This window comes from Perna viridis, chromosome 3 (assembly GCF_037379345.1).
Source record: "Perna viridis isolate PV_CMFRI_1.1 ecotype Kerala chromosome 3, ASM3737934v1, whole genome shotgun sequence".
Taxonomy (NCBI): Eukaryota; Metazoa; Mollusca; class Bivalvia; order Mytilida; family Mytilidae; genus Perna; species Perna viridis.
Window position 1 is genome coordinate 57,838,605 of NC_142447.1, and position 144,179 is coordinate 57,982,783.

At 33.7% G+C, this 144,179-nt stretch overlaps 7 protein-coding genes and 2 long non-coding RNA genes across 17 annotated transcripts in view; 4 read left to right on the top strand and 5 right to left on the bottom strand.

Annotated features, from left to right (window-relative positions):
* Positions 1–2,193: 2,193 nt before the first annotated feature.
* On the bottom strand, positions 2,194–4,729 carry LOC148623068 (uncharacterized). Its single transcript, XM_088574173.1, has 5 exons — positions 4,707–4,729; positions 4,357–4,467; positions 3,002–4,090; positions 2,796–2,819; positions 2,194–2,307 (listed from the first exon to the last, which is right to left on the bottom strand). Exons 2-5 carry the CDS (start codon positions 4,460–4,462, stop codon positions 2,285–2,287), a joined length of 1,242 nt encoding a protein of 413 aa, XP_088430299.1. The 5' UTR covers positions 4,463–4,467; positions 4,707–4,729; the 3' UTR covers positions 2,194–2,284.
* A 2,507-nt stretch (positions 4,730–7,236) lies between these two features.
* On the top strand, positions 7,237–24,710 carry LOC148623069 (uncharacterized). 2 transcript variants are annotated; one of them, XR_015920760.1, is made up of 4 exons: positions 7,237–7,771; positions 12,644–12,780; positions 23,399–23,491; positions 23,856–24,710. It is a non-coding gene; the product is annotated as an uncharacterized LOC148623069 (long non-coding RNA). The 2 variants fall into 2 exon arrangements; XR_015920759.1 differs by having other exon boundaries at positions 23,399–24,710.
* LOC148623070 (uncharacterized) lies at positions 15,493–18,203 on the bottom strand. Its single transcript, XM_088573572.1, has 5 exons — positions 18,158–18,203; positions 17,181–17,291; positions 16,161–16,979; positions 15,939–15,968; positions 15,493–15,619 (listed from the first exon to the last, which is right to left on the bottom strand). Exons 2-5 carry the CDS (start codon positions 17,284–17,286, stop codon positions 15,597–15,599), a joined length of 978 nt encoding a protein of 325 aa, XP_088429698.1. The 5' UTR covers positions 17,287–17,291; positions 18,158–18,203; the 3' UTR covers positions 15,493–15,596.
* Positions 21,346–24,743, bottom strand: LOC148623071 (uncharacterized). 2 transcript variants are annotated; one of them, XM_088573570.1, is made up of 4 exons: positions 24,710–24,743; positions 24,099–24,173; positions 21,763–23,043; positions 21,346–21,473 (listed from the first exon to the last, which is right to left on the bottom strand). In XM_088573570.1, the coding sequence occupies exons 2-4, from the start codon at positions 24,163–24,165 to the stop codon at positions 21,460–21,462; spliced, it is 1,362 nt and encodes a 453-aa protein (XP_088429696.1). In that variant the 5' UTR covers positions 24,166–24,173; positions 24,710–24,743; the 3' UTR covers positions 21,346–21,459. The 2 variants fall into 2 exon arrangements, with proteins under 2 accessions (XP_088429696.1, XP_088429697.1); XM_088573571.1 differs by lacking the exon at positions 24,710–24,743 and having other exon boundaries at positions 24,099–24,174.
* A 6,936-nt stretch (positions 24,744–31,679) lies between these two features.
* Positions 31,680–44,300, top strand: LOC148623072 (uncharacterized). Of its 2 annotated transcripts, none has more exons than XM_088573576.1 (8): positions 31,680–32,076; positions 36,945–37,431; positions 37,695–37,816; positions 39,341–39,475; positions 39,698–39,825; positions 40,081–40,162; positions 40,921–41,017; positions 42,642–44,300. In XM_088573576.1, the coding sequence occupies exons 1-8, from the start codon at positions 31,972–31,974 to the stop codon at positions 42,965–42,967; spliced, it is 1,482 nt and encodes a 493-aa protein (XP_088429702.1). In that variant the 5' UTR covers positions 31,680–31,971; the 3' UTR covers positions 42,968–44,300. The 2 variants fall into 2 exon arrangements, with proteins under 2 accessions (XP_088429702.1, XP_088429701.1); XM_088573575.1 differs by lacking the exon at positions 31,680–32,076 and adding an exon at positions 36,365–36,545.
* LOC148623073 (uncharacterized) lies at positions 32,221–35,943 on the top strand. Of its 3 annotated transcripts, none has more exons than XR_015920763.1 (3): positions 32,221–32,978; positions 34,100–34,138; positions 34,350–35,943. It is a non-coding gene; the product is annotated as an uncharacterized LOC148623073 (long non-coding RNA). The 3 variants fall into 3 exon arrangements; XR_015920762.1 differs by lacking the exon at positions 34,100–34,138 and having other exon boundaries at positions 34,350–34,471; positions 34,815–35,943; XR_015920761.1 differs by lacking the exon at positions 34,100–34,138.
* A 539-nt stretch (positions 44,301–44,839) lies between the features above and the next one.
* LOC148623074 (NAD-dependent protein deacylase sirtuin-6-like) lies at positions 44,840–69,697 on the bottom strand. 3 transcript variants are annotated; one of them, XM_088573579.1, is made up of 7 exons: positions 69,599–69,697; positions 59,875–60,092; positions 55,705–55,812; positions 52,169–52,296; positions 51,761–51,846; positions 47,217–47,297; positions 44,840–45,652 (listed from the first exon to the last, which is right to left on the bottom strand). In XM_088573579.1, the coding sequence occupies exons 2-7, from the start codon at positions 60,077–60,079 to the stop codon at positions 44,848–44,850; spliced, it is 1,413 nt and encodes a 470-aa protein (XP_088429705.1). In that variant the 5' UTR covers positions 60,080–60,092; positions 69,599–69,697; the 3' UTR covers positions 44,840–44,847. The 3 variants fall into 3 exon arrangements, with proteins under 3 accessions (XP_088429705.1, XP_088429703.1, XP_088429706.1); XM_088573577.1 differs by lacking the exon at positions 69,599–69,697 and adding an exon at positions 60,764–60,837; XM_088573580.1 differs by lacking the exon at positions 69,599–69,697 and adding an exon at positions 60,783–60,805.
* On the top strand, positions 69,683–107,981 carry LOC148623075 (KH homology domain-containing protein 4-like). 2 transcript variants are annotated; one of them, XM_088573573.1, is made up of 18 exons: positions 69,683–69,840; positions 77,496–77,649; positions 80,121–80,222; positions 80,699–80,775; positions 81,157–81,209; positions 81,496–81,671; positions 83,942–84,025; positions 84,339–84,460; positions 85,165–85,225; positions 90,016–90,103; positions 92,995–93,084; positions 93,669–93,767; positions 94,268–94,455; positions 95,438–95,602; positions 96,724–96,896; positions 104,083–104,153; positions 105,108–105,179; positions 106,872–107,981. In XM_088573573.1, the coding sequence occupies exons 1-18, from the start codon at positions 69,755–69,757 to the stop codon at positions 107,510–107,512; spliced, it is 2,502 nt and encodes an 833-aa protein (XP_088429699.1). In that variant the 5' UTR covers positions 69,683–69,754; the 3' UTR covers positions 107,513–107,981. The 2 variants fall into 2 exon arrangements, with proteins under 2 accessions (XP_088429699.1, XP_088429700.1); XM_088573574.1 differs by having other exon boundaries at positions 69,688–69,840; positions 90,016–90,088.
* A 31,704-nt stretch (positions 107,982–139,685) lies between these two features.
* LOC148623076 (uncharacterized) overlaps positions 139,686–144,179 on the bottom strand; it is a 24,489-nt gene continuing 19,995 nt past the window's right edge. The window contains exons 8-10 of the mRNA XM_088573581.1: positions 142,312–142,423; positions 141,618–141,782; positions 139,686–141,401 (exon numbers count right to left, since the gene is read on the bottom strand). Coding sequence (XP_088429707.1) covers positions 140,977–141,401; positions 141,618–141,782; positions 142,312–142,423 — 702 coding nt within the window. The 3' untranslated portion in view covers positions 139,686–140,976. The remainder of the gene's footprint in view (positions 141,402–141,617; positions 141,783–142,311; positions 142,424–144,179) is intronic.

Genomic DNA, 144,179 nt, shown 5'->3' on the forward strand with positions numbered 1-144,179 from the left:
ATAGATGACGTACTATCGATAAACAACTCTAGTTTCAGGGACTTGATACATCGCATATACCCCAAAGAACTTAAGATAAATTATACTACAGACACTATGAGGTCAACCTCATATCTTCACCTACACTTAGAGATCGATGGTAAAGGAAAGCTATTGACCAAACTTTACGGCAAATGTGATGATTTTTCATTCAGAATTGTCAACTTGCCTTTCGTCTGTGGCAACATCCCTTCAGCTCCTGCGTATGGAGTGTTCATATCACAACTCATACGTTATGCCAGAGCTTGCCGTAACTTCGCAGACATTTTGTATCGCGCTAGGACTCTTCCGCTTCTGGAACAGAGTTGTATTGCTACAAGATTGAAGTCATCACTACAGAAGTTTTATGGTCACCATCATGAACTCGTGGATCGTGATGGTGTATCCATTTGCACCATGAAAACTGATTTGTTCATCCTGTCATAGTTTTCCTTTCCTCTTTCCTCTACCCTGGACTTGACTTTTCATGAACCACTCGGCGGGTGTTTCTAGAAAAGCAGAGGATGCATACCCTACCGGTGCACCTGGTCTATGCTCCCAGTTTTTAGTGGAGTCCGAGCTGCTTATTTGCTTTTGTTACTTTGTATTTATTATTTTAGTTACTAAATGGTCTTTGTTGTGCATGTCTGTTTTCCATGTTTGGTCTTTGTCCCTGGATTACTTTCTTTTGATTTCCGCTAGAACGTTGGATCCCTTGATTACTCTTCGACCGGATTTTGATGGACTTCATATAAAAATCGAGAGCTCATACTTGTATACAGTATAATCCAATCTTTATGAATCTTATTTTTAATTTTGTCAAAAAAAAAGAACTCAACATGCAATTAAGTTACAAGCGTTTTCTTTCTCATACATTGCATATTACTCTCTAAAATGTTTCCATGTATACCTCTTGGGTCAATCGATTTTACTCTCCGAGAAGATTTATTTCAAGCATGAAAATGTCAACAATGGAGAATTCTGACATTAAATAAATAGAAATGAATGCAAAATTCAATTCCTATGGTGAGATCCACAAAATTCAACAATTGTAACAATAAAAAAAAATTCCAAATATCGCATCCATAATGTCAGTGGCCAGTACTGCAACTTCACTCGGAATCGGATAACTTTTTTGAAGAATCATACAAATTATTGAGTGTGGGTAAAATGGAGTTCCAATAGGAGTTGGTGTAACTAAGATTCCTTCAAGTCCGCATCAGCGTCAGATGCTGAAAATGAAAAAAAACTGTCGAAATTTAGGAAGTGCAGTCTGAAAATTTTAGCTGGTATCTTCCGCTTTTGGCGAGAGTCTCCCGACTTTTAATGGAAAAATCAACAATCTCCCGCTTACGCGCCAGTGTCAAAGCGGACGATTTAGACGCATTCGCGGGAGTTATGTTAAGCATTGAAGTAATTAGATTCTAATTACGATTTTAAGCTAAAATTTAAAGAATACGGGAGAAACTCCCGCGAATGCGTCTAAATCTTCCACTTTGTTGTCCTGTTTTCTTGACTTTACATATTTGCATACATATTTACATATTTTTATACGACCGCAAAAAAATTTTTGGCCTGCTTTCGGAACAACATTAAAATTTGTTTAGAGTTTCGAGTGTATTAGCTCTTTGTCAATTTGTACATCATATTTGTTTGTGCATCTTTCCTCTTGTCTCATAAAGGTCTCTCACTATTTCTGTAGCCCGACACTAACGCTTGATCTGTTGGGATAATTATGTATCTAGCTGAACTCCTTTGGACTGACTGCACTTTGTTAGTGTCACATCTGGTGTAGGAATCATATACACTGCACTGTTGTGTTCATCTAACGGTATAAAAGAGTGAAAAAGGGTTTTTCCTATTATCTTGATGGATGGTATTTTGATATTTCTATCTTAAAAGAGTTAGGTCCAGTTTATCTTGTTGATTTAAGTTACTTTTGAAATGGCCCCATAGGTGTTTGTTTATAAATCATGTGTATTTTCTTTGTCTTGTAAATAATACGAAAATTATTCCTTTTGTTTGCTCCGAATTTTATTTTCCTACAGAATTACCCACTGCTCTGCAATAATTTTCTGCATATCCTTGAGGTACATGACACGTATAGAGCGAAAATAATTTCAAGCCTTGTTGGACAAATATTGAGAAATCATATAATAAAACACAACACTGAAATATATGACATAGAGATGCAAAATTTATTCTAAACGAAATATAGGAATAATCAACACCGAGGGACTGTAGAGATCTATGAATAATACTGTCTTTAATAAACTGGTGGGTAGGCACCTGTAAAAAATTAAAACACACAAACATTAAGTACACAGAAGTATTGTTACTTATATATCATTATACTAATTATCATTTTTCCGACGCAGTCGGTATAATTTTGCTTTCTACCCTTTGACCTTAAAGACGCTCTTCCATGAAAATGCAAGTCACCTAATCAAAATTCTGTTTCCAGATTGGCCAAACACTGATAACTTAGTGGGGTTCAAAAAGGAAATTGAAATTGCGTGCCATCCGTTATTTCCTGATGAAAATTATAAGTAAAAGGAACAAATTTTACTGCGTCGGCTATCTTTTTTTTTAAATAGTACTTGTTTATTGATAAACTTGCATGTTTTAAGTAATATCTAATTACATATTGTACGATTATACCCCATTTGAAATTCTGGTACTTATTTCCATAATGTTTTCAATAATTTCAAAATCGCATACAGGATGGCATCATATTATATTAGTTAATAATGAATTATGTAGTATTTATATCTTACCTTTTCCACTGGCTGCTGCTCCACCTGAAAATATGTTTATCATTTGTAATAATAGTATACTGTCTTAACCAATAAAAAATATTAGTTTTCTACTTTTATCTATTTAAGACACGGGTATAGATCTCGTTTTATACAATATAATCGTTCAAGTTATCTTAAGTCTCATTTGATATATAAAAAAAAACTTCAATTGTTTATAAACCCACCTCCTACACTACCAGAAAGTTGTCCGCTGAGACTTCCTTGTAAACCAGCACTTCCAAGTCCGCTTGCAAGCCCACTGCTTACACCACTAAGTCCACTACCACTGCCAACTTGTCCAGAGAATCCACCATCAAATCGTCCACCGAAACCAGATGCACCTGCAGCTCCGCTCAATCCAGATCCACTTACGGAGCCTGAAATACCACCAGCGATTTGTCCTGCTAATTGTGATGCTGCACCGACACCACTTCCAATACCTGCACCAATGTTTCCGCCGATACCAGCTCCAATGTTTCCTGCTACGCCTCCTCCAATATTTCCTGATACACCTCCTCCAATACCTCCTCCAATACCACCACCAATGCTACCACCAATGTTTCCTCCGATATTTGCAGCGACGTTTGTGGCAGCAACAGCTTGTTGAAGAGCAGAGACGTATGAAATCAATCTGAGGTAGGCACTGATACTGAGGGTAATGGTTTGTCCTGCTCCGCCGGTTTGTCCGCCAGTCAAACCACCACTAAGTGATTCTCTCAAAGATCCAGTCAATCTACTGCCTAAACCACCACCCAAAGAACCAACAAGTGATCCACCAAGAGGACCTCCAAGTGATCCACCACTGACAATGCCTTGTGATCCACTGAACCCACCTCCAAGGGAACCTCTAAGAGAGCCACCGAGAGACCCGGTGAGTGATCCACCGTTGACACTGCCTTGTGATCCACCGAATCCACTACCAATTGACCCACCAAGGGTACCACCAAGGGATCCGGTGAGTGAACCTCCGCTTACACCACCTTGAGATCCACCAAGTCCACTGCCCAAAGATCCAGCGAGAGATCCAGTAAGTGATCCACCGCTGACACCGCCTTGTGATCCACCGAATCCACTACCAATTGATCCACCAAGGGAACCACCAAGGGATCCGGTGAGTGAACCTCCGCTTACACCACCTTGAGATCCACCAAATCCACTTCCCAAAGATCCACTGAGAGAACCACCAAGAGATCCAGAAAGAGCGCTACCTCCACCAAGAGCACCACTGAGGGATCCGTCAAGGGATCCTGAGAGGGAACCTCCTCCGAGACCAGCTATCAAAATCAGACAAAAAACAAAGTTTTTCTATTTAATACAGTTCATTGTAGGTCTACTAGTATACGTTTAATTTGACACCTGCTTGTTTAATCGTGTCCCATGTATTTTTTTTCAAAAACATGTACTGATATAAAATGGTTAGAATTGCCAAAAGAAAAAGAAGAAAAAAACAAGAAATGGATTGAAGTTTCTTCACATTTAACATTATCAAAATTTCAAAATTATGAATTGCAACCGTGGTTTTGTAAAATTGAGATCGTACCTGTTATACCACTTCCAGTGACGAGTCTACTACCAGCTCCATATTTAGGAACTGCTTGACTGAGAGAGCATGAAATCAATAAAATACAGCTGAGTAAAACCTTCATTTTGCCTGAAATATGTATCATTATTATTATTAAGATACATAAATGGTCAAGCTCTACTTTCTATATGAACAAAAACAGCAACTCTGAAGATGCATTTAAAAAAATAGTTCTGAATGTTTTTTCTATGTTATTGTTTCAAAGTATATTGAATAGATTTAAAATTATTTTTCGAGTTTTTAACTTTTTTTGCTCCTGAACTTCTTGACACGATATTATAGATTTTCTGAATTAGAAATTTTAATACCTGAGATGTTGTTGTCCCTTGACTGTGACAGTGGAATGTGAAAAAAACCTTGGTCGGTCGGTTTATTTATACACGACAATGTACGTGCTTTCCGTTTATTGGATTTAACCCCTTGTATAACTTCAATGTACATGTTGTTGTTTTATTGTGAAAATGACTATAATAGCGTTTATTAATTGTCTAAAAATGCTTATACAATGAAATGAATAATGTATGTTCAAAATATGCGCCTATATATAATATTCTTTACTTGGAATATACTTCTTCTGGTTTGGGTGAGAATTCTTTTGATTTGTTTCATTATCAACTTTAATTGCTCCACTTTATTTGTCATACGAACTCATTGGTACATATCATTCAGTTGTTTTCTTGTTTTATGGAAATTCTAGAGGTATTAAACGTATGACTTATTAACTGGTGTGGGTTTAAAATACACCTAAAATCAATTTGAAACTTCCTGATGGAATATTCTCTTTTTGATAAACGATTATCTTTTAAAATTCCTTAATGTATCCAAAAAAATCTGTATTACTGTAACTTGTCGGGTGCAAATACTTCAATACAGTATACAGGTTTAGTGATGATCCCAACTAAAAATATTTTTAATGAAATTCAAGTACTACATATTTAAATCATGGTCATGTAAAATTTCTTTTATCTTTAAACTTATATAAGTTTAAGCAATATAAATTACGAATTACCCCAGTGGCACTTTGCTTTCTTTTTGTGCGCGTTAGTTTGGCGTTTTTATAAATTTCCATTTATCATTAAAATTGACACACATCTAGTTTTTACAGTATGTTTATTTTCTTTACCATTATTTGTCTCGAGAGCCTCTTGTATAATTCGTGCTGATGTGGAAATATTGAAAATACAACAGAATTTTGTTTTTACAATGTAGATAGATATCATGTTTATAAGTTCATTTTCGGCTGATGTTTGATATCTAATATGATGTAGTTTAAACTTCATTGTCACATAGGTATATTTGTAATTGTTTTACTGAATCTTTTTTCTCTCTATATTGGAATCATTTATGTTGAATTATTTTGTTTTCAATTGTTGCTTTCACTTCCATTTAAATACATTGAAAATACTTTATTTTCTTACATATACTAGTTAGAATTGTTGTTTGAAAACATACCGGTATTTAGCTTACCATTAATCTTTCGTAAACAATAGGACGAGCAGATTGGTTTTTCCTTTCATTTTGTGTATTTTGTTTTCTTATTTGGTCTTTTTTGTTTTGTTACGTTGTTGATTGTTTTTGCCAGAATACCAATTATGATGTATGTGATAAGGTTTACTTTTTTGTAAATGTTTTATTCAATTTACTCCAAGTTTCTCCTATGAGTAAGAATGTGTGCTTATTTCGGGACATGTTTATCAACGTTGGGTTAAAGTTTCTTTCTACCACGTCAATAACTTTGATTCTTTCATAATAAATTATCCATTTTTTTTTATAAATTTGGGGTTTTTTTTTACCGTTAATCACATAAACACTAAATCTTAAAAAGATGTTGACATTATATGACGGAAATTGTTATATCCGGGTTAGATACAGAGCCTTACCTTTTACCCAATATGTTATCGCATACTTATATATGAAAAATACATTAATCGGACATATTGAGAATCAATGCTTTTAATGCTTTATATTCGCTTTGGTAATGCTTTTACAGACAGTTCGTTAATATATCATTGGGCACCAATCGTGTTTCTCTCATATCCGATTTGATTCTCTACTGTTATGATTTTACTGAAAAGCTTTTACATCATTGAGATCATATCACAAACTTTAGAAAGCTTTTTCGCCGATATGAAATTTTGACGCACAATATAATTGCATTTGTATGTTCTTAACTGAAAATGGTATTGTTTACACTGTGATTTACAGCTACAGTCTATAACAGTCTATAAAGCACATTCTTTCAAAAATAAATCGCATGAATTTATCAACTTCCCAAAATAGTTTCATTCGTAAAGAATACGATTTTCAAATCATTGTCTGTTCTTTGAACCTTGTTCTCGCGTAAAGATATATTTGACCTCAGATTTCATTCCTACGCAAAAACTAAGTCATTTGTTTTATTCCACAACGCCAATTCTTGCCTACTATCATTTAGCGCTTAATGTTGCTATTTCAAACATAGCCTGTTGGAATTGTGGTTATAAATCATTTCAAATGCTAATATTTATTTATGGTTTCGTCATTATATTATATGTTCTGGGCAAGCTTTCAGTAACTGCGAGCATTCTTAAAGTGGATGTCTCTTTTTGTCTATATATTGTTTGTTGAGGTATTCCATGTAAGCAGTTGAATGTATTATTAAGCAAATTTTAAGCAAGTTTGTTGTTTTAGTTTATTTTCATTTTACATTAAAGGTAGATGGTAAAGGCTATAAAAAACTGGTTTGATCCAACTGTAGGTTTCATGTGCCTGTACAGTCAGAAGATGTTGGAAATTAATGTGTCTTGTTGTCGTTATATTACCTTTAGTTTGATCATGAATAATTGTCGTCGTTCCGTTGACTTGGATGTATTACCCTTGATGTACTTCGGGCCTTGCTTGAAGGTTTGTTTTCACTTGTTAAAACCTTACGGTTGTTTCATATCTTGACCAGCACTTATAGATCATGGAATTTTGAAACTATACAACAAACGTAATGACTTCTCGTTCCGTATTGTCGAAATCCCTACTGCACCTGCGTATAGAGTTTTCACATCACAACTCATACGTTATGTCAGGACTTGTCGAAACTACGCGGACTTCTTGTACCGTGCCAGTCTTCTTACAATTATGCTTCAGGAACAGGGTTATGTTGCTACAAGATTAGAGATATCACTACAGAAGTTGTATGGACTTAATCGTGAACTCGTGGGTCATTATGGTGTTTTTATCTGTACAATGATAACCGATTTGCTCACTGTGTCATATGTTTTCTTTTCTCTTTCGTCTATGGCGAATGGGAAATTTTATGAGCAACTCGACGGTTGTTGCTAGAAAAGTAGAGGACTGTTACACTACCGATGCACCTGGTCCATGCTCCCAGTTTTTAGTGGAGGTACGCATTTACTTTTATTTCTTCGTACGTGTAATTTTGGTTATTCCATGACCTTTGTTATGTGCGTTCATTTCCCCTCTAGGTCTTTATCCTTGGAAAATATATTCTTTGTATTCCGACTCAAATCTTGGTTACCTTGATTATTCTTGGATTTACATTATACGTTTTTTGTTTGATCTGTGCACTCCGATGTTTAAGTCAATATATTGTTTTGTCTAACCACTAACTACACTCACTGCAGTGTTTTCATCTAATTATGAGTAAGTAACGCTGAAACACAAGTGTTGATCGGACCATAACTTTACGAATACATTTTTATGTCACCGACCACGTAGTGTCGGAGACTTATTTGTTTTACTCCTTTTTAAATCATTAAATGGCTGCACAATAAGGAAAAGGGTCAATATATAGGACATTGCAATATTTCAGAAACCTAGATGCCGTGGATCTGGAAATTTGGTACAGTAGTACAGTTTGATAAGCCAAACAAGATTATGCAAAAAAAAGACGGACACGATATTATTTCCATTGCCATGGCAACAAATTTTCCCGTCAAAATTTTAAAATGCTTAGATTTAGATGAAATTTGGTATTTATGGTAAAAATGACATAAATTTTAACATTTCGAGAAGATTCGACTGTTGCGGTTACCATGGCCACGAATTTTCCCGCCAAAATTTAAAAATGCTTCGATTTGGAAGAAACTTGATTTCTTTAATAAATATGACATGCTGAATCTACGTTTTGGGATTTCAAGACCACGTGATAGTCGCTGTTGCCATAGTGACTGATTTTTCCGCTAAAACTTCAAAATGCTCCGATTTAGGTATAATTTAGATTTTAGTGTGAAAATAATTGATTTATCTAATTTTTTTAGGTTTCAAGGCAATAATGTGTACGGGAAGTGAGTTGCCCCACGTTTCGCGAAACGTTAATTTTAATTGTTATTTATGTTCTATATATCTTAAGTACACGTATTCATCTAATACACATAGGCAAATATTGTTCACATAAATTCATGTGAGCTGAGCTTCACGTGAAATTCACATGAGCTTCTCTTGAAAATAACGTGGTTTTTCAAAGCGAAATAAACTTTACATTAACTTTGTTTGTAGATTCCCGTGAAGACTCGATTCAAACTTGCTCAGTTTGCGTGAGAATCACGTGACTTCATGTGAAATAAGTTTGCCGGTGTAGATTTATACAAGCTACAAGATACAGCTTCTATTAAAGAGTGAAGCTTCAGTATGTTTTCAATATTGTCAATGACTGTGTTATATAATGTGATAAAATTCTTTTTTAACGTATCCATTCGAATAGTATTCTTACAGCGGCATCATTAAACAACGGTACAAGTTTAAAAAATCTTTATCTTTTTATTTCATTATTATTATTATTATTATTATTATTATTATCATTATCATTATTATTATTATTATTATTATTATTGCACTCATTTTTGGATGGACTAATTTCTAGTATTCGGTGAATTTATTGTCTCTGAAAGATTTCTTTATTATTCTGGTATTTAAATTGTAAGTGCTTAAATTCAACCGGCCTTCAAATAAGGGAAACCATTTTTTTATATTCATAGCACGAATTTGAGAAACACGTCATGTTGTTTGATATGATTAGATAGTACATGCATATTAAATCATTCTTTTAATTGATTTTATTTTTATTTTGATATTTTATACTTACATTTTCTTTGATGTGCTGTTGATAATGTGTCTGCATTGCTGTTTTAACATTGTCTGCACATCTAAGAACATGTTTTATTGCATTTAATTCACAATACTTTGATATATACGTGAGGAAAACGACTAACTAGTTGTAGTTATCAAATATAAATTCATTTTTGGAAACGGGTTTTACTCATCTTTGGGCATGTCCACGTAAAACACACTGTTTAGATATTTGATACCACTTTCTATCGTAAGATAGATTCCCTGTCTTTACCGGCAACTTCTATTGCTTTTCCATTTTTTTACTGCTTTGTATTTTCTGTCTCAGGCAACTGTCGTGACGCTAAAAAAAGAGATCGGCAATATCCAATCACAATTTTACGCTACATCAAATCGACTGTACAACGCCACCTAAAACTCATGTTTTTTTCTTTTGTTTTTACGTACCTGAGAAAAATTGTCGTTGGATATTGCCGATCTTTTCTTATGGTCACTATAGTTGCCTATCGGGCTCATCGTGACATTTTCCGTTTCGACTTGTTATTTTTGTCTGGTATACACTTATACAAGTATTTACGTGGGGTTTCTCAGATTCTTTCTGTACATTGTATCTGGAAAGATTAATATTTGATCTCTGCCTCACTGAATTTGCTCATAATTTTTTCAATAGAATGAAATGTTCATTTTCAGTGTATTTTAATGAAATTGTAATTCAATTTACCAAAAAGATATGGAAAAATTTGTCTTTTTCCCTGATTCTGATAATGCAAATAGTCAAATTAAACTTTCAAAATGGTGGGTTTTTTTCATATCACGATTCACCCGCTGCCTTACTGAAACTGAGACTTTTTTAAAGCACTTCTCCTTCTAAGAATCGTGCAAAATGTGTTTAAGTTTTGGCATATTAAGGGAAAAAATGCAGTGTTATTATTGCATTAACCAAGTATTGATACCTGATAACTTCAGAGTGTGTGTAAAATTTGCCTTTTTTAAGATATTGATAGGTCAAACTTAGTCTAATTTAGCTAAAATGCACTATGGAAAAATGACGGAAAATGTTCCTGCACTGTTGTCTTATATATTAAGCAGTCAAACATATCTACGTCCCAGATTTAATAGGGAGTTCAAGCAAAAATGAGGCAGTGGGGGCACATGACAAATTTTCATATCGCAAATGCATCCTTTCTCATAAATTACATAATAATTGAAATTCATTGAAGGAAGGGATATCAATCTTTAATTTGAGCAAAATTGGGTTGTTTTGTAAGAGGACTTTTAAATCATTTTCTGAGCCATCCATTGTCATTTAAAACAATTACATATGATAAAAAACTTGTGTACAATAATGTTTTGGGGCCAGGTGCAGCCTGCCCTGTGGCAGGAATAGTTCTCGTTCATTGAAGATCAACGGTTGGCCTTGGGCTGACATTTTGATCCCGTTTGGGGTTGTTGTATCTTTGACATATACACCAAACCTATTCTCATGTTATTACATTGGAACAAAAAAATCAGAGGGATGAAATTTGCCACTCATACTATAGGATCTGCCCGACTTTTACATGGACAGTCTATTAAAAAGCTTTCCAGTTGTTTTCTAGATGTATTGAATATATCTGAGGAAAAATGACCAGATTGAGAATTATGATGTACCACCCTTTGAATGCCTGATTCTTACACAGAATAGTGCTTAAACAGGGACTTGACTGCATGAGTTTGATTCATTAAATTGGAAAAAACTGTACTAAAATGCTATTTTTTTACGGTTTCCATGGCCATACACTAAAAAACCACCGCTATGAGGAGACCCGAGGTAGTCATTGTGAACAAGTGAGAGGTCATTCATGTGCAATTTACGATAAAAAAAAATAAGGATTGTAGCGAGAGATCAGTAATTTTTTTTTCTTTTTTTCTTTTTTTTTTTCCAGAGACAAAGACCAGACATGGAAAACCGATATACACAACAATGAACATAAAGTAACTAAAATCATACACACAAAGTAACAAAAGCAAACGGACTCCACTAAAAATGGGAGCATGGACCAGGTCCACCGGTAGGGTAAGCGTCCTCTGCTTTTCCAGAAACACCTGCCGAGTTGCTCATAAAAAGTCAAGTCCGGTGTAGACAAACGAGGAAAGGAAAACTATGACCCGTTAAATAAATCAGTTTTCATGGTGCTGATGGATTCACCATAACGATCCACGAGTTCATGATGACGACCATGAAACTTCTGTAGTGATGACTTCAATCTTGTAGCAACATAACCCTGTTCCAGAAGCCTATTAGTTCTAATTTTGAATGAATAGTCATCACGTTTGTCGTAAAGGTTTCCCTTACCATCGATTTCTAAGTGTAGGTCAAGATATGAGGCTGACTTCACATTGTCTGTAGTATCATTTATCTCAAGTTCTTTGGGGTAGATGCGATGTATCAAATCCCCGAAATTAGGATTGTTTAAAGATAATACGTCATCTATATCGCGGAAACTGGGATTAAAGGATCTAGCTACGGTAGTACAATACAGTTAGGTCATTTCTGAAAATTTTGTCTCATTTTGTTGAAATAAAGCTGTTTTGAGGCAGTCCACACTGAAATTGCTAGTGGTTTGTAATAAAAAAAAGTGCATATTTTTTAAATCCTTAGTGTGTGGAGGTTCAAGTCATTTATAATTAATTTAGTGATTATTCTTATAAAATCCAGTAGACATGGTAACATACTGAAAAAAATATTACTGAGTTTTAGTACAAATCAGGGGTGCCTTTCCAAAACTAATAGCCAAATACTATGTTTTACAAAATATCAGGCACTTAAACACTACCACAGGATGAAAGCATGCATGGAGTAGGTGGAAAAAAGGTAAAAATAATAAGACCCTTTTCGATTCATTCTCACAATTTTAGTCCCAAAAGTTCGTGCGAAATAAGTTATTTTGAAAATCAGCCATCTGATACTGAGGGGACTGAAACGTCTTGGATACCATTTTTCATTTAAATTACACCTGTTTACCATACCATATATTACATCTGTCTATGTATAAATGCTTACCTACATTTAAACAATGTATCCACCAAATGTCAACTTTAAATTTTAAGTTTTACCAAATTTGACCGGGGTAACTTGATGTGCGAAACAGTGCGCCTTAATGTAACTGTATAGTACACCCTAACGATATTCTTTCTTTCGGATCAGATCAGCTATAGAGTCATAAGAGTGAAGGAAAAGGTCAGCAAGTAAAGGAGCACAATTTGTTCCCATTGGAATGCCGACCGTTTGTTGAAAACCACGTCCACCACACTGTACAAATATGTTGTGGATTAAAAATTCCAGTAAGTAGTGAAATCCAAGACGGTGTTCTGTTGTACTTGTATTTTTTTAGTGTATGGCCATGGATTGTAAAATGTAAAAAAAACGTTAAAACAGCATTTTAGTATAATATTTGCCCATTTCATCGATCTAACTCGTGAGCTCAAGTCCCTGTTTTAATTTAATGCACTATGTTTTCTCGTTTCGTGAACGAACAACTGGTGCATCGGTGCTTCTGAGCTTTAAGAATGTTATGGCCTTAACAAACATTCATTATGCTTACATTTAGTGAACACTTTTTAATCACAAATTACATTGGTCAGTGAAATGGAGTGCAACAGAGTCGACTTCATTACTTACTATAGAGTGATCTAGATCTATCATCTTGTCGGGTGTTGGTCACAACTTTTATGCATTTTAAGATACATTCTTAATTTTCATATATTGTGAAATATTTGATGTCACTACCTCTAAAGATATTTCACATGTAGACTTGCGCAGTTGGTAGTCTTTTATTTTTTGATGCAATTCAACTACAGCCGGACGAAAAATAATTGTAGCGCAATTTAACCACATTATTATTTTTTATCCAATAGGCGAAAAAGGACCATGCCCATAGGTAGATACCATACAAATGCCGAATTGCTATTATCACAGTTTATTTCCTCCGGTACTTATCTTATTTTCCTGGTACATACCGAGGGAATATAATATTTGTCAATTATGCAATAAACTGGCTCTATATATAAAATTCGTCTAGTGTAGAAATTAAGAATTCTAGAAAATAGTTGTTCGAGTTTAATTTCACAGTTCCGAGACGAGTGTTTTCATCCTGCAAAATAACTAAAGAAATATAGTCTAATGTGATTAAATAGTATGAATTTTAGTAACAGTGTATTATTAGCACATAATTACTGATACAGTGTATTTCAGTTATATGTATGTTCCAGACCATATACGTATTTGGACCGTATGGATATTTTTCTAGAAATGCCTAAACGGTCGTACCGTACGCGCACGGTCCGGCATTTTTAAAACAATATACTCTTAAACGTGCCTCCATATCAAAGAATGTCTAAACTTCGTGAATATTGTTCATCTCCAATCAAATACAAAAATGTACATGTAATTGTATTCGATGTATAAAATGTTGGAAGAGTCATTTCAGACATATTTAAAAACTTCAGATCAACTGTGTAGTGAAAGAATTGACAGGATAAATGATGTGTTGCTAAATGGGAAAAGTTGATTCCGCTAGAGTTCGATGATATGTGAAGATTATTACGGACAGACCTCGACACTCAAGAACATAGGACTTAAGTTGAGCAAGTTCACGATACTCTTCATGAACTATTGGCCGCGAAAAGATAAGAAAGTCAGAATCTGGAATTAATCTGGAAAGCCATGAAAGCGCTAGTGATGTGAATACATAAATATATCGTGCGTGAAAATCTGATCGTGTTGGATTTTTATTGACAGATATAAACCTCTGTATACAAATTATCATTATATATATATATATACCCTCTAAAGGGGGAGGGTGTGTGATATTATGCTGACTCATACACTTTTGGCTAATCAATCAAATCTGGAATTAAGTAACGTGGTAAAGGCGCAGATTAAGGTCATCGTTTTGACAGACATCCTTGATTGTTTTAAAAGTTGCAGATTTGCTGATCATCCATTTACGATCGTGCTGCATTACTTGACATCAGTTACTGATCTATTCACGATCATTCTCTAACTTGACAGTCTGGTGGTATGTTTAAATTGAATTATTAGAGTATATCCCGATCCCAAATGATTCTGTTCTGTTGTAGGAGGTGAAACCTGTAAGAGGACGAAGTGAAATATAATGATATTTATTTTTTAATAATTTCACAGGTTTTTTTTTCAAGTAGGACTTATTTTTCTTCATAATTTAACAAAACTTTAAAAGTTGTGAACTAAACAAGTAAACACTTCCTTTTGGTTAAAGATACGATACAAGTAATGGTCCTTACTCGATATTGTAGGTTAACTTCCTGCAGGTATCAGTCTTGCATTAACTTCTACAGTGATATTTTCAAAATTAATATATGTAAATTGATTGAATAAAACATTCACTTATATAGCATTTCTAATAACATGTGGAAAATTAATTTTCCGCACAAAAAGTAGGGTGAGTCCACGAAGATCGGAAAAATGTAGCCTTGAACTGTAAATATTAGCCATTTTCTCTTCTTTCACTTTCGTTTTGAACTCATCAAACCTACCTTTTCAGAGGAACAGTTTTATGTTATAATATTAATTTTCTCTTCATCTTATAGTGTCACGTGTGCTCAATTTTATAGGTCATTAGTTTGTAAACTTAAAGGGATAAACAGAAAACGAACTATTTTATTCCCTCCATGTTTCTACACCCGCTCAGGGACTGGTACCATGACTGAAAATGGGTTGTCATTGCTTCTATGGTCAAAAGTTATTAGGACTTCGTCCGCTATTATTTTGTTGTAACTGTGGTTTTGTCTTGATTTGTATACATTGTATTGGTATAAACAGTACAAATAGAATTTAATTATTTTTATTCCAGTATTTGACGTGAAAAGAAAATATTTTCATTGTATTGTTGGTCTTATTTAATTGCTGTTTACGACAGCTAGTTTTTATTTATTTTATTTTTAGAAAGCTGGCCACTTTCTAAAACGTATTATTTGAAGTCATACTTATGATTTATAATAATAAAAACAAGTCTATAAGATGCAAAATTTATTCTAATATGTACAGGATAAAACCACACCATGGAGAGAATGGGGCTGGATGTTTGTTCATCACAATGGGCGTCCAATACTTTACATTTTTAATAGGTTGGGTATGCACCTCCTGCAAAGAAAAACATATATAGGTCAATACTAATGAAACTTTTACTCTTACATTTTGTGCTAAATAAGTTCTTGTTCTGATATTTTACATCAAATCGACACATTTAGTTTTTTTTTATTTGGTTTTATTTTGTTTTTGCATTAATGTAAAAAAAAATGTCTTTAACAGTATTTGTTTTACCGTAACTATGATAATTTCTAAAAGTTCGAATTAATTGTTTTAGGACTGCATACTTAATTTGGTGATAAAAATGTAAATACATGCACGACTGTGCTGATTTTAAAATTTTAATGTCAATCATAACTATTTTAAACTATACCTTTGCCTCCAGCTCCGGCTCCGGCACCTCCTGGAATGACCAGAATGACATAAGATGAATTTGTTAGAAATGGTCGTTACTACACAAAAGTTTAATTTTAATTGAGTTTATTTGTTGAAGAACGTGATGGTATTTTACATAATAGTTAATTTCATTTTATTTGAATTTTTGAAACATTTTTTTGGAACATCAAACCAAAGAACATTATGTAGAATAACTTACCTGCACCACCACCTACACTTCCGGAAAGTTGTCCACTCAAACTTCCTTGAAGTCCACTTCCAATTCCTGCACCACCACCGAATCCACTTCCATCTCCAACTTGTCCAGAGAATCCACCACCAAAACGTCCGGCGAATCCAGAACCGCTACCAAATCCAACTCCAGCACCACCAGCACTAAAACCAGCGCCACCAACACCAAATCCTGAACCTCCGCCAAATCCAGATCCTCCAACTTGTCCAGCGAATGCACCACCGAAACGTCCTGCGAATTGTCCTCCTCCGAGTCCAGAACCAATTCCTCCAATACCGCTTCCAACTCCTCCACCGATTCCAGCTCCAATACCTCCTCCAATTCCTCCTCCGATACCTCCTCCGATTCCTCCTCCGATGCTTCCTCCAATGCTGGAAGCAGCAACAGCTTGTTGGAGTGCTTGAACATAGTACATCAATCTGAGGTAGGCGCTAATGCTGAGGGTGATGGTTTGTTGGAATCCACCTCCAATGCCAGCTCCGCCGGTCACTCCACCTCCCAAACCGCCAGTCAAAGATCCACTAACTCCACCGCCTATTGATCCACCTAATCCACCACCGAGTGATCCACCAAGAGAACCTCCAAGAGATCCACCTAGGGAACCTCCTCCAAGTGAACCGCCGAGGGAACCTCCAAGTGATCCACCGAGGGAACCCCCAAGTGACCCGCCAAGGGAACCACCGCTAACTGATCCGCCGAGGGAACCACCCAGAGATCCTGAGAGTGAGCCGCCGCCTCCGAGAGATCCACCAAGAGAGCCTCCAAGGGATCCTGAGATTGAACCACCTTCATTGGCAGAGAAAATGTTTTAAACAATCGTTATTTCATTTTTTACTTGCTATTAAGCAAAATACATTGTACATCACTAATTATGCTAGAAAAGTCATTTACTTGAATACATTGAGTTTGACGTAATTTTGTATATTGTAAACATTTAATTTCAAATAATTAAGATTATATTAGTATTAAACAACAAAGATTTCATACCTCCTAGGCCACTGCTACCAATGCCGCCAGCACCTCCTGCGCCACCATATTTAGGGACTGCTTGACAAGATACCAAAAGGGCAAGGCAGCATAATAAGACCTTCATTTTGCCTAAAAAAACAAATGAACCATTACTACTTTATAATCTAATATTGTATAACCACAAAATAAATGGTATCATCTTCCAGAAATACATGATAGATTTGTAACATCAAAATTTGAATGCATTTTTAATAACTTTTTCGAAACATTTTTGGTCAGATTGCGGTTAGTCCGAAACAAATGCCAGTAGTTGTTTCAATAACTGTTTTTTTTTCTTAACTTTTGTTCAAAATTGAAATAATGATAACTATAAGTTCTTATAAGATAGCTTATGCTAAAAGTTTTTAAAAATCTACACGTACCAAGTTCAGCCTTGTACAATCCTTTATATTTTTATTTTAGTTTTATAGCTTGACTTTGCATTTGAATAACATTTTAATAGAATAGCGGGTTGATAAATGTTTCATAAAATAAGCATTTATTGTGAAATGCTTATGGATGTTTGCTGGTCTATTTAAGAATAGAAAGGGTTTCAAAGCGTTGTGAAATCTTTTAAGACCTTTCGTGCTAGAAAATATAAGAAGAAAAAATATATGGGTCAGTGAGAGCGTTTTTGAGATATTAGCATTGCAATTTTTTGCGGGAACAGGATTTCTCTAGATTTTCCATAGGTTTTTTCTTAGTAGATTTTATCTATCAACACCGAAGAAATAACGAGGATTTCATAAAAACTTCCCAAACAACATTTCAATGTGTGTTTAATGAAATTATGATAAAAGAAAATTGAGGGTCATTGGCAAAAAATATTGATTCTATGAAATGGATAAAACCAGAGGAGTCTGAAAATCTGTCAAAAAATGGTTGAACGTGACTAGCACACATCCTTAAGTATAGTGATGAATTTTTTGCTGCTTATCAAAAATAGAAATCTTTACCTGAGATTTTTGATGTTGTTCCTCTGGGACTGTGACGGTAGAGTGTGCTGGGTTCTTTGAGAATATAGCCATTTATAAGTAGATGGTACGTGCTTTCCGTTTCTTGGTTTGATCTCTGGGTTTCACCTTAAGTATAACATAAGATGTCGGTTTTGTTGTTTTATTGCTATTGCCTAACGTGAACAAACGAATTAATGTTGAATATTTACTACTGCTTACCTTGTAATTTTATTAACTAAATATCAATAGAAAAAAATGCCTTTGATTTTAACAAATTTTCTTGTGAAATTTAACATGGGGTCGTATAAAGCATTACATAATGTGGTCAATATAATTAAAGACAATTTTAATGTTTCTATAAATCATGGTTTTGCAACATACATTTTTATGTTTTATCAATAACAAGCAATCTTCTTTTCATTGGTCTATGAATCATCCTTAATCAAGGAAACGTCCGATGAAATTAAATTTAGACTTGTGACTTATAACATTTCGGTAGTGTAGATGGTGTTAGACAGGTTTTCTTTTCAGAAATTATTCGGCCCTTTTTGTAATTGGATTCATGTGATAATTTAGGGAAAAGATTGCTTCAAAAGGTATGCTGCCGTTACCGAATTAAAATAATAGTTAAAATGGTTATTAGAACTTGAGTCGTCCACTCTATTGTCAAATTGATTAAATTCGATCAGACAGCTTACAAAGGGAATGTATCATAAACAATCTGGTATATATGTAGTAAAAGGTAAAACATTGTTTGACATGTGAAGGTAGAAAGGGTCAGTATCGTTCATCTTGTTTCACCTTCTTATGTATAACTTGTTCACAGATAAATGAATGTTTTTTTTTAAATATTTTTTATCATTACTTTTTGCATTAAAGTTAACATATGATAAAACTCAATCTTTAACATACCTTTGTTGTGCTTTAACGATATTTTTCATAAATTAAGTGCTATTTTTTGTATTAACGTTATATGTTAGGTACATATAATGTTAATTACGCCTATCCTTCTGGTGCACCTGGTCCATCCTCCCAATTTTTAGTAGAGCTGTAGTTGCTCATTTACTTTGTTTCCATGTTTGTTTTATTTTTATCTTATTACATATTCTGTGCTTGTGTATGTATTTTTTTCGTGTACAGTCTTTATCCTTGGATTATGTTGTCTTTTGTTACCGTAACCGTTCCCTTTATTTCCTTTCCTTTGAAGAGTATCATGCGAATGTTGGTGGGATTTCAAGGTGTGTTGGTTGGTTTCGTTTAGTTTTCTTTGGGAGAATGTTTTGTTTTCTTTTTGTGTGAGTTTTGGTGTCGATTTTGATCAAGATTTTTTCTGCTACATTGTTTTATTTAAATTATCGATTATCAAATATGGTAAGAACTTGCGAGTAATCAATATGGATAGCAAGATCATTTTTTCTCAAAATTGAACGAATACTTCTCGTGTATCCTTTAAATACATACATGATCTTGTTGATATTTACTTTCATTAACTGGATATTTGACACTAGCACTTAAATTATCAAAATAAGCTCTTCACTATCAAACTATTGTTACAGAGAGATATTCACTTAACTCTCACACATTTTGTCTTTGACGTTCGTAAGAACAGATGTGAATTTTACACAAGTATAATGACCAATGTGAGTTCATTCTGTCCATTTATCAATCTTTCATTAAGCATAAAATTATAAGTTGAAAGATTAAAATACGTGCAATTATTCATGTTAAACACTATATTTTGGTTCAGAATATATCATAATGAGTTTTTAGGCTTGTGTTGGCATCATTGTACTTTTATAAACAGCATTTTTTTTTAAATTATCATCATTTATGACATTTTGATTTTGTGAAATTGTATGCATAAAAACTCTACAGCTCAAACGAATGAACAGTTTATAATTCTAATAAAAAGTTAAAGAAATATTTCTTTCGTTTTACTTCTAATTTACAGAAATAGTTCTCGGATTTGATATCGTTACCTCACACTCTGCCGCGGATCGAAGTCTAGCAGATAGGACAATTAATACGACTTCAAAGCGAAATGCAAAATTTCACAGGGTTTGATATCGTGAAAATCTACAGTTAATTCTTTTTATATAAATTTCAAGGTTCTCCACTACTACATTTTATTAGGAATAAACGTCTAACATGAAAATTTGTTTTGTCACGAGAGCCATGTGTAGTACGAAAACGGATCTACATCCACTTTTGTTGTTATTGTTTTTGTTTTGTTCTATGACCGTAAAGTTATATAGCATTTTCTTTAATTTGACATTAAGATAGGCCCTTGTTTCTTTTTTCTTTTCCTAGCATATATCTAATGTAACAATATATCTTTTTTTCATTGTTTTGTACCCTTTTGTTTTATTCTATTAATACAAACTATGAACGATTTAAAAAAAAAAAACGCAAATTTAAAGGACCGATGACGAAACTATTCAAAACACTTAAAACATGAACATCAACATTTAATAAAACGTGAAACCAATATAACAAATCAGAAACATTAAAGTGAAACTATGAACCAGAAACACTCAAGTGAAACCATAATAACGAACCAGAAACACTAAAGTGAGACCATGAACCAGAAATACTCAAGTAAAACAAACGAACCAGAAACGCTAAAGTGAATAAGCAATCTGGCTTCTCTAGAAATAGCATTTGAATTGCATTGAGTTTTATGCTAAATGCAGATGATAGAAATATGACAGCAATACTATATTAAATTCCAAGAATTTCCCAAAGAAAGATATCGAGAAACATAAATCACTGATACTAATCGACTTAGTAAATCAATTTAGAATAAATAAGTAAACATAGTTTGTAAAGCAGGGCGATGGGTTACTGTAGTTGTAATTAGTGTTAAATCTTACAAACATCTTTTGTCTGTGTATCACTTTTTATCATTGTAATGAACATGTACGTTGCAACTTTAATGACAAGTAAAAAGTGCAGCTGAAAACGTTTATCCATCGGTGCATGTGGTCTATACACTAAGATTGGGTAATTCTTTTTTTTTCATTTATTGAATTAATATTTTTTGTTTTATCTGTCAGTTGTCTTTGTTGTTTTCTCTTTTTTCGAGTCGTTGTTTACCTTGATTTTACACATTTCTCATGTCTAAGCATGTAGTTTTATACTGTCACGACCTTTACAGGCGAGTTATGTTCTTGAATAAAACAATAATATCTTGTTCTATACAAAAATCTTTATTCGCTGTATCTGTAAACGCTGGAGATCAGGCAAGGATAGCGTAGTTAAGCTTACTGTGTAGGAACCTAGAGGACCTCTTGTTTTTACCTTTAATAGGCACCACCTAAAATACAAACAAATCATTCGTTTCATGCATTTCTTGAGAAAATACAAACAGCGGTAAATATGAATGATGCTAACATGTATAAAAAATCCACCCAATCTCACAGTTACGAAATGTTAGATTTTTGCATGTTAAATATTATTACAATTAATGTCTAACTTATACGCAGCATTTGATCTTTTCATAAAACAACAATATATGTAAAACAAAAGATGTTAATATGTGACTATCAAAATATTAAAACCATTTAAAACACGACAATCTTAACAGTGTTATAAAACATACATACCATTTCTACGTTGTCCATTAGATTTGCCACCAAATCTACCAGAACCACCAAAACCACTGCCGAAAATTCCATTAGGATCATTGCTTGGTCCACTAATCAAACTACTTGTTTGGAATGCACTGTCCACGGTAGACCTTAATCCGTTGATTCCTATACCTTGCTGGGCCCCGAAAGGAGATATCACACCATTAAGACTCGAGGGTGTTTGTGTGAAACTGCTTGCTAATGATCCCATTCCAGAGACTTGTGACCCAATTGGAGCTCCAAACTGACTTGCACCAGAGGAAGCAGGTCCAGAAAAGGGAATGTTGCTACCTCCAAAACTAGATAGAAATCTTGTGTCTGCAGGAGATCCAACTGACTGAGGATTAGATCCTGCAGGTAAACTGACACCACTCATTCTTGAGGTAGGCTGAAAGAGAGATCCGAAGGTACTTACTCCAGGACCCGATAAGGATGGTCCTTGGACAGAAACACTACATGATCCTCTAGGTTGACAAAATGCGAAAGCTTGACCAACAAAACCACCTGGACCGGAAAAAGTACGACTTGTTTGGATAGTATCAGTTGATCCTGGTTGTGCAAGAGTATTGGCCAACCCAACAGGCTGGAAAGCTGAGGCGCTCAGTGGAGAAGGTTGTTGAATGGAACTAGTTGTAGATATTGGTCCCATTCCGCTAGAAACTCCTGAAGGTCCACTAACTTGCCCTGAAATGCCAAGAAGACCTTCAAAATATCTAACTGTGCTGATAATTCTTAAGTAGGATTCATAACTAATGGTGATGAAATTACCACTGGCATCGACAGAAATTGAACCTCGTGTACCAACAGAGCCAGGTGCCCCGCCACTTTGACTAGGAGCACTGTCTGCACCAGAAATTGTACCAGGAACACTGCCGATACCAGAAACTGAACTTGGTACACCATCAATTGTAGGGATAAGACTAGGAACGCCACCAATACCAAAGACTGAACCTAGGGTACCGCCAGTAGTAGGACCTGTACTTGAAGCAGCGCCAGCGCCGGGTGCACCACTAATTCCACTAGGTAGACTAGAAAATCTGCTGACAAAACTAACGGGACTTAATGAACTTTCAACAGAACCAAGGCTTGATGCTAAGCCACCAACAGTTGATGCCAATCCTGCTGCAGTACCGGCTAAGGTTGTACCTAGAAGTCCAGCCAATCTGTTTCCAACCAAACGATCTCGCAAAGATGTGTCCCGAAATCCATCTCCATTGGTACCAGATAATACAGTTGTCCCTGAGTTGAATGCTACACCTGAAATGTAAAGGCATGGTTAGTTGCTACACAGATGTTAGATGACTTCTAAACTAACTAAATTGCAAAAACAAAAAGTTAACAAAATGTCGCTTTTCTTTTTAAAATAAAAAAGTGAGAAGTGTCCTTGAGACAACCTTCCACGCAGTCACAAATATGAGTTAACCGTCTAAACTTGTATCATGAAGTTTGACTTATAATAAACAATAAGCTCTTTTCTGCCCTTATAAAAGTAAACAAAATAACAACAATGGGTAAAAAATATGTTTAACATATATTTAAAAATATGTTTATCTTCAACAAGCATTAGGTTGATTTCTCACTTTAACGCTTGTATTTGTTTTCTTGCACATAGGAAGGATTTGTTAGTGGTATTCAAGTTTTAATGGAAAAGTATAGCACAAGAGAATGCTACGAATAGACAGAATACTACGTCTCGTGTTAACTGGTATTGTAACACATAACTATACTGTAAAAATATTATCAACTTCTTAATTTTGATATTACTAGAGACTAGTATTCCCGTGCCTACCAATAAGAAATGATACACCAATATACAAATATATCAACAAATATTCTAATTACTGCTAACAAGTCTATTTCATGGAACCATGAAAGAATTCACAATTTTATGGATCAAGGAGCAGATCCAGAGTTTTTGAAAAGGAGGTTCCAGGCTTTATTTGCTTATCTTAGCCCAGATTCTGCACAAAATTATCAAAATTTCCAACAAAGAGGTATTCCGACCCCGGGACCACCTTGATCTGCTAGTTAGGATAAAAAATTCAGACTAGTACGATATTATTTTTAAGATTGTAACAGTCGCAATGGTACCAGAGATGTTAAAATAAACTTTGTCTTATGACTTTGGTATAAAGAATAAAGCGATTTTGGGTTTAGCCTGTGTATGACGACTGAATGACGGTGAATATGAATTAATTTTTTTTCTGAATTATTAATTCATTGATATGTACACAATCCACAGAACAATTATATAAAGATCATGTGTACTTTTACAGTACCGCTGCTAAGATTTGTTGTTGTTGTAATCTTACCACTTTTTCTTATCGCTAGGACATCAGCCATGCACAGAAGTGCTAAGAAGGATACTGCAAGTTTCATTGTGTCAACTGTAAAGCAATAAAGTAAAAACCGATGACGTTTGAACCATTTTCAACAAAACATCAAAACGAAGCTTATATATACCATTGTCTACAAAACATCCAAACGAAGCTTATATATACCATTGTCTACAAAACATCAAAACGAAGCTTATCGAAAAAATTATCTAGCAATAAGGTGTGCTCGAATTGCATAAATGTAATTAAAAAGGAACTATGCCATTATGATTTGAAATTACAGAGGCGGATCCTGAGGGGCGGAGGGGACGCCCCCTCTAAAATTGGGAATTGATTTTTTCAGCATGAAATTTTTATTAATTTTTTTTCACAAATTCTACCCTCCTAAATTTTTGTAAGTATTTACACCCCTTATCTGAATTCCTGGATCCGCTCCTGCAAATTTATATGCATTTCTTTTTTATCAAGATGAATAGAGTCGCTTGTATTCTCCATTAGAAATAGCAAAGAATATTGTTATGAACAAAAGTAAAAAAATCTCAATGAAACGCTTGATCTTTTTTGTACGTAACTCTAATAAATCTTACCTTATCCTTCACAGCTTGATCCCCTGGAATTCGGATGTATCATTGCGGGGAGTCTTTCTGGTTATATAACGATCTAGTACGTGCAGTATAAACACAGAATTGACCCCTTCAGTTATATGACAATTTTATGTGGAGGAAGATGGAAAAATTGCACAAACAACGACACAAAAATGTCATGTCTTAAGAGAAAATTTACGATGAATTTTCTCTGGACATAACTAGAAATTCTTTACAAACAGGTTCACCTGCAAATAGTCCAAGTTATGGTGTATATTATGTTAAGTAAAGTGTCAATCGTTTCCTGTCAATTTTGTTTTTGTTTAATATGTTATTTCCTCCATTACCTGCCTCGTGTTGCAATAAAAACAATCTACAGGAATTACAAGCTATTTCGTATTATTTCTAGAGCATAATTCTTTAGTAGTTTAAAAGTACATATCATAAAAAATGTCAGAAATATCTACAGGTGGATTTTTATCGTGTAAAACGCAAACGATACAAAAGTTGATTCCTTCTTCGAAGGCAATTTGGAGGGTTTCTCGCATGAATTTGCTAGCTTTGTCATCATTGTTTTTATTTGAACCCCTTTTTCTATTGTATGAGTTTTGACTTTTCATACAAAGTTATTACCCTCGAATAGAATGTGGGTTCTATTTTGAAAAAAAAATATATTAAAGACATTTGGCATTTATTAATATGTTTATCTAGATTGTTGGAAATATCATCTCTTCAACGTGTCTAGCTGCAATGTCTCCATATTTATAGTTTGTTTCACGAACTATTAGCAGAAAGACTTATTTACTTCAATCATGAAATAAGATTTTCTGATGCAGGTGACCGTTTCAAGTGATCTTTTTTCGATTCTATAATTATCCGGTTTTATTATTAGCTCACCTAGTCAAGGGCCTTCCCTCGTCGTCTGTCGTCGTTAACTTTTCTTAAAAAATCTCTGGAACCTCTAAGTGGATTATTGGTCACCAGCATCATTTTTAGACAACATGGATCAAGTCAACATATTTTACATATATTTCAAAAACTATAAGAGATACTGGAAAATGAATGTGACCAACATAGCTCTATACAAAAGTTGCCACTGGATAAAAATGGTAAAATTACTTCTTGTTAGAGTTATTGCCCTTGACAGGCAAATTTCTCGGAAACCTTAATAGATAGAAAAAAAACTCTTTTTGGTGAAATGATCTTCAAAACTACAGGGGCAATAAATTTAACAAGGAGTCATCCTACAAGAAACACAATTTCCAATCAAGGGCCCTCAAGGGGCATCGACAAGACAAACATTTATGCTTAAAGTTATTAAAAATAGACTAAAATAAATATGAAGTAGATATGATTTTCTATACTCTTGTTCATTATAACATTTGTATATATATACTCAAGGGGCATCGACAAGACAAACAGTAAAAATAAACTTTAAAATAAATATGGAAGTAAATGTGATTTTCTATACTCTTGTTCAGCGCTCTAGGCCACTCGGCCAGTTAGGCTATATTTAAAATATAGCTTTCACTGTCCAGGCCAAGTCATTTCTCCTCGTAGGATTAATCTAGGGCTGTAACTTAGTACATGATGTATTTTAGTACAGGACAGTTCATCTAGATGATTTTCTATACTCTTGTTCAGCGCTCTAGACCACTCGGCCAGTTAGGCTATATATAAAATATAGCTTTCACTGTCCAGGCCAAGTCATTTCTCCTCGTAGGATTAATCTAGGGCTGTAACTTAGTACACGATGTATTTTAGTACAGGACAGTTCATCTAGATGTTATTATGTAGGATAGAGGATAAAATTAATGATGTCTGTCACAACAAATCAATGTTATACAACGTTTCAGAATTCTACGAGGAGGAATGACTCGGCCAGCGAAAGCTATATTTTATATAGCCTAGTTGGCCGAGTGGTCTTGGGCGCTGGACTTTGTTCAGGCGGTGTTGCCATAGATGCACTTGTGCATAGATGTCACAGCGAGTCCTGCGGAAAGAACGATAAAAAATTGTGCAAGTTTGACAGTTCTAACATCGTTGGGAATTTTTCAGACCTTCCTATAAGTTTGCATTATCTTCCCTGTACCAATTTGATCCGATGGAGTAGTGTAGCGTATAGATTCGTCATATTCTGAGACGTTGTATATATATTAAAAAAATAATTGGATTGAGTGAATAACCAAAATATTATCACGAGCGCCGCAGAACGCCTAGATTTAACGATCGAGTGTGCGGAATTCGTTCCGTGCACTAGTTAAATCACCAAGCGTTCTTGGAACGAGTGATAATACTTTGGTTATTCACGATAATCAATTGATTGTCCTATTTATTATATAGATTTTCTTCATAATTTGTCGATATTGTCAATATGAATTTTAAATTCTATGATTGGCGGTTTGATATCAAAGTTTTGACGTTTTGGCGGGAGAAAACGCGAGAGTGAAAATACCGAGTTTATTTCACAGTGTGAGTTATCGAAATTAATTACACTGGGAACTTTCGATTGAGTATATTGAAGGAGGAAAGCTTAAGAAAATTCTTGTTAGTTTTAATGATAAATTTGAAAAAAAATCTACTCTTTTATTTTCGTATTAGGGACAAGAGTCAAAGACCTCTTGTTAGAGTTTTGCCCTTGAAAGGCGAAAAATGACGTTTTTTTTGCAGTTTTAGCCAATATTTCGAAAACTATAACTGAAAATAAGACATATGATCCTTATGATTAAGCCTACAAAAGTGTTGTACTAGGATCTTTTTTGCCCTTGAAAGGAGAAAAAAAGAACCCGGTAAGCAATTCAGGCTCCTTAGAGCCTCTAGTTTCAAGGTTGTCTTTTTCGGAATTCAGTAAATATATAAGGGGATACTTCATTTCTTTCGGTTGTAAATTGATTTGGTGATACAACTTTTTTTTTTATCTTATAGCACCTTAGAAGTCCAACGGAATTGTATTTTTGCTGTTTGGCGTAAATTGGATGTTTTTCTCAAATTTCTCTGTTGAAAGCTAGTTGGGTTACTTTACTAAGACAGCACAAGACAAGTGTTATCACGACTTAGGCGCTGTATGTGTTTTATCTAATATATAAAATTATTATATACAAACAAGGCAACAAACAAACGCAATATTTTTCATATGTGAAAGAGTAATCAAGGGAACCAAGGTTATAGCGGTAATCAAAAGGATGTAATCCAGGGACAAAGACCAAACATGGAAAACAGACATACACAACAAAGAACATAAAGTAACTAAAATCATACATACGAAGTAACAAAAGTAAATGAGCAACTCGGACTCCATTAAAAACTGGGAGCATGGACCAGGTGCACCGGTAAAGTCAACTCCAGGGTAGACAAACGAGGAAAGGTAAACTATGACCCGTTGAATAAATCAGTTTTCATGGTGCTGATGGATACATCATAACGATCCACGAGTTCATGATGACGACCATAAAACTTCTGTAGTGATGACTTCAATCTTGTAGCAATATAACCCTGTTTCAGAAGCCTATTTATTAGACTGGTAGACTTCTAGCGCGATACAAAAAGTCTGCGTAGTTTCGGCAAGCTCTGGCATAACGTATGAGTTGTGATATGAACACTCTATACGCAGGAGCCGAAGGGATGTTGCCACAGATGAAAGGAAAGTTGACAATTCTGAATGAAAAGTCATCACGTTTGTCGTTAAGTTTGGTCAATAGTTTTCCTTTACCATCGATTTCTAAGTGTATGTCAAGATATGAGGCTGACTTCACAGTGTCTGTAGTATCCTTTATCTCAAGTTCTTTTGGGTAGATGCGATGTATCAAATCCCCGAAATTAGGATTGTTTAAAGATAATACGTCATCTATATAGCAGAAACTGAGATCGAAGGATCTAGCCAAACGATATTCTTTCTTTCTGATCAAATCAGCTATAAAGTCAGCCTCATAAGAGTGAAGAAATAGGTCAGCAAAGTAAAGGAGCACAATTTGTTCCCATTGGAATGCCGACCGTTTGTTGAAAAACACGTTCACCACACTGGACAAATATGTTGTCGATTAAAAATTCCAGCATTTGGTAAACATCTTCCTCTGTATATTTGGAAGATGATTTGGAATTATTTCTTGAGGAATCTCTACCAAGAACTATATATTTGTATCTAGGTGTACCATCTTTTTTTGGATGTATAATGTTTTTAAGTCCGGATTTTAACTGAGTATGGGGAATAGAAGTATACAGTGTTGAAAAATCGTAGGTTTTAATGCTATTATATTCAGATAATAGCCTTGAACTGATTGTCTCCAAAAGATCTTTCGAATTTTTCAGGATCCACATTGAATTAATAACAACAGTATAGAAGTTAAAAGTTTTGAAAGAGGTTTGGTGGTACATTTTGCAGATCCAGCTATGAAACGTTGTTTGTATGGATTCTTGTGAAGTTTAGGAATCCAGTACATAGACGGTAAATCACAATCATCGTCCTTGGTAGAGACCAAAAGAGGATAGCACAGATTTATGGTTTTCCACAATCTCTTCTTTGGAGAGAGTGGTAGCAGTATAGGTCTTATCACTGCTATTATTTTCTACGTCTACCTCTGATAATAAACATTGGATATAAAACGTTTTGCAGACAAAAACAATGTTGTTTTGCGCTTTGTCTGCTGGTATGACAACATATTTGTCATGTATAGTAGACAATGTTTTTGCTACATCGGGGTCTTTGAAAACTGATGTAGCATTGGCACTCATTGACCTACTTAAAACTTTCATTTGTTTCAAAATTAAAGACCTCACGGCCTTTAACCACTCTGACAGAGAATGAATGTGTTCTTGTTCTCGTTTTATCCATTTTCTTGCATAGTCCTCGACGGCATCCATAAGAACTTTAAAGTTATAATTCCAATTTATGGAGCGTGGTTCACGGTACTTGGGACTTTAGAAAGGATATTACGTAGAGATTCGTTTTCGATAATGGTTAAATCTCCCGTAACGACGTGACAATACATTCATACACTAATTATACTAGCATTTTTTCTATTTGTTTATTTTGTTAATACTGGTATATAACACAAATATAATAACTCCTTCATTTATCAATTAAGAGTGTTGGTTAAAACCACTATACATGGATTTAAGGAATGATCAACCAAGTTAGCATATATTGCAACCCCACTGCAAGTGGGATGGTATGCAACGAAAGGGGTTCCCATTCTTACATTCTCATTTCCTTTCGTTACAGGCAAAGAGTATCCATGTCTTATCCGTTACTCCTCCTACACCACTGAATGGAATTTAATCAAAGTTTCACAGATTCATTATTACATACTCCCATTGTGTACATTCTATTTCAGATTGTAACCCAAACCATTTTGGAGATTCCACAAAACGTAATTTAAAAATATGGGGACACGGGGGTACTCATTCTTATGGTATTCCTAAATGAAATAATGGCTGTTATATAACATAATAAAAAAGTTATATTTGGGATGTGGCTTGCATTGGTTTATATGACAAGTAGAGGACGAAAAGCGATCCCACCTGCTCATTGGATAAACATCATCTGTTTATACTTATCTCCTGTCATATCTGACAGTACATGTATAGACAACGAAGGTTTATTTTCCAATTAAAGGGTTCATGCATGAAGTATAGATCTGTGAAAAAAAATCAAACTATCCGTATGGTCTGTTCATATAAAAGTTTATAGTACCCGCGTACCTCAGGAGATCACAACAGAAGCACAGGGATTGTTTAGGTAAATAAAACACAACGATTGTTAAATATATCTAACACAAATACATTTTATAAAATTTTCTGTTACCATGTTTTATTCATGAACTACGTATATTTAATGAGAAGAAACTTTCAATTTGAAAAGTGATAATTTCTGAACGATATTTGAAAAAGAATCACCTGTTTCTTTACTTTTCGTAAAAAAAAATCTGGGTACTTGGTTTTGTTACATGCATGTAGGTTGTTTCAAAGTCTTAATTCCGAATTCCATCTGACCATAGTTCTGACCTTGCGGCTCTAGATCTCTTCTTTATTTGCATCATTATATTTTGGTTGTGTTTGCTTGTCTTTTTGTTTGCTTTTTGGTCGCAGAAAAGTAGAGTTTGCATTTTACGATATTTCGGTTGAAATCATGCACGCAAGACCCGGTGACGTCTAATTTGATTCAGGCCGGTTTCTTTTTTAATTCTGTGTTTATTGCGAAGTAATTTTATTCTAGTGACGCTTTTGTTCGTGGTTTGCCATTGTAACCGCTGTTTGTTGACATATACTGTTCTACATTCCACCCAAGATTCCCAGGTTATCATTTCTTTAACGGCAGGGGGACTCCTCATCTTTGACCAATGAAAACAGAAAAAATATGTTCTCCCGGTGCTGTTTGAGAAAAAAAATGAACCCCCCTCCACCCCTCCTAAAAATAATGACACCCCCAATTTTATCATTCTTTACACGAAATATACTCTTCTGGGTTAAATATTATTTATTCATAGGAACATTTTTTTAAAATAAAGCCGTTTCCAGGTCTCTGCTTCCCGAAAGAGTTGCGACACAAGTTTATTCATCAGCATAATCATAGTTGAAGAATATGGACCATTCCCACTCATTTAGTAACTTGAAAATATCCATATATAGTAGTCAATCTCAATGTCATAAGCGCTTGAACAAATAGAGATCTTACACACGATACAGACTGAGATTTTATTCTTAGGCAACAACTTTCTCCCCCTTTTTTTGCTTACAACACATATATTTGAGAATGGAGGGAACGAAGGGTTTTTTGTAATTTCCATCATGAAATAATGTTACCCTGCTTTCGTTTTCTACATTAACAAGGATCCTCCCCGCCCCCTTAATGGCTATGTGAAAAAAGTGAGTTGTCCCCTGTTCATGCTGGTTAAAGTAAGTTACTATCGGAACACCTCATTTTAATAGTGTCGGGTAAATGTCCGAGTAGTTCCGATTTTTGGAATTGTTTACTTCCGCTTCCACGTCATTTATGTTTTGTAACTAGTAGCCTTTTCTCTTTTGCATAAAATTGTATTTGATATTTAATTATCTGATGAAAATAATCAGAAAATTATATTTATCTATGGTAATAATTTCTTACTACAACACATATCCAGTTTAAACTGTGCAAAGCTTTCGGAAGTGAAACGTAATTTCTATTTTGGGAAACCCCTAACAACACACAAGCTTGTGACGATACAGTTTACACGTCATTTTCAATATTTTGGAAGTTTCCATTTATAGATGTGATTAAAGCATTCAGTCCAATGGCAGTGGACACCAGCCTACAGGTATTGGACCTGTTATTTGATGATCAGGAGGGTGTCCTGACGAAAGAGGGCGTTGACAATCCTGTCCCTCCACTGGACTTCGTAAGTACACTCCTGCATCTGCAACAACTTATCACCTCGACATCATGATGTAACATTTTGATGACACATAGTTGTGTGTCTAAATTTAGTCTCTAGTTCCACATAAACAAATCCACTCTGGCCATTCATGATATATACATGTAGATAGGGAGGTCGGTAGTGCGTTCATCGATATTCTTGCGAGAGCAAAATTCTCAATTTTGAGTCAACTTTAACACGTTAGAAAATGGTTAAAAATCCATTGCATGACAATAAAAAATATATGTAATTGAAGATGAGACATTTCTCTATCTAAATATACAACTTTCATTGTTATTGGAGTTGATGGTCATTTGGTACAAACGTTTGAAATGACGATACTTTGAGAAAAATGGCCGCCGGAAAAACTATGTGTCAAAGATCATACCTATTTCAAAATTCATTCCGCAAGCTATTACTGGACCGATTTTCTTCATTTATGGCTTAAATTTTTGGAAATATCTTCAATTTTGATAATCCGGTTGTCAGGCTAATTTTTTGGTTACAAAACATACTTTTTACACAATTTTAAGGAAAAACATGTTGAAAAAAAAAAAGTTTTTGCGTACCCGGAATGCACTGACAGTCGGATTCCGAAAATTTAATCCTTTCTGCGTCCATCCGTAACCCTGGTTTCAGAAGAAAAACAATAATAGCTTGCGGAATCGATTGGATATTAGGGTGGTCAGGGCGTGGTTTTCACAAAAATTAAAGCGGGACCGGTTATCGTTCTTGCTAACCGGATGTTACTGATCCGCCATAGCTTCTGTTAAGATTTTCGAACACTCGTGGATAAATGCCTTTTACCGACTGTTTTCTGGACGGATTTTTGACTGGTGGTGCAGACAACGATGGACCTAGGCCATGGAGGCCAATCACTTACGGTAAGTACCTAAATTATGTCTAATATAAGCCTAATCGCCCTGTTTCCGTAAGGTCAAATTCTAGAATGACCTTTTATCATCTGCAAGCTTAAAAACTATATTCACCTTCTTGGAAGGTCTGATTTTCGTTTGATTCTGCATGAGCTGATTTAAAAAAGATTACTCTCATTTAGCATTAGTTGGAATATGTTTCCATAACATTTTTATTAAACGATGAATATGTAATGAGGTAAATTCTCCCAACGTTTGATTGCAATCCATTCAAAATCTTTCGGACTTTATCGACTTTCCTATATTATCGGAAGTCTCTGTATTTTACCTTGCTTTTTTTCTATTGGTTGGGAGAATTTGCACATATTGCATTTAATTTCCTTGATAATTCAATTTTAATTTATATGTAGTGCCCAATTTATATGAAACTCACATGTTTAAGCATAAACCTTCTTTATATTTATTTTAACTGTTTTATTTATTCAAAATTATCATATGTAGAAAAAAAATTCAACCTTAAATTGCTTCTTCAAATGATACACAACTTTTTTTTCTGGTTTTCATTTTATCAGTTAATATATATTAATTATGACTTTTATTAGAACAATTATCATGTAGCCCTGCTTGTACTTTACTTGATAAATAGAACTTATTTGATGAGATTTATATATGTGGCAATTGCATATTTTACATATGACCTGCATCTTCTTAAGTTTACTTTATATATTCATATTGTACAATTTTTAACAGCTATCTTACATATTCATTTTTTAGAGGATTGTAGATGCTCTACTTATTTATTATTCATATACATGTACAATTGCTTGCAAAAGGTTTAAAATCCTAGTAATATACATTATTTATCATTAAATTTTAATTAATTATGGTTTAATATTTTTTTTGCCTTTTTAGGATCACATTGATTGACTCATAATACCAATCTTTTGTTGTATGTATATGAAACATACTTGTATTGTGTTTTTTCTTCTAATTATTGATTTATTTCAGAAGAAAGTATTAGTAAACAGGCTGCCTAAATATTTATTTTATTTTGTCATATAAAAAGTAAATACTGATGTAAATTTTATTATGATTTAGTTTTATTTTCTGTTTGTTTTTCATCATTTTAGTTTCATTTTGTTGAGTTCTGGAGATGTTTCGAATTCATGGTAAGTTAGTTTTTATACTTTGATTTAGTTTAGTAGCTTTATTTATTTTAATAGTAAAACTTTTGAGTCTTTTAATTATGGTAACAAATAAACATTTACATTTGAATCATATATTACTTACAAGAACTGTCGATTAGTTTTGTGTTTAGACTCTGCTTTAAAACTGCTTCACAGTACATATTCATTGAATTCCACTACTTGTTTATTTCAGATGGCCTGAGCAGCATAGTGGGCTATGCTATGAGACGAATATGGGCTGAGTCTGAGGTAGGACCATGTGGGGTACAGTAAGTAGGGTAGTTCCAGACACACCTGAACCCGATAACCTGATTGGTAAGAGAGTTCAACACTTGATAGAAGAACCAGAAGGATCACGCAGCGAAATTATTCATATTAAGTTATTTAACATAACATTAATATAACCTTATAAAACAATCTTCTTGTTTTGAAATGAAGATAATTATTCTGGAAAAGGAAGTTCGGTGTTTTTAACTCCTCGCCACATCTTTTGTCAACCGCTTTGTGAGCAACCAACATCAAATAAAGTTTTACATTTTTTCAGATTGTTAGCAAACCAGATTATGATTTAATAGAAAGTAAACTAACTGTAAGTAAATTGATAAGGTAAATGATGTTAATAGGTGTAATGTCCTTATGTACATAATTTCTTTTGTAGATTTGGCAGACATAGTAGATCCTGGTGAAGAAACCCTTCTGGCCTGAAATGGAAACTTCGAAAAGTTCATTAAACTTAATCAAATGATGATATTTTGTTTATTATCATTGAATGTACATAATAGTACACATGAGGAAACAGCTAGGGCTTCAAAGTTCCATAGTGAAAGGATGCGCATTGGTTCAAGTCAATGTATTCATAAAAATTTTCTCAATTTCTTGGGAAAACAGCATTTGTTTTTGAAATTTTATTCAATTTTAACATAATAATGAGATTATTATGTTAAAAGACCCTATTTAAACAAGAAAACATTACAAACTACATTAGGAATCTTAGAATTGACCAGACCTTGATATAATATTATTTTGCCACTTTTTGCGGCAAAAATGTATGTTTATTTTGATTATCGTCTGGCTTCATTTAAGGTATAGGCCTAACAAATTTTCAGCCACATTAAACATTTTATAGCAAAATAAGATGAAAGTATCTTGATGTGATAGCTTAGATTCTAAGCTTTAAAATGGTATCACATAAGTATATGGTAGGTTGATATTTTGATCAATATAAGCATAAATATGCGGTTTTTTTTGTAAATCTGAAATTTTCAAAAATGTTCGATTTACCCCCATTTTTCAACATTTGCTTGTTGGTTTTTAAATATAATTCAATTATTTCTTGATAAAAATGTGTTTTTACATATTCAATCACAATAACAATAACTGTCATGTGCTAAAAACTGCTTTTAAATTCAAAATGTCTTTTTTTGTCTGACCTTTCGCCATTTTTCCACTGAAAATAGCTCTAAAATTTACCCTAAAATGTAAATTTTCGACCTCAAAAAATTTTTTTGAGCTGAAAAACATGATTTTTCAAGTCAAGCAACTTTATTGCCACACAAAACAAATGACAGAAAAAATTAAATATTTTTTTTGAATTCTTAGTAAGCAAAAATGTATTTTTTTGTTGAAAAAACGCATTTAAAAAAAGGGGGTCTGCCACAGTGTTTCTGATTCCAATGAAAAACAAATCAGAGGTTTTGACATAATATTTGTTTATTTATTTCTGTTTAATGGATTACTCTTGAAAGAACAGCAAAGTATCAGATTTCTACTACCTTCCAATTTCCAAATATGAATATCCAAAAATGGCACTTTAATTCACGATGCTGTTGACACATAGCAAAAAAAAACTAAGTCCAAAGTGTTTTTTTGCCAATTTTAAAAAAGTGTAATTTTCTTTGTATCTAAGATACAAGTTTCCTGAATGGCTTAAATCAAAGTATGAAATGGCTTTATTTAAATGATTAAGACACAATGTATGAATTTATTTACCTGTTTGACTTATGTGGGCCACAGAAGTGCCCAAAATGTGACATTTTTGCCTTCGCAAGAAAAATGACCAAAATTTTGAACTTTAAATTGTAATAACTTTTGAACCCCTTGACCGATTTTAAAAATTTTTGCACCAGTAAGTTACATTTCTTGGGCTCTTTCAAACTAATTTAAACTTGTACATTTTCTATATACTTCATATTTTGACTGACCTCCCTAATGTAGATGAGGCTTGAAAAACATGGAGGTTTTAGAGGGTTCTGATGTGGATTTATTTGATGCTGTGCCATTTCCATTCTTGGATGATGATTTGTCTTTCAAGTATTCTGATAGCCCAATTTCAGATGTTGATGAAAACAATGTTTCCAAGTCTAGCAGCTTTGAGAATTTATTTTCTGAGGTATACTCTGTTAAGTTTCTATTGTGAGACAGGCACTACTTGAAATGATCCAGATTGAGGATATTTTGGGAATTCAATGATGACAAAAACTATTTTGTCAGTATACATATTCAACTTCTGCTGTGCCTTCTCATTATCAAAGTTTTGTATAGAAATTAATGTGACAGAAACCTTTTTGCCATCTTGCAGAATTTTATGAGGACCCAAATTAGCCAAATTTAATTTACATGTATATTGAATGCTAAACTTTCATTTTACCATTTTTGGACTGGTGTGCAATTTAGTAGATGAGAAAAAGTCTTCGGTATTTGTACTGCTTTCATCATGTTACTTGAAAGTTCTGTTTTATATGTAAATGTAATGCATGTGTACAATGTACTTTTATTCTTTACTTTGCAGGCTGACTTGGACTTATTTTCAGGAGATTTATTGGAATGTGCCTTAAATGAAGCAAATATAAATAGTATTGATTTTCTTGACAATCCACAATTGGAGCTTACGACAAAAGAAATATATTCAGATCATGATTATTATGCTCAAAAGTCTCCTACTAACAGTGATAGTGGTGTATCTATGAGCTCGAGCGGAAATGCTTACTCGCCACAAAGTGTTACAATGGATCAACAATACAGTCCTCAGTCCTCAGACCAACAGATCAGTCCCAGGTCTGGAGACTTGTCAGGATCCCCACGTAGTGAGTCTAATATAGATGTGAACTTAGGTGAACAAAACAATATGTTGTCATTGGATGATTTGGACATGAAAGACATAAATATGGAAGGGATAGACACAGAAGCTTTGATCTCTGCAACTGATGAGGATTTTCTGAAGGAACTGTGTAGTTCTGCAAACATAAATCCAGTTCAACAAACTTCTATTTCATTTGGTAAAGAATCATTTCTATCTGTATATATGGAAATTAAACTTACTGAGGGAATAATATTTTTTGGGAGACAATTTCATTTATCTGACACCTTGACAAATTGATTTTTCTATGACATATAAAAACAATGTACTATCGATGATACTATTTTGCTCAGAGGATTTTCTACTTTTGTTTCCACTTTACATTGCTGTTAGATCTAATAAGATAAAAAAAAACTTTGATTATAGTATGCCTGTCATTCAATTTATCTTATTGATTTGTAGATACACCATTAAATGAAGTTACTAGTACAACAGCAACAACAGATTCAGTCATCCGTGTTATCAAAGTATCATCCACTGATTCACTCCCATTTACCATGAAAGATATATCTACATCATCTAAGGTGAGAAATCACGAACATATACATGTAGTCACCATTTGATAAATGTTCTTTTTACTGCAGCTGTTCTATTGTAACTGTTAATCAATGAAAAAAATACAGTAAACTAGGTGTTCTTATCAGTTGCTTTTGGATTTTGAACTAGCTTACAGACACAGTGAGTACTCATTGAAGGTAGGTACAGTTTGTTGTCTTTTGTCTGATTTACAAATGTATTAAGATGTTTGTATTCTGTAACAATCTCAAGAGTTAAATCCAAATTCAACAGATTTTTATAGTTTGTTTTATTGCTGTATTTTCACATCTCTGTCCCAGGTTAGGGGTAGGGTTGAGTGCTCACAAACATTTTTAACCCCGCCACATAATGTGCCTGTCCCAAGCCAAGAACCTGTAGTCCACTGGTTGTCGTTTTTTGTTTTATGGTTTTTTTTCTGTATAGATTGATTTTCTTCTATTATGAATAGTTTCACATCATTTACAGCTTGCTTTATGGTATGGATTTTGTTCACCTTGAAGACTATGTTGTGGCCTGTAGAACTTTAATTGTGTGTTGTTTGGCATTTGGTGGATGACTATCTCAAAAGCAGTAGTACCACATCTCCTGTGAGCTATTGCTTTCACTATGTGTACATAGTCATTGTCGTTAACTTTTTCAATCATCTTCTTTGAAACTACTGGACAGATTGTAATCAAACTTTACATGATTGTTCCTCATGTTACATGTATGTTTACATGTTAACAGTCGTAGTGTGGGGATTTTTGATCTGGCCAAAATCATGGCCACCTTTATTAAAAATAGACCATAGGGGTCAAATTGCCGAATTTTGCAAATAACTCAAAAACAGTTCAGTTTAGCTGAAATCTGACAAGGGTAAAATTGTTCAGTAAATGGGATGGGCCAATGCCAAAATTTTTAGAAAGATATTAAGGATGAATGAGCTTTTGGTCCTGAAATGAATTTTTTTTCCCTAATTTTTGTTTCCAAATTTGAAAATCTTCTCTGAAACTACTTGATGGATGAAACAAAATTTAGAATGTTGCTCAGAACATCTTCAACATTCTGTGCTTGGAGATTTTGATCTTGTGAACGGCCAAAGTTATAGCCATCTTTACTAAAAAATAGACCATAGGGGTGAAATTGCAGAATTTTTAAATAACTGAAAAATAGTTGGCTTTGGATAAAATCTGGTGGAAAATAAAATTGTTCAGCATGATGGGATGGACTTATGTGAAAATTTTTAGAAATGACCATTGACAAATAATTAGTTATGGGTCCTGAAATGATTTTTTCCTGAATTTTACATTTCCAACTGAAAATCTCTCTGAAACTACTGGATGAATTGTAACCAAACTTAACATGAATGTTTTGATCCTTAATCTGTATGTGTAGATTTTTGCCTATCAATAATATAGATGTTTGTTATTAACAGAGACCTCTTAAAGCATGGACATTATGAGGACAAAGATACATGTATGTAGAAATCACTGATTAGAACACTTATTACAAAAATCTTAAACTTTATACAGATTCCAAAATTAGAACTCACAGATGAGGAGAAAGACTTGTTAGCCAAAGAAGGTGTTGTCCTTCCTACAGACATGCCACTGACTAAAGAAGAAGAGAGAGTTCTGAAGTCAGTCAGGAGAAAGATAAGGAACAAAGTATGATACTGAGTAATGTCAGTCTAAGCTAATATGAAAAAATGATAAGATGTTTGTGTAAAATGTAAAATCTTTGGATACATGTTTTTATACATGTATGTACTAACATTCTTGGTTCTGGAAGGTACAAATGTAGTTGTACATTTGATTGATTTAAAATTAAATTTAATAATATTCATGCAGTATTAGGTCTTTCCATTTATTTGGATTTTTCTTTTTAAGATTTCAGCCAAAGAAAGTAGAAAGAGGAAAATGACTTACGTTGAAGGACTGGAGAAAAGAGTGAAAATGTGTACAACTGAAAATGCTCAACTTCAGAAGAAAGTAGGCCAGTTAGAATCACAGAATCTGTAAGTAAAAATAAAATTTTTGATGTCAGAAATTTGTTTTTGGACCATATAGGTGGATTTAAATACACACAGTGAATGTTTTGGTCATATATAAATCAGTAATATTCTACTGCTGGAACTGACTCTCAGAAAAATTAAACCAATTAAGGTATGTTTTTGTCTAATGAATACTACCTTATTGATTATAACAGATGAGACTAATTGCAGTTTCCTTGAAATGTTCAAGTACATGTAGTATTATTCACACTTTTATAGGACACTAATGCAGCAGTTAAAGAAATTACAGACCTTTATTGTTTCCAAGACGTCCAAACCTCAGACATCAACTTGTGTCATGGTATGTTTTACTTTTTATAACAAATTAGTATTGAAAGAATTCAATGTGTTCTCTGTAATGAAGTGTTAAAATGTACTATGTTTAAGATTTGTTTGGAATGATAGAACAACTTAAATACTTAATATTTTTATGATATTATATGTAAACTTGTCATAAATGTTAAATCCAAGCATTCTGTAAGACCTTCAATGTTATAACTTGAACAATCTACTTGTACCAACTTTTCCATTAAAGGCAATATAGATACAGATTCTCCTTCAGTCTCGAGGGGATTACAGGATTTCTCTACTTGAGATAGTTAAATTTTATATTTTAACCCACTTGCTAAAGCTCATTGGTTAAAATCTAAAATTTAACTATCAAGAGTGGAAAAATCCTTTAATCCCTGAGAGAAATTAGGGAGAATCTGTTTCTCCCATGAATAAAACCATAAAAAAATAAATTAAACCACACCCTAAATTCTCCCAACATCAACTACGTCATCAAGGACCTCCCCTCCAGTCATCAAGTCATTGTATCATCGATATCACTACCATTATGATTAGTTGATACGCTAACAACGAATCTTTTAAAACATTAATAACATTCATGAATCAACAAGTATTTAATCCATCAACAAAAAACAACTGTAAACATGGTAAGCGTGGCAGGAAATTACAAATTTTTAATCACTCCCTCATTTGGTGTGAATGAAGGCTATGAATGGGAGAAAGGTATGACCTTAATTACATGTACCACATGTATGTTTTATTTTTTAGGTGTTGCTGTTATCATTTGCTTTCTTAATTGTACCAAACTTTAATCCCTTCAAGAGCTTTGACTCTATCTCTGAAGTTCGCAATATACCAATTCCAGGTAAGTTAAAGAAATAGTTACTAACTAATACTGAATATATATGAAATGTAAAAAACATATACAAATATTAGCTGGCAAAAAAATCATTGAAAATGTTCTTAGAATAGAAAGAAGGACTACATTTGATATTCCACTAAAAATCAAAATTTCCTAAAGTCCTGACAATATCTATATTATAGACGTATTGATCTCAATTATGAAATTGTACAACAAAAGACCTGGATTAATCGTGACCCATTTTGGAATAAGATGCCAAAAAAAAGATGACATAAACATTTAACAAATATTTTCCTGTTTTCTTGGATCTCAAATGAATTGTTCTACAAGGTTTAATATCACAAATAGGAGGATTAATGGATTTGAAAGAGTTAGACCCTTAACCTTCCATGAATTAAGGACACAATAGATGTCCAAAATAAATGTTTTTCAACTATCAGTACATTATAAAGTAGTTTTAATCCCCCCTTCTTTCGATTCAAAGTTTGGGGGTATATATGTTTCACCCTGTCTGTCCACAACTATTTTCTAAGAAGCTTGCAGCATTGTTATGAAACCACATACCGATAATATAATATAACCACATATTAGGATGTGCATACTCTCAGGAACTTGTGTTTAGACAAAATTTGTAGAAATGATGGCTCATGGACTTAGGCTTTTTTCAGTAAAACTAAGTCTCATTGTGTTGTCCACAATTCCTACTCAACAACTTGAAGGATTGTTATGAGACTTGATGGAGTGTTAATTTACCATATCAGGATGTGTATATGTTGGGGCAAAAATTATAGAAATGACAGCTGTTAGACTTTGGTGATTTTCAGCAAAATTTGGTCTGATGCAATTGTCCATAACTCCTCAACGACTTGCAGGATTGTTATGAAACTTGATGGAGTGTTAAATTACCACATTAGGATGTGCATATTGTCAGGAATTTATGTTTGGGCATAAATTGTAGAAGTTAGGCTGTTGGACATAGGTGTTTTTCAGGAAATTTTGGTCTGATGCATTGTCCGCAATTCCCCAATGAATTGCAAGAAATTCCCCAATGAATTGCAAGATTGTAATGAAACTGAACAGTTTGTTAGATTATCATAATGCTGTGTGCATTTTGTCAGGAATTCATGTTTACAGTAAATTTGCAGTCATATTCTGTTATTGCGTTGTCAACAAAAGAAAATACCACTGATTTCTGTTTGGTTTTGGTGTTTTAGAATGGCAGCTAAATTGTGTGTCAAAAGTGTTTAGTCTATCCCCCATAAAAATCAAAGTCAATACAAATCATCTGTCCACATTGGTCCCCAAATGTACAGGGTTCAACAAGTGGGGGACATTAGTCCCCTTAGGGGCAACGTCTAGTTTCTTTTGTCTTAATGCAATTTTTTTTTCACAATTTTCATTCTTATTCTGTGTCGGGCACTTTATTACTATCAAATTCAGAGCTGTATTAATGTGTCTTTATCCAAAACAAATGTTCGGGGTTGGACCTTTGTGGTCGAATTAGCATTTAATTGGTCTATGCTGGCTTCACTGTCAGATGCACGAAATCAGTAACCTTGAATAATTTTATTTGCTAGAAAACTTGCGTAAGTTGAAACTAGTCTGAATGTATTTTCTTTGTGTACAGGTAAATCGAGAAGTCTACTACACAATGGTGAGAACTATGTTGACACAGACAGTGATGACAATCCATATGGTTTAACAGTGAAACCAGGACCTCCATTTGAAGTCCCACCAAAAACACCAGCCGTCCATGTACCCCCTAATATACAGATTGACACAGTTGTTGATGACAAACTAATATATCATTCTAAGTCAGAGGACAATAGTACGGACACTGAGACAAATAGAGGAAAACAAAAACAGATAAATATCAATGTGAAAACAGAGAAGTATGAGGAAAATATGGCAGCCAATTCAGATAAGAGACGCACAAAAACTCAGGATTTATGACAGGTTAATCTTCAGGGACTTTTATTCAGTGTTGTACATGCAGTGGATTTTAAATGACAAGTCATTACTAAGCCTAAATTCATGGCTATATAAGTATTACTGAAGGTTTAGTTCAACGAGTGTAGCCAAATAATTAAACATTGCTTATAGTTTTTGTTGTATTTTCATAACAATAGTATAATACTTAAGTGAATTTTAGAGACAGGAAATATTATCATTACCAAGATTTTAGAAATATGCATTACATTTTGCATAGTACTCTGTGCTATCCTTTCCTTATCCTGTTTAATTAAGGTACTTATGTGGTAAAATTGAAATGTGAAATTATTTAGCAAAAAATGTATGTTTTAACATTGATTTCATTGTTGTACATGTATTAATGAAATAGTGATTTTTGTGTTGCTGATTAATATCACATTAATAGATCTGCACTAAAGTGTATAGTGTATTTAGTATGGACAAGTCTTTAATACCCAGTAACCTGATCAAGAACCTTGTGTGATACCATCAATGTTTTTAATGAAGATGTCAGTCTAAAATCTGCCCCGTCTCATGTTTTTAACTTTTACCCCCATATCATGAACTGGGGCTGTATAAAAATCACTTTTATCCTCCTCCTTATGTCTTAATATGTTCTATTTTAAATGTTATTGGGAATTCTGCTAGTATGTGGAGACTGATTTAAGCTGGAGATGATGACAGTGATGATACTAGTACACTCCTACTAGTAAATGACTTAATGTCATACATGTATCTCAAGAATAAAAAATGAAAATGAGTAGATGATCAAGATTTAATTACATACTAGTCACTGTAAGACATTAACTTTTGTAGGTGATCATCTTAGTTCTCTGTTTATACTAGTAACCATATTAAATCACACAAGTGCAATCAATATTTTCAGGCCATTTATATAGGAAGGTAAAATTTGAAGTAGAGGCTCTCATTCATACTAAACTTAGTTATAACCGCTTTATTCCACATAACACTATTTTGATATTTGTATGTGGAAACTTTTGGTCTTCATTCATTAATTTAATTTTTATACTTCATTCAATAAGTTCAAAAGCTTCATGATGTAGGACATGGTGGAGCAGCTGAGTTTTCATGTCACTAATATCTGTAGCATTTTGTAAATAAGAACACTCATGAACCTGCTGCCATTAAATACCAAATATGATTTGTTTTGATGTGTTATTGTTTCTTGATAAATCTGTATATCATGATTTTCATTTTGTAAATGAAATGTTTTGCTACTTGTTTTAGCCCATTCTGTGGGCATTGTTTTTTATTGTTTGTTTTATATAATGTTGTAAATAAAACGTGAAACTAATTTTGTGTTTTTCTTTTATAGCTGTGGAATATAGCTCGTTTTGTAACATAACAAACCAGTAATACTGAGCAAGCCCACACATAGGATAGACACCACTTAGTCCATGAACCTTTATAAATACATTCCTCTGTGCAAAGCTACATCTACTGACCACTTTAAAAAAGTTTTGTTCTGGTCAGGTGAAATTTCTTCAGAATGTTTTTTTTTCAAATGGTTGTTAGCCGAAAAATTAAACTCACACATGCAAATTATACTGCATAATTGATCTCCAAAAGTTTCAATAAGAAAGCAAATTGTCATTGGGAAAGAATTTTTTTTTAAATTATGTATGTAAAATTCTTACCAAAATCATCTGTAAGCATGTGCTTACAGTACTTTTTATGTAGCTATACCACTGACACTTAGTTACCATGTAAATACCTTTCTAAGATAGGGGTGTGAATTATTTAATCCCATTAAATGATTTCTTATTAACAACAGACAGTGATACTCAATTCACAGTAGGACATGACCAAAATGGTAAGAAACCTCAAGAACTATTAAAAATTCAAATTTTTATGATTTTTGCTGGAATTACATTATCCTCATTCCCTGATGTTCCGAGACTTGAAGGAGTGTCACTTTTATTTTCTGTAAGATTAATTCCCAGGTTTTCTAGGTCATTGTCAGCATCAATGCCTGAAGTAGCCAATATTTCACAACTATGTTTTTCAGTACAAGTCTTATCTTCAAGTGAGTTTATTCCAGTACTTGCATTGTCAGGTATACATTTTGTTTGATCTTGAATTAAATCACAATCATTACACTGTTCAAAACCCACTAAAGACTTGGATGGTTCAGAATCTTCATGTCCAGGTTCAATCTTAATTGAAGTTTTATCTTGTTCTAATTTACAATTTGTTATTACATTTTCTGATTGAAAAGAACATTTAGTAACAGCTTTACTATCACATTCTTTCTTTAATGCACTAATACACATATCAGACTTCTGGCCAGTTTCTGTTTTAATTCCCATTTTGTTTTCACAAGCCATCAATTCATCAAGTTTTACATGATCGAAGCCTTCTCGCACCACAACACTTAGCTTGGGCTCAGATTTTTCTGTATGTATTGACTCAAGACAAATAGTAGGTCTTTGAAAGTCTGGTATATCAACATCTAGCAGCCTACATACTTCTTTCATAACACTATCTACCCGCTCATGGATTTTTAAATTTGCCTTTTTCTCATGTTTGGTTGCCTGTAAGTTGACAGTAACAAAATGTCCCCCTTTTTTCTTTGCATGTAATGGAAGATTGCCACAGGGTAAAATCTGTAGTGAAGTGCCAAGACATAGAACTAAGTCGGCCTTTCTGAAATAAAATATTTCAACATTTATTAAAAGTGATATTTTTTTAATTCATCTTTATGTATTGGTATCATTATCTGACACTGTAACTTTCAAGACCATACTAAGACATCAAAATTGAAAAATGTCATAAAATTAATGAAATAATTATATCCTTTATCACAGTACATGTAATTCCATAAACAGTTGCAATGAATCAACATCAGATGAGAGCCTTCAATATTCACTATAGATAGAATTACATTAGTAATACTAAATAGAAATTTGATTGCTCATGTTAAGCAATCAAGGGAAAGCATATGCTTTTGACCTATTACTCAGAATAAACTGACATAACAGCTAACCTATTAACTGTACTGACTGTATAGAAAAAAGCTTTCTATAGAGTGCAGCTTGATATAACTGCAGAGATTGAAACCAGAACAACTGGGACAAGTATGGACTCAACATTGGAGCTTGATACAGCTCTATATCTGGATGGTGATCTCAAATATTTGGCATAGCACAAGATTTTGACTGGAAATAGAGTGACCAAAGAACATGAAACAAACATACAATGTGTATATAGGAATCACATTTACAATTTGTTCCTCCATGATTTTGTAAGCACTTTTTGATTAGTTTGTCTTTTTTTTCAAAATCGATCTTAATCCAGTCCAAAACTGTCCAAATAATATTTTTTTAAATGAATATCTTTTGTGATGTAGAACTTGGTAATAAATACAATTTCACAGAGATCATTACAGTTTAGTAAAGTTATTGAACATATAATTGAAACCAATAAGTTTTGGCCTTTTTATTGCCACTATTTTCAAAATTTAAAAGGTCATATCCCTAATAATCATTCCCAACCTTATTTTTACATGCTGTCTTTCTAGATGTCACATGTTATGGTGTATTGGTGTCTGTCTGGATAATGTTCACACTTCATTCAGTAACTCAAAAATGCTGCCACAATTTTTTGTGAAACTTTGATGGATTGTTTCTTTCTATTGATGTGAGTTCCTTTTTGATTTAAAAAACAAAATCTGATTTTCCATTTTTAGAGTTATGGGACTTATTTGTTAAAAAATGGGGTGATTTTCTGTTTTTGTACTATACAATTGAATAACATAACAATATGAATTTTTTCCTTTGATCAAGGCTTTCTGTTTATCATACCCTCTAGAAACATGTTTTTTTTTCTCTATAGAAATCTCATTGTCAATAGAGATCCATACACTTTTACTAAAGTTATTATACAGAAACCAGAAATACTAATATCTTAAGCCTTTACTTGACCCTTTATTCCCCAATGGTTTAAGTCATAGCCCTAAGTTATGGGTTATGAAACTTTGTGATATGTTATACAGGTATATTTCCCTTTACTCAATAATTATGCAGAAATCAAATGTCTATGGGTGAAAAAAAAAACCTTGTATGACTGCAAATTCTATACAAATGACAAATCATACAAATAAATCATGAAGCAGACAAGTGTTTAGACATTAATTTAATGATCAGTCAGCCATTAGCATTCTTTTTTTATTACAATCACTAAAGGGGAAAACATGTAGCCAAAAAATTACCTAGCATGGATATCAGCTCTATCTAAATCTTCATATGGCAAGGCATCTTCCCAATCCAAAATTGTGTCTCTCAACTTCCCTCTAGCAAATATAATATGTAGATATATACATGCACATGAATTTTTCAATTATCAGTACATTTAATAAGATTCTAGATATAACATTATACAAACATATATAGCTTTGGTATTCTGTCTACACATTGAAAGATAACTGGTATTTTAATATTTTTGAAAAATGTTAGTAATAAGGCTCAATTAAATTAAACCTATGTTTCCTGTTACCTGACCAACTCATGCCTTCACTCAAAACTGATTTATTTTCAAGTGAACAAACAACAAAAATTACCATGAAACAATTCAACATTTTAAAGATGGTAGTCAATTTTCATTTTCCACAAAGTCTGGGTGGTAAATAAGATGCTTTTGAAGTTGTTATCTATGAAATTTGGGAAAAAAAGTTTAAGTAAATAAAATAGACCAAAATCTTGAGTTAAATAAGATGACAAAGATGGACACCAAGTGATGACAAAAGCTTACATGGCCTTTTAGGCCAGATGAACTAAAAAGTCAACTTTTTGGGTGTGGGTCCACTTTGGCCCCTAATGACTTGAATGCCAAAAGAGATATCTGAAATCTGATTGAAAATGCAGACAGAGATTTTCATGAGGATTCTTATAATTTTTTTTTTCAAATGACACCAAAAGTCAAAAAAGATTATTTTTTAGGCCCCTTATAACTCAAAAAGTGTAAAATATATCTGAAATCTGATTGAAAAACACAGGGAAGAATTTTCATGGGGAAAAAAAGTTTAAAATCAGACCAGAAATAAACAAGCTACCAGTATTGTCATGAAATCTGAAAAAAATACTTGTTTCTGGTTCTTCTGTGGTACTTTTCTTACTATGCTTAAGTTACTACCCCAAAAATCAATCAAAGTCTTCCTTTTAGAATATGACACCTTCTTATACAATTTCAAGAAGATTCATTCACTTATAGTCAAATTATTGTGTAGATATCAAGAAAATGTGTATTTCAGGGCCCCATTTTTGGCCCCTGATTTCTGAAAAGTTCAAGTCTTTACTCCCAAAATCAAACAAAGTCTGACAATTATGCTATAGAATAATGTGGAACAATACCATAGACATTCCTATGCTTTTATTGGAGTTAATTAGTTAAATTCCATGCAATGCTTGTTTTAGGCCCCTTCTTGGCCATTAGTTATAAAACCATTGGAGCCATGACCCCAAAAATTAATTTTAAGTTTCGTTTTGTAGTTTGAAACCTTGCTATAAAATTTTAAAAGATCAACCAACTTATACATGTACTAAAATTATCACACGAAAATCATGTGTCTATGGACGATGACAACAATGACGACAGCGCCATACCAAAATACGACAGTAAATTTTTTAGGGTGGTATAATGGGAGGCTCTAAGGAGCCTGAATCTCTCACCTGGTTGAGTTTTGCTTTCAAAGGCAATAAATTGAACAAGAAGATGTCTAACAATTTTGACTCAAGAAGACTTTGGTAGGACTTATCATATATCATAAGGATCCTTTCAGCAATTGAAAGTTTCTTTCTGTCTGTCATAGTTTTCAAGATATTGGCTGAAAGCTGTAAAAAAAAAAAACAAAAACAAAAAACAGTCATTTTTCCCCTTTCAAGGGCAGTCACTCTTACAAGGAGTCATCTGACAACTTTTATCCCTGAGGACTTTTGTGTTCCAAATAATAAGGATCATTTCAGCTATTGACAGAATTTGGCTAAACCTAATGGTTTTGGAGATATATGTAAAAAAAAAATAGTGCCTGACCACTATGTTCTATTTTTAGTAACAGTGGCCATGTTTTTCAATGGATCAAAAATCCCCACATCAGTTCTATGCAGGATACCCCAAGGAACAATCATACCAAGTTTGGTTCCAATTGGTCAAATAGTGTCAGAGAAGATTTAAAGAAATAACATTAAAACAGCAAAAAAATGTCAAAAAGGGGAATAACTCCACCATGGATTTACAGATTAAAACGAATATTTAACCACTGGTAGATCTCACCATGCAAAACAGTTTGACCCTTGTCAGAATTTGGCTAACCTAATGGTTTTGGAGATATATAAGAAAAACTACTGTCTGACCCCTGTTCTATTTTAGTAACAGCAGCCATATTTTTTGACAGAGCAAAAATCCCCACTACAGTTCTATGCAGGATACCCCCAAAAACATTCTTACCAAGTTTGGTTCCAATTGGTCAAGAAGCATCAGAGAAGAGTTTTGAAAATTTGTTAACCACAACGTATGACGATGACGACGGACGACAAGTGATGGCAACAGCTCACATGGCCTTCTGCCAGGTGAGCTAAAAATTAAAATAATGAAACACAACTCAATTAAAATGATTTCCGTTTGGAGTCACCAAAAGCACTCTGATTTAAAATTATTTAATTATAAATGATAATGTACATGATCAAAACACTCTTCAGAATAAATTCATATAGAAAGTAATATTAGAAGCTGACAACTTCTAATTTAAAAAATTAGTTTTTACTTCAGGAAGTATACAACAGATCACTCTAAATATTCACCCATGCAATTTTCACAGATTCATAAAACAAAATATTCTCATTGGTTCAAAGAAAATTATACTAATTACCAGTATGTTTTAAATCATTGAATACATAGGTGCCATCCAACCTCTTGTATAATAAACAACTGGGCCATAAGCCAATGACACGCCCGTCATAATAAATGTTTTGGGGATAACACAGGGTTGTACAAGATGTCATGCTAAGTTTAACCTGACTTATTCTTTATTCTCGCTCAATATAGAGTTTATATAAGAGACTAAAAATTGCTAAACACCACGTTTCATATGATACCAAACTGAAGTAATAATTCTGATTAAGAGAGCAAAGACTTTTGAAACAAAAATCTTGCATGTCAATACATAAATTGAAATTTTCAAAGTTTCCATAAAACAGAAAGTTGATAAAAGAGAGAAACAAAAATTGTTATAACATGTTTCAGTGTTTATGATATAATGTTTCTCTCAAATAAATTCCCCACATTGGTCCTTCCATCAATAAATGTATGGGAGGGTATTTGTGATTCAACAACCTATACATATTTTTTAAAGATTAATGCACCTCCTAAATTCCCCTCATATGGTGTGAAATGTGATTTCAGTTCACTGCAAATTTTATGTGTCCGTCCATAGTCATGATATGTTGGTTATTAATGTGACTTTGTGTTGTTATTTAATTTAGTTGTTTTATTGCTGTGTACTTTAGTTTGATTTTGAAGAACTGTCATTGTTATGTTACCATTGATTTTACTTATGTTGTCCAGGCCTCACAAAGCATATTTCAAAATGTGTTCACACATGTTGAAGAACTTTTTGTGATCTCTGAAAGTAGACTTACAGCAGATTTCACACTTTATATAACTGACACCATAAAGTTTTGCTACATATTTTTTATTCATGAACAAAATGTTTCGTGGGCAAGCATGTTACTACCCTACATATGGAACCCTGTACAGTTGGGACATATATGGAAACTATCTTTAATTTTATTTGTGATGTTTTTGCACAGATTACTGACACAGATTTACCTTTTATGATCTATTCAAGAAAACTTAATGCAGTTAGATCCATCAAAGAACCCAAATAACAATTTTTTGTTGAAAACATGTAAGTTAATATTTTTTATCCCTTTGACCTCAACAAGGACCAACTTGTATCCAAAACTAACTAGAAATACTGTGAGCAAGCTCATCAAAAGAATACAGCCCGCTTCAAATAAAGTTAAATATACGACCTGTAAGTTTAATTATCTACCTTTGGAGTCCTCCGACAGTAACTATATTCCTTCATGCATATCTATATTTGATGCCCCACCTTCCTATAAAGTTTCATCAAAATCCCATCAGCAGTTTAGAAGGAATTATGCTGACAAGGTTTTAACATGTAAAACCCTCAAGTTGGATTATCTCACTTTAGGGTCCTTTTACAGTAAATATATTTCATGCACATTTACATATGATGCCCAACTTTCCTTTAAAATTTATCAAAATCCCCAGAGTGGTTTAGGAGGAGTTTTATTGATGAGAAATGTGGACAAACAGATGGACAGAGGGGTGATTCCTACATACCTCCACCCAAACGTCATTCGCTGGGGGTATAACAATCAAGGTATACTGGAAGATTCATAATATTGCAGGATTCAAAGAATTCAATTTTTTTTTAAAATCAAATAAAGTTTAGTTTCAGTAATCAAATTAGTCTGGCCTGAAAACAGGGCCCAATTTTTTTTTTTCTATATGGTTAAGTCCATAACCCCCGAAATTTTGTGGTATTGAAGCTTTTGGCAAAATTTTATAAAGATCCATCAATTTACACTGAAGTTATTGCATTTTATGACTGCAAATTTTGTTTTGTTGTTGTAATAAAAGTGTACATTACCTATTTTTTACATCTTGATACATTCACGGTGAAAAAGAACTTTTAAGATTATAAAGTATGTGTAGTTATTACTAAAATGTTACCTGCAAAAGCCTCTAGACTTCAACTGTGTACAAGGATTTCCTGTGTACCTTAAAGCCATGGTTGGGACAACTTTAGCATTAACATACTGTAATATATATGAGTCAACTTATCAATTAAAAATGCATATGTTCAACAATAGCTTTACCCAAGGTCTATATACTTATTTTACAAAGGGCTTTTCTATAATAATCATAAGTATTGCAGTTTTAGATCCATTTTAGCACATTTTGACATCAAAGCAAAAAAAATTACAGATAACACTATCACCCAACTTATTTACATGAGTAACTAATTTTACTAACAAGAAAAAGACTCAAAAAATAAATCGATGCAAATAGTAACCCCATGAAAATAAGTATCCATGACAAATTAGTTGGTTTACAGAAATTTTGTAATAGTAAATCTACCTGTGTGTTACATTTATCACATTCCTCTACAAACATATCACCATGGAGTTCTGACAACCTGTTTCTAGGGAAACCGGATCTAAGATGCATCCCATCAACATTTTGGGATATTACATACTTCAAAATTCCTACAATTAGGAAAAAAAATAATTCAAATTTTCACTTCCTTGACTTTTCTTATAGCCAGTCACAGACACAGACACATATTAAGTTTGATTTAACTAGAGGCTCTAGAGAGCCTGAATTGTACACCAGGTCAAAAATATATGGTAGTTGTTTTAAGCTTTCTTAAGCAGGACTCTTGACACTACTGTACTATTGTGAATGTCACAAGAATCATTTAATCAATAGAGAGCATCTTAATTATCCACCAGGTTTTCATATTATAAAATGAATCTCTCATAATCATTTTTATACTTTAAAGGGTAATAACTCCTACATTGAACAAAAGATCTTCATGAAAATTTTGGCAAAGGTCTGTCTCACCATGCTGATCAATTTAACCTTGTAAATATTTTGCTAAACCCATTGGTTTTTAAGTTATTTCCACAATTCCTCAATTTTTATACTCATGTTGGTAATGTGAATTTTAGGAAAAATTCCATTTCAGGACCCATAACTTATTCATCTGTCAAGGGGTCTTTCTGAAAATTTCGGCATAGGTCCAACTAATCATGCTGAACAATTTTACTCCATGCCAGATTTTAGCTAAACCCAACTGTTTTTCAGTCATTTGCAAACTTCTGCAATTTGACCACTAATGCACTATGATATATTTTTTGCGAGATTAAAAAACCCACACACAGATTGTTATAATTGATCTACAGGACATTCAAGCTAAGTTTTGTTTCAATCCATCCAGTAGTAAAGGAGATTTTCAATTGTTGGAAATATAAAATTGGGGAATAAATGCATTTCAGGACCCACAACTCAGAGAATAAGATATTTGAAAAAGTATACAGACGACAATGGACAACAGATGCTAAGTGTCATCACTTCAGGCCAGGTGAGCTAAAAATATAATCTATACTGATTACCAAGGGTCCAGAAATTTTGACAGCCCATGCCAAACATTTTATCAAACTTTAACAGAAATTTGTGTCAGTCTTTGACATGCTCAGACCGAAAATAAACTTTTTTATGTAGTTATTGTAAGATAAAATTGGAAATTGTGTTATTTCATCACAAAATATTAGAGCGAGTGGACGAGTTCGGTTTCAACCACACATTCAGTGATTACACAGTATATAGAAATAAATTAAATCTTATGTAACCATCCCTTTACTTTTGTATTTAGTAAACAGAAGTTTTTGTTCGAACAAAAAGGAAATTACACACAAAGGTTGAAACTTCATACTTACATAAATCATTCAAATAAATTGTTCCAATGTTTTATCTGATGAAAAATTACACAACATCAGTACTTAATACATGTAATTATTATGAACACCCAGAAGGCACAGCATGGATGTATGACCAAGAATCAGGTCACATTCGTGATACAATCATCAATCGCGCACTATCACTAAATTCAATTCATTCCCATGAGTTGTTTTAAAATTTAGGTTTTTTTTTTTTAGCAGATGTATACATGTATACAAACAACAGTAAAACTTTAAGTGTAAGTTAGTGATTTAAAAAAAAAGAGATTCATAAAGCTTACTTTAGTTATCAAGGAAAACTAATTCATTCCTCCTGAAAATGGCAATTTTGACAAAAAATTCATTTTTCAAACTTGAATAGTCACATGACCTTTATGGTAAAAGGCGATATTTCTGATTACCGCACTACAAATATTGCAGTAACCTACCTACCTACCTACCATGCCTTTAATAGTGATCATCATTTTTTTAGGTCTTCTTATACTTTTTGCACTGACAAAAGGGAATGATTTTGACTCCGTTTTCGAGTATTTGATGTAAATGGTACATGAGGACCCATTCTCATGAAATCACAGAGTCATGTGACAAGACTTACATACTCTATAGTAATAAAATATATAAATTTTTTCCAAAGTTTCTTGAAAATGGGTTCAACCACTGCTGATGTGAAATTCCCCCTATTTATGAACAAATTCCCATAACTCAAAAACATGAAATTGAAAATTTATAAAAAAAAAATGACAGGGAGCTAACATCAATATAAATAAACAATCCACTAAAATTGCATTTACATTGCTACGAGGGTTTTTAAAGAAATTAAGTTCCATAACTCGATAAAATGCTTCATGGAACACAGCTAAATATGTCTGCAGAAGTCAAACCCTGAACAGATGGGACTTATATGAACAAAAAATTCAAGCTTGATACTGCTCTGAATTTGATTGTGTTTAAATATTTGACAAAAAGAAAATTACATTAATAAATAAAACCAAAACAATTCAACAAAGCTTCATGAAAACTGCTTGAAGCATTTTGAAGTTATTGTGAAATTATGGGACATCCCCCCTTTGTACATGTATGAATAAAGTTCAAATGTGATCAACTGTTATCCAGTGAGTGATAAGGTATGTTTAGATCTAGTATCTTAAGTATGTGATAAGGCACACTTAGATTTAGTATCCAAGATGTGATAATGTAAGCTCAAACTGGGTATCTGTTTTGTGATAAGGAAACTAAAATTGTGTATTAAGTATGTTATTATGTGTACTCAGATTGAGTATCAAGTATGTGAAAAGGTGTACTCATACTAAGTACCTAATAATAAGGAGCACCTAGATTGAACATTCAGTATGTAAAAAGGTTTACAAGTAAGTAGTGCACCGATCATTGGTAACATTGAGTTACATGTTGTTTGGGAAGCTTCTATTTGATGATCGATTTCAAGATACCAGTATTAAGATTGAATCGTTACCGTCTTAAAAATATGAAGATTTTGTCTTCATCCTTCTTTTCACAGTCATCTGTTCTCTTATGTGATAGGACTATTTATCTTTCTGTTGACAGACAGTACTATATTTAACCATAACATTAGATGATTCTATTTATTGTCTGTCAGCCGGGCTTCAAGTCAACACATGGTTTTATTGCTGATGATTGCACACATTTACATAAGATATAATAATATCCAAACTAAATAATGGAGGCATTCTGGCAAAACAGCATTGAAGGGTCATCCTTATCAAACTCCCAAACATCGATCATTGATCTGGAAACTTTGAATGATTCCTTACATTTATACGTTATCAAATTGAGTATCCAAAATGTGATAAAATGGTTAGTGAGTGTTAAGGTATGAACAGATTTAGTATCCAGTTTGTGATGTTATTTCAGACTGAGTATCTATTTTGTGGTAAGATGTACTCAGATTGAGTATCTAAAATGAGATCAAGTTTACTCATATGTGCTAAGAGTATTTAGAAAGAGTACTTGTTTGTGATCATTATTGTTTCCTAAACCAAACACGATTATACATGATAAAATGGCTATTCAAACCAATCAACCCACAACATATAAAAAACTTGTCTTCTTTCCTATAAAACAATATCATATGTCCTTTAAGAAATTTAATAGAAAGTACATGTAGTTTATACACACCAGCTCTTTCTAGTGCAACCAAAGCCATATGTGTTGGTGTAGCCTTAGCTCCTTCAAATGTAACCTCAAATTCAGGCTTAATACCCTTCTTTTCTAAAGTCCAAACACCTGTAAAAAGGAATACCATAATATAAAATGATCTTTAAACACATACAACTGATTTGTTATACTTGAAAAGTGACCTACACCTAAAAATTAAAAACACACTTTTAATGACCAAGTGATTATTTGGTATAATTAATTAGTAAGATACAGGGTTTGCATTAAAAGTGGACTATACTCTTACTTCCCAAGACAATTACAGGCAATTTGTAATCCCTTTTGGGATTCTGCACTGGAGATACTTTTTTTGTTTTGACCACCTGCAATATTCAGACAATACTGGCGTATACAAAATATGCCAAAAAAATTAAGCCTAAACCTGCTTTTCTTTCTTAAATCTTTTTTTTTTTTCGTGTTATACGACATCATGCATTAGAATCAATGAAAGTTTCAAAAAGTAAAACTTTACTTTAGAAACTTTTATAGTGGACAAGCACAGAAAACAGTTCCCAGTATGAAGGAAAATGCTCATTTATAACAACACTGTAAATCTCGCATTTTTGGCATTTAAAATAAAATAAATAATTTAACTAACAATCTGCTCAATTCAGGCACATAGTTTTTTGTTTTTGGGTTATAAATTATTATCTAATTCTAATACAAAACTTCACACAGCACAGCATGATATGACAGCAGCATGTTGAACTCTGTTCACTTTGGGCAAGTGTGGACACAATATTAGTTCTTGAGTTAGAGTTATATGGCCACAACAACTAGTTTGGACACAAAATTTTAAATTCAATTTAAGGTGAAAAAAGTTCTGCTTTATGGGTGCTTATCAAAGACCTTTGCCTACAATTACTGTAAAAGCATACAGATTGCTAACCTTGGAAGGGAGTTTCATAAGGATTCCAATGAAAAAAAATCCAAAATGAGACGAAAATCAAAAAGGTGCATTTTTTTTTCAGGAGTGGTCCCTTTTGCCACTTATAATTCAAAAACTGTAAGAGATTTCTGAAATCTGATTGAAAAATACAGGCAGGCACATTTATCAGGAATCCAATAAAAAAAATTGAGATTGGACCATGAAATAAAAAGTCAATTTTTGTGGTGTGGCCCTTTTGCTTCCATCTATCTAGAAAACCATAATAGATATCTGAAAACTGAATGAATAATGCAGGTAAAAATTTGAATTAGGAACCCAATAAAATAAAATGCTTTTCGTAATAAAAAAAAATATATATTACAGACAATACTTTTCGGGTGTGACCCCCTTGGCCACTTATAAGTAAAAAACTGCAAGAATATAATATCTGAAATCTGATTGAAATTTTCAAGCAGGGGTTTTCATAAGAATACAAAAAAAAATTGCAATCAGAACAAGAATAAAAAAGTCAATTTCTTCAGGTGTGGCCCAAATGGTTCCTTTAACTAGAAAATCATAAGAGACACCTGAAATCTGATTGAATAATACAGGTAGGTATTTTTATAATGAATCTAATAAAAACAAATTTGAAATTGGACCAAAAATAAAAAAGTTGATTTTAGGGTGTGGCCCCTTTTGACCCCTTAAAACTCCAAAGCCATAAAAAGATATCTGAAATCTGAAAAATACAGGCATGAATTTGCAAAAGGAAACCAATGTCAATGAAACAAAAACTTGAGAAATCGGACAACAAATAAAAAAGTTTTTTTTTGATATGGCTTCCCTGTAAAAAGCTTAAAAACAGAACTTCAAAAGGATTGATTAATTGATTGTTGGGGTTTAACGCCCGAGCAGCAATATTTCAGCTATATTCAGGCAATAAACATGAAATGGATTATAAAATGAACATGAAATGATGACGAAACAAGAAATGGGATGGGACACAAGGAAAATGGGGTTGACAAATTTTGATTGCCACTGGAAAAAGGGAGAGATGGGTAGGGTCAGGCAATTTAGCCTCCTGCGGCGGAGCCCTATGGTTCCTACTTCAGGAGAATACCACAGAAGGGTTTCTTTCACATGCGAGGAACGTGGCATCTTTCCCAACATGGTGCACCACTATGGTTTGTGGTAAGGTTATCCGTATTATGGCCTGACGACCCCAGCATGTAACATGGCAGGGTTACCCAATCCCACAACCTGGGGCATACAACCCAGTTGCTCTGTGGGCAGAGCACCCTAGCCCCCTGGCTAGAGTCCTGAGCACTATTTAGTTGCCTTTTACGACAAGCTTAGCGCTGCTGCAGGCCAATTCTTTTGACACCCAGACCTGCACAGGGCGAACTTCAAAAGGAAAACATTGACATCTTAATTATAAAAAATCAGATCAAAATAAACTTTTCCTATCAATTCTAATGAGAACACCCATTTTCCCCCTTTCAGTCCTTATTTTCAAAAGGGGTGGGGCAAAAACCTCCAAAAGCCCTGTGCTATTTCCTTAGAATCAATTTGTTAATTTTTCAAAAAGATCAGATAAATTACTCGTTATTGTCTATAACAAAGTTGATGGGTGCCATCAACGACAAAAAATTAAGAAAACGACGAAGAGGATGACGAAGACAGGTTGATGCCATTATGACTGAAAAAAAAATGTTGTGGTATAACAATAGGGCATTAATGAAACATTATGTGATATCCCACCACGAAATAGTAAAAAGGGGAAGAAGGGTAATGGCAAAATTTTCAAAAAGGCTTCTGTAAAATTTTGCTAAAAATTGAACTTAACCTGAATTTTACGGTACTAAGCAATTGTACAAAGTTTCAAAAAAATTCATTAATATGTTCATTAGTTATTATCTGGAAACCGTATGGGAACTGACATACAGAAACACAAATTTTTCGGAGGGTATCCCATACTGGTAATACCTTGCCACTTCATGAGGCAGAATATTAAAAGTGGAATTTTCAGAATTCCAAATTTTCATCTATTTCCCCTTATATGGTTATTTGGTTAAAATGTGGAAGTTTAAACAAGTTTTGATATGATACCCAAGTTATAAATAATTGATATAACTATTTAGGTGAAAAATTGCCACCCCTAACCCAGAAAATATCACATCAACATGAACCGAAATGCTTATTTTTAGCATACCAACACTAAAAAAAGACATTCTGGGCACTAGTTTTAGACATCAATGTATCCAACTTATCTTTTCATTCCAGGCACTTCATTCACAGTTTTAAGATGACACTGATGACCTTATCCTAAAAAGGGTAACTTTTGAAATTTCTGATTATCTTCCATTTCACCTGTAATCAGCATTTTGTTCTCAAAATACTGTCCTTCATACAAGCTTTTACACATTATAATTTTTTATAGCATCTTAGCTTTCTTATGAGCCAAAGTGATGAATAATTGAACATATTCATGACCATTTGGGAGAAAAAATGGCACCCCTACCTTGCAAAAACTTGCCTACCACTGGAGAGCTGAGACATTGGGATGATACCTATATATATTTAGTTTATTCCTATTTGATGTCTCAAGATGACGTAGAAGCTGGAACAATGGAGTCAGAAACAGAAAAAAATTCTGACTCCATTGTTCCAGCTTCTACTAAGATATGCTTATTCCAAAAAAGAATCCGAGAATTTTTAGATTCGTACTACATGTATCGAAATCCAATTAAGTTTGCAGTTTTAAATAAAATGTAAACACAAGATATAGCTCTGTTATTCTATATCATTCTATTATTCACTAAATCTAAGTATAAATGTGGCTACATAGTATACGGTATTCAATTAACATATAGCATCAGTTCTGATATTATAAAAATTCACTACTCAATATAACTTGTGAAATCCTTAAAATTATATCTAAAAACCCTACCCAAAAATTAATATCAATCCTCTTTTATATCCCCTAGACTGCATGTGCTTTCTACAATTCAAAATAATGAATATGCATGAGCAGTTGGGGTGTGGCACAACTACCATGCTTATCATGAAATGATAAGCCAATCTGAATTGATTTGATTTCACTAACCAGTATCAATTACACAAATATAACAGAATCTTCTTTTGCAAAAAATTTATTTGAAAATGGGAGGTATAAAGGTACCTGAAAATCGAATTTGATGAGTGGGGGTGCATAAAGGACCCTCCCATCCCACGGACTATATGTAACTCATGGTACAAGCCACCTTTCGGTCCTCTGAAGTCAGGAATTCCAGCTGATGTACTGATGCCTGCACCAGTGATGACTACCATGTGTTTACTGTTTTTAATTAGTTCAACCAACTCATGTACTCTTCCTCTTGTTTCCTCAGCTTTATCTACGAGTTCTGGCTGACCACAGGGTCCCTTATGTTCATATGGAGACAGTCCATCAGCATAATTTACAGACATTTTTGTATTGAAACTAAAATGAAATGTAGTAGAAAAATGTAATAAAATATGATAATTTTATTGTTGTAATATCTGTGGGTATCAATTTTGTAAGTTCTAGCATCACTGACTTCAATGAAAGTTTGTTCCTGTAAGTACATTCCATAAAATATAGAATGTTTATACATATGTGTACAATTATATTGTAAAAAAAAACACTGAAAGATTACACTGCATTTATGTAGTGAATGTAATACAATATGTTTATTATTTTAGTAAATATTATATGTAGCATCTCAAATGCTTCACCAATTAAATTGATTGCTAGATATTTTTTATCAACATCATTTAAAATGAAACAATTTAAAATTCCCAGTATCTACTTCATTTACATTTCTATGGTTCACAAGTTTTTTGCAGATGGATGTGTCCATATACAAAAAGAAAGATTCTCTCAAAGTGGCATGTTTTTTTCCGAATAAAAGTAAAGTACTTTTCATCTTCGACCTTATTTCATTCAGTGTATAATCTTGGATTCCAATAACAATGTCAATGATGTAAACAGTCATCAAAAATAGCTCATGGCATGGTAGATAATTGCTTAAACGGTCAGAACCTTTGCATTAATTCAATGTTTGTATAATATTTTTGTCTCATTAGTTGATTGTTATATTAAATACAAAACATGTTATATATATATGTAACCCTGTCTTTTAAATCAAACCAGGCAGTCCGGAATTTATTCTGCTATTACTTTTTGTAATTCTTGCAAACTAAAAAAGAAATTCATTACATAAAAACGGAACGAACTTTAACCATAACTTTTTTTAAAATGCAATGTCCCTTGTCATGAGCATAATTATATGGTACCGATTAAAAGTGGGATAAATATAGACAGTAATGATCTTTTGTAGAAATATAACACATGTAAAATTTGGATTTTTGTATGATAATTCTATTATCATATTTTTTTTCATTTTTTTATCATCTGACGACACTTTGCTTTAGTTCTTACTAACTCTTTCGAAACCTTAAAAAGGTGTTATGAAAATTTAAAAACGAACAAAATAGTTTGGTTTTTATTTCTTTACTATTTTAAATTACTATTACAGTGTTATATATAACTATTCAATAAGGGTAATAACAAAATTACCGAAAACTGTAATCACGTCAAGTCCAAAATAAATATGACAAAATAGATGATCACCGGAGTAACTGGAACCTCAATGGTCTGACTTGGACAGGCATTTTAAACAAAATGGTGGGTTAAATCTAGGTTTTACAGAGCACCAAATCTACCTCTTCCATTGTGGCGTGAATGCACCGGTGGTGCTTAAATAGCATTTACATGCTATATTTTTGGAAAACCATCAAGCCATATTTCTCCAAAAAATCAAAAGGTACACAAAACAAAATTACATTACAAGAAGAAAATGAGATTATCACAAAAAATGAAGAAGTCTCAGAGGTATTCAATTACTTTTTTGTAAATGTTGCCAAAGAAATAGGTAAAGATTATAAATTTGATAAGAACAATCATCCAAGCCTTCAGCCGGAAGATTGAAGAAAAGGGCTTTAAACAGAAAAACTTTGAATTTGTTCCAACAAATGAATCTTTTATATCAAAGGTCACTGACAAATTTAATGTGAAGAAAGCAAAAGGAGTGATAAAATATCAGTGAAATATGGCAAACCATCCTCAGTGCCAACAATAACTATGCTAGAAACTTCAATATTTCCAAGCAGACTAAAAGAGGCACAAGTCACTCCATTATTTAAAAAGAATAACCCTTTTACAAAGAGCAACTACAGACCAGTCAGTTTACTACCTATTCCATCAAAAATATTCGAAAAAGTTTTAGCTGAACAGTTGTCTACTTTCTTTGACACTATTTTTGATAAATTTTTATGTACATTTCGAAGAGGCCACGGTTGTTAAACAACATTACTAAAGTTATTAGAAGACTGAAACAGGCGTTATGAATATGTGGCAGCCATTCTTATGAACCTGTCAAAGGCGTTTGTCTGTCTGCCACATGATATTTTAATTTGTAAGTTACCAGCATATGGTCTCAACAAAAAGTCTACTGACATGTTAAAATAATGTTTGTCAGGGCGTAAGCAACAAATAAAGATTGGCCCTTATGTCAGTAACTGGGCAGAAATTCAACAGGGAGTTCCGCAAGGATCAATTTTGGGTCCTTTGCTGTTCAACGTGTTTATAAATGTTATTTTCTATTTTATTCAAAAAGGAGATTTATACAACTATACTGATGACAACACATTATCTTTTCATTCGCCAAATTTTAATGAAGTAATAGATGTACTACAATCAGAAAGTACTATTTTGATAAACTGGTTTCACTTTAATTGTATGCAGGCATATCCTGACAAGTTTCAGGCCATAGCTGTTGGCAAAAAGACCTTTGATAAAACACTAACTTTTGATATTGGATCTGCAAAAATAAGCTGTGATGAAACGGTAAAATTACTAGGAGTAGATATAGACTTTAAACTAAATTTTAATTTCCATATACAGAATTTGTGTAAAAAGGCAGTGCAACAGTTAAATATTTTAAAAAGAATAGGAAAAAACTTGAGCAAATGATATCGACTAACGATATTTCACACATTTATACAGTCAAATTTTAACTTTTGCCCACTATCATAGCATTTTTGTTCAGAAGGTGATACTGAAAAAAATGAAAAAGCACAGGAAAGGGCTCTAAGATTTGTTTATGACGACTATATCTCAGCATATGAAGATCTTTTAATCGAGGCAAAAATGCCAACAATGTATATAAAAAGAACAAGAACAATGGCAATAGAAATATTTAAAATACTTAATAATTTAGGACCTCCTGTCTTATAAACTCTTATTGAAAAGAAAGACCACAAGTATAATTTTACATACACAAATTTATTGCAGATTCCAAGTGAAAACTACTTTTATGGTAAGAAATCTTTCAGGTATGCTGCACCTGCTCTTTGGAATTCACTCCAGAATCATCAGGCAAATTTCAAGTTTTAATCAGTTCAAAGGTCAATTATCTTTCTGGAATGGTAATAATGTACTGGTCTTGTTTGCAAAAATTCAGACTAAAATAAATTTTCTTACTGATGCAGCATACCAACCACACATACTAGACTTATGTTTTATTTTGGTTCAGTTTTATTATTATTTGGTTTTTTTTGCTTTAGTTGCACGATAGTTTTATTCCTTATTATTTTATTCTTTAGCTAGTAGTAGTAGTATTTTTTAGTGTTTGTATGCTTCAACCGCATGTATTCTCGTATCATACTACTGACTGATATAATAATGTGTTTTTTTATGTTTGTCTAAATGTCTTCTGTGTGTATATGCATGTCTTGTTTTACTTACCAGCAAGATTATGTATGACTGTAAATATTATGTTTGTCGGTTCAAAAGCTCATAAGAGCTTATGTTTATTGCTTTATGTCTTGCCGACTTTAAATAAAGCTTGTCTGTCTGTCTGATAGTGTCAAACTGATAAATCAGTGGTCATATCAGTACAAAGAATAACTTACAAAAAGCAATCATTACTCTTTGTTTCAAAAAACTTAAAAACATTATACATCGTTGTTTTTCCAGAAAAGATGGTACACCTAGATACAAATATAGAGTTTATGGTAGAGATTCCTCATACTTTGTAAGAAATAATTCCAAATCATCTTCCAAATATACAGAGGAAGATGATTACAAAATGCTGGAATTTTTAATCGACTACATATTTGTCCAGTATGGTGGACGTGTTTTTTCAACAAACGGTCGGCATTCCAATGAGAACAAATTATGCTTTACTTGCTGACCTTTTCCTTCACTCTTATGAGGCTGACTTTATAGCTGATCTGATCCAAAAGAAAGAATATCGTTTAGCTAGATCCTTTAATCTCAGTTTCCGCTATATAGATGACGTATTATCTTTAAAAAATCCTAATTTCGGGGATTTGATACATCGCATCTACCCCAAAGAACTTGAGATAAAGGATACTACAGACACTGTGAAGTCAGCCTCATATCTTGACCTACACTTAGAAATCGATGTTAAAGGAAAACTATTGACCAAACTTTACGACAAACGTGATGACTTTTCATTCATAATTTTCAACTTTCCTTTCAGCTGTGGCAACATCCCTTCAGCACCTGCGTATGGAGTGTTCATATCACAAATCATACGTTATGCCAAAGATTGCCGAAACTACGCAGACTTTTTTTTTCTCGCTAGAACTCTAACAAATAGGCTTCTGGAACAGGGTTATGTTGCTACAAGATTGAAGTCATCACTACAGAAGTTTTATGGTCGTCATCATGAACTCGTGGATCGTTATGGTGTATCCATCTGCACCATGAAAACTGATTTGTTCAAAGGGTCATAGTTTTCCTTTCCTCGTTTGTCTACCCTGGATTTGACTTTTTATGGGCAATTCGGCGGGTGTTTCTAGAAAAAACAGAGGACGCTTACCCTACCGGTGCACCTGATCCATGCTCCCAGTTTTTAGTGGAGTCCGAGTTGCTCATTTACTTTTGTTACTTTGTATGTATGATTTTAGTTACTTTATGTTCTTTGTTGTGTATGTCTGTTTTCCATGTCTGGTCTTTGTCCCTGGATTACATTCTTGTGATTACCGCTATAACCTTGGTTCTCTTGATTACTCTTTCAGAACAACTGAGTATTCTTTTTAATCAGGAACTCATATCTTCGATTCAAGATCAGTTACGCAGATATTTATGGCGTTAAAGGAAATCAGAGTAGTAATTAGTATTTGTTCAAGCCTAGCGAATCTACTGAATACGAGAGTGTGATATATCGTGACATCGAGGGGGATATATCCTAGAGGAGGGTGATGTATCGTCAGGTCGAGGGTGATATATCGTGACGTCGAGGGTGATATATCCTGTGATATATCGCTGCCGTCAGGGTGATTTATCGATCCACCAATCACTGTTCAGTGGGGGTGGGGCAAGTAAGGATGTGCAGGGAATAGACTAAAATAACTCATCACATAATTACCCAATCAGAATTCAAGATTTTTGTATGAAGTATAATATAAACATATATGCAGGGGTGAAGATATATTGCTGAACAGGTAGGAAAATTTATAATTTTAAAATGAAAGTCGCCTCTTTTATCATAAATCTTAGGACTGAGATGACCACTATTGTCGAAATCGAGATGGAGGTAACAAAAAAAAAAAAGAGGCTGATCGAACAACCTGTTTCTGTAATCTCAAGCTCTGGTGGATATATTGAAGGTAACCATTTATCAAAAGAATGGTCATTAATGGACAATACATCATCAATATATCTGTATGCAAAATTAAAGGATTTCGCATTTAATATATTTTTAATTCTTTACGAGATTCTGAAGAAACTCAGTCTAGTATGAATATAAAAACAAATCAGCTATGAGAGGAGCAAAATTAGTGTCCGTTGGAATGCCAACTTGTTGCTGAAAAATAGTACAATTAAATGAGAAATGAAGTATTAATATTTGCCGTTTTAGAAAATCCATGAGTAACAAAAAAAATAGGATAAATACGTTAACTCTTTACAGTCACATTTAATAAAAAGTTAAGACATATGTGGATCTAATTATTCTCCACCTACACAATGTATTTAATATTATCAAACATGTAAATTTATAAAACTTCTTCATAGAAATTTATGACATATGCAACAAATGCATTAGTCCTTACGATGTCATGGAAAATATGACATCCAAAACATAAATATTTCAAAAAGAAAACACATAACACGAAGCTTACCCTATATGTGGTACAAGGGTACTGGTTGTGGTTAATGTAAACTTTCACATGGACAAACAAATCAGTAAAACAAAATATCTACTTATAACATATGATCGGCAGTTCACAATTACCGATAATTGACATTTAAATGAACAAATCGATATTCATGGCATTGACTAAACTAGCGTAACTTGTAAATATAAACAATGAATGCTTGCTTAATATTTGTACGAAAATGATGAGTGAAATAATCAAATAGAACCCTAATAGCATTTAATCTCATTCATACTTTCTCATACAAAAAAAATACTCATATACGCACACTTTCATAAATCAATAAAATTTTCTCGTGCGAATTTCTAAAATATTTTGTGATTGTCTAGTATAATGTCCATGCAAGGAATCAACCGAGTTTGGAATTAACGATTGTGCTACTCTGGAGTTTCCTTGTTGATAATCTTATATAATAATATGAGTCTATGTTTTTCCTTCTGTCCGAAAGTTTTTCCCGTCCCGTTTCCTCATAAAGTTCATTGATAGATGTTAATTTGGTCTCTTCCGTAACAATTCGCATAGCTTCTATCTGAACATTTTCTAGCTTTTTAACTAAGGACATTGCCGAATTGTCCCATATAACATCACCATATTCTAAAATTGGCCGAATAAGAGAAAAATACATTTTCTGTAAGGTGATTCTATCAAGAATGAAACACATCTTTCGTAAAATATTAATCCTACTATAAGCCTTTTCTACTATGTAATCAATGTGGTCATGCCAAGAACCATTATTTGAAAAAAATGATAACAAGATATTTATGGGATTCAACTTCCTGAATGTCCTGGCCATTCATCGTCAAAGGTGGGTGTAAAGGCTTTACTGACATACGTGAGACAATCATTGATTCAGTTTTTTTGTGGATAAATTTTACTAGCCACTGACAAGACTAACGATGTATCTTTTCTAGATCATAGTTCAAAATCCCCGCAGCATTTTCAGAAGTATCTACAATAACGTATATACTAGTGTCATCTGCGAAAAGCTTGATCGACGCACGAATATCAGATTTTATATCGTTGATAAATAGCATGAACAATAAAGGTCCTAGAATGGAGCCTTGAGGAACATCCCTTTAATTGTTAACTAATCTGAGTTACTTCCATACAAGACAACCCTTTTAACCCTCTACGACAAATAATTTTTAAACCAATGTAGCAGCGTTCCGTAATTCCGTATTTTTCCAGTTTAAATAAGAGTCCAGCATGCCAAACACGGTCGAATGCTTTACTTATATCACAAAATACGACTCTTATTTCTTTACCACTATCAAGAGCTCGACCAATATCATTCGAAAAACTAAGTAATTGATTTACAGCTAAATCACCCTTTGTAAATCAGACTGACTTGGAGTGATTATAGAAATTCGCACGAGAACTAACTTCTACTCTGAATACTTTCTGCCAGCAACAAACTTCCCCAGAATATCAGGAGTTCTAGCTCCACTAACATTTTTAGAAATAAGATTCAGGAACATTTAATAAAATGCCCGAATCTTTCCTTTATTGGTACACGACTAGGGCAAATATTACATGCCAGAGTGCGAATGAACAGTGCTTCACTCCACGAACATCTGTTCAGTCGCAACCTTGCTAATTCCCCTAATTACACCCGTGGTCATGTCGAATCAACTTCCCAATTTTTTGCTCTTTTGTCCCAAATATACTTTATTACGAAATGAAATCATATTTTCTATGGCACGTGATGTACCTATTACTATAAGTGTGTTGTTGTATGGCTCAAATATTCTAAATGCTGAACAAAATGTAGACGTTTTTCTTAAAGTTCAGAAGTTTATTATCAAAAATAAAAGGTTTATAAATGCTTGACTTCCATGTACTGCATCTCTTCACTAATTTTGTAATTCCATTTTTGTTTTTCTATTCGTTTGTCTTATTTACTAGTCAGTTAAGAAAATTATTCCACATGCATCTTATTTATAAGAATATTCTTGCAAGTTTACTTTTAAGGACATGGAACTTTGTATAAGCTATCTAGCTTCTTTCCGAATCCTACCATAAGTTTGTATGTAAATATGTATACTGTATTTGCTTGTGCATATAAACTTGAATAAATCTGTTTAAAATAATCAATAAAATGTGAAATAAATTATTAAACAGAAATACATAAATGTATTAGTAACTCACATCAGTAAGTATGAACATGCATTCCAAATGAATGAAAATGAAATATAACAAAACGTGTATTTTTTTTTCAAATAACTGAGATAACAAAAGAGCAGCTTACATACACATCAACTAATAATTCAATACCCGGGAAAATTTAGAATAGAAAATCAAAAACCAATAAAAAAAAAACAGACAATGTGACAGAGAAAGCCAATCAATGAGAACTGAGCTGGATAAATGATATATTACTCAAATACTCAGAAAAGAAAGAGTCGGAAAAGAAAAGGATTGTGACCTCAACATAATTAATTTTCTCAGAAATAAATATAATAAATTGACCCTATCACACACACACAAATACAAGAGTCACTGATATTATATGAAGGGTAATAACAAAACTACTGACCAGTTCTAGGCAGTTGTCAAAGGAATGTCCGTTTAACAAATGACAATATCACGGGGTAAACCGGAAAGTTGTAAATCACCGCAATGGTCCTGACTTGGTACAGGCATTTTAAAATGATTCCATTACGGTTCGTTATTTAACACAAATGGGTAGCTTAAAATTGCCACCAGCAAAAATCGGTAAAATCAGTGAGTCAAAACAGTACAGAAGATATGAACAATAAATAAGTAAAAATATAAAAAGAACTACATGTATTAAATAAATAAAATGCAATAAAAAAATACATAAATCCAAGACAAGAGCTCCAAAATAAGTCTTCAACTTTGTGGGGAAGGTGCGTCTAGTTCAAGATGAAATATACATGAAACGTACAAGTAAAACTACAAAAAAAATACTTTGTAGACATGATGAAAATCCATCATCTATAACCTGTTTGTCAAAAACAGGATATTTTTCAATAAGATATGGATATCGGAAATAAACTTTTTGGGACAACGTATGAGACGAATTTTTCAAAACCTTGGTCCAAAAACTTAAGTTAACGATGGTGTCATAATAAGTCAGAATAATCACTACTAGCTGTGACTTACCTAGCAACTGAGAAATAGCATATGCAGGAGAAGCTGGTATATTACTGCACAAGAATGGGACATTTATATGTTTGTACTTATAAGACTCTATGTGAAGGTCTAAAAATAACGCAGGGGAAGCAGCATTACTGATGACAAGATCCTTAAAAAAACTTGGCAAAATGATAAATGGCACGAAGTCGGGGCGGATCCAGGATTTGGGTTTGGGGGGGGGGGTTAATTGTATTAAATGCCGTGAAAAGCAAGGCAAAAAATATTATGGGATGAAACTTGTGGTGATTTTTTTTTTCTTACCGATTTAGTGGGGGCGTACGCCCGGCACGCCAGTCCTTAGATCTGCGCCTGGAAGTCTAATTTGTTGAAAAGAGAACCTGATACTTTTGCTTCGGGCTTCTCGCTCGCACATATGATATGGCCACTGCCGTCCTCATATTAATCAATCATTGGTATTCATTGTTTAAAAGAAATGAATAACTAAGAATGAACATTGTTGGTTCGTTCCAGTTAATTTAATAAAATTTAAGTTTTACTCTTAAAACTACTACTGGGTACTATTACTAACTATTTTTAGTAACAACTATTACTACTCACTCCAATCGGAACTCTTCTTCAGACTTTCTAGTTTTAGTGAAGGGGATATGCCCGAGTGGTTTCGATTGCTGCTATCTCTCCTTTGGTGTTGGGGAAATGCCACGAGTAGTTTTGAACGAAATACCTCAAGTCACGTGATCTTAAGAAAATATCAAAATGGCGTTGCAGAATCGTCGAGGTGGAGGATTTAGTCCTAATTCAGGGCACCATCGTGACCATGGGGGCATGCACTCGCACCAACAGTGATTATCATTAAGATTTTTTGTGTATAGAAGAATGAAGACCTCTTTTTTGGCGCATTATTTAACCATTAAACAGAAATGCAGCAATGGCCCCTGAGACTGAACTTCCCAGTTTCACTAAAATTAAGTCATTCATATATTCACTTGGTTGTATCTCATTAAGTGTCAAATTGGTCGGCAAATAAACAGCTGTCAACATCTTGATAATAATTATCCTAATTAAAGCACAGCTCTTCTAAGAAAAGAAAGGCGTAAATTATCTTCTTGAAATTAAAGTATAGTCTAGTCTCTAGATTAGAATTTAGATGGTCAGTTGCATCTAAAAAGTAAAATTGTTTATGTGCATTTGTTTATGACATATGTATACATACTTATAGGTTTTACATAAAATATTTCCATCTTCCATGGATGCATGTATTTCATGATTTTGACCTTTTGTCCTAACACAAATTTTAAGGTAAAATTCGACACAAATCCAGATTTTGTAAAGATGATCTAGATAACCCTGCATTCAAACCTAAGAAATCATGTTTCTTTGATTAGTAGAGCCATAAATTTGACAAAAGGTGTAAATCGCTGCCTAAAGTAAATAGGTTAGGGAAAGTTTTATGTTGGATAAATAATCATCATCAGCTGATCTGGGCTATTCGGTGTAGAAAATGGATCCCAATTGGATCTATCACCAACTTATGGACAGCTATTTGTTACTGGCTACTATTACTAACTATTTTTAGTAACAACTATTACTACTCACTCCAATCGGAACTCTTCTTCAGACTTTCTAGTTTTATTGTAGGGGATATAGCCGAGTAGTTTCGATTGCTGCTATCTCTCCTTTGGTGTTGTCAAAGCACAGCTCTTCTAAGAAAAGAAAGGCATAAATTATCTTCTTGAAATTGAAGTATAGATTAGATGGTCAGTTGCATCTAAAAAGTAAATTGTTTATGTGCATTTTTTATGACATATGTATACATACTTATAGGTTTTACATAGAATATTTCCACCTTCATTATGGAACGCTTAAACTGTCTGATGAGATACACATTTGTTTACGTGTTGTCAATTTTATATTACTTGCTTTGGTTTTATAATTACATGTGGTCATTTTGTATTTACGTTATGTAAGAACATCTTTACATTATGTCGTTTTGTCTTTACGTTCTGCCATTTCGTCTTTACGTTCTGTCATTTCGTCTTTACGTTTTGTACTTTCGTCTTTATGTTCTGTCGTTTTATGATTACGTCATGTCAACATATATTTACGTTATGTGGATTTATCTTTATGTGCAATGGTTTTCTTATAACGTGAGGTCGTTTCACCTTTACGTTATGTCGATCTCTAAATACTTAATGTGCATTTTCTTTTCTTTACGTGCAGCAATTTCTTCTTTACGTGATGTGGTTTCTTCTTTACATGATGTGGACAAAAATTTCATGATGACGTGTGACCCGGAACTTTTTGATCCAGTGTAACTTCAAATCAGTCCATAAAAGGCAAAATAGACGTCACAACGCCAATTAAAAAAATGCTGAACGAAATATACTTGGGTAGTCTATCCAGTCACCCTAGAGTGTTTATTCTATAGTAAAAATAGCTTATTTGTTAATTACATTCAATATTATCACAATTGATACACCTGGGACTCTGTTGATGATTTGTGGCGATTTTCTTAGTCAGAATATATTTCTTAGACACTATTCAAATCTACTGTATCACACAAAAGCTTATTTAAACTACGGTATTCCGAAAAAGGATAATAACGGGTGATATAGAAGAAATTCTGAAATTCTGTAAATTCTACTTTGTACGATTTTATAGTAATTGTAACCCTATAAAAAAATGACATGCCTGAATTGTTCAGATATTTTAGGCAAATACTTATCTTTTAAATTATGAATGCCTAAAATATGAGTTTCACAGTGTCAGTATGCTGTAAATGATAATTATGCTTGATACTGAGACCAGTTTTTTCGGGGAAGGGGTTAAATTTTAAAATATTTAAAAAAATCTTTTTTGAAAATCAGTTAATGGTGGTTTATTAATTCAGGAAATTTAATTTCTATCGAATTCTTCAAAATTTGAGACTTTTTAATCGAGTAATATCTTGTAGAGTCAAAGTTATGCGACTTTTTACGGGAATATTGAAATCCCCATTTTTGCATTTTTTATTTTTATTATTATTTTTTTTGTTTTGGTTTTATTAATTCTGACTACGAAAATTGCCACAAGTCACCAACAGAATCCAAGAAGTATCAGTTGTGAATATCCAAAACATAAATAACAAATACTAGTAAGCCATTTTTTACTGAAGAATAAATACTCTAGGGGTTTTGACAATGAAAACTAAGTCAATTTTAGAGATTTCTATGAGACAGAGTTCCATTGTATTCATTTTGATACAAAACCCAAATGTTACCGCAACTTTCTTGGTATCATTGTAAAGCTGAGACATTTGGCAGCTTATTGATACATACATATGTGAATTTACTTTGTTTTGCAGAAAAAAAGAAGTTAGAAGTATAAAAAACGTAAACAAGATGCTTCAAGGACCCTAAATAGCTCACCGAGTTTTTTTTTTATTTTCAAGGACAACAACTAACTTTAAGGAGCTGTCCAACAATTTTGACTCAATGAACACTTTGAATCCTTTTATCAATTGAAAGTTTCATTCTATCTATTATAGTTTTCAAAATATTGGCTGAAAACTGCTAAAAACATATTTTTTGTCTTTCAAGGGCAAAAAATTTAACAAGAAGTCATCCAACAAGTTTGATCCCCATAAACATTTGTAGGTCGTGTCATAAGGATCATTTCAACAATTTAAAGTTTTATTCTATCTTTCATAGTTCTCAAGATATTGGCTAATCATTTTTCACCTTTCAAGTGCAATAACTCTAACAAGGAAACGTCTGACAACTTTTTCTCCCTGGAGACTTTAGTAAGCCTTATAATAAGGATCATTTAAGCAATAAAAAGAATTTGGCAAAACCTAATGGTTTTGGAGATATATGTAAAAAACTATTGTCTGACCTCTATGTACTATTATTAGTAACGGCGGCCATGTTTTTCGACGGAACAAAAATCCCCATTTCAGTTCTATGGAGGATACCACAAGAAACATTCATATCAAGTTTGGTTCTAATTGGGTAATTAGTTTCAGAGGAAAAGAGTTTTGTATAATTGTTAACGACGACGGACGCCAAGTGATGGCAATAGTTCACATGGTCTTGGGACAGGTGAGCTAAAAAATGATTTTTGTCTCTACGAGGTATAAAAAATAATCAAAAATACAAAAAAAAGGTATTGTTTTGAATTGATCAGATATGTTGAGTAAATCATTATCTTAATTGTGAATGCCTAAAATATGAGTTTCACAGTGTCGGTATGCTGTGAATGAAAATTATGTTTGATACTGGGACCAGTTTTCTAGGGGTAGGGGTAATATTTCTAACATTTTTTGAAAATTCTTTCTTGAAAATTAGTTTTGATTGTTTATTAATGTAGAAAATTAAATTTGGTCACACAATAACTTGTGAGAGTCGAATTTATGCAAATTTTCGCAGGAGTCGAAATTCCCATGTTTTTTGAATTAGAAAAATATATTCTGACTACGAAAATCGCCACAAATCATCAACAGAGTACCAGGTGTATCAGTTGTGATGATATTGAAAGTAAATAACAAATAAGCTATTTTTACTATAGAATAAACACTCTAGGGTGACTGGATAGACTACCCAAGTATATTTCGTTCAGCATTTTTCTAATTGGCGTTGTGACGTCTATTTTGCCTTTTACGGACTGATTTGAAGTTTACACTGGATCGAAAAGTTCCTTGGTCACACGTCATCATGAAATTTTTGTCCACATCACGTAAAGAAGAAACCACATCACGTAAAGAAGAAATCACTGCACGTAAAGAAAAGAAAATGCACATAAAGTATTTAGAGATCGACATAATGCAAAGATGAAACAACCTCATGGTATAAGAAAACCACTGCACGTAAAGATAAATCCTCATAACGTAAATATATGTTGACCTAACGTAATCATAAAACGACAGAACATAAAGACAAAATTACAGAATGTAAAGACAAAATGGCAGAACGTAACAACAAAACGACATAATGTAAAGATGTTCCTACATAACGTAAATACAAAATGACCACATGTAATTATAAAACCAAAGCAAGTAATATAAAATTGACAACACGTAAACAAATGTGTATCTCATCAGACAGTTTAGGCGTTCCATATTCATGGATGCATGTTTTTTCATGATTTTGACTTTTTGTCCTGCTAACACAAGTTAGATTCGACACAAATCCAGATTTTGTAAGATGATCTAGAAAACCCTGCATTCAAACCTAAGAAATCATGTTTCTTTGATTAGTAGAGCCATAAATTTGACAAAAGGTGTAAATTGCTGTCTAAAGTAAATAGGTTAGGGAAAGTTTTATGTTGGATAAATAATCATCATCAGCTGATCTGGGCTATTTGGTATAGAGAATGGATCCCGATTGGATCTATCACCAACTTATGGACAGCTTATCATTTGCAAATGGTCAATTTCTACTGCACAATTAATTTGACAAACTGTCAATTTAACAGGTCCAGATTGTGTGTAAACAATTGTAAAATTACACAGGTTTGGTTATTCAGAAATTTGATTATGTTTGGAGGCACCCACCTCATAAAAGGACTTGCTCAGTGGTTGGATGGAAATTTTGAGAAGGGGCCTTTTTGGAGGTTTTTCAAAGAAATTTATAATTTGAAGGGGCGATTTGTTAAGAAATCATAGTTTTCTTTAAGATGAAAGGGCCATTTCCAGTCAGAAAGGGCAAATGACCCATGGCCCCTTGCCTTCCCAACCCCTGGTAACTTACTAAATTCTATGTATTATATTACATGCACATGTATTGCCATAAAACACTTGGTCAGCTGAAAAAAAAAGGCCCTTAAATGCAGTAAAATCCATAATTTTTTCAAATATGTTGCAAAATTGCCTGTTCTTAAGTTGTCCTGCCTAAAAAACCCATTGGGATTTTCAAAAGTTAGCAGGTATGAGAACTGTTATTAATTCAGGATATTTACACTTAAAAAAAGAATATTGTGTATTGCTGGAGCTGCTAGTGAGGGTAAAAATGAAATTTCAAGTGATATACATCGTATATTTTACCTGAATTTATCCTGTCAACCTCATGGTCAAATAAGATACACATTTGGGCAAAATACCACCAGTTTTGCCTGTGCCATAACTTTTTTGCCTTTTTACTAAGATATCTGACATTTGGTATGTGTGTATTTCATGCCAAGGTTGAGTGTCATGTACCAATTGAGGTGTGACTTTTGAACATGACCTTTGACCTTATGGTCAAATGACATACACAATTTTGGCTTAAGTTCATGACTGATTTCATGCAATATTTCACCTCACAGTATGTTGTAATTGTAAAGAATCACTTGCCCTTTATCACCTGATTGTGCGTAACTCCAGTAGCAGTACTTATCTTTTACATCTGTAATAGAATATGGGTTCTCTTAATTTCAGAGGAGAAGAACTCTGAGCTTAAATAATTATGCCCCACGCAATGCAGTTGCACAGGGTAAAATGTGTTTGACCCATCCGTCTGACTGTCAGTCCAACTTAAGGTTTCTGGACTTTTTTTTAAACACTTGCAGATATTGAAATATTTTTTTGGTTAATAAGTTCACCATGATAAGTTAAAGGACAAGTATACTTTTCGATAATTTTTACCGAAGTTACGGGCTCTGTAATCATCAAATTCACAGAAATAACCGTTTCCCTTTTTTTTTTGAACATTTGCAGATATTGACATGATTTTTATTATAAATTTACCGTGATAAGTTACAATACAAGTTTGTGTTTGGTTTCACATCGATGATTTTACTGAAATTACGGGCCTTGAACTTAGCGAAATTTACAGAAATAATCGTTCTAAGGACTTTTTTCCTAAACGCTTGCAGATAATGACATGATAAGTTCACAATAATAAGTTACAGGTCAAGTTTACATCTGTTCCAATAGATAATATTTAATTCAGATTAATTATAACTTAAATTAATCAAAGTCTGGCATTTTAAACTAACATTCTGAGTAATATTTAACCCAGACAAAAGCATGTTTCTTGGGTAGTCCTACTAATGATGTTTTGGAGGATTTTGAAAAGATAGGGAGCAGCATTTCTTTAGTTTTTCTGTAAAGCTCATTCTTTGTGTTGCATATAATAGTAAGGAAAGACCCATGGGTGGGAGGAGTTGGCACCCCCCCCCTCTTTTTAGCTCACCTGGCTGATTATGGCCATATGAGCTATTTTCATCTCTTGGAGTCTGTCGTAGTCATCTTAACAATTTTTCAAAACTCACTCCTCTGACACTTCTCGACCAATTGGAACCAAACTTGGTATGAATGTTCCTAGGGGTATCCTGCGTAGAACTGGCACAGGGATTTTTGATTCGTCAAAAAACATGGCCACTGTTACTAAAAATAGAACATATGATCAGACAGTAGTTTTTCATATACATGTCCTAAACTGTTAGGTTTAGCCAAATTCTGACTGAGGGTAAAAGTGTTTTTAGCTGTGGTAAAATTTTTGTTTCAATCTGTTAAGGTTTCACTAACCACTTCCGGGTCATATGGCCACCCATATATGTAATTTACCACAAAAGTGTATGAATATTGTTGACATGTGTGAGTAATTTGCCTCCATACTATCAGTTAGCAGAAATGTTAAAAATGTGGATTTTCAGTATTATTTATTCAAGTAAATTTTTTGAAGAATTTCTACAATCATCGTACCATTAGCATAATGACTTTGAAAGCCTTATTTTCCAAGTTTCGCAATGGTATGCAAATTTAAGATGTTATAAAATTCACAGTAAAACTTTGAAAATTTCTTTTTTAACATGTAAATTAATGGAAACGTTAGAAGTGGTTAGTGAGACCTAAGCCATGTTGGAGTTATTGCCGTTTTTTTACCTTTTTTTTTATCCTGCATAGAACTGATTAGGAGATTTTTGATCTGTCAAAAAAACGTGGCCACCATTACTAAAAATAGAACAAAGGGGTCAGACAATAGTTTTTTGCGTATTACATCTCCAAAACCGTTAGGTTCAGCCAGATTCTTTCAATTGCTGCAATGATCCTAATTATAAGGCCTACAAAAGTCTTGAAGGGATCAAAGTTGTCAGACGGCTCTTTGTAAGAGTTATTGCCCTTGAAAGGTGAGAAAGGACATTTTTTTGTTATTTTTGGTTTTTGTTACAGTTTTCAGCCAATATCTTGAAAACAGTGATAGATAGAAAGAAACCTTCATTTGCTGAAATGATCCTTATGATAAGTCCTACCAAAGTCTTCTTGAGTCAAAATAGTTTGACAACTCCTTGTTAAATTGATTGCCGTTTAAAGGCAAAAAATTAACCAGGTGAGCAATTCAGGCTCCTGGGAGCCTCTTGGTCTAAGAACCCTAGGGTGGCACCCCTCCTTTTCAAAGTATGTGGATCCGGCCCTGCAATATCACCACCATACCATGACAAAGAAAAGTGTTATAATGTATGAAATACATGTATTCATCAGTAAACAGGGATACACTTATATGTAAGTATCTACTAATTAAAAACTAATTTCTCCTTGTAGATCTGGTAGAGTGACTAGGTGGAGTGATAAGGATGATAAAAGTAGTCTTGAAGCTGCTGCAGAAGCAGCTGCTAAAGTTAATGCCATGTTGATTGCAAAGGGAGCATTAAAACCATCACAATTATCTCAACAACAGGCCACAAGTAAACAAAAGGTAACCAGATCCCTTACAAGGTTATATATAAATCTTGCTTGTTGCCCTGTGGTCATTATCATGTACAGTTATAATAGGATTGAACAACTATTTTTGGTCGTTCATGCATGTATGAACGGATCTTGGAGCTCCCAAACTCAATGAACGGCCAAAGGCTGTTCATGTAACGTTTGGGAGTGGAGAGATCCATTCATACATGCATGAACGTCCAAAAATAGCTGTTCAATCCTTATAATTCTATCCGACAGTCAAAGTTACCCTCTGAGAGCCTCAGTCGGTTATATTGATACACTGTGTTTATGTTTACGCTTCAATACACACACATTCCCTTGCACACGTATTACACATAATCGTCTGCACAACATTGAAGGCAGCATGGACAAAGTGATAGTAAAAAAATATGAGATGTAAACAATTCAACAGGAATATAATTATTAAGGAAATATAACAAGAAAGAACAACAAGGGTTTTTCAAGGATTCAGTCAGACTCAGTTACAAGTTTCTTTCCCCTAGATGAAAATTACTCTCTGTAAGCAAACTTGACTGGTAAAATCAGTGTGCATGGAATAAACTATTCTTAAGGCTATATTACGCCGTTCTGTTTGTTGCGACCCTCTTTTGAACTACAGGACCGCCATATTGGTTTCAAGTTGACTGGCGTTCAAGCATGTATGCACGATCTGGCGAAGTTCATGCATGTATGAACTTTCTGGCAACGGCGTTCTTGACCAATCACAAATGGCTATAAGCATGAAGAATCTCATGATTAGAATTATATGGTATTAATTCTTCTTTTCTTCATTATAATTTTAATAAGACTTCACTTACTGTACCAGTTTTTGGTTTTTAGTCAACTTGAAACATTCTGAACAGATTGTATACTCATATGAAAACAAATCCATTTTATCAGAAGCATTGTTCGCATCACAGCACATTGACTCTAAATTTCTTGAGTCATGGATATGTTGTATTAGAGAACTGTTCAAATTTTATTTACATATGGGATACTTTTATAATAATTTTCAAACATTTAAAAAGAAGTATAATTAAAATAAGTAAAAATAGATTACAAACATAGAAAATTCAAAAAATATTTCTAAATATTTTAGAATTTGAGTGAAATGGGAGTTGAAAACATTTTTAACAAGATGACCACTTTTAAATATTTGTAAATCTCCTTATTTTAATTTATTTTAAAAATAATTGTAAAATATTTTCACTTGTAAGATGTCCATGGATGACCCAGGCAGTAGTGGCTCATACAAACAGTTTTTTTTCCAAAATTTTTTTTTTGGATATTAGGTCACAAATATGTTTTCTTAAAAATTATTGTTTGTAATTTAGTGGAATGATAAGAGTGATATAAATTACATAGAAAGCACTAGGAAATTTAGAATAAAGGGAAAGAACTCTTTGATCTGTTCATAATTTAGTTGATTTGATAGAGAGTCTTGTACATATATTACCAGTCATCCACTTTTGAAACAGAAAAAAATCTATTCTCTCTGATACCATAGTGACAAAAAATTGGTTGGATAAAATTGACTTTTGCCACCCATTTCATATGGTTTCTACATAGACAGCTTCTTAAATAAAGAAAAGAAATTATAGTGGTTAATGACATCAGAAGAAAATCTATCATTACAATTGTTACAAAACTAACTAAATCTTTATTTGAAGAAAGAAATACATTTTTAGAGCTGATCACGGTTTCCCCTCTTTGCACCTTATTTGTCGACCACAAAAATAGTTATTAATGATACATACAAAGATGTTATTAGCATGTGCATGAAATGACACTCAGAGACTAATGATTTGGTTGAAGTAAAGGTGAACCTGTGCTGAAATAAAATTAAAATGCCAACTACCTACCTAATTTTTGTTAAAGAATGTAACCCATAACATAATTATTTCTTTGCCTGATGTTGCCCACTTTGGGTTATATTGCTGTTGTTGTGTTTTAAGGTTTTGTAAATTTTCCTCATAAAACTTGGCAGCCCTTCATGGAAAGATTTAAAAATTACTAAGCTTTATGGGTTATAGTATGTGAAAACTTTCAGCACATCAGCTTCCTGTCTGCTGCTGCATTTTTGCTTAAACACTCCCCGAGCCTTCATGACATGAGTTGAAGTTTAAATTAAAAATTTGTGTGAAAGCTTTTAAATTGTTCTGAAACTAACATATGTATAATATATTATATTGGGAATAATCTCAGGTCCACATCATCTTTAATGTTCATTCATATTTTATGTCTTCTATATTAGTTTTCATGGAAGGGTCTTTACTGCCATGTCTTCCAGAGTAGTTTTCATGTAACGGTCGTTACTGCTTTGTCTTGTAGGTTAGTTTTCATGTAAGATTCTTTAATGCTTTGTCTTCTAGATTAGTTTTCAGGTAAGGTTCTTTACTGCCATGTCTTCTAAATTAGTTTTCATGTAAGGTTCTTTACTGCTTTGATACTTATTTTTAGACTACATCAGTTCCTGGTAATATGGCATTTGCAGAAGTAGAAATCAATGACGTACCTATAGGGTGTAGAAACATGCTAACTAGAGGATCTACACAGGAAGAGGTAAGCAGCCAAAACACTAAAAAATGTTGATTATCTTCCTGCGTTGGAAATAGAGCTTTTTTCATTGTGTCAAACTGATTATTAGACGTCTGAAGTCGAGATGGTTTAATTTCTGAAAATAACTAAGTATAGTGTCAACAATCTAGGTAAAAATTCTCCAAACTTATGTGTGTAACTTCAAAAACCACTTGTTTTGATGTCATTACAATGGAATTCTAACCAATCATCTGCTGAGATTGAATAATTCACATGTTAGGTTACATACTATGTATCAACAGTTATTAAATAAGCTGCAAGTTAGAGTAACATTCAAGTTAAAGGTATATTGTTGTTTTAAATGGTATTAACATTGATAAACACCAGTTCAACTGATGAAGTGGCCAAAAGAGAGATTACTAATGTGAGAATATATACCTGTATATGACTGCTACACATTTGATGGAATTTAGGAGATTCTAATATTGAGCATTTTCCAGATATCGAAGGCAAGCGGTGCTGGTGTATCTACTAGAGGCAGATACCTGACTCCACAAGAAAGGAATCAGGGTGGAAGGTATGTTGTGTAGTATTGTTGTAGAGGTATTTACTTTTAATAGACATATTGTAACTGTTAATTTTATGTGATGTATTGCAATTTTTAGAGAATGAACCAAATAAAGCTTCAAGGGTTATGGAATATAAGGTTAATAAAGTTAGATCTAATGTATTATATTCAAAATTACATATTGTTAAAGATTATATAAATCAGTGTGTGCTTTGCTCTAAAATTTAATAAAATTTGAAAATACTCTTCTTTCCCAATTCTTATTAAGTATAAGAGAAGGTTTGGAGTTAGCTCCAGAAAAAAAAACAGTTCAATTCTGATTCATGAGAATTGATAAATTTAAAAATCATTGTTAACCTGTGCTAATAGTTATTATTTTTTTTATTTCAGTGATCGTCCACTTTATCTGTGCATACAAAGTCCTTCAAAAGAATCTGTTGATAGTAAGTTCATGTTTGGAAGAATGAAAAGAAATCAAGCATGTCATATCTGATGATCAGTAGGTTGTACACAAAAGCTAAACTGCTATTCAGAGTTGAACAAGCTGCACTAAATATAATTGTATTAGAAACTACTGCATGTTTGATTAAAACTGACCATTGTACATTAAACAAGTAGGGCATATAGAAGATAGTTGGATATCATCATTTTTTATCCTTCATAAACTACTGATAAAGTTATGGCTTTGATTAAATGTTTGTTGTAAATTTTCCAATGATATTTTTTCAGTTGCAGTGAACAGAATAAATGAAATAATCAACAATTATAAAAACAAAGGATCAAGATTTTCACCTGCCAACCCTCCCTTACAGACTAGACCTCAGTTGATAGCAGATCCAGGACCAAGGGCAGCACCACCCCCAGGATTTATTACACAGCCCCCTACATTACCACCACCACAAACGGTAAACAGAGAACCTAATACTTTTTTTTTCTTAGTTTCTTCTGTGTTTATTCAAGAAAACTGCTAATGGGTACAGTGACCCCCTTGACAGTAAAATAGGGTGTCACTTTCATTTTACTCAATTTTCTAGATTCGCCAGCCATAGTCTGCTTGTCTGTGATTTGGTGTGTGTCATCCGCAAGGTCAGGGAAAAAGACCATGTCTCATGCGTCGCTGCCTGCAGTATTCTTTAGCAGAGGTGTTTACATTGATGATTTCGCCATAATTTCTACGAAAATTGGCTGAAAAATACGATTTATACTGTTGAAACTATGGTTCCCTGATGTTAAAAAGATAAATTTGTTTCTTCATTAAATCTTAGATTTAAACAAGTTCTATAGAGTGCTTGAATGAAATAGTTCATTGTTATAGTGTCAAGCACTTAGAAGACTTGGTCAGAAAAGGAAGCATGGCTTCTAAGCAAAAGGGGGATTTCATCTTAGAAGATAATTACAGCAGGGATGCCTGAACAAAATTATTTTTTAAACATAAAAGGCCAGTATTAAATCAAGTGAAGAAATCAAGTGCGTTATATACATAAAGGTGCCATTTTTGTTGGAATATATGAAAATTTCAAAAACTACTGAGAACCTGGCAAAACTACTGACTAATTGATATGGAAACATCTGAGGTTACTGATATGGGGCAAACAGGTCTGCCTTAATCGTTTCAACTCAAAAAGTTCAGACAAGGACTGCTGATTCTGTCTTTTTTTTTTTACATAATTACTGATGGTAACTATGAAATGGTCATTGGCCCTTTAAATAACGAAACACGTCTGAACAGGAAACCAAAACATCTTGAAATTCAGAGATCTACCTTTGAAAAACTGTGCCATAAGTAAAAAGCCTGTGCCACAGTTTCTTTAATAATTTTAATTTTTAGATTTGAATAAACAGTTATTAAAGAGTTCATAATGTAGTCATTTCTTGTACATGTACATCCGATATTTAGTCCACATCAATACTATACAAAAGAAACCAATTGTATACTGATTTACCATTCATGAGTTAAGGGCAAGGGTCCGGAAATGGTAAAAAATGCCGGCCATTGACCGACAAATTTTGCAAATGACCGACCATTTTCCAGCATCGGACATAAAAACCCTTATAAATTTCAGTCTGCATGGTTTTATTAGTGTATAAACATCCTGTTTATTAATTGGATATTAATTGATGGATGTGTGTTAATATTAGATGATATGCAGCCACCTCTGACTGTGAATTACCGGTAACTGATTAGTTGATTGAATAATTAACAGTACATGTGCAGCCCCATTGTGTATACAAATTAATTGAAGGGACTCCAAGAACGTTCATACATTTTTTACTTGATTTAATGAAGAAAAAGATTGACAAATCCATCATTTTCCCGCCGACCATTCAGTGGCAACAAAAGTACATGGTACTGACAGTATGAATCGGTCGTAGTTTGTAAATATTAATTTATCGATTAAATCTTTTTAACACAGAAGTCAACTACCCATTTAAATCATAATACAAAATGATGATGATGATTGGGGGTTTTTACGGTCTTGACTATCCTTACGGATCTTGCATGACTGTCTCTTACAGGGATTCTGTGAATGTCAGTTAGTAGTTGGAGGTAGCGAAGTCCAGCCTTTGGGATACCCGACCGAAGAACTCAGTCAGAGTATGTCCTACTAGTGGCTGGGCTGCTTGTTGGCACGCTGGCCTACTTTCAGACCCCACATGGGTCTGAGAGTGTTACCCCACTCTAACTGTTTTGGAGTACGTCAACATGTAGAGTGGATACAAAATGTTTTAGCGTTTTCTTTTATAAGTAATTAACATTTTTTTTCCTCACTCAGAAGTTTTCGGCTGTCTGCCGTAGTGAAGAAAAAGTCTTGAGAGATACAATGTGTTGTTTACATGTTAGAACATACATTTGTGGTCAAAAATGACTCGTTCATTTGTTCAGATATTTTGTAAATATAGAGTATGTGATGAAATAACACAAATTCCAATATTTATCTTTAAATAACTACAAAAAAGTGTTTTTAAAGTTAATTATCGATCTGAGCATGGAAAAGACTGACACCAACGTCTGCTGAAGTTTGATAAAATGATCGACGTGTGCTGAAAGAAATTTCCGGACCCTTGTGTAAGGGCCACTTTTTTAACTTCATTTTGTGTCAGTGATCACTTGATCAAATTTCTTTACACCAGAAAATAGAATAATAGTGTTTTTGAACAATTTTGTTTGTTGCAGGTTGTTTTACAAGAAAAATTATATATTGGGTTGGAACATGCACCTCCAAATTTTGGAGTGAAAGATAAAATTCTGGGTCCAGAGGTGAGGAAATTTTGTGTTTTACTTGCAAAGGATTTAGAAATTTTAATGGTGGATTATTACTTTCAATAAACAATACGCCTCAGATTATCACTAGTAGCTAGATGGAGTAGGTACTTTTGTTTAAATAAGAGCCAAACATACAATTAACAACATTTTTTAGTGATTTGTTTAAATGTATATTACTATGTATTTTCCCCAGAAATAAGTAAAGTTATCCTTACAATCTATTGTCACTGTGAAACAGAAAATTATTTCAAAAGACCATGATTTAAGTTATTCTTGATTTTTAGAATGATTTGTGTTATTTTTGCAGGGTACTTACCTACATCATATAGAAGTAGAGACAGCAGCTAAAGTAACATTACGGGGGAAGGGTTCAGCATTTCTAGATATTACTGGTAGAGACTCAATAGAGCCTATGCATGTGTTTTTAGAGTAAGTAGCTGGATATTTCTGTCCACTGTTGCAACTTCAAATCTTCATGAAGTACTGTCATGTAATAGTCAGAGGAAAACTATTATTTAAGGTAGATCATAGCTATTTCACGATACATTCTTTATTATTGTCTTATAAAATTATTTTAGAAGAATTTATTACTATAATTTTGTATGGTAATATTACTAATATAAAAAAACTGTAAAAAGCATCTTCCAAGGGGAGATAAATTGGCAGAAAATGTAATGGGAGATTTTCAAATATTAAGAGTTTGGTGACCCTCAATTTTCTTTTTGAAATAAGAAAGAATGTCACTTAATTGTTCTTTTTATAAATGAATAAAAAAATCTATATACAAGTTTTTTTAATGGTTTGTGAAATAGTGAAAAATTCCCTATAGAATCAATATTAATTGCCTTATTAAGGCGCAGTTATCTCGAAAATCAAGTTCAGTGACTTTTGTTTTTATATTTAATTCTGAAGTATGTTCATTCAATGTCATCTTTGAGAAAAACTAGGAAAATATATATAATAGAAATATTAGGTATGATCTTTCTTAAGTTAATTTTATTTTATTATTTTTTTTTATTTTCATTTTGTTGCTGTTGAAGAAAATCTAAACTGGAGTTCTGTTTTGTATCTTAAACAAATGTTGGTATTTTATGACAGGCAGATTATGGGAACATCTATTTATTTTATTTCAGACATACCAACCCAATTGGTCTTGGTCAAGCCAAACAATTAGCTGAGAATCTGATCCAAACAGTAAGTACTGACACTCGGTTTCTAAAATGGACTAACGTATCATTTATATTTCAGTATATTTCCATTAGGATGCAGAACAAGTCTATAAGAAAAAAATAACCAACAAAGAATTATCAACAAAATTTACTGTAGGAGAACTGCTTCATTAGTCATGTTAGTGACTATACACTGCATTAGAAATTGATTTTCAGATTACAGTTAGAAAAACACCATGCATTAATTATGATATTTTTTTATCTGGATTAATGAAGACAATTTTAGCTGAATGGGACAGATTGGATTCCTAGTTTGTATATCTGGTTCTTTAATAGTTTCCCATTAAAGTTCTGTTCACTACTACTTATATCTATTTCAAAATAACTCTTCTGGCCATTTTCAGATGAACTGGTGATAAATTGTCTTAGGTCATCATTCATGCCTGAACCAGACAGGTTAGGCAGGGATAAATTGTCCCAGCTCATCATGGCTGAAAGCCATGTGAGCTATTGACATCACTTGGCATCTGTTGTGCATTGTTGCTAACAATTTTTCAAAACTTTTCTCCTCTGACACCACTGGAACCAAACTTGGTATGAATGTTCCTTAGGGTATCCTGCATAAAACTGATGTGGGAATTTTTGATCCATCAAAAAACATGGCAGCTGTTACTAAAAATAGAACATAGGGGTCAGACAGTAGTTTTTCACATATATCTCCAAAACTGTTAGGTTAAGCCAATTTCTGACGGATTAAAAGAGTTCAGCATGATGAGATCTATCTGTGGTCCAATTTTCATGTTAATCTGATAAGCCATGTTGGAGTTATTGTCCTTTTTTATGTTTTTGGCTATTTTTAATATTATTTCTTTGAAAGTCTTCTCCTCTGACACCACTTGACCAGCTGGAACCAAACTTGGTATGAATTTTCCTTAGGGTATTCTGCATAGAACTAACGTGGGAATTTTGGATTCATCAAAAAACATGGGTTCCATGACTAAAAATAGAACATAGGGGTCAGACAGTAGTTTTTCTTATTTATATCTCCAAAACTTAGGTTTAGGCAGATTCTTTCAATTGTTGAAATGATCCTCATTAAAATGCCTACAATACTCCTTGAAAGAGTTATTGCCCTTGAAAGGTGAAAAAAAGATGTTTTTTTTTATTTTTAGTTATCAGCCAATATTTTAATAAACTGTGATAGATAGAAAGAAACTATCAGTTGCTGAAATGATCCTTATGATAAGTACTACCAAAATCTTCTCGACTCAAAGTTTGTTAAATTTATTGCCCTTGAAAGGCAAAATTTAACTAGATGAGCAATTCAGGCTCCTGGGAGCCTCTTGTTACAATATTCTATGTAAACCAGAGTAATTTATCCCACTAACTATATTTACAAATGTGTTATATTCAATGACTAGTAGTTTTCTAATAAATACTTGAAAAAGAAAGTTTTTTATGTTTATTTATGATATTACATAAATAGATTTTTTAACAGAAAAAAAAAGTTTGTTTGGTAAGGAATTAAACAACTCCTCTACTACAAACATTGTCAAGCTTATGTGTGGAATGATTCCAAATCTCATAAGTTAAGGTTAACTTAACTATTATTTTGTTATTTTTTGTTTGTTTATTGAAACACAGCGAATTTCAATGCACAAACTATCTGTTTGCACAGACTTATGCACTAAAAGTATAACTATTTCAATTTTAGAAATTAATGTTACACCCTCACGGGTGTCTAGGTATATTTCAAGCGCAAGTGTATAGGAAAGTGGTATTTCACTGGTAGCGTGGCCTTTGAAGGTATTTCCATATACTTGTTCTTAATACACAACTCAGCAGAATTTCAACTTATAAATAACATTTACTAACCTCTCAGGAGTCAATAATTTAATACATACAATATATAATGTTAAAACCCTACCACTGAACACTAAAGTATAAACGGAGGTCCCCCCCCAAAATATGACATGGGCTGCTAGGTTCTTTATGTTATGTCAAGGTCAGGTCATAGTAAAAATATTTACTACTAAAAATACAGGGATATACCACGGATGTTGTTCTCCTGGCAAGCTGGCAGCACTCAGTGGTCAAAATCGAGATGAATAGTCCTAACTGCTCTTAGAATAATTCTACCAGGATTGATTTTAGGACGCCGGCCCACAGTTTATATATAACTGCCCCACTTGTTGGCATTTTAGGCCCACTTTCAGGAATGTGGGGATTCGGCTAATATCATTGGTTTATCCTTGTGGGCCTCCAAACGATATGATTGGTTAAGAAATCTTTGCATTCCCACAGAAGTCTATATTCTCCTAAATAATTACTTCCGGTCTGCCAAATACAAACATGGTTAACATCGAGGGGGAAAATATAATAACGGAATGGAAAAGAAGGAAGACGGGACCTACTATAGCTTATAATTCGGGGAAATAAGTCCGTAACAGTCATATCCCTTAGCAGAATATATGAATATTAATGACAGGTGAGAAATATGAATAAATAGACAAAATAAAGCTGGGGACTGGTTGACAGCCTGCGACTGACTGGACACAAGGGATGCAACAGTGAGAACGAACTCTGTCTTGACTCTTAGATTTTGTAACATTAATAACTGGTAATTTTTAAAATTTTGTTTTGAGTCCAGTTTTAATGTATATAATTCTTGATAAATGAGAATGAAAGGAATTTATTGTGTTAACTCCTAATATTGTTCAGTTTTAGGATACAGTATATATTTAATTTGATTTGTCTTTAATTGTCAGAGAACCAGATCGTCTATTTAAATACTATACAAAATTAATTCAAAATCAAAAATCAATTATTATCAAAGTGCATGACCATCTTTAATATGGTATATAGAATGTATATATTTTTTTGGAATGTCATTTTCTAGATGGTTGCCAGACAAATCCAGAAGAAGTTTTGACTAAGTCTCATTTTTAATTAATTATTTTAGGGATGAAATAGAGTCCTGTCTTTTAGTTGATAAACTAATCAATTATTTCCTCTATCCAATTTATTGTCTTTCTAAGACAAGTTTTGACTCACCAAGCATGATATGGACTAATTTTAAAATCACTTTGTAGATATGTGTTTTACAACACTTGTGTGATAAAAGGGAAAAATACCAGAAAGCATTTATGCACGATATACTTTTTCTCATTGTACATTCCACAATAAGCTTGGAGTAGGAAATCTGATGTACCTCTACTTGTTTGTACCCTTTTCTTTTGTGTATTCCATACATCTGTGTAAACTGGGCAACCCATTCTTGGCAAGGGAGATAGGAGAACAAAATTTAGTTAATGTGAAAACCACACATTGGGGCGCAAGGTAATATCACCAGAAGTCCACTTGGAAATAAGTAAGTGCCAGTAAATTTTCTGGAATGTGTAGCCTATTATAAAAAAAATCTTTGGAATAAAGTATATTTTGCAGTGTCCTTGAGTTTGTTGGCAATTTACTGATTAAAAACTACATAATTTTTTGATCCATTCTACAAATGATCTGATATATACATTTCCTGTTAATATATATATATCAGGGGTTTCACTAAAACTATAGTGTAAACAGTTTATGAAAAAAGATATTTAAATATGCCAAGCTGATTTATTAATACATGAGAACCAGTTCAACAAGTTGATGAAATGATAAGTGACAATTGACCAGTATGATTGATCTTTTGGTGTCTATGAGAAATGGTGGGGTGTTGTGTATAAGATGCTCTAACACATCTGTGAAATGAATAACCATGGAATTTTTTCATAAAAAATTTAGTAAGCTTATCATGGCTTTCATACAAACTATGAAATACAAGATAAACAGCATTCATTGATAAAAACAACAACTATTAAATAGAAGTAAAACAATTTCATATAAAAACTGTTTTCATAATTACAAAATGACATTAAAGTATTGGTGATGACTTCCTTTTATGTCACAGGTCTAGAAACTCATTATACCCCACACTACCTCCTGAACTGAGAAAAAGTTAAAATGTGTAAAATACACTGAAGAATAAGGAATTAGTAAAGCCTGTAGTCAGTGAAAGTGTTACCAACATTTCTTATCAGGAAGGGGGATAATCTAGTAGTCTGTTTATTCATTCATTGCTTCTAAAAAAAACTTAAAAAAACTTTTCAATTTCCCAATGGTATGTAGTTTCAACAGGATATGCTATATGTTTTTATCAGATTTTTTTTTTATCTTAACGAGTGGGTGGTATACTGGAATCACGTTATCTGATCATCATTCCATAAGTACGATTTTTGTTGCAATTATATTGGTTCCCAATGGATGGGTTGACTTACAATTTGGCGTGTTGTGTCATATAGATGGAGCATATGCTGTAAGGGATTTGGGATGCTGTTTGATATCTACTTCCTGTTTCATGGGACTGGACCATTTTTCACTAGATAATTTTCGTCACAAAAACCTTGGCTCTCAATGAATGGATTTATTTCATATTTGGTGTGTATAGATGGATCTTATGTTGAGATTTTTGTTGCTGCCTGATATCAACTTTCTGTACAATAGGGGGGTTTGCTAGCACAACACATGCAAATTCATTTTGGATGTGTTGTACCTAATATTTCAGCTTATGCTTGATTGGAGTTTTACTGTTGAAAAAAATTCAAGGTTAAAGATTTTGGACACATTTTTGCTAGCTTTAACAGGACAGAATTGGTTTCATACCTGGTTTGACAGACAGCTTCAACCTCCCTCAGTTAAATACTTAGAGTCCTTTTTTATCAGATGATAAATTCGTTGATATGATGGTAATATGAATGAACTTTGCTCTGATTGTAGGTTCAGCAGGATTATGCCCAATTTCAGCAAGCATTGGCAGCATTACCCGCTGGACATGCCACCATTATAGCAGGTCTGTCACAGCAGAGTAAGTCCTAATGTATAACAGAGGAGTTCCAAATGGGTACAATATTTTCTTTGCAATATTGTTTTAGGAGACCATTGGATACAGTGAAATTTTACATATAATATTTATATATTTATATTCCATTAAAGTGACTGACTGAAGAGATTATGATACCTGACCATGATCTTTTATTTCTTGATTTTAACTATTGTTTAATTAGACAGGAATGCAGGTATGGAATAGGAACAAAAGTTTATTTTTACCGATATTTATCGATTTATGATAAATAATGTAGTGATCAATTCATTACTGCTACATGATATTATATGACAGCTGATGATGTGGGTAATTAATATCAATGATCGTGATAGTTCATTACTGCTACATGGTATCATATGACAGCCCGTGATGTGGGTAATTGATATCAATCTGTTTGTTTATCTCTTTGTGTTCTAAGTTTACAGATGTTGAAATAATATGATAACTCTATTTATTATAGTTGTAATTGATAGTTTACTTTCAGTTCTATTTAAAGATGGTGGAATTGTACAAAGTTATGATTAACAATTTGGTTTTTTGTTTGTCTGTTTTGTGTTTTTTTTTTGTTCTATTTGAATCTTTAATTGCTGTTTTACACAACTCTTGAAATTTCAGCCACTTAACTTTCAAAGAATTAATGGTGAATTGTCTGTGTTTCTCAGGAATGTAAGGGATTGTGTCTGTCAGAGATTTCCAATGTCAAATTTATTGTTGTTATGCCTTAATGTCAGTTTTTGTCAGAATATTACAGTTCACACTTTTGAGCCTGCTATGATACTTTCTGGATTCAAAAACTATTTTTATTCTATATCACTCTTTTGTGTGGCATTTTTTTGTGGCCACTTTTCTTTACAATTTACAGAAACAAATGTGTCAAATATTATCCAATTATGAAGATTCACAACGATTGGCTTTTATAGGATTTTTGAATTGTCTCAAAACTATTGAACAAATGTTTGTTTACAGTATTTCATGGAGAGAAAGAAAGAAGTATTACTACAGTTTATAATACAGCTGATACTACTCTCCTATATAAACTAGTGGTTAGAACAGTTTCTGTGTGATTAACACTGAAGCTACTTAATTACTGACACACTGTGTTACAGACCAATTTTTGTTTTGATCTTGAACAAATTTATAAGATGTCATTAAGTGTTGAAGGTTGTGATTTGTGATACCAATGATTTGCTATTACAGAAAGGCACTACATTAAAGGAAAGGAAACTATTTTCTAGTTCTTGAGTTGAAATTAAATGGTTTTATCCTTGTGCTATCATTTTTCTTTTTGGTTATTGATTATACTAAGGTTAAGTAGAATTTTTGTCAGTAGGGCAAGGTATATCAGAGTTGACATTTTTACCTTCATTAAACAATACTGTAAATGTTAAAACATTACTATGTGCATTAGTTATTGCATATTTTCCATTTGTTGACAAAAATGTTTTTTTTTATTGTAATATTGGATAAAATTCTACTTCAATATGATTGTTACAGGAACTGCAAGTTTTACTTTATTAGATTTACAACTCAGTTGCAATGATGATATTAATTATAATTCCAGAATTATCTTTTTGATAAATAAAATGCAGTTCTGTTTATATAGAAGTAATTTTGTTTTGCAGTTTCTAGAAATTTGTTATAAAACAATAAAATCAAAGTTTATTTTTTAAGGTCCAATGAACATGTTCCACTCGTAGTATTTTTGAAGGTCCTATTTGTATGGCATAACAAAAAAAAAAGACCTCTCATTTTTAGAATTATTTTATCTTCAGTTTCAGATATAGATCACAATTTGTGCATTTGTTCTACCACACAGGTTTATTCATCCAGTTAATAATTACCAAAACATTCATACTTCAGTGTTAAGTTCAAGATTAGCAGTGAATGTTTTTGTAGATAGTAATTTTTGTACAGTGTAAAGGTCAAAGATGACAGTGAATGTTTTTTTTTTTTTGTAGATATTACTGCTGTGTAAATGTCAAGGATGCCTGCAAATATTTTGTGTAGATATTTCTAGTGTAAAAGTCAAGGTTGACTTAATATTTTTTGTAGATATGACTACAATGTAAAGGTCAAGGTTGATTGTGAATGAGCTTTTTTGTAGATATTACTACAGTGTAAATTCAAGGTTGACAGTGATTTTTTTTTGTAGATATTACTACAGTGTAAAGGTCAAGTTATACTGATTGTGTTATGTAGATATTTTAACACTGCAAATGGCAAGGTTAACTTTGAATATTTATTGTAGCTATACCTTAGAAAGAAACTATGACATTTTCCTTCATATATTATTAGTCCAGTTTTCTGATGTTAAATGCTTGGTAACTTCCTGTTGTGTTATTTGTTCCTCACCGTTTTTGTTAGCTCACGTTAGGAGGGGTTTGGTTCACCCTACCCGTTAGAAATGTCATGGTAGAGATGTTCTTACTTCACGTTAGGAGGGGTTTGGTTCACCCTACCGGTTAGAAATGTAATGGTAGAGATGTTCTTCCTTCATGTTAGGAGGGGTTTGGTTCACCTACCTGTTGGAATTGTAATGGTAGAGATGTTCTTTCTTCACGTTAGGAGGGGTTTGGTTCACCCTACTCGATAGAAATGTCATGGTAGAGATGTTCTTACTTCACGTTAGGAGGGGTTTGGTTCACCCTACCCATTAGAAATGAAATGGTAGAGATGTCCTTACTTCACATTAGGAAGGATTTGTTCACCCTACCTGTTAGAAATGTAATGATAGAAATGTTCTTACTTAACATTAAGTGTATAAAAGTTCTAGACCTTTATTACTTACTAAGGATAGAGTATGACTGAATAATCAACAGGTGTTACTTTTCATCAACTTTTATGATACTCTGACCAATACTTCAATGTTACAGCAAGCATGCCTGGTACCTTAATCAATCCTGGCCTGACTACTGTACCTACCATGGCTCCTCCACCTACAGTTCAACAGTTGCCCAGTCCAGGTTAGTTTCCACTAAATGGTATATTCTTAAGGAAGATGGAGTCAATTATGTTTTTTCAGTCCTTACTGCAGTCCGTCTGAATTATGCCACAAGTATCTTGGCTTCCAATGGATGGATTGATTGGTGTATGCCTATGGTTGCTGTCCAATATCAACTTCATGTACAAGCAGGGGTATACCTAGTATGACAACTGTGCATATTTAGGTCTTGATACATGAAATTTATTTGCTTTGTTGGGTTTCATTACAAACCATCAGATGTATTGCATGGAAATAAAAATGTACCCACTGTATAAAAAATCCAGTCAGCCCTGTTAGAAAAAAATACACAGCAACTTTTAATTATATGTATATGAATTAATTTACTGTGCTTGTTATATATGTTGTTCTGTTTATCTTCATTTTGATGGTGGAAATAATTTTTTCATTTTTTCATTCATACATCATTGATTTGGATTATTAGCTACCTGTTAAAATTATGCTTTTTTTTTTCAACCCAGTTGCTTCTCCAATGCACGCCAAATGCTGTTTTCTATAAATGGATATTATTGAGAAATATTGTATTTTCTACTGTAATAATTGTAGGAGGTACTACAAGGATAATGGTGCCATCATCTCTTGCTCCGGTACAAGCATTACCACCAGGGCCTATTGCTTCATCTCTTGGTATATCTGCACCTTCAGGTCAGTAAGCACCATTTTATAAATCAGAGAATTGAATTTCATATTTATCGTATTGTTATTGGTCATTCCTAATGTATTTTTGTTATACACTCTATCGTAGAAAATTTTGACCTGCCCCACCAAAAGTGGGTCTAGTAGCTGCTGATAATACATGATTTGTAACTAACGCTGTAAATTGCTGAGTTGGAGATATTCATGTGCTGACAACTATGATGACAGTGATGCACATATAGACATCTTATTGGGGTGGTTTTGTATGGCACACTTGCTTAGTAGGTGGCTCAAAGTTGCCATAGATCATGTTTAGCCATATAGCAGAGGCTTGCAACTTTGCAGGAATAATGTAATTAAGTGTCTCTATAAATAATTTACATTTTGTTCTGTTTGGTCATACAATATAGCCAGTAGATATATATTTTTTCCAGGTGTTAGTTCAAGCTCTTTAAAGTATCTAGTTTTGAAAAAAAAGTTGTGATGCCTAATTATCTTGTATATTTTAGTTTTGACAGCCCAACCTCCACCTATATTTGTACAGACACAAGCTGGTCCTCCTCCACAGCTTTTAGGTCATCCACAGATACCAGCTGATCAACTTGTTACTTCCATGCCACCAGAGGTACCAGTAGTTAGTCAGGCAACAATTATACCATCACCATGGGGACCCCCTCATAGCAGTATACCAACACAGGTAAATATTCAGAAAAGTTAGAAGTGCTAATTCATGCACTGTTATTTATAACCCATGCAATGAAGTTGCGAAGGGTATAATGTTTTTGACTCGTCCGTCAGTCCATCATCAGTTTTCAGGACTTTTTTTCTAAACGCTTGCAGGTATTGACATGGTTTTTGGAATATAAATTCACCTTGATAAGTTACAGGAAGAGTTTAACAACTTTTTCCGCTCTGATGATTTTTACCGAAATTACGGGCCTTGAACTTAGCAAAATTCACAAAAATAACAGTTTTCAAGACTTTTTTTCTAAACACTTGCAGATATTGACATTACTTTTGGTGTACAAATTTACCATCATAAGTTACAGGTCAAGGTTGAAGTTGGTTCCGCTCTGATGATTTTTACCAAAATTACGGGCCTTGAACTTAGCTAAATTCACAGAAATAACAGTTTTCCGGACTTTTTGTTTTCTTAAGGCTTGCAGATTATAACATGGTTTTTGGTATGTAAGTTCACCATGATAAGTTACAGGTCAAGTGTATGTTTTGTTCTGCTACGATATTTACTTTGGATTAACTAAAACTCAAAGAAATCACAGTCAGGAGTTTGAAACTGCCATTCTGAATAACAGAATTTAGTTAGAAGATAAAAGTCTAAAGGCTGAAGAAACACCCTTATTCCTTTTTTTATTGGAGTCCTTCTACATGTATTTCTCTTACAGACAAATTTACTTGAGTATCCAACATGGGGATGCGTAGGGCATATGAGCGTGCTCACTAAGGTTCTTTATTGTTCTTAAAATGTAAAACTTGAAATGAGTATGAATCACTTGAAATGTGAGCCTTTAATATAGAAATTCAATGAAGTTCGAAGGTATATTCTGTTCTACTTACAATGTACCTCTGTTTCATTGAAGACTTATTTAAAGTTTAATTCACAAGAATGTATCAGTTTTTTAACCATAAACTTATTGGAGTCTTACATTTTCTTTCTGTAGATAATAAGCAGAAACAGTCCTCCTGCAGCTTCAGCACCTTCCCTTCTTTCCTCAACACCTCATGTCACTACATCCTACTCATATGCCCCAAGAGAAGAACCTAGGAGGAGGTTTACAGAAGAGAAGGTAGAGGACAAAGTTCCTGAAAATCTTCTAGGATATGAGGTTAGGACGTGACGTGTGTCTATTGTATATTTTATCTGACCATTATCTTTTAAAAATATATAAACATAAAATAAAGGATCTAGTAATGTGTTTAATTCTAGTACAAATTAAGGACAAACTTGTGTCATTATACATTTTTCCTTTGTTTTCATACAGATTGTTGTCCAACTTAAAACTAAATAACTTTTAAACTATATTTTTACTCTGACATCAGAGGGTCATGCTTTGACAATTCTTTAGTGATTAGGACCAAAATGTCATGAATTCAGGATTATATTATAAAGTGTTACAAAAGAGGAAGAAATGCTATGTTAAGTTATATCGAATATCAGTTTTTTTTCTCACATGTGTCCAATTTTGGCTATGTTCACAGTAACATAATACATGTAGCACTTAAATTAGACACAGTGAAAGTTTTTCTTAAAAATTTGATTAGATATCAGTTTTTCAAATGGAAGAATTGCCAGTATTTTAAAATCCATCAGCTTTGGTGCTGATCATCAAAAGTGATGGAAAGAAAGCATGTGGCATCAGGCATATCAATTCATAAAGGACTTTACATGTAATTAAACATCTTTGCCGCCCAGAATAACATCTAGAATTTGGCATATTTATGATGTAGTGTTTGAGTGCAGGTGGTGTTGCCATAGATGTCAGAGAAGAGAAACGGTTCGAATCCTGCTGAGGGAGCAACCAAATTTGCATCGCTAATTTGCAACCTCACATGGATTCTAGAGTTGGGATGTAGTTTAGACTTTTATATATATAGATATAGATATATATTTTTGCATGTTGTTATTCCTTGTTTCAAAAGATCATGTTACCAATTAATTTGAATGACCATTTGAGTGCTCCAAAAACACCATTTATTTTACAAATGCTATGGTTCATTGAATGTCATTGTGAAGTTACTCTCTACTTCTGATAATCTTGAATTAAAGTAAGGATGTTTATGTATACTAGGTAATTTTTGCATCTGCTTTGTTAAAACACAAAATTTAAACACAGCAAAAATTTAATTTTTATTTTCTTCTCAAACTGCATAAAAGGCATGCACAATAATATCGTAATATAAGGCATTTCTTAAACATGTAACAAAGCACTTCTTAACTTTTTTCCAGCATGGTCCTCCTCATTTGGCAAACTTGGTGGTGCAAGGAACCCCACAGCAGAGCCCACATGAGCCAATTGTGTCAACACACCCACCATATCAACCACAGGTTTCTGAGATGTATAGTGTGGCTACTACAGTCCAACCAATACAATCTAGTGCTTCCCCACAAGCTGAAGACAGGTAAATATCTACTTGTGATGCCTTCAAAGTCTGTAACTGCTCTAAAGTTGTTGCTGAGTCCCTGTTGGAAAACAAAATTTGGTTGTACTCTTCAAGATCCCTATTTATAAGGTCGTCTGTCTGAATGGGACATGTTATCAACTGGTATCTATCCCTCTGTCTGTTCACCATTCACACTTCCCACATTTTCAAAAGTGCTGCCACTCATTTTTAGCTCAAAGGCCAGGTGAGTTATTGTCATCACTTGGCGTCCATCGTCTTCCATCATTGTTAACAATTTTTCAAACCCTTCTCCTCTGACACTACTTGACCAATTGGAACCAAACTTGGTATGAGTGTTCCTTGGGGTATCCTGCATAGAACTGATGTGGGAATTTTTGAAATGTTGAAAAACATGGTCATTGTTACTAAAAATAGAACATAGGGTCAGGCAGTAGTTTTTTTGTATGCATCTCCAACACCATTAGGTTTAGCCAAACCCTTTCAATTGCTGAAAGGATCCTGATTATAAGGCTTTCAAAAGTCTTCAGGGATCAAAGTTGTCAGGTGACTCCTTGTAAGAGTTACTGTCCTTGAAGTATGAAAATGGCATTTTTTTTCAGTTTCAGCCAATATTTTATTCCCCTTGAAAGACAAACTTTAACCAGGTGAGCGATTCAGGCTCCTGGGAGCCTCATGTTACAGTTTTCAGCCAATATCTTGAAAACTATGATAGATAGGAAATTTCATTTGCTGAAATGATTCTTATGATAAGTCCTACCAAATTTTTCTTGAGTTAAAATTGTTGGACAACTTCTTGTTAAATTTATTGCCTTTGAAAGGCAAGCAGCTGGGAGGCCAGTGACACAGGAGAGTTCTTTCTAAAGTCCAAAGTAATGTGATTTCAAGTCCTAAATCAATGTCATTTTTAACGTTTCAACGGAACGTTTAAAAACCGTAATTTCACTCACTCATCGTGTTTCAAAAAATAATCAATGGTATCTGTAGCTTCCTGAATAATTCATTTTTTCACTTACTCTTTAAACCTTATGAACGAAAACTTTTTTCTTACATTATTTTGAAGAAATCAAGCATCATGTGGAGAGTTAGGATGTGTTAATCGTCGATTAAATCATGAAACTTGTCGTTCACAAATCAAGTGATGAGCATTTATGTGTTTAAGGGGATGAGAAATTCATATAAAACATTAAATATCCACATAAGAAGAGATCTATGGGATGCAATTGTGCTGGGCTTTCCTTACCTACCTTCACGTCTGTGACTTGTCCATAGACGTCATAACTTAGATACATTCAGAACGTTTTGGACTTATCAAATGAAAAAATAGTTAATTTTTTAAAGTGTTTCTAAAAATAGGAAAGCTATTTTTGGATTCCTCATTTGATTGTTTGAGAAATTAATGTTTTTTTGTAATTATCAAGTTCGAAATAGACTATTTATTAATGAATGGAGAGTAGGGAATTTTCAACAACAAAATAGAATGTTAAAGAGTTGTAGGTCTAGAAAATGTTTTCGTAATCTGTACCTTTCCAAGTAGAAAAATTAATTAATTAACAACAGAAGAAATACAATATATTTTTGAGCAGAGGAATGAAACTGGTTGATATTTGTGTGTGTATGTGTGTTTGAAAATCATTCTTGTGCCTCTGCCTGCTTTGCTATTTTTATTTATTATTTTGAATTAATCCAGGGGCTAGTTTGTATACATAAGTGCACTCCCTAATTTATTTTACATTTGCTTAAAAAAAAACTTGCTTGTGTTTTGTATGGCGTTAGTTCAATTTACATGGCCGGTGGACTCAAACTTTTAAAAAATCACAACACCTTGTGCAGAGGTTTCAATCCAGAATTTCAGGTTAGCAAGGGGAATTGAACTTAATCCCCAGAATAGTGAGGGAAGAAATTTTTTGCGGTAGAATTTGTGAAAAAACAATATTACATGCAATAAAAACAAAAAAAAACCCTGTCCCCCAATTTATTATTTTTAGAGTGGAGCATGCCTTTCCTTGGTTCCCCCAGACCTATACATGTATATTCTAACACACAATGAACCTTTATTATTAACTTTTAATGACTTCATCATGCATGGCCATTATCTGTACTTCAGTACAAGTTTATTTAGCTCTGAAAGCCTGTGTGACAAGTAATTAAGTCTGTGAATCCGACAAAATTTCTAAGTTTTGTCAATGGGAGATTTGGTATGTGTAGTATATATGAAACAAATTAAAAGAATGCATAATAATTAACTTTATAAACGAAATAAAACTAAATCAGTATCTCCTCTGCCTCATCATCAGCCGGTAATGGCGTTGTGGACTAGGGTAAAAATGAATGTCTTATTTTATTATATGGGGATCGAGTGATGGCTTTTTTTAGGTATCATTCGATAGGGAAATGTTCAAAGATTACATCATTGGTCAATTCATTCACAAATAAACAATGGGATGTGATTGTTTCCGTTATTAATAGGCCCTGGGAATCTCACCATATTTTGTACCGAAAGTGAAAGCAAACTCTCTGGATTCAACATAAGTATTTTATGAACAACCAAAAACTTATAGTTCAAATTTTGTTTTCTATGAAAAAATCATTTTACTTTCAGTTTTTCTTTATATTCACGTATCAACTAAATTTATTCAAATTAACACAATTTTTTCGAAGTACCCGATGTAAATATTCATATGTAATGCATTATCACACCCTCTGGTGGTATTTTCATAGTCTCTCCTTGGAAGAAAAATCTTTAGAGTAACGGGTGGAGGTACATAATTGGTCACTTTTGTGATGTTAAATGGTTGCATAGATATTGTGCATTGTCAAGTTAAAGAGAATGGTGTCCATGTGCAACAGGTGAGACATCTGTGATTATAGTTTATCTGTTTTAGGACTTAAGCATATGAAACATTGGTAAATTAGCCTTCAATTAAATTGTGGATCAAATTTAGAGTTATGGAATTTTATTCCTAAACAAGTTGGGATTTTGCTGTTTTGGGGTTTTTGAATCTTAATTAAAAAATAATTCGTGGAGGGGGTAGATTTGTACTCATTTTAACATGGGTTGGGTATTTATATTCTCATTTAACACCTTGCCGTCGCTCGGTGTTAAATAATCGAATATAAATGTTGTACCCATGTTAAAATCAGTACAAATCTACCCCTGAAAGGATTTATTTCTTTTCTAATATGACAAATACGGTAATTTTTGTGACAAAAATTTCCCTAGGTATAACCAAAATAAAGGCTGTTCTGTTTAACCTCCCCCATATGGAAGTAGGATTAAATTTATATATATATACATTTGTAGGTGTTAAATGTGTGTATTTATATAATTCATTTCAATTAGATTACCACTCAGCCGTTAAATCATCACGTAAACGTTTTTAAGTGAGTGTTTTGTCTCGAAGCAACATCAAAAGAAAACTACAGTGTGGGATAAATACTCAGTTAAAATAGCTTTTGAATGAAAATACAAATTAACTTTTGGACAGGTTTATAAATATGGGAAAATGGTGAAATGGAACAAATTTTGTAAATGTGTGTGAAGTTCGATACTGTTTATATTGATTACAGTTTATACTTCAGAAATAAGTAGTACACATTGGCATTCATTTTCTACATATTAGGAAAAAACAGTTCTAAATATTAGAAACACAACTGTATTATTACAGCTTTATTTTACATAATGTAATCTTTGAAAGTTTGATCCATCAAAAACATGGCCCCTGTTACTAAAAATAGAACATATGGGTCAGTCAGCAGTTTTTTTGCAAATATCTCCCAAACATAAGGTTAGACCAAATTTTGACAGTGTAAAAATGTTCAGCATGATGAGATCTATATGTGGTTAAGTTTTGGTGAAAATCTGTGGACTCATGTTGAAGTTATTGCCCTTTTGGGATGTTTTTTGCTGTTTTTTTATGTTATTACTTTCAAAAATCTTCTCCTCAGAAACTACTTTAGAGAATTCAATGAAAATTGGTTTGATTGTTTTTTAAGGGTATCCTGCACGAAATGACTGTTTGGGTTTTTTGATCCATTGAAAAAGATGGCCATCATTACTAAAAATAGATCATGTGGGTCAGTCAGCAGCTTTTCACATATATCTCCAAACAGTAAGATTAAACTGAGTTCTGTTCTGGTTAAGAGTGTTCAACATGATGAGATCTTTTTGTGGTCAAATTTTGGTGAAAATCTGTGAACCCATGTTACTACCCTTTTTGGATGGTTTTTTGCTGCTTTTTAGCTCACCAGACCAAAGGCCATGTGAGCTATTGCCATCACTTGGTGTCCGTTGTTGTTTGTCATCGTCATTGTTAACAATTTTTTTAAAATCTTCTCCTCTGACACAGCCTGACCAGTTGGAACCAGACATGGTATGAATGTTCCTTAGGGTATCCTGCATAGCTCTAATGTGGGGATTCTTGATCTGTTGAAAAACATGGCTGCCATTACTAAAAATAGAACATAGAGGTCAGACAGTAGTTTTTCACATATATCTCCAAAATTGTTAGGTTTAGCCAAATTCTGACAGGGGTAAAAGTGTTCAGCATGATGAGATCTATCTGTGGTCAAATTTTCATATTGATCCATTAAGCCATGTTGGAGTTATTGCCCTTTTATGACATTTTTTGCTATTTTTTATGTTATTTCTTTCAAAAATCTTCTGCTCTGACACTACTTGACCAGTTGGAACCAAACCTGGTATGAATGTTCCTAGGGGTATCCTGCGTAGAACTGGTGTGGGGATTTTCTATCCATCGAAAAACATGGTTGCCATTACTAAAAATAGAACATAGGGGTCAGACAGTAGTTTTTCTCATATATCTCAAAAACCGTTAGGTTTAGACAAATTCTAACATAGGGTATAAGTGTTCAGCATGATGAGATCTATCTGTGGTCAAATTTTCATTTTAATCTGTTAAAGCTGCATTAGCTGTCATTTTCATAAATTTTTTTTCAGTTGAAATACACCTTAGCTTGAATTATTTCTACTAAAATGTACTTTTCCTGTAGAAATTTATTTGATATCCACAAAGAAAATGTATTTAATACATGAAATAGGTGTCTATATATTTATTGTCTTGCCAGACAAAAAATTGACCTAGATAAACTTGTATGCATGTGACTTCTGGTGACCTTAATCTGTGCATGTGCTGTAAGGGTCGCTTCTTAAATAACAAATCTGATAGCAAGCGAAAGTGGTCATTCAACAGCTAGGAAGACCTGTGGACTCAAGCCATAAAAGAAAAAGTTCAAATAAAACACAAGGATCTTTCAAAATTTACGTATTGTGATACAGTGTTGCTCAAATATGGTCATTATTTTGTTTGAAAACTAATCAAGAAGTAGGTGAAATGAAATGAAAACAAGACACATGCTTACCTGTGTATCTGTTATTGTTATTTTTTTAGCTCACCTGGCAGGTGGCCAAGTGAGCTTATGCCATTACTTGGCGTCTATTGTCGTCGTCGTGGACAAATTTTAAAAAATCTTCTCCTCTGAAACTACTGGACTGACAGGTCTTTAACTTGGCATGATTGTTCCTTAGGGTGTTCTGCACAAAATGACCTTTGGGATTTATGATCCATGAAAAAACATGGCCACTGATAATAAAAATAGAACATAGGGGTCAGATTGCAGTTTTTTGCAAATAACTCGAAAACCGTTGCCTTCAGCAAATTTCTGGTTGGGGTAATATTGTTCAGCATCATGAGATGGACCTATGCCAAAATTTTCAAAACAATTGGTCAACTGATGTAGGAGTTACGGCCCCTGAAACAGTGTTTTTTTTGTATTTTTGCATGTGCAACTTAGAAAATCTTCTCAAAATCCATTGCACAGAATTCAATGAAAGTTGACATATATATGTTCCTTAGGGTATCCCACACAAATTGACAGATGGGATTGTTGATTCATGAAAAAACATGGCCACCATTACTAAAAATAGAACTTAGGGGTCAGATGGCAGTTTTTGGAAATAACTCAAAAACCGTTGCCTTTAGCAAAATTCTGGCATGGGTAAAATTGTTCAGCATCATGAGAAGGACCCATGCCGAAATTTTCAAAACCATTCATTGACTACTGTAGGAGTTACGACCCCTGAAACAGTTTTCTTGTTGTTTTTTTTTTTTTTTTCACTTGTACAACTTTGAAAATCTTCTCTAAAACCATTGAAGATCATTGAATGAAAATAAGCATAATAGTTCTTTAGTGTATTGTGCTCAAAATGACTGTTGTGATTTTTAATCTGTGAATAGATATGGCTGCCTATATTAAAAATGGAACTTAGGGGTCATAAGACAGGTTTTTGAAAAAAATTCAAAAATTGTTGCCTTTAGCAAAATTCTGGTTCAGGTCATGAAAATGCTATGAAAAGCATTTCCTGCATTTGACAATTTAGTTGATTTTAACTTAGCCTGTCTCATTCCTCAGGTTTTTCAAATAAGCAAATGGTTAACCAGGTGGGCGATTCAGGCTCTCTTGAGCCTCTAGTTACCAAGGTTAAAGTGTTTTTAACCCAGGTGAATGTCCTGTAGGCAATCTTCGGAAATAATGGTGAAAATTAATTAGATCAGAGCTAGCGATCTTCTCTGATTAAAAAAAATGTTGTTTTTACAATATTCTGTAGGAATGATCAACACTTACTGCTTCAATTGCATTACTACAAACTTCTTTGAATCAGCAAAATTCAATAGAATCAAAACTAAACAAATTTGGCAGCTAATGCAACTTTAAGCCGTGTTGGAGTTATTGTCCTTTTTCTACATTTTTTTTTTTTGGCTATTTTTATTGTTATTTCTTTCAAGATCTATCTGTTTTTTGCATATATCTCCAAAATGGTCAGTTCTTTTAATTGCTGAAATGATACTTATAATAAGGCCAACAGAACTCTTCAGAGCTAAAAGTTGTCAGATGACTCCTTGTAAGAATTATTGCCCTTGAAAGGGGAAAAATGACTTTTGTCACAGTTTTCAGCCAATGTCTTGAAAACAATGGTAGATAGAAGGAAACTTTCAATTTGTGAAATGATCCTTATGATAAGTCCTACCAAAGTCTTCTTGAGTCAAAATTGTTGGACAACTTCTAGTTTAAAAATTTAGTGCCCTTGAAAGGCAAAACTCAACCAGGTGAGTAATTCAGGCTGCTGGGAGCCTCTTGTTTATATTCTTAAATTGTATATTTACAGAAATTTCTCCCCTGTACAAGGTGTTGTTTATGGAGATGATAAACAGTTGATGCCCCCGCCTCCAATACCAGGTAAGTTCATAATTTTATGTTTATTTTATGGTGAACTCAACTTTTTGGAGTATACATTTTTTTATGGTTGTGTCATATCTGTAAAATTTTACAATTTCAATAAGTTTGTGAGCACAGTATATTTCCAAGCAGAGATTGGGATTTGTAATTGTAATTATTAATCATGTGTAATTGATAACATTTTTCCAATAACAGTTGTAATCATTAATCATCCCAGAATCTAATCAATTTCTTTTCAAAATACCCTGTAATTATCATTACTTTTTTTATTACATCCTGATTAGAATAGAATTAAATCTAAAATAGTGTCGTTGAAAAATGTATGAAGAATGACAAAAGATTATTTATCAGCTATTTTAAAGAAAGTTTAAAATGAAGAGAATTAATATTTTGATGATTCACAAACCTCCAAATACGTATTACGAGGTTGGATGTTGCAAATGAAGAATCTCAAAGTAAGAATTGATGTATTTCAAAGCTGCAAAAACAGATTTTCAATATAAAAAATGGAAAGTTACACACTTATAAGTTAAAAATTGATAATTTACAAATTAAGAAGTTAGGAATTAAGAAATCTGACCCTGTTGGTATTTCATAGAAATCTGTTCCTTTAATGACTTTTTACATCCCCTGTTTTGACAATGTATTGATTATGTTACAATAGAGTTTTAAACATTTATCTACTGTAAACAAAAATTATCTTTGGAGTGGGGAACACTTTGTCTCATTCCTATCAGGTGTGAGAAGATGTTGGAGATAGAAAAATTAATCAGAATAGGCTTATAAATTAATTAGATTTTTTAATAATTTTTATAGGTCTTTTGGCAGAAAAAAAATTCTACAAATTATATTATTATAAATTTGCTTTGTTACTTCCTTGAATTGAATATTTTATTTTGAAAAGTGATACAAATATATCCTTTTGGTTGTCACAATGAATGTATTATGTTTAAGCTTCCTTGAAGAGACCATCAATGGACAGGCTAGACGCTGGTGCCAGGAAGAAGGAAAGATTGTCTCCAACTGGTACACACAATATTATTTTAATTTCCTTTTAGCCCCATGCGTGTCTGGCTGTCAAAAGAATAGGCTGCTGCAGCGCTAAGCTTGTCATAAAGGGCGACTAAATAGTGCCCAGAACCAACTGGGTTGTATGCCCCAGGTGGTGGAATGGGGTACCCTGGCATGCTACATACTGTGGTCATCAGGCCATAATACAAAAGTACCTGACCGCAAACTACAGTGGTGCACTATGTTGCGAAAGATACCACTTTCATTGCACATTTAAGAACCCTGCTGTGGTATTCTATGGGAGTAGGAAGTTTGCAATCCAACACAGGAGGCTAAATTGCCCGATCCTTCCTACCTCTCAATATTTCCAGTGGCAATTAAAACCCATTGACCCTATTGTCCTTGTGTCCAATCCCATTTTTAGCTCACCTTGCCAAAGGCCATGTGAGCTATTGCCATCACTTTCTGTCTGTCGTCATTGTCGTCTGTCGTCGTTGTCGTTAACAGTTATACAAAACTCTTCTCCTCTGACACTACTTGACCAATTGAAACCAAACTTGGTATGAATGTTCCTTGGGGTATCCTGCATAGAACTGTGGTGGGGATTTTTGATCTCTCGAAAAACATGGCCGCTGTTACTAAAAATGGAATATAGGGGTCAAACAGTAGTTTTTTTGCATTTATTTCCAAAACTGTTAGGTTAGGCTAAATTCTGACATGGTTGAAATGTTCAACATGATGAGATCTATCTCTGGTCAAATTTTGGCTTTAATCCGTTAATCCATGTTGGATTTATTGCCCTTTATCAACGATTTTTGTTATTTTTAATGTTTTTTCTTTCAAAATCTTCTACTCTGACATTATTGGATCAATTGGAACCAAACTTGGTCTGAATGTTCCTTGGTGTATCCTGCATAGAACTGGTATGGGGATATTTGATTAGTCAAAAAACATGGCTGCTGTTACTTAAAATAGAACATAGGGAACAGAAAGTAGTATTTTGCATATATATCATCAAAACTGTTTGGTTAAGCTAAATTCTTTCAATAGCTGAAATGATCCTTGTTATTAGGACTACAATAGTCTTCAGGGATAAAAGTTGTCAGATGACTCCTTGTAAGAGTTATTGCCCTTGAAAGATAAAAAATGACTTTTTCTTTTTTGACAGTTTTCAGTCAATATCTTGAAAACTATGATAGATTAAAGGTAACTTTCATTTGTTGAAATGATCCTTATGTTAAGTCCTACCAAAGACTTCTTGAGTCATAATTGTTGGACAACTTCTTGTTCAATTTATTGCCTTTGAAAGGCAAAATTCAACCAGGTGAGCAATTCAGGCTCCTGGGAGCCTCTTGTTCATTTCATCATCATTTTATATCCATATTATTATCTATTTCATGTTCATCGCCTGGATATAGCTGAAATATTGCTGCTCAAGCATTAAACCCCAAAAATCAATCATTAATTTCCTAGTAATTAATATTATTGGAATTATTGTAATTTGAAATTTAAATGCCTAGTGAGGAAGGACATTTAATTCATTTTAGATAAATACAGGTTAGACATATTGTTTACATAGGAAATGATAATTTTAACCTCAGTTGTTCTGCCTTTGTTATTTATGTCTTAGCCTTTGGCATTTACTATGTACATATTAATTTGTAGAACGTATTGATTTATATTTTAAGAGACTTTAATTCATTGTAGACTATAGAGAAGAAGAAGATAAATCCAGGGGTAAATACCAATATAACCATATATCTAATGCTCCTCAACTGTATACACAGGCAGAGGCTGATAACTTCCAGGATCAAAGACCACCAGCTGACAATGAACCTCCTCCTGGCTACCAGTTTCAGCCCCCTCAGTCAATCACAGAACAGTATCAATATCAGCCAGGACAACAGCCAGGAACACATTTATTACCCCCTCCTCCTGCACCTTTATCTGTTATGTCAACTCATCATATACAACAACCTATGTATTCCATCTCTCCATCACAGAGTCCACCAAACATTTACACACAACAACAAGAGGTACTAACATCTACAGGACATCCCTATCCTACACATACCATAACACTATCTGGACCTCCACAAGCACCAGAGCAAATTCTTGCTCCTCCTCCTGAGGCAAGACCTGAAGATATTCAGCCCCCACTGGAACAGTTACAACAGCCACCACCAAGCTATGCTACCATGCCTCCACCACCTATTTCTAGTAGTCAGTACCTAACATCTCCACAAACAATGCCACTGATGGCTCCCCCTGCTCAGCCTCCTGCATTGTCTGTACAGCCCCCTAATTATCCACCTCCTGGGATGCCATATTATATCACAAGCCAGTAGGTTTTATGTGTTCTGATGTTAACTGTCTCTTTATTTTTACTAAGAACAAAAACCATGGAAAAGCAGTATTTATTGCTTATTTAAAAGCTTAGAGAAGTGGATTCAGTTTGCAGCACTAGTGTTTTGATATGATTTTGACATAGTGTGTGTGTGTGTTTGTGTGTGTGTGTGTGTGTGTGTGTGTGTGATATTGAAATTTAAGTACCATATATACTGTTAGTTTGTGAAAGGTTGGCTATTGAATTCTTGAAGTGTTAATCAAGAGATGTATCACACATGTAAGTTGTGGATTTTGTTTGAAAGGGACAGTATAATAATACACAGTGTTATATGAATGTAGAGGAGTTACCTGATCAAATGTTTGTCAAATGATATGTGTGGCTTTATTTGTTGCTTTGCTTGTTAATGAATGATGGTCTCATGCAAGGAATTAAAAAATCAACAAAATAAAACAAGAATTGAAGTTTAATGGAAAATTATTTTTTCATGCCCTTTATAGCTCACCTTGCCAAAGGCCATGTGAGCTATTGCCATCACCTGGTGTCCGTCATCCGTTGTAGTCGTTTTTTCAATTTTTCAAAACTCTTCTCCTCTGACACTTCTTGACCAATTGGAACCAAACTTGGTATGAATGTTCCTTTGGGTATCTGGCATAGAAACTTTTTGGGGATTTTTTATCTGTCGAAAAACATGGCTGCCATTACTAAAAATAGAACATAGGGGTCTGACAGTAGTTTTTCCGCGTATATCTCTGTAACTGTTAGGTTAAGCTAAATTCTGACATGGGTTAAAGTGTTCAGCATGATGAGATCTATCTGGTCAAATTTTCATTTTTATCTGTTAAGTCATGTTGGAGTTATTGCCCTTTTTCAACATTTTTTGCTATTTTTAATGTTATTTCTTTCAAAAATGTTCTACTCTGACACTACTTTACCAATTGGACCAAACTTGGTATGAATGTTCCTTGGGGTATCCTGCATAGATCTGATGTGGAAATTTTTGATCCACTGTTACTAAGAGTAATCAAGGGAACCAAGGTTATGGCGGTAATCAAAAGAATGTAATCCAGGGACAAAGACCAGACATGGAAAACCGACATACACAAAAAAGAACATAGAGTAACTAAAATCATACATACAAAGTAACAAAAGCAAATGAGCAACTCGCACTCCACTAAAAACTGGGAGCATGGACCAGGTGCACCGGTAGGGTAAGCATCCTCTGCTTTTCTAGAAACACTCGCCGAGTTGCGCATAAAAAGTCAAGTCCGGAGTAGACGAAAGAGGAAAAGAAAACTATGACACATTGAACAAAGCAGTTTTCGTGGCATAGATGGATACACCGTAACGATCCACGAGTCTACGATGATGGCCATAAAACTTGTGTAGTAATATGGATTCTTGTGGGGTTTAGGAATCCAGTACATAGACGGTAAATCACAGTCATCATCCTTGGTAGAGAGACCAAAGAGGATAGCACAGATTTATGGTTTTCCACAATTTTTTTCTTTGGAGAGTGTGGTAGCAGTATAGGTCTTATCACTGCCTGCTATTATTTTCTAGGTGTACCTCTGATAATAAACATTGGATGTAAAACGTTTTACAGACAAAAACAATGTTGTTTTGGGCTTTGTCTGCTGGTACGACAACATATTTGTCATGTATTTTAGACAGTTTTTGCTACATCAGGGTCTTTGAAAAGTGATGTAGCATTGGCACTCATTGACCTACTAAAACTTTCATTCGTTTCAAAATTAAAGACCTCACGGCCTTTAACCACTCTGACAGAGAATCAATGCGCGGTTCACGGTACTTGGGACCTTTAGAAAGGATATAACGCAGAGATTCGTTTTCGATGATGGACAAATCTCCCGTAACGACGTGACCGGAAGGACCATATTTAAATGGAGAATTGTTCCAAGAACAGTCAGGTTGTTTAGCCTTGAAGTCCGCTATCTCGAGGTTCTGCAATAGCCTTTTATAATTGAAAATTTTGGATGTAATGGGTGAAGTATAGGAATATGTTTTGTTTTTAGGGATTTGTTTTTGAAATATGGGGGAATTTTGTTGGTTACGTTTTTGTGATGGAGTATGTTAGCCAAATTAATTGCATCTATACCTTTTTTGATAAACGGTAGTGGAAGAAATGATCGTTTTTCTTCATCTTGACTTTTCACACAAACTGGTTTAAAGAGTCTGTGGAAACCAATATCTAAAATGATGGCAACAAGTTTGTATAATAATGAGGTATGGTCAGAAACAGGAGTGTCAAGACTTGTTTTGTAAAGGGAGTGTAGTAGAGTGAGAGGTATAGAAAATAGTTTGGTTCTAATGTGATGAAGTCCAAGAGGTGTTTGTATGAAAGGAAGGAGACCATCTATTGAGACATCATGTAACTTGGGTAACGTATAGTGGCGATGGCCATAACTCCTTTCCCGTCTTTGAGTTATGTCAAATAAATTAATCACATTTATGCTATTGTTATATTGGCTTGAAAGGTTTCCTATACATATGATTTTGTCATTGCATCCATGGGGTATTGCAGTACCTAGTCTGCGTAGCCAGTACTCTTCTCTTTCCCTTCGATAGCTTTTACCTAGAACAGGACTGTTCGTAGGATGGTAATTTTTTTTCTAAAATACGAACTTTCATAGGATTGAATGATCTTGTTGATTAAAATGTTGATAAACTGCCGGGAATTTGGTGATATTTATTCCCGAACGATGACCGCACATTCTTTTGTTTAATCGTTCTTGCGTTTCACCGATATATATTAGACCGCATAAGTTGCATTCTAATCCATATATTAAGTTTGTTGATTTGCAACTTAAGTCATCGTGACTTCTTGTATGGAAGGTTTTGTTTGTAAGGGAACTAGAGAAGTAAAAGTCGGTTTAAAGAATGTTGCACGTTTTGCAATTTGTGGTAGAGTCTGGTACGGATGAATAATGCCAATACAAGTAAACTGACTGTAACGTTTATTACAAGAGTAAAAGCGAGGATCACAGAATATACAACATGTTCCGAATATATACTATTCACTTATATAAGACATATCCTTAATTGTTCCATACCCCCAAGCATATATAATTCAATTTATAATTAACATGAACAAAACTAATTCTTAAAGTCACCAACACATTCCTCCCTTTCTCAAATAGTTTACTAACATATGCGAAATTAGACACCACAATGAATCAACAACAAAAAAAAAACACAAACATATTTATTATGTACATGCTGTATTGTCCCGATAAGGTAATGTCTGGAATAGCGATTCCAGAAACTGATAATCAAGGCGCCAGCTTTGGCAAAACGGCTCTTCTGTAAACGAATCAGAATTACTGCCAGAAATGTTTACATGGCTGGTTCATTTTCAGGTTCTCTAAAGTAAAGTGCCATCTGCATAAAAGAGATGCGAACCCAATGTTATAACAACAGATAACTTCTAAAACTTTGGCTAACTGCCAACGAGTTCAACAACTGACTTCGATCTGAACCACCATTTTCCAGTTAAGTTTAAAAGAACCATAACTAAGATTTCAAAATGAATAAAAAATAAAACAATGAAAATGAATGATATGACTACAATGAAAACTTTTGTGAACATCTGAATTGTTCACAGACCAACAAATACAAACTTGAACCGTGTACAATGAAATTGACAACAGAAGTACAAGATCAACATGACAATGAATTAAACGCACTGCAAAGCAATCTTTTGCAAGACATCTAAAGTCAATTTCAATGTCTCATTCCCTTTTGAGGATTTATGATGACGACGTTTCTTACGTGATGGAAGTATATGTTTTGGAGTAACAGCATCCACTGACATCTCTTCTCCACTGCTTGAAGGCCTGGTTGATCCCGTTGAACCGACCTTCGACGAAACGGATTCTGAAATGTACTTATCAGAGTGTGATGAAGAAAAAGGAGAAGAATATTCACCAGATGAAGTTGTAGTACTTACTTCCGTATCGGTATCTATATCAGTCTCAGAAGGAGATTTCTGCTTAATTTTGATACCTTTTACGAATGGAGTTGAAAAACGCTTAGCTAATGGGGTGTCATCTTCAGACGACGAAGTGGATTCCTCTTTAACAACCCGTTTGTGCCTCTTTGGTTTAATTAATTGAGCCAAGGGAATATTATCATCTGACGTAATCGCGTCGTTATTTGGTAGATCTGAACTTCCTGAGTCTGACTCACCTTGACTATCCATTTCTGACGTCTCTGGAGGTACTACATACCTAGCTTTACGTAATTTTCTTCCTGTGACTTTTGGTATTTCCCATTCCAACGGTGCTAATCTTAAATGTTCAGCATGAGCTTTAGTAGTACTGTTATCTAACTGATTCTTAATAATAAAAGTAAAAGGACCTCTCTTTTCAATAATCCGAAAATACGGCCGCCAATTGCCTTGTAACTTAGTTGTTTTGCGATGATTTTTGTAATACACGGGATCGCCAATTTGAAATGCCACGACCTTAGCCCCTTTGTCGGCATTTTCCGCCTGTTTCCTTTTAGATTTTTTCATGATCTTGTAAGTTTCCAGAAAAGTACGATGTTGATTTTGGAGGATAATTTTATGAAACTCTTCACCCTCATATTTTCGACGAGGTTTTAACAAATTATCTAATTGAAGAACACAATCCCTATTAAATAAAGCAAAAAATGGAGATTGTCTAAAAGACTCATTGACATTGAAACGAATGGCTGCCAAAGCATGGTTTAAATGTAAATCCCAAGAGTGCACATCGTCTGCAATTAATTTAGATAAGATATCATGTAATGTTCTATGAAAACGCTCTATTTTGGCATTACTTTGAGGATGGTAAAAACTGGTTTTAACATGTTCTATTCGCATTTCCTTAAGAGTCTCTTTCATCATACTATTACAATTTTCAAGACCATTGTCAGTTGTTATTTGCAAAGGACAACCATACCTGTTGATAATATGCTCAACCAACAGCTCAATGACATTGTCAGCATTCTTAGACTTTACTGCAAAGGCTTCAGGATAACCACTGTATAAATCAATAAAACCAATGACGTACCTGTTTCCGGTAAGAGTAGTCGGATAAGGTCCACTGAGGTCTAGGCCAATACAAGCAAATGGATAAGGTGGTATGCCAGTCTGCTGTACTGGTGGTTTGATTTTCTTCAAATTTCTAGTCTGACATGATACACAAGTAGAAATATAATTAAACAAATGTTTGTACATATTAGGCCAATAATATTTACTTTTCAGTGCATCAAACATTCTGTCCGAACCTGGATGACCCATGTTATCGTGAAACGCCTTGAAAACAATTTCATGCATGTGTGAAGGAACGTACAAGCGCATTGTCGGGGCTGTGTCATTATTTGACAAAAAAATATAAACGACCATCTTCAGCTACAATAAACTTATTTTGAACGCTATTCTTTGCTTTGCCAGTTAACAGATCGTCTCTCAATTTAACAATGGTCTGATCTTTCGCTTGCTCAGCTTTCAAATCTATTGTATCCAACTCGTCAGAACGATTATTATCAAGACTAAAATCTAGATTTTGCATATCACATGTGGCAAACTGTTTTGGCTCAAAATGATTAGAATTCAAAGTATTGACTTGAAAAGCATTATCACTTATATCGAGTTCCTGATAATTCCCATTACTATCAACAGCAGCGCTGTCTGCGGGCAACCGTGAAAGAAAATCCGCCACGAAATTGTTTTTGCCTGCCATATACAATGTATTCAATTGTACAATTGTAACTAGAAATAAAAGTAGCCCAGAGCTGAATGCGCTTGTTTTGAATGGGTGAGTCAAAAATATAACGCAACGGTTGATGGTCTGTTCGAATAACAATTCTTGCCCCATGCAAATAATGATCCAATTTTTGTAAAGCATAAAATATACTGAAACTTTCTTTTTCAATGGTACTGTATCTAACCTGGGATTCATTTAATTTGTGTGATAAAAAATATATGGGTTTCTCAAGCATTTGTCCATTTGGCATCTCGACTAACTGAGATAAAACTGCCCCTACACAATATTTGCTTGCGTCAGTTGTGAGTATAAAATCTTTTGACAAATCTGGGTGATTTAACAATGGAACTGCGCAAATCAAAAGCTTTTTGTTGTTCTTCAGACCATACAAACTTTACATTTTTCTTGGTTAGTTCAACAAGAGGAATAGCAAGTTCAGAAAAACCACTGATAAACCGCCTATACCAATTGAAAAGTCCGAGAGCAGCTCGAACCTCTTTTACCGTTTTTGGAGGTGGAAATTCTCTAATTGCCTTTACTTTCTGTAAATCTGGTTTAATACCGTTCTCTGTAATGACAAATCCTAAATAATTAGTTTCTTTTTGCAAAAATGAACACTTCTTTAATTTCAACCTAATATTGTGTTCTCGCAATCGATCAAAAATCATTTGTAAATGACGCATGTGTTCTTCAGCCGACCTAGAAAATACTAGAATATCATCAAGATAAGCAATCGCAAACTTTTGACAACCCTTTAACACAATAGACATTAACTGCTGAAAAACAGAAGGAGCATTACAAAGTCCAAACGGCATGACGTTAAAAGAAAATACACCCTGCGGGCATGTGAAGGATGCTTTCTGCTTAGCCTCTTCATCTAATTCAACTGCCCAATACGCAGATCTGGCGTCAAGAGAAGACATATACACTGCATTTCCTAACAGCGAGAGAATATCGTCTATCAAAGGCAACGGCCAACTCTTAGTCTTTGTAATTTTGTTCAATTTCCGAAAATCACAACAAATTCTCAAAGTCCCATCTTTTTTCTTTACAACTACTAAAGGAAAAGCCCATGGTGAATCAGATTCTTTGATTACATTTGCGTCAAGCATTTTATCAATACACTCATCTACTTCATGACGATAATGCAATGGCACCCTGTACGGACGGAGCCGAATTGGTGGGTGATCCCCAGTATCAATGGACATTTTCAAAGTCTTAGTCCTACCTAAATCCCTATCAGTTTGTGCGAACACATCCTCATTAGCTATAATCAACTCATTAATTTGATCCCTAAATTCATCTGGTACCTGGACATGATTTTCTAATTCAGATTTGCTAACCGCATTGATTTCAATATTTATATCCGGCTCGCCCCGTGATACAAAATTCGACATGTCCGTTTCCGATATAGTTTCATCGGAAATTGGATGAGCGTAACCCAAAAAACACCCACGCCTAAGATGTACCGTTTGATTTGTATTGTTCGCAATCATGAGTGGAAAACGTCTACTTTGACGCATTTGAACTAAACTATTCCCTAACATAATACCCGGATGAGAAGCAAGAAACCCTGCATCTGCAGCTTCTATTTGAATAAACTGACATTTTTTAAAACTCGGGTTATGCTTTAATCTAGCTTGACAGACATAAACTCGTTGAGGTTTTAAAACTGTGCTAGCCGACAATCGTACCATGGAAGCTATACGCGTGTCGTTCTCTAAAGGTACATATGACCTATTAATTTTCAAAGAATGCAAATCATAATATAACCTCACCCCATATTTTGAAAGCCAATCCCTGCCTAAAATAATATTCCTATTTACGTTTTTAACCACATAAAATTGATGTGTCAAAATTTCCTTGCCAATTTTAAACTGAAGTTCACAAACTCCTTGAACATGTAATGCAGACCCGTCAACCCCTTGAACATGCACCCTAACAAATTTCAAATGTGGTTTATTTCTCAAAGAATTAAAAATTCTATTATTCAAAATACTAATTTGTGCCCCAGTGTCGATAAGAGCGGAGATAACGATTTTGAATTCGAATTAAACAGGAACTTGGTGTACCCGCTAAATTAATTTTAAAATTTTGACCCTTCAATTTTTTAAATTTCTTGACACGTATTTTCTTCCCCTTATCGCTTCCGGAATAAAGAGAAGGTTTTAGTTTAGTTCTATGAGGTGGTGGAAGTGGACAATTGGTTGAAATATGACCAGGTTTCTGACATCGATAACATTTTAACAAAGTCCGATTTTGGAATCTTTGAGCAGAGCCCTGTGGATTATATAAAGGAACACGTGGACCATTTCTGAATCTGTGGTCTGAAAAATTTGGATTATGTAAAGGTACATGTGCTGCCTGTGAATACCCCTGTTGTTTATAACCATTTCTGAAATTATGAGGTTGCCCTAAAGGTAAGTGAGAGGAAGATCTACAAAATTCCACATTATGTCCAAACTTATTACACTTATTACACCTTTGAAAGCTATCAACCTCCATGGGTTCGTGTGAGGATTCTTCATGATCAACATTGTGATCATAGGGACGCCTATACTGCCTATCAAAGCGTTGCCTAGCATTAGGGTCACGTGACTGAGACCAGTGATGAACTCTATCTGTTCTTAATGAAAATCGTTCATGAGCATCAATTCCCCCCGGCAGATCACCATATGCTTCCTCAGCCAGATTTAATAACCTTTCAGAAAACAATTGAACATTTTCATCATGTTTTTGCCTAATTCTTCTTAGCATGGTTCCCGCGAAATGAGCATCAGAAACAGTACCAAAACGAGCATTCAATTCTTTCTTTAACCCGTCCCAAGTTTCTTCTGGAAAATTCGTAAGCCTACGTTGAATTGTGTCACTTACATAACCCTTCGAAGTCAAGAAAGCTAATTGTTTAATTTCAATAGCAGGTATCTTACTGATAAAAGCATGTTTTTCTAGAGCCTTAACCCAACCTTTAAAATCTTTTGAATCCCCATAAAAAGGTTTAATACGGTTAAGAACTGTTTGTACATTAACTGAATTCGACAAGCTAGCTAATTGTGCAGTCAAACCATCAAATGGATTTTGGTCAGTCATTTTAACAGAAAACAAAATCTAACATAACATTAAAGCGACTTACTTTCAGGAACGAACTGTCACGGCACCAAAAATATGTGGTAGAGTCTGGTACGGATGAATAATGCCAATACAAGTAAACTGACTGTAACGTTTATTACAAGAGTAAAAGCGAGGATCACAGAATATACAACATGTTCCGAATATATACTATTCACTTATATAAGACATATCCTTAATTGTTCCATACCCCCAAGCATATATAATTCAATTTATAATTAACATGAACAATACTAATTCTTAAAGTCACCAACACATCCCTCCCTTTCTCAAAATAACAATTTAATCATTAATGTTAATGTCTCAATACTGTTCTATCACAAATTTTTAATACCACATTTTGATATAGTACAATGTGGTTCGTCATCATTGTATTCAAATATATCATTTAAAGTGATCGAACATGGTTTGATTATTTTGAAATAGAATTTTTTTACTGGAAAAGACGGTCTACAGACTGAACGTGTGATACTCATTAACTTTGAATTATTTCTACTAAATTGTACTTTTCCTGTATAATTACATTTGATGTCTATATATCTATTATCTTGCAAGACAAAAAATCGACCTAGATAAACTCGTATGCATGTTACTTCTGGTGACCTTAATCTGCGCATGTGCTGTAAGGGTCGCTTCTTAAATAAATCTGATTCACAGACCGTTTTTTTTTAATTTAAAAAATATTAAATAATTTTGTTTCCATATTTGAGTTATTATGTGTGTTCTCTGACATGTCCGCTTACTATTTAATGGTGTTTATACTATGCCCAGTTTTCATCCATATACTTCTCTAACATGAAAACTGGGCATAGTATAAACAGTATTAAATACCAAGCGGACATGTCAGAGAACACATATAATAACTCAAATCTGGAAACAAAATGATTTAATGATATTTTTAAACCAAAAAAAAAAAATCGTGGTCCCAAGGGCCCGTGATAAAATAATAAAAGAAATGTTGAAAAGTAAACAGGAAAAACCCCGCCCCCCTTGCGCGCACTCCTGTCTGTTCATATGCAATGATGTCCTGGTGAAATCGGGATCAGCGTGTCTGCAACTAAGTATTTTGAAATGTGTAGACACGCGCTTGCACATTCGGTAGTGAAATATTGTAAAATCAACGTACTTCATGATCGTCTTAATTACCTCTTGACAATTATTTTAGCTATAAGATATAATAAGCTGTGCAAATATTGCAAAAATACTTTTTGATTTTTTTTTTTCAAATCGGGCCAAAATAAAAAAAAATGATTTATTCTGGTGTGGCCTTTTTGACCCCTTATAACTCGAAAACCGCAAGAGATATCCGAAATCTGAATGAAAAATACAGACAGGATTATTAACGAGGAATTCAATGAAGAATCCAATGAAATAAAAAAAAAATCGGAAGAAAGTTATGAAAATGTTTTTAGGCGTTGCCCAACTTTGACCCCCTATAACTTGAAAACGGACCAAAACACATAAAATCTGCTGTAAATTTGTTTATCCGAATTAAATAAAGAACACATTAAAAATTGAATAATTATAATCGAGAAAAAAAAACAATCTACATAGGTTTTAATAAAACACGTATTTTTACCCTTTTTAGCCCCTTTTTCTAAAGCGGCAGGGGCAATTAAGCCCAAATTAATTAGGAGTCATTTTAGTTGTTGGTAAAATCATATCAACATTTCAGAACAATTCGTCAACCACAATTAAAGTTATCGCACGGAATTGTCCCCAGACCACGACGACTGCCCCATAACATTATACGACCGTAAGTTTTTTTCGTCGTATAATTAAAACGGGAGATTTCGCTCTCAATTTTTTTTTTCAAAGAGGGAGCTTTGCCAAGGATTTGTTTACTTGAAATGTTTAGCAATGTTTTATATTTAGTAACAGACCTTAGAATTCCGAAACGAGTACATGTATTCGGAAATATCAACATACATCTACATTAGAGATATAAAACCAAATAGGAAAAAAATCACTTTATACGCTTCCACAATTTGATTTCCGGGCGGGGGGGGTGTTAGGTGTTACTTTTTTGCTTGTAGGTTTGTTGGCTTTCTGTCTTAGTTCGGATCACGAAATTTGTTTTCATAATTCCTAACATTTTTCTCGTAGGATAAAATTTCCTTTCAATCATTTTTAAATGGTTGATGCCAAACTATTTACCATATCAGGATGTAATCTGATCATTTAAATTGACCAAAAACGTACGAAAAATTAATATCGAATCGGATAATTAAAATAATAAAACATGTCGTGTGTGTTATTTTATGTAAAAAAATTAAATAAGTACACTTTTACATGTAACAATCATAAAAGATGTACGTCGCAATACTAAAAAGACGTCGAAATTTTGCCGATTTCTACGTTACCAAATATGACACCAACACCATACGCTACGTCTTAACAAAGGCAGCTTATGCGGCTTTAAGCCATGTTGGAGTTCTCTGACACTACTTGACCAATTGGAACCAAACTTGGTATGAATGGTTCTTGGGGTATTCTGCATAATATTTTTGTGTGGATTTTTTACCCGTCGAAAAACATGACCGCCGTTACTAAAAATAGAACAAAGGTGTCAGTAGTTTTTCACATATATCTCCAAAACCGTTAGGTTTAGCAAGGGATCAAAGTTGTCAGGCGACTCCTTGTAAGAGTTATTGCCATTGACAGATGAAAAATGACTTTTTTCGGTTTTTTAATACAGTTTTCAGCCAATATCTAGGAAACTATAATAGATAGAAACTTTCAATTGCTGAATTGATCCTTATGATAGTCCCACCTAAGTCTTCTTGGGTCAAAATTGTTGAACAACTCCTTGTTAAATTTATTGCATTTGAAAGACGAACTTTAACAAGGTGAGCGATTCTGGCTTCTGGGAGCCTCTTGTTTTATCTTATAATACAGCAGTGACCGTGATTAGGGTATAATTCAAATGAATAAATTGTCCTCCGCATTTTGTATTTTGTATTGATTTTAAATGACAATCCCTTCAGCACCTTCGTACGGAGTTTTTATATCACAATTCATAAGATATGCCCGAGCTTGGTGTAACTCGGCAGACATTTTTGTATCGCGCTAGACTTCTTGTACATTAAGGCTTCTAGAACAGAGTTATGTTGCTATAAGACTGAAGTAGTTTTATGGTCGTCATCGTGAACTCGTGGATCCTTACGGTGTATCTATCAGCTCCATAAGAATCGATTTATTCAGCGTGTCATATCGTTTTATGAGCAACTCTACGGGTGTTTCTAGAAAAACAGAGGACGTTTACCCTTACGGTCCACCTGGCCCATGCTCCCAGTTTTTAGTGGAGTTGCTCATTTACTCTTGTTGCTTTGTATGCGTTATTTTTGTTATTTTATGTTTTGTTGTGTGTTATTCTCCATGTTTGGTCATTGTCCATGGATTACATTCTTTTTATTTCCGCTAGAATGTTGGTTTCTTTTATTACTCTTTGTTCCTAACAGTGGTCTGGGAAATAATTGTATTTCGACTCGGTTTCCATAATGTACCTGATTTTTTAGGGTTTTTTTTTTTTTTTTTTTTTAAACCTATTTATGCTACATATTCCTTCAAATATTTTGGAAAGAGTCTGATACACTTTAAATCAAAAATAGATATTAAGTTTTGAAGTAATCCGCGATAGTACACCTGAGTCTATATATGTTCTTTCTATGAGGTTTGATTTATTGCGTATACATCGTATGCCATTTTTTTGTCAGACAAACTTAATCCGTCTTGAACTTTGACAAATCTAAATCATTTAAAAGTCGTCTTTATATTACCTCCATGAAAATGGGATCCATACACAGTTTCTTATAAGAATCCGTGTCTTTACTCAATGAGGACAAAGTAAATCAAGAAACAACATAAAAACCTCGCCAGTTATAAATTACCACATCATCTTCTTTTCTCCCCTATCTTCTTTATTTTATTTTATTTTTTTTTAATTTTATTTATTTATTTTTTTGTAAAACGATGTAGAGAAGCTCAGGCTTTCGAGCTTCCGCACAGTTACGCGCCTGCAAATTATGCACGAAGTTTGCATTCTGTTTTCTTCAATTTTTCCGTTAGGGGACTTAGTATTGTAGTAGGATTGGGGGACTAGGCCAAACAAAAATCGACTGCTCACTACATGTATAACTACATTTATTGGTTCGAGCACTTTCCTTCGATTTCGGACATACAGGAAAGAAAAACACCCTGTAATATAATAATGACAATAAGCTACATATATGGGAAGTGTACACTATAATAAATAATAACACATAAAAGTACTCACACCTTAAAGCGCATAGCAGAGTTCGCTTCGAACAACCGGGCACTGCATTTAAAAAGAAATTAGCTATTTGCGTCTTGTAAGTAGTGCATGTATCTACATTGCAAAATGAATATAGTACGTTTTGCCAAATTTACACTGATTCTCAAAAATACAGATAAACTACTAAATCAATTATGCACTGCTCCAGAATTCATATTATACGAATTGCTTATATAACTACGCAGTTCAAAATATAAAACCTTGTAAGTTTGTACAAACGCTTTTTGTACGTCTGGAATAAGCAGGTATCAAACAGTCATACCTAAAGTACAACATACGAATCATAAATACCTTTATCAGAAATAGTGCTGCGGTAAAACAACGCATCATATTTATAAATGAATACAGTTTAGATATTTAGCACTTTACCAATGAAAAATATACATTCGCATACCAAAAATACCACCATACCACAGTATTGTCATGCAATACTCTCAGAATGCCTGTTTTAACAGGACAAGTGTTGTACAGTGGAAAAACGGACTTACATTTTATTGATTCGATCACAGGTTTTTGTCCTTGATTAGCTTTGATAGGCAATTTAAAAAGTACTTGGTACCAGTATCGTATTGCATATCCCTGAGCGGGTGTACGTCAAAACATGGATGCCATAAAAATATAGTGCATTTTCTTTTTGCCTCTCTACAAACTAATGTTTTGTCAAAAGACATGAACAATGACTTAAAAAATAGAGCAAACATCACACTGTAAGATGAAGAACTTTTTTAAAAGAAAATCTAACATAATATCATAAAAATGTTCCACTGAAAAGGTTGGTTTGGTGAGTGCAAAACGAAAGTGAAAGTAGGGAAAATGGCTATTTATAGTTCAAGACTACTTTTCTGTCCAATCTTCGTGGACTCACCCTATTTTCTTTGCTGGAAATTATTTTTTCACATGTCCTTAGAAATGCTACATAAGTGAAAGTTTAATTGAATCAATTTACATATTTTTTAAAAAATCCTAAAAATATGCACTTCACTATAGAAGTCTATGGGAAAATTAATACGATACTGAGACCTAGTAATTAGTAGATTGAAAAGCTACTCCTGAATCCAATGTATATGACCGCAAAATAATGACCCTGTCGTTGTGTTATCATCGGTGTTAAGTCATTAGTTTAATTAAAGTCGATACATAGAAAACACAAACATACTCACTGTTGAACTTTTAAAATCGAGTATAGATATTAACATAAATAACAATACAGACATACAATGACATAAGTACATTATTATACATTTATGAGAACATATTCAAAGTTTCAAAACTATTACACCTGAAGTAATGATATAAAAAATATCGATTATTTGTACGGCTACATTTGTTGCCATTTAATGTATTTAAATAACACTATAACAATAAAGTTGAAAATGATAGCACTTTACGTATATCCGTTACATCCTTTATTTCGTGTATTATAATGCTAGAACATCGTTGCTTCTAGGAGATAATTCGACTGTCTTTCTGGATATAAACTACTAAAATCCCCAAAAAATCTTTGGTAACACAGAGTTAGCCAATCATTTGCACGATATTAGTGACGCTGACAATCAGCTGACTGTTCCTATACTTGGTTTAATTTTCGTTTTTGTGCTAACATACTCAATACTGTTGGACCCGGTTTGCACTCGTATATGTAATACATTACGGACTGAGGTTTTTCTTAACGTCCTTGGCTATCGTTTGGGGTCTCTCACGGACGGTGTAAAGCATAATAGTACGTGGGCTGAGATAACCCCCGTGCACCCCCACTCATTAACCAAAATATGGTTTTCAGGTACTCTTATACCTCCCATTTCAGAATATTTTTGTCGCCAAAAAATTCACTGAAGCATTTTTGTATTTTTCGGCTACTTTTTATACCTCGTTAAGGCAAAAATCAATTTTTTGAGTATTTTGAGTCTATGAACTTCTTCTTTCTTCAAAACGAAGTAAACTTGTATATGTATGTATCATCATGTAGCCCAATGTTTCAGCTTTACAGTGGTACCAATACTGTTGCAGTAACACTTAGGATTTTGGGGTAAAATGTACCCCTACTCCGCCGAAAAATTGCTTAAATTGACTTATTTTTCAATGTCAAAACCCCTAGAGTATTTATACGTCAGTAAAAAAACGGTTTATATGGTTCATTAGAAAGCTAAGACACTCTATAATTGTGTTTGAATATACAAAAGCTTGTTTGAAGTACGGTATTTGAAAAAAAAAATATTGGTGAAATTGAAGAAATTTTAAATTCCGAAAATTCCCCTTTTTATGAAAAACTCATTATTATCACATTGAAACAGAAAAATGGCGCCTGAAATGAGAAGATATGTTAGATACATCTGTAATTTAAACAATAGAATCCAACATGTCTACTGTACACCCTTTATTTGCTAAAAATGAATATTTATATTCATGTTGAGACATTTTTTTTAATGGGTTGGGGTTGCATTTTCCCACCTAACATGACATGAAAAATGAAAAAAAATATTAATTGCTTAAACTCATTTTGAAGCTTAGACATGATTTTAATGTGCTGTATCACATAAAAGCTTGTTTAAACTACGGAATTCTGAAGAAAAAAAGACAATAACGGGTGATATAGAAGAAAATTCTGAAATTTCCCATTTTTCCGATTTTACAGTAATTGTCACCCTATAAATGGAAAAACTATGCGCCTGAATTGAGAAGATATATTTTATACATCTTTATCTTATTAATGAATGCTTAAAATATGAGTTCTACACTCTTGGTATGATGTGAATGAGAATTCTGTTTGATACTGTGACCAGTTTTTTAGGGGTAGGGGTAATATTTTTACCATTTTCTGAAAAATCTTTCCTGAAAATAAGGTTTTTTTTGGTGGTTTATTTATGTAAAAAATAAAATTATCTATCGAATGATACCAACTTTTGGATGTTTCAGTGGAGCAATAACTTGTAGAGTCGAATTTATCTGACGTTTACGGAAAATTCGAAAATTCCATTTTTTTTTGCATTTTTGGATAAATTCTGACTACGAAAATCGGCAAAATTCATCAAAAGAACCCCGGAATTATAAATTGTGATAATACTAAACAGAAAATACCAAATATGCCAATTTAAGCGATTTTTCGGCGGTGTAGGGGTACATTATTTTCATTTTACCCCTAAACTCTAAGTGTCACTGCAATTGTTGTGGTATCATTAGAAAGCTGAGACATTTGGCTACATGATAATACCTGAATATGTTTAGTTTGTTTACACATGCTATCCCAGGAAGACTTAGACAGTCAAACAACTGAGTCACAAAAATCTTGGCTTTTTGACCCTATGGGGTACAAATATAGGCTTAAACTGAAAAAGAATCCGAGAGTATTCTTTGGCGACAAATTGATTCGGCAATGGGAGGTATAAAGATATCCAAAAATCACCATGAAGTTGATGAATTGGGGTGCACGGTGGACCCTCCCAGCCCATGGACTATAAGCGTTTACACAGTCCCCGGGCATAGTCAAAGCCGCGAATGTCGGTCATTGTGTATTCGGGGAAATTAGTTGTCATGGGACCACTTTCATTCATTAAATTCATTAAAATTAATGCATTATCACGTGATTTAATTTCGATCGGTGATCTAGTGATTCAGTTTGTAATATGCACGCTATATACAGCGTTGTATAGCCTACCGAAGCATTTGCTAATCTTTGATCCAGCAAAATACCTTTTTTGGATAAAATCAACACTTTTCATTGCATGGAAAACAGATATTGGTGCATGATTAGGCTGTAGACTAAGTTTATTACATAACATAACATTATTTTTTTCGGCCTTTGAAATTTCTCATCAAAGGCTGTGGACTAAGTCTATTACATGTTTAGTCTTTGCAGATTTGGTTTTCATTGTATCGTTATTACTTATTTCATTAAAAAAAAATATCAAATGAAAAATCCCTACCAACCGACCTTGCAAAATTTTAGAATAGTGCTCGGAAACAACATTATTTTATCGGCCTTGGACATTTCTCATTGATATTTTTGAAACATAGAGACAGTGGGTAGCAAAATCTAAACACAAGCAAAACAAAACAAAATATGTACACTACGTGTAAATTATCTTATATACTTTTTCTTTAACCTGGTGACAATTGAATTGATGAAAGGGGATAATAATAATAGTAATAATATTAATAATATTAACATTGATAATAATAATACGCTCCCGAAGGAAGCGTAAATGGCTGTATTATCAACTGGGACATGTATACATATGGGCAGAAAAAGGCATCAATATCCGGTTTGTGCATGTAAATTCAGGAACTTAAAAACAGTACAATGGCAGCTTCATTTTCGTACACTTCGAAAAATGTGAGTGAGAACAGAACCAGTCTCTGGCAGCGTTTTTGGTTAAGTTCAAAACATATCATTTTTTTTCCCAAGATATGGATTGTCAAAACAGTCAACAGAAGGCGCTCCAATGTTTACGAAAATATCATTACCCATAATTCCGTACGATTGTCAACACGACCCAAAGACATTTCGGACCACGACAATCGAACCAATAACCCTGACTTGCCCAATAACGTATATATGTTATGGTTGTATTATCAACTTTCTTCTGTATACTTATGGCAAGAAAAAACATCAATATCCGTTTTGTACCTGCATTTTAAGTAGCTAAAAAAACGGCAGCTTCATTTGCGTATACTTGTATGTGTGCGATTGAGAACCAAACCAGGCTCGGAAAATATTTGCTAGTTTCGATAACTAAATACAAATCGATTCATAGCTTTTCCAAGATAGCGTTGGCCTTATAGTCAGCAGTATGGCGCCCGGATATTTACAAACATAACGTAATCAATATTACCCATAATTTTCAGTTCTTAAAAATTGCGAAACGAAAATGAACCAAAACGAAACGAAAATAATCGATATAAGAAAGAATTGAAACGAATTAATTAAATAAAATGAATTAATTCGTTATAAAAACATAATTTTACTGTACAAAATGAAACAGATTGAAGCGAAACTAAATGCAATAAAAGAAATCTTTTAAGAGGTTTCGCAAATTTAAGAACCATAATGTTAACCAGTGCCGGACGATTCGATCAAAAGACATTTCGGACCATGACAACCAATTATTCCTTATGAATACCAGACAATTCGGCCAATAGACATATCAGACAATGACAATTAGCGTAATTGGACAAATATATGTCATTACAAAATTTACCATACTTGAAGGTTAATATGGTGTAGGCATTGCCTAAATATGCGAGCACCGTGAGCATTACCATACAGGAAGGTTATAAGTATAGTATATCAAATCAGAGCTTGGGGAATGAAGCAAGCAATCTTAATCAACATTTGTTTCTACATCACTTGACTGATAACCAAAACTGTCCATATTGTAGGGATCACATTGAAGATAATCATCATTTCTTGTTATCTTGCAATTATTATGCTCACCACAGGAGGTCACTGCAGTCTGTCTGCTTAGACCTTAACATTATATTGCTGACAGACATGTAATTTTTCATAAAATATTGATTTTATAAAAAAAAAAAACAATAATAATTTATTGATCTAATCATCAGCATTTATGATTATAGATGATATATTTATCGTGTACTTTAATTATTGCTGGCTAGATATTAAAAAGCATTTCAAATCAATTCCATCTTCCTTAATGAAGGGATCGGTGCATGATGTTTAGTAAACATGAAGTATGCAGAAAATACCTCTTTTGTGTGTGTGTGTGTGTGTGTGTGTGTGTGTGTGTGTGTGTGTGTGTGTGTGTGTGTGTGTGTGTGTGTGTGTGTGTGTGTGTTGTCAAATTATGTGAATATCTTCTATCTGCATTTTGTTCATGTTGCCTTGTATCAGAGGCGGATCCAGGATTTTATATTCGGGGGGAGGGGGGCACCGTAAAATTTTTTTGAGATTAAATTTTGAAATATTCTTCTACAGTGGGTGAAATGTGGATATCTTTTGTGGTAAAATTAGGGATAAATTAAAGCTTCAACCTAAAAGCGCCAAAATCTATCCCTGACAACCCATGTTTTGCAAATTTTAAGGGGGCGCACGCCCGCCACGCCTCCGCCTGAATCCGCCCATGTGTATGGAGAGGATATATATAGGCCTTGCCTGCTATTCAATCCTATTCAATTCATTTATTGAATAAAATATGTTTAAATTATCAAATCAGAGCTGACAAAAATTATCAAAGTTGTTTTTTTATTAATGTTTCTTCGGGAGCGTTAAAAGGTTTCACCTTCATCATATTAATAATAATAATAATTGATAGCTGAATTATGATTTTATTTCATTATGTGGATCGGATTAATAATTGTTTTCCAAATTTATTTTTCAATTTCTTCGCTATTATCTAGTATAGCATGACGTATGATATTGTGACATTGAAGTGCTCTAGTTTTTTAATCTCAAATAACAGGCGCGTAGCTGCCGTTTGGCAAAAAAAGCTTATGCCTGCACTTAATTTTGCCAATTTTTTTTTTTTTTTTTTTTTTTAGATAAAATACATCCTGGAGAGGCATAAATGATGCTCTAAAACGTTATCTCCGTGGAGCTTCAGGGGGCGAAGCCCCCTAGACCTCCTTACCTGCCGTAATTTTGCCTACACTTCAATTTGGCCTCAGGTACGCGCCTGAATAAGACATACAACGATGGTTTGTTTTACTAATCATATTAGATGTCTTTGTTGCCGAAAATAGATTTATCGCAGAAAGTTTACTCGACATGTACATGTATTTCTCCCAGTTCTATCACAGGGTCTGGTGAGTATTTTAGTAACATATATGCCCGCTAGGCAATGGGAACCTCGGAAAAAACCTAAAGGTGATTTACAAGTCGCCTACCGCCTTTTTTCAAACTGAGTTTTTTCTCGCCAGAAATCGCTGTTTGACTAATTTCTGGTCGCAAAAATCGAGTTGATATATTCTATTTATGTAATAAACCAACCCTACACTCTAAACTTCTCTTTAAACATCGATTAACCCAGTTTTTCCACCAGATTCCAGACGACGGACGACTATTATGACCGGAAGTGAAAGTATTGGCGCTCTGCAGTAAATACTTCCCTTCGTGTGTTTTCGGGAGTTTTCATTAAGATATCGATAAATTCCAACGTGCACCTTAAAAAAGTACGGGAAATGAACGAAGAACAGACCCAAGCCTTAATCTTGGCAGGAAAAGGCCACAACTTGTTTCTGACCGGCGCAGCCGGGACTGGAAAGACTTATACACTTAGGTTTTTCCGAGGTTCCCATTGCCTAGCGGGCATATATTTTACTAAAAATTCTCACCAAGCCCCTGTGGTTCTATACAAACAATTTGTTTCAGGTAATGGTATTGTAGCTGTCACGTGTATCAGTCAATACAGTACTGTAGAATACCTGGCTAGCTAAATATAGACTGACAACGGTTAATTCACCTGTCTATTGGACAGCTAGTAGAGCGGACCTTAAATTTACATATATTTATAAACAGATACACGTCCCGTCGATGGTAAACAAACAGAAATAATCTAATCCATAGACATTAAAAATAAGAAATATTATAAGCATAAATTACAATTGACAACACAAGAAAAAATAAGACTTTGAGATTTGAGCATTTTTGTAGTTAGACACGAAGTCTAAATAATAAGTTTATGTATCTGATTGTTGTTCTTTAAGCTTTTTTTCCATCTGTGAAATATCATCATGGGTATTGATGATCTTTTTTGATTCATCATCAGCAGTTTTGACGAAAAAATCCGACCGTCTGCCGTCCAGTAAGCACTGATCAGTTTCTTTGACTTTAAATCAGCCAGTCTTTGTGCTAATTCATTTCTAAATTGAGTAAGATTTTCAGTGATGAAAGTGCCATTGGTGTCACCCTTCAGAGCTTTTTTGTTTGTATACACTAAATTTCTGGTTCTATACGATATAAACCTCACTATTATTTGTGATTTACCATTGCATGCTTTTCCGATCACATGGGAACGACTAATATCATTTACTGTAATATCAATGTTCAATTTGTTTTTACATATATCTATAACAAGTTGGTCAGTGTTTACTGGATGTTGAATTTCACCATGATGGTTGACAGGGACAGGTACATTATGAAACCTGAGGCTTGTTCGGCGTGAATATTGCAGCTGTATTTCAAGGACAGCTACTCTTTGGTACAGAAAGTCAATATCATTGGCATGTTCTTTGCCAGACTGAGACTTATCAGATGATGCTTATTCAAGCTTGCTGATTTTAATAGCCTGTATACATAGTTTTTGTTTTTGTTCATCTATAATTTTTTGTTGATCGTTGATTTTGTCATGCAATTATTTTGTTTGGTCCTGAACACAGTTGTCTACCTCAGATTTAATATCTTCAGAGAGGATTTCACTTATTTTTTCGGCAAGTACAGGAATTATTGCATTTAATACGTCAGTACTAGTTAAAGCTTCAACAACTTTTCAGTCATACTTTTTCTGGAAGCTGGTGTTTTTTGGGGTTTGTAAGTTCTTTAATGGCGGTACTGATCTCACTCATATCACCTGTCGAGTTTCGTCTACGAGTTAGCCTACTCTTGTTGCACGGTGGCCGGCAGATTATCGGGACTATCAGGACATGAACGTTTATTATTAGTAGTAGAAGTGGAGGTGGTTGTAGATGAATTGGACTGGGTGAGGGATGGACCAGGGTCATCACTTTGGCTATAGTTATTGTCCATGGCGGCGTCCATATTGTTATCACCCATTGTTTATATTTGTGAAACTTTCGGTCAATATAGTGATACAGTCAAACCTCGGTAGCTCGAACTCCAAGGGACCATTGAAATGTGTTCGAGTTATCGGGAGTTCGAGAAATTGAAGTTCGTATATTTCCGGATTTTTTCGGTCCCGGTCCGAGTGCGACTTAATCGTTAGAAATTGCCTACTTCCTACGAAGTTGTGTTAGTTCGTGGATCTTTTTCGTTTGCTTTTAGAAGATTATGTTAATTTGTGAACATTAAAAATGTTGTGTTCGCTTTTAAAAACGTTCAGAGTTCGAGTTCCTTGGTCAATAATTTGTTTTCATCCGATTTTCTTGCGTGCTTTTATCATACCGACTTCGGAATATTCTCGAACTTCAATCGGTGTTATGTTAAAGATCAAAACTACCTAATTAGTGATGACTTCAATTTTACCTGTAATTAACTAAAATGACACTGATTAATGGTAGGGTTTCAGTTTTTCACACCTTTTATTACCCAAGCTGACAAAACTGTTGACGAGTTGGAGTTAGTGAGGGTTATTCTCCAAGATTTATTACCGAACGGACCGACTAGTCAGTTCGAGTGTTCGAGAAATCCAAGGTTCTTTATATTGATTATATAGGAGAAAATTTTGGTACTTTGAATTGCGTTCGAGGAATCCCGGGTGTTCGAGCCATCCGAGTTCGAGCGAGTGAAGTTCGACTGTATAAGATTTAAATGCATCTAAAAAAGTGTGTGATTTTGGTTACTTTATGTTCTTTGTTGTGTGTGTCTGTTTTCCATGTCTGGTCTCTGTCCCTGGATTGCATTCTTTTGATTACCGCTAAAACCCTGGTTCCCTTGATTACTCTTTCATGTTCATTTTATCACCCATTTCGTGTTCATCGCCTGTATATAAGTGAAATGTTGCTGCTCGGGCTTAAACACCAACAATCAATCATTGACTTGTTTGGGGCTATATTGCAATCACCTTGCCCATCCGTCAGTCCGTCTGTCCGTCTGTTACACTTATTGTAACAGATTTCTCAGCGTTTATTGGAGGGAATGCATAGATATTTGGTATATTGCTTTTGCATGATAACTTGTACAGTGTCTTACCCCTTTTCAGGTTCCTCGCTCATCCTGTTTACTGACTGACTTTGTACGAGGGAATACTTAGATATTTGGTATATTGCCTTTGCAAGATGACTAGTACCATGTCTCCTCTTTTAAGGGTCCTCGCTCATCTACGTCCAGTTGACCGATTGTGTCAATGTATCCCTTTTCAAAAATTTAGTGGGGATATTCTTTGCATGACATAGCGTGCAACCTCGTGTTTAATTTTTATCTATTGAAATCGAGTCAAATTAAGGAAATATTTAAGTGGAAATTTTAAGTTTTTTAACAGTTTCATTCTACATTAGAATCTTGTTTTGTGTCAAACATTTAATCACAATCCAAATTCTGAACTGTATTAGGCTTGAATGTTGTGTCCATATTTGCGCCAACTATTCACGGTTGACCACTGCGGTCGTATCAAGCTGCGCCATGTCAAGCATTTTATTCAATGACATTACTTGTTTCTCTGTTTCGATTTGTTGTCTAAAAGCTGCCATTTATTGGATAATGTAACCATTGAAATATATCCGTTATAATGCGACTTAAATTACATTTTACCCGGGTGGCACGTTACGTATATAGTAATTTATTATAATAGACATGTTGATACAATGCCAGAATATTACAATAGTCGATTGGTAGGTATATATATAGTAACGTCTGTATCGTGAAAGAACAAAAAATTTAAATGTATATCTTATCGAGAGGCCAAAAGTTTGTGGTTAAATTATGGTTTGAGCTGTTGCGACCCGACGTGTATATGTAATGTATTGCTCTCCTATTATCTTAACAATGTGATAGTACAAGACTAAGACAAGTTCCATGCTCCCCATGTTTTCCATGTCTGAAGATTGTAATCTCTTGTATCCATCTGCACCATGAAAACTGCTTTATTCAAAGGGTCATAGTTTTCCTTTCCTCGTTTGTCTACCCCGGACTTGATTTTTATGAGCAACTCGGCGGGTGTTTCTAGAAAAGCAGAGGACGTTTACCCTACCGGTGCACCTGGTCCATGCTTCCAGTTTTTAGTGGAGTCCGAGTTGCTCATTTACTTTGGTTACTTTGTATGTATGATTTTAGTTACTTTATGTTCTTTGTTGTGTATGTCTGTTTTCCATGTCTCTTTCCCGATTTACTTATATGAAGGTACTAGTAGGGTCCATGTGCTCGACTTACTCATTTGATAGTACAAAACTAAGACACGTAGGTTCATTGGTCCCGACTTACTCGTGTGATAGAACCAAGTTTAGACAAGTGGGTTTCATGCTCCCGATTTACTCATGTGATGGTACCTGATTTATTTGAATGGGTTCCATGCTCCCGCCCTACTTGTGTGATGGTATTATATTTAGACAAGTGGGTTCCATGTGCCCGACTTATCCATGTGGTGGTACCAGATTTAGGCAAATGGGTTCCATGTGCCCGACTTATCCATGTGTTTTTTTATCTGTTTAAAAGCATGGCCGTCTTTACTAAAAATAGAACATAGGGGTCAAACAGCAGTTTTTTGCATATACATTGTATCTCCAAAATCGTCAAGTTTCACTAAATTCTTACATGGGGTAAAAGTATTCAGCATGATGAGATCTATCTGTGATGATTTTAGGACCTTTTTTGCTGTTTTTTTTTTAAATACTTTAAAAAATCTTGTCCTCAGAATCTACTGTACACAAATTAATATTACTGCTTTTTTATGGTATCCTGCACAAAATGATTGTTCTGACGAACTAAAAATGGTCAGCATGGTGAGATCTACCTGTGTACCAATTTCCATAAAGAAAATGTGTACCGATATTGGACTTATTGCCCATTTTCCACGTTTTTAAAATATTTTTAATGCGTTCATTTCAAAAAAGAATTCTTCTCTAAACTACAAACCAAGCAAATTGTCTGGAAGTTGGTATGATTGTTCCTTAGAGTTTCCTGTATAAAATCACCGTTTGTATTTTATCTGTGAATAAGCATGGCCGCCGTTACTAAAAATAGACCATAGGATCATATTGCAGAATTTTGCAAATAACTAAAATAAAGCAAGAGTAAAATTGTTCAACATGATTAGATGGATTTATGCCAAAATGTTCATATATATTAAATATACACAAGTTTTTTTAGTTTTAACTGTTTCTTCTAATTCATTATTTTAATGAATTTAACAACATTGCAATTTGTTATGAATTGCCTATCTATGTATTTTTTCCGATCGTCATTCAATAAAGTGCATTCCATAATATAATGGTATTCATTCCCAATAGTTGTGTTACACAAAGGACATGGTCTTTGATCTCTCTGAATATTTATCCATCTTCCAGTCTCTACTGGCAGCTTGTGGTTTATTGTCCTAAATATTGCTAATGTTACTATGTCTTTATCACTAAGTATTTCCAAATAATTTTCAAATTCCAAAGATTCTTTGTATATTCAGTAGTTTATGGATTTAGGTGAAGTTTGTATATTTCCAAACCAGAATTGTCTAAACTGATCTTCTAGTCTTTAATTATTTTCTGTAAGTTCGATGTTGTATTCTGACAAGTCCAGAGATAAGAATAACCGCAAGTATCAAGTATATTTTTAATTTTGTCGAGCCATTTTGATCGGAATGTTGTTTCTTGACTTAGAATGTACATGTAACGGAAAATAGCAGCACTCAGTTTCGTATCTTTGCCTAATAAGATTTTGGACCAAAATGACACCATCCTGGACTTAATATAGATTTCAATGGGAAATTGTCCTAGTTCTCCATAGACCATACCACTTGGGGTTGACGGTTTTAAGCGCATGACAAGTTATTAAAATTTAATCGTACTCTTTCCAAAAGTTCAATGTCTTCAAATTCCCAAATCTCGCATCCGTAGGTCAAAATTGGTGTCACTATTTTATCGAATAATTCTCTTGGCATTTTATTGATAAATTATGTTTTCTTGCTTTTCTGAGAACATCATACATGGCGTTTGTCGCTTTTTGTTCTAGTTTCATTTTGCACTTTTTAAAAATCCCTGTCCTTGAAAATATAATACCAAGATAGTTAAAGTCATCCACTATTTTAATTCGGTTATTTTTGTAGAGGAATATTGGGTAGTTTGTCATCCTTCATTTTCTGAATATAACTATTTTTGTTTTGTCTAAGTTCACTTTCATTTTCCATGTGTCACGGTACCTTTCAAATTTATTAAGAGCGTCTTGAAGATCCTCGGCTGACTCTGCCATTATAAGAGTGTCGTCTGCATATAAAATCACAAACAGCTTTAAGAATATTTCTAATTTCTCTTCAATATTTTCACTTAAGGTTTTTACTCCTATTATATTTTCTGTTGTCAAGCATTCTTCTAAATCATTTAGGTATAACGAAAATAAACTAGAGGCTCAAGAGAGCCTGAATCGCTCACCTGGTTAACCATTTGCTTATTTGAAAAACTTGAGGAAGACATGCTAGGTTAAAATCAACTAAATTGTCAAATGCAGGAAATGCTTTTCATAGCATTTTCATGACCTGAACCAGAATTTTGCTTAAGGCAACAATTTTTGATTTTTTTTTCAAAAAACTGTCTTGTGACTCCTAAGTTCCATTTTTAGTATAGGCAGCCAGATCTATTCACGGATTAAAAAACACAACAGTCATTTTGAGCACAATACAATAAAGAACTATTATGCTTATTTTCATTCATTGATCTTAAATGGTTTTAGAGAAGAAGATTTTCAAAGTTGTACATGTGAAAACAACAACAACAACAACAACAAAAATCTGTTTCAGGGGCCGTAACTCCTACATCAGTTGACCAATCGTTTTGAAAATTTTGGCATAGGTCCGTCTCATGATGCTGAACAATATTACCCTGCCAGACATTGGCTAAAGGCAATGGTTTTTGAGTTATTTGCAAAAACTGCCATCTGACCCCTTTGTTCTATTTTTAGTAAAAGCAGCCATGTTTTTTTTTCATGGATCAAAAATCCCCTAAAACCTGTCAGTCCAGTAGTTTCAGAGGAGAAGATTTTTAAAAATTTGTCGACGACGACGACGGACGCCAAGTGATGGCATAAGCTCACTTGGCCATTGGACAGGTGAGCTAAAAAGGTGATAGGTTTTCTCCCTGTCTCACTCCAACTTTGCATGGGAATGGTTCGGAAGTATGACCACCATAATTAAGGCAAGATTTTATGTTCTGGTACATACTAAATATAATATTATACATTTTTCCATTTATATTATTAATTAGCATTTTATACCATAAGGCGTTGCGATTAACAGTTTCAAACGCCTTTTCAAAATCCACAAATGCGCAATAGAGTTTCTTCTTACTATAATGTAAAATTTCAATAATTGATCGTAATACGAAAATACCGTCCATAGTTGAAGAGTTTTCTCTGAATCCATTTTGGTTTTCATTTAACAGAGAAACGTTGTCAGAATATCTTTGAAGGCGACTATTTAGCACTGACGTAAATACTTTTCCAAAACAGCTCAAGATAGTTATCGGACTAATTCTTTGGGTTATTCCCCTTTATTTTTTGTAAAAAGGTTTCATGGTTCCTTGGGCCCATTGTACTGGTTCCGGAATCAAAGATCAAATTAAACAGCTTAATGTAGATGTCAATAAGAAGTGCGGATGATTTTAAATATTCGTTCCGCATTTGATCTTCAGAACATGCTTTGTTGTTTTTAAGATTTGTAAGAACTTTTAGTATCTCTTCTCTTGTGATTGGACTGTTCAGCTCATCATTTATAATTTCGTTTGCGTCTTGCATTTCTGTCTCGCCATCGTTTTCTGAATCATTACTACTATTTAAGTTCTTAAAGAAGATAACTAGCTTTTCAAATTCAATATTTTGTTGACAGATTTGTTTGTTTCCTTTCAATATTCTCCAGAATTATTTTACATTTGATTGTTTGAGGTTATCTATCTTTTTCCTTAAAGTAGCTCTGCAAGTTTTCTTTGCTTTATCAATTGTCTTTTTGTACTGTTCATAAAGATCTATTGACCGATGTCGAAGTATTTGCCCTTGAAGAGCTAAAAAGTGACTGTGAGAGATTGATTTTATACTTTGAAAATCAACTGGCTCCGAACATGCTCTCTATTGATTAAATGAGGACTATAACAAAACCACAGTACGATACATAGTCCAAAAGACTGTTTTTGACTAGGTGAGCGATTCAGAATCTCTCCAGCCTTTAGTTAGTAATGGCGACCATGTTTTTCGGATCAAATATCCCACATCAGTTCTTTGCAAAATTCCATAAGGAACATTCATACCAAGTTTGGTTCTAATTGGTCTAGTAGAGTCATAGGAGATTTTTAAAGTAATAACATTAAAAATAGCGGAAAAAACGTCGTAAAATAGGTAATAACTCCAACGTTGATGAACAAAATTACATTAAATTTCACAACAGATAAATCCCATCACGCTGAACACTTTTACCCTGTCAGAATTTTGCTTTACCCTAACGGTTTATAAGATATATATATATGCGAAAGACTTCTGTCTGACCCCTATATTTTATTTTTAGTAATGACGGCCATGTTTTTGGACGGATTTTCCCCACACCTTTTCTATGCAAAATACCCTAAGGGACATTTCTACCAAGTTTAGTTCTGATTGGTGAAGTAATGTCAGGAAAAGAGTTTTGAAATATTATTATTAACAATGACGACGGACGCCAAGTGATGGCAATAGTTCATGTGACCCTGTATGGGCCAGGTAAGCTAAAAAGTATTTGTTTTTGAAATCCTTAAAATTTTGAGAATCATGAATGTATAACTGCATTGTTTACAATTGGTATGAAAAACTTCTACTGAATATTACAGATAAAGATTAACAAGCATATAATACCCTTTTACTCCAGCAAGCTATTTTTTGACTTGGTGCCATCCTAACCTCTAGCATCTGACATGTTGAAAGCCACCGCAAATGTTAATTAGGTATATATGTGTTTTAAAATACTTTATGTCTTTTATTTACATATAAGAAATTTAACCTACCAGAAATCGAACGATAAAAATCATAAATATTTGTTAAATACCTAGAAAATATTTGTAATGAAGACAGTTGTCAAAAAAAAAATGACCAGCAATTTTGAATTAGGTCACTAATTTTACGGAATACAATATATTTTTGACAAAACGACCTTAAAGTTGGTAATGGCATCTCGTTTGTTAAGTTGATATGTTCGTTTCGCAAATTTTAAAATCCGTAATTTTATCAACTGGAGTTACACACTCAAAAAGCTAATAACCATATATGAAGTTCATTTTAACTGCTTTTACAAAGGATTTCCAGGATTGCGGATTTTCTCATCAGGTAGGTCATTGTTTTTCTTTAGTCACCTTATCCCATGTCATGATAAAGAAACTATAAAACATTTTAAATGGAAAATAGCTTCCTATAATTCTGCCGATTTCAAGGAACGGCGGAACGAGCGTTATGCAATATGGCGCTCGGAAGTAAGAGGTTGGGGTATGGAGGAACGGAATTCCAACCTCTTACGTTGTTGGAGTATGGAGGAACGGAATTACAACCTCTTACGTTGTAGGAGTAAATAACTTTTATGCTATAATATAAAACTAAAAGAAACTCGTGTACTTGTATTATAGTATGTACAAATTATTGCGTAAAAATGGTTTGAAATTATGCATAATTTGAAAATTACAAAAAATATATGTCATTCTATTTAAGGCAAAATTTAAATATTTTATAGGTTCTTTTGCATTTTGATAACCGAGAAAACGGGTCTAATCTTAAAAACTACGTTCAACATTTCCAAATTAGAATTGTCACAGATTTCTGGCTAAAAAACGTCGTGCTCCTGTCTCATTTCTTGAATTCAAAATAAATCAATTTCCAGAAAGTAGTTTGCGAATTGTTGTACGGAACTTTGCCGAGATGTTTTGTTTCAACACACACACACACACACACACACACACACACACACACATATATATAGAATGGTCTGAAAAATTCCCAACGATGTTAGAACAGTCAAATTTGCGATGCAAATTAATGATGCATGTCACAACAAATCAATATTATACAAACTCGAACTCGTACCGCTGTGACATCTATGGCAACACCGCCTGCACAAAGTCCAGCGCCCTAGACCACTCGGCCATATGAAATATGGCTTTCGCTGGCCGGGTCATTCCTCCTCGTAGGATTAATCTAGGGCTGTAACTTAGTACACGATGTGTTGTAGTACGGGACAGTTCATCTAGGTGTTATTATGCAGGATAGAGGAGGATCAGATTAATGATGCATGTCACAACAAATCAATATTATACGTCTCAGAATGTGACGACTCTATGCATCATTAATTTGATCCTCTATCCTACATAATAACACCTAGATGAACTGTCCCGTACTACCATACATCGTGTACTAAGTTACAGCCCTAGATTAATCCTACGAGGAGGAATCACCCGGCCAGCGAAAGCTATATCTTCGTATAGCCTAGCTGGCCGAATGGTCTAGGGCGCTGGACTTAATGCAGGCGGTGTTGCCATAGATGTCAAAGCGGTACGAGATCGAATCCCGCGGAGGGAACGACAAAAATTTACGTCGCAAATTTGACAGTTCTAACATCGTTGGGAATTTTTCAGACCCTTCTATAAGTTTATGTTATCTTCCCTGTACCAATTTGATCCGATTCTAAAGGAATCTGCCAACCAGCAAACTTAATGGGTATCGGATCGTCCAGTCATGACGATGCAGCACAAACAAAAATAATTATATAAGTCTAAAAGGATTGTACAACGATACCGATAAAGATGTTAACACACTATAATAAAGAAACGTCTAGGTCAACTGAAGAACAATTTAAGAAGAAGTGGATATAGATACAAGACCATCAAAGAAGGGTTCCAAAAAATTCACAATATTCCAAGAAGTAGTCTGCTACAATACAAGGCAAAGAAAAAATGTAAAAGAACCCCTTGTGTTCTAACATACCACCCCTGCCTTAAAAACAGCCACAACACCATTCGTGAGCACTGGGCCTCTGTCGAGAGAAACTCAACATTATCCAAAGTCTTTCCCGAACCACCTATGATTGCTTTCAGACAGCCAGACAGTTTGCGTAGTCTACTTGTGAGGGCTGAAATATCTAAGCCTCCAGGCGAGAGTCGCTCCTGTGGTGACAAAAGGTGTAAATGTTGCAACCACTTACAAATGCACCACTCGTCATCATTCACCAGCAAAGTCACGGGGAAACGCTACAAAATATTTTGCAACGTGCACTGCAAGAGTGCTAATGTAATATATTTGCTCCACTGTCCCATTTGTGGCCTTCAATATGTTGGTGAATCTAAACAGCCTTTTCACAAGCGCTTGAACGGACACAGGAGCGACCTAACAAAAAAGCCTTTACTCCCAGTGAGTCAACACTTTAGATTACCTAACCACTGCCTCGATGATTTCAACAAAATGAAAATCTTCATCGTGGAGCAAAACACGATCTGGAGCGATCTACAGAGAGTGAAGCGGGAGGGATTTTGGATAAAAGAACTCCGTGTTTTACACCCACACGGAATTAACAAAAAAACATTAAGTTCTTCCTATTTTGTATAGTTTCTTATAACAGTATTTGTAAATATTTTTTATTTTTATAGTTCAGTATTCAAGATCAACACACAACGTGTGTCTATAGAACAATGTTCAAGATCTTTGTTACTGTCGGTAAAAAAAAAAAAATATACGTCACAGGTATTCACCTGATTAGGTAGTGAGTTGTGTTCACAGACCATTTACTTTCATACACACTCAGTTTATTTAAGGCACTGAAGAAGGCCATTTGTTGTCTGAAAATTTTGCCCATTATATACTTTATTATAGTGTGTTAACATCTTTATCGGTATCGTTGTACAATCCTTTTGACTTTTATATATATGCATGAGTTTTATGCTGAGGAAGGATATCTGTTATCCGAAATATTCAATTTAAATTTTACCATCTTCTGGTGATGTTAAACATATTTAGACGTTTATTTTATTATTTTATTTATTGTTATGTTTCGCATCGTTTTTAACGATCCATCACCCCGTAAGAGTGATTGTTGACTATTATTTAGACGATTATATATATATATATATATATACACGCGTATTCGTATATATTTGTCTAAAAGACGCAACGTGTGTTTGCAATTACAGGGGAAAACTAACCAAGGAAAAAATTAGTCATTCGAAAATTTATTACTGACAGACAGTGTGATATTTATATTCAAGTCTCATCTTATTATCTTTATATATATTTTTTACTTCTAAAACAAACAATAAAGGCCATTACACTTGACATACTCTATAACCTAACTCTATGCAGTTAAATATACCGTTCATGGCATTTTCTGGCAGTATAAAACACATTCCAATATTGCCACAGTACAGATTTACACTATTAATGCCCTTTAAACAATAGATTGTGTGTAAAATTTAAGTTTTAAATTATTGGTCAAAATATTAAAAATCATCTTAAATGTTAATAATTCCAATATAAACATTCATAATCTTTTGATGTATTGACTATTCGACCTTATAAGTATTATTTCTATTATATTGCTAATTTATTTATATCTGTAAATATATAGGAATACTTAAAAGCTAATACTAAATGCCCCCCCCCCCTCACTCCCCAGGTGGGATCGCAGAGAATCTTGAAACATTTCGTAAAAATCAACTTTGAAAACTTGTTCACTTGCCATAATTAAATAATTCAGCACAGTACTAATTAAATTCCAGGTTCCAGATTGACTTTTATAATGGAAACAACCGAACGACAAAGTAATCATATCAAATATGTACATTTACGTGTCCATGCTGTAACTAAAGTGATCATCTGATATGCTCCATCTGTCGACAGTTAAACGTGCATCATATATAACATATGATTGTTAAATAAACAGAGAAAAAAAACAAAATATGACATAGAGAAATGACACCCTAACTTACAATATACAAAACGATACATTTCAATTGGACGTACATAGAAGTCAATTTCTATTAAAATTAAAAAAAAATAAATTAAAATTCTGAATGACAAAGTTTTTTTACGACCAACTGACTTATGGTTATATATGGGTAAGTTTATAACATCGACTTACGGTTATATATAGGTAAGTTCATAACAGGTATTACTTTGGTTGAGACCATGTTTCAGTAACAAACTCAACCGTAACAGCACATGTTCCCTGATGATTGCATCATGACTACATCATACAACAAACAAAACATACAATATGTAAATATAAATGCCCTTGAGATTTTCATTAAAAATATATAATATTACAATATGCACATCTGCCTGTAAGGGACAGGTTGTAGTCTGGTACGAAGAACCTATGGAAAGGATTACAAAAAAGGAAGTCATGTAATGCCAACATTCTTGCTAATTATTTTTTTTCTTACGTTTTTAACCACCACTCTTACTATCTATATAATTGTCTGTAAACAGACTATCCTTCACCCTATTCATACGCGTTCTTCGCCAAGGCTGTTAGTATCCATAGTATAACATGATTCTCTGCTTTCATTAATACTCTCTCTAGATGGCAAAAATTCCCTGTTAATATCTATCATTTGATCACTAATAGTCTTGGATAATTCTTCACTTGTATCAGGTGGTACGAATGAGAAATATGTCTCTATCATATCATTCATTCCTTTGTTAATATCATTTGACAGTTGAAAACTACATGAATCTACTAATGGTAAAGATTCTTCTTCGTTCGAACTTTTATTTCTGCTGCCATGCGTTGGAGATATATCTGGATATGTTGGGTTTCTCTCATTGTTTGTTAGTGAACCAGGAATACTGACTAAAGATGAACACGGACGTTCATTGGTAAGCGTTTGGGTTGTCTCTAAAGGCACTGCGGGTGTTTGATATGTACTATCTACAAAATATTTTACTGTCATAAATCTGAAAATTGTACAATTATTTTTTGTTAAATTTCCATTGGTGAATTGTGTTTTCTATTGTAAAAAGAAAACGTTACTGGTTTAAAATGTATTGTATATGGGCCACATTGATAATTTGTATGTATAAAAATCAAAACACTTCAGTTACTATACTAAAGAGACCGAATTTATACATCCACTTGGATGGTTACCTTTACACAAACTGTGCTGTCTTCTGAAGACAATAAATGCACATATTGAAGCAGAGATTATTCCAGCACCAACAAACAGCCATGCTATCAAATCGGATTTCTTCACTGGTTTATTGGCACCTGGTGCATTCATGGTTAAGTTGTATGGCAGTACGTCGATGATACCTGTTAAATCGATGACAACCACCATAGAAAACGTGTTTCTCTAAACATGAAAACAATGCCTTTATAAATTGTTACAAATGTAAATCATACAAACTTTTGGCCTCACATTGAACTTATAAGGACTCGGTGTATATAAATATACATTTGATTAAACATATAAAGTAGAAGTAATCTTCAATCCACAGAAAAAAAATATAACAACACTGTCAAGGGCACAATTAAATAAAACCTATTTCTTCACACCAACGAACAAAAGCCTAAAACTACTACAAGTGACCGTATCGTATATATTTTTTTTTATGAATGAATGTCAAGCAAATACTACAATTCAAGATACAGAAAGCTAATTAATACAGGTTTAAATGAACTCGACCTATTGCACATTTAGTGATCGCTGCAACTTTATACAGGTTTACATTAGCTTGACCTATTGTACATTTAGTGATCGTTACAACTTTATACAGGTTTGCCTAACCACGGCCTATTGCACATTTAGTGATCGTTGCCACTTTATACAGGTTTACATTACCTCGACCCATTGCACATTTAGTGGTTGCTGTTCGACAATGATTACATAATCTGTTGCCAGTATAGCACAAACATTTGGACGGAATGTAGTGATAAATATCGATGGGCGTTACCTGGAAGGAACACAATAAATCATTATAATACCAGTACTGGACACATACTGTCAAGAGGATATTACTGCATGTTATTGCCCGGGCATTACCTCCCTGTATTTTTTTTTTGTCGTTCCCTCCGCTGGCTGGGTCATTTCTCCTCGCAGGATTAATCTAGGGCTGTAACTTAGTACATGTTGTATGGTAGTACGGGACAGTTCATTTAGATGTTATTATGTAGGATAGAGGATCAAATTAATGATGCGTGTCATAACAAATCAATATTAAACAAACTCGAACTCGTACCGCTGTGACATCTATGGCAACACCGCCTGCACAAAGTCCAGCGCCCTAGACCTACAGTGGCCGTGTGGTCTAGGGCGCTGGACTTTGTGCAGGCGGTATTGCCTAGACCTAGAGTGGCCGTGTGGTCTAGGGCGCTGGACTTTGTGCAGGCGGTGTTGCCATAGATGTCACAGCGGTACGAGTTCGAGTTTGTATAATATTGATTTGTTGTGACATGCATCATTAATTTGCATCGCAAATTTGACAGTTCTAATATCGTTGGGAATATTTGGGAATAAATATATTAAAACAACAGGAAAAAGCTACTCTAATATGAAAAATATATTAATGTAAGGAGAATGGATAAGGTGAATATGTCAAAAAGACAACAACCCAAAAGGGATGAAAAATGTCAGCTCAAGGCCACGCACGGGTCTTCAATGAATGGCCTATATATATGTAAGACGCGGAAGTGCGATGGAACGCCGAAGTGCGATGTTCGTGCGATGGTCAACACTGAAGTACGTTGGTTGTTTAACGCAAATGCGCGGAAATGCGTTGGTACCCAATTCAACGTCACCAAGCGTAAGCATAAGCGTGTACAATGTTACAGAGAAAACTACCAAAACTGAAAGGAAATTAAGTCATAAAGTAGCTTGTATATTGTTGCCTGTATAAAACATACGTAGCATGCATCATTACAAATTTTGAGTGTTAACAGTACATGTATTTAATGCAGTATCAAACTTTAAGAGATACATTACGATACTCGAGGTAATTAGAGAACATAAACTGTAGCTACAGGTAACAAAAGCTAGCGGATACCGAAAGTCGTATTGCATAATTAATAAGTTTTACCGGAACCACTTTGTTATAGTTGAATTAAAAATCTGAAAAAAATGTTGCTTTTTTTATAAATTTGATATCATGGATTTTTACCTTTTGAAAAAATAAAACATGCTGTCACAACGAATCATGGAGCGTATTCTATAGTTGAAAGGCGAAATAGAAACTGCAATATACGAGTTCAATTTCCGGTGGACCAGATTGGCACGTTTCTCTTCATATTAAGTACAGTCCCTTAATCCATCAAATCTAGACCTCTGTAGCATCAATCATTCTTTGATAACCTTAGCAACGGTGTATAGGATGACACATACGCAGAGAAAAAAGCGCCGTCTTATACTACATTACATTTATATTTGCAAATTCAATAGGTACTATCGATCAGATGTGTTTTATGCAGTACATGTAGTTTATACGCTAATATATGAGTCTTAGAGTTGTTCACAAACGTTCTAGAGCTTAGCTTGTCAAAAAATATGTTCATATTAAAGAGTACTCGTCCTTCTAAAAGAGACAGCCAGTTTTTTGGGTTTTTTTAAAATTTCCACTGGGTGTAAGAAAAAAATGAATTAAAATTATTATTTTTTTTTTTATAATTTCTTCAATAGTTGGAAGTATGAACGAATTGAATGCAAAGTTTTCTTTT

What these genes read in the sequence shown, in the direction of transcription:
- LOC148623074 (XM_088573579.1), bottom strand. Translation starts at nt 60,079, where the DNA reads ATGTCTGTAAATTATGCTGATGGACTGTCTCCATATGAACATAAGGGA. An exon ending in TGACTTCAGAGGACCGAAAG is followed by an intron (nt 55,813 to 59,874) that starts GTGGCTTGTACC and finishes TCCTTTTTACAG; the next exon opens with GTGTTTGGACTTTAGAAAAG. An exon ending in AGAGCTGATATCCATGCTAG is followed by an intron (nt 45,653 to 47,216) that starts GTAATTTTTTGG and finishes ATTTTATTTCAG; the next exon opens with AAAGGCCGACTTAGTTCTAT.
- LOC148623071 (XM_088573570.1), bottom strand. Translation starts at nt 24,165, where the DNA reads ATGAAACTTGCAGTATCCTTCTTAGCACTTCTGTGCATGGCTGATGTC. An exon ending in CCTAGCGATAAGAAAAAGTG is followed by an intron (nt 23,044 to 24,098) that starts GTAAGATTACAA and finishes TTTACATTTCAG; the next exon opens with GTGTAGCATTCAACTCAGGG.
- LOC148623075 (XM_088573573.1), top strand. Translation starts at nt 69,755, where the DNA reads ATGGCGTTGCAGAATCGTCGAGGTGGAGGATTTAGTCCTAATTCAGGG. An exon ending in CCTATGCATGTGTTTTTAGA is followed by an intron (nt 84,461 to 85,164) that starts GTAAGTAGCTGG and finishes ATTTTATTTCAG; the next exon opens with ACATACCAACCCAATTGGTC. An exon ending in GCCCCCGCCTCCAATACCAG is followed by an intron (nt 104,154 to 105,107) that starts GTAAGTTCATAA and finishes ATTATGTTTAAG; the next exon opens with CTTCCTTGAAGAGACCATCA.
- LOC148623072 (XM_088573575.1), top strand. Translation starts at nt 36,387, where the DNA reads ATGGAGGTTTTAGAGGGTTCTGATGTGGATTTATTTGATGCTGTGCCA. An exon ending in ACAAACTTCTATTTCATTTG is followed by an intron (nt 37,432 to 37,694) that starts GTAAAGAATCAT and finishes ATTGATTTGTAG; the next exon opens with ATACACCATTAAATGAAGTT. An exon ending in ATATATCTACATCATCTAAG is followed by an intron (nt 37,817 to 39,340) that starts GTGAGAAATCAC and finishes AACTTTATACAG; the next exon opens with ATTCCAAAATTAGAACTCAC.
- LOC148623068 (XM_088574173.1), bottom strand. Translation starts at nt 4,462, where the DNA reads ATGAAGGTTTTACTCAGCTGTATTTTATTGATTTCATGCTCTCTCAGT. An exon ending in ACTTTCTGGTAGTGTAGGAG is followed by an intron (nt 2,820 to 3,001) that starts GTGGGTTTATAA and finishes ACATATTTTCAG; the next exon opens with GTGGAGCAGCAGCCAGTGGA. An exon ending in AGCAGCAGCCAGTGGAAAAG is followed by an intron (nt 2,308 to 2,795) that starts GTAAGATATAAA and finishes AATTTTTTACAG; the next exon opens with GTGCCTACCCACCAGTTTAT.
- LOC148623070 (XM_088573572.1), bottom strand. Translation starts at nt 17,286, where the DNA reads ATGAAGGTCTTATTATGCTGCCTTGCCCTTTTGGTATCTTGTCAAGCA. An exon ending in AAGTGTAGGTGGTGGTGCAG is followed by an intron (nt 15,969 to 16,160) that starts GTAAGTTATTCT and finishes TGGTCATTCCAG; the next exon opens with GAGGTGCCGGAGCCGGAGCT. An exon ending in AGCCGGAGCTGGAGGCAAAG is followed by an intron (nt 15,620 to 15,938) that starts GTATAGTTTAAA and finishes TTTTCTTTGCAG; the next exon opens with GAGGTGCATACCCAACCTAT.